At 55.0% G+C, this 133,410-nt stretch overlaps 12 protein-coding genes across 23 annotated transcripts in view; 6 read left to right on the top strand and 6 right to left on the bottom strand.

The window, feature by feature from the left end:
* Window positions 1–4,160, top strand: part of CPN1 (carboxypeptidase N subunit 1) — an 11,627-nt gene extending 7,467 nt beyond the window's left edge. The window contains exons 7-10 of the mRNA XM_041461632.1: window positions 1–42; window positions 325–424; window positions 1,854–1,972; window positions 3,844–4,160. The exon at window positions 1–42 is cut by the window's left edge and continues 98 nt beyond it. Of these exons, the coding sequence (XP_041317566.1) occupies window positions 1–42; window positions 325–424; window positions 1,854–1,972; window positions 3,844–3,975 (393 nt within the window). The 3' untranslated portion in view covers window positions 3,976–4,160. The remainder of the gene's footprint in view (window positions 43–324; window positions 425–1,853; window positions 1,973–3,843) is intronic.
* Window positions 4,161–12,032: 7,872 nt separating this feature from the next.
* Window positions 12,033–44,190, top strand: LOC121350044 (dynamin binding protein). 5 transcript variants are annotated; one of them, XM_041461029.1, is made up of 18 exons: window positions 14,982–15,024; window positions 16,358–16,522; window positions 17,920–18,098; window positions 20,319–20,441; window positions 20,991–22,931; window positions 34,982–35,169; window positions 35,773–35,872; window positions 36,383–36,530; window positions 37,026–37,043; window positions 37,709–37,908; window positions 38,958–39,088; window positions 39,321–39,425; window positions 39,614–39,742; window positions 40,171–40,503; window positions 40,912–41,094; window positions 41,170–41,368; window positions 41,454–41,896; window positions 42,190–44,190. In XM_041461029.1, the coding sequence occupies exons 3-18, from the start codon at window positions 17,954–17,956 to the stop codon at window positions 42,373–42,375; spliced, it is 4,572 nt and encodes a 1,523-aa protein (XP_041316963.1). In that variant the 5' UTR covers window positions 14,982–15,024; window positions 16,358–16,522; window positions 17,920–17,953; the 3' UTR covers window positions 42,376–44,190. The 5 variants fall into 5 exon arrangements, with proteins under 5 accessions (XP_041316964.1, XP_041316963.1, XP_041316965.1 ...); XM_041461030.1 differs by lacking the exons at window positions 14,982–15,024; window positions 16,358–16,522 and adding an exon at window positions 12,033–12,106; XM_041461031.1 differs by lacking the exon at window positions 37,026–37,043.
* Window positions 44,191–44,338: 148 nt separating this feature from the next.
* On the bottom strand, window positions 44,339–61,437 carry ABCC2 (ATP binding cassette subfamily C member 2). Its single transcript, XM_041461035.1, has 31 exons — window positions 61,184–61,437; window positions 60,607–60,729; window positions 59,459–59,593; window positions 58,936–59,058; window positions 58,564–58,619; window positions 58,148–58,379; window positions 57,355–57,539; window positions 56,626–56,803; window positions 55,888–56,142; window positions 55,343–55,408; window positions 54,772–54,909; window positions 54,290–54,436; window positions 53,939–54,027; window positions 53,787–53,849; window positions 53,470–53,596; window positions 53,126–53,302; window positions 52,852–53,019; window positions 52,367–52,553; window positions 51,390–51,522; window positions 50,865–50,964; window positions 50,411–50,630; window positions 49,784–49,938; window positions 48,258–48,413; window positions 47,958–48,157; window positions 47,198–47,324; window positions 46,680–46,781; window positions 46,438–46,581; window positions 46,042–46,200; window positions 45,646–45,812; window positions 45,096–45,290; window positions 44,339–44,685 (listed from the first exon to the last, which is right to left on the bottom strand). Exons 1-31 carry the CDS (start codon window positions 61,238–61,240, stop codon window positions 44,556–44,558), a joined length of 4,494 nt encoding a protein of 1,497 aa, XP_041316969.1. The 5' UTR covers window positions 61,241–61,437; the 3' UTR covers window positions 44,339–44,555.
* A 3,418-nt stretch (window positions 61,438–64,855) lies between these two features.
* Window positions 64,856–69,264, bottom strand: CUTC (cutC copper transporter). Of its 4 annotated transcripts, XM_041461187.1 has the most exons (8): window positions 69,123–69,264; window positions 68,993–69,052; window positions 68,665–68,874; window positions 67,468–67,503; window positions 66,951–67,084; window positions 66,348–66,375; window positions 65,842–65,947; window positions 64,856–65,284 (listed from the first exon to the last, which is right to left on the bottom strand). In XM_041461187.1, the coding sequence occupies exons 1-8, from the start codon at window positions 69,190–69,192 to the stop codon at window positions 65,173–65,175; spliced, it is 756 nt and encodes a 251-aa protein (XP_041317121.1). In that variant the 5' UTR covers window positions 69,193–69,264; the 3' UTR covers window positions 64,856–65,172. The 4 variants fall into 4 exon arrangements, with proteins under 4 accessions (XP_041317121.1, XP_041317123.1, XP_041317120.1 ...); XM_041461189.1 differs by lacking the exon at window positions 66,348–66,375; XM_041461186.1 differs by having other exon boundaries at window positions 68,665–69,052; window positions 69,123–69,258.
* A 129-nt stretch (window positions 69,265–69,393) lies between these two features.
* On the top strand, window positions 69,394–74,743 carry LOC121350135 (cytochrome c oxidase assembly protein COX15 homolog). Of its 2 annotated transcripts, XR_005954636.1 has the most exons (10): window positions 69,394–69,702; window positions 70,162–70,284; window positions 70,475–70,661; window positions 71,103–71,270; window positions 71,783–71,864; window positions 72,181–72,335; window positions 73,238–73,351; window positions 73,605–73,851; window positions 74,396–74,443; window positions 74,653–74,743. XR_005954636.1 is itself a non-coding variant. In XM_041461185.1 (8 exons), the coding sequence occupies exons 1-8, from the start codon at window positions 69,473–69,475 to the stop codon at window positions 73,734–73,736; spliced, it is 1,191 nt and encodes a 396-aa protein (XP_041317119.1). In that variant the 5' UTR covers window positions 69,394–69,472; the 3' UTR covers window positions 73,737–73,892. The 2 variants fall into 2 exon arrangements, 1 of the variants encoding a protein (XP_041317119.1); XM_041461185.1 differs by lacking the exons at window positions 74,396–74,443; window positions 74,653–74,743 and having other exon boundaries at window positions 73,605–73,892.
* Window positions 74,093–75,840, top strand: ATP6V0E2 (ATPase H+ transporting V0 subunit e2). Its single transcript, XM_041461191.1, has 4 exons — window positions 74,093–74,316; window positions 74,396–74,443; window positions 74,653–74,798; window positions 75,063–75,840. Exons 1-3 carry the CDS (start codon window positions 74,117–74,119, stop codon window positions 74,744–74,746), a joined length of 342 nt encoding a protein of 113 aa, XP_041317125.1. The 5' UTR covers window positions 74,093–74,116; the 3' UTR covers window positions 74,747–74,798; window positions 75,063–75,840.
* A 653-nt stretch (window positions 75,841–76,493) lies between these two features.
* ENTPD7 (ectonucleoside triphosphate diphosphohydrolase 7) lies at window positions 76,494–81,475 on the bottom strand. 4 transcript variants are annotated; one of them, XM_041461527.1, is made up of 13 exons: window positions 81,380–81,475; window positions 81,142–81,309; window positions 80,840–81,045; window positions 80,612–80,762; window positions 80,140–80,243; window positions 80,010–80,066; window positions 79,578–79,726; window positions 79,335–79,504; window positions 78,901–79,086; window positions 78,252–78,576; window positions 78,083–78,168; window positions 77,830–77,991; window positions 76,494–77,689 (listed from the first exon to the last, which is right to left on the bottom strand). In XM_041461527.1, exons 1-13 carry the CDS (start codon window positions 81,385–81,387, stop codon window positions 77,461–77,463), a joined length of 2,001 nt encoding a protein of 666 aa, XP_041317461.1. In that variant the 5' UTR covers window positions 81,388–81,475; the 3' UTR covers window positions 76,494–77,460. The 4 variants fall into 4 exon arrangements, with proteins under 4 accessions (XP_041317461.1, XP_041317462.1, XP_041317463.1 ...); XM_041461528.1 differs by having other exon boundaries at window positions 79,335–79,501; XM_041461529.1 differs by lacking the exon at window positions 78,901–79,086.
* A 703-nt stretch (window positions 81,476–82,178) lies between these two features.
* On the top strand, window positions 82,179–86,102 carry SLC25A28 (solute carrier family 25 member 28). The gene is made up of 4 exons (XM_041461431.1): window positions 82,179–82,488; window positions 82,593–82,821; window positions 83,606–83,662; window positions 85,004–86,102. Exons 1-4 carry the CDS (start codon window positions 82,270–82,272, stop codon window positions 85,519–85,521), a joined length of 1,023 nt encoding a protein of 340 aa, XP_041317365.1. The 5' UTR covers window positions 82,179–82,269; the 3' UTR covers window positions 85,522–86,102.
* A 9,029-nt stretch (window positions 86,103–95,131) lies between these two features.
* NKX2-3 (NK2 homeobox 3) lies at window positions 95,132–98,092 on the bottom strand. Its single transcript, XM_041461552.1, has 2 exons — window positions 96,624–98,092; window positions 95,132–95,956 (listed from the first exon to the last, which is right to left on the bottom strand). Exons 1-2 carry the CDS (start codon window positions 96,964–96,966, stop codon window positions 95,316–95,318), a joined length of 984 nt encoding a protein of 327 aa, XP_041317486.1. The 5' UTR covers window positions 96,967–98,092; the 3' UTR covers window positions 95,132–95,315.
* A 444-nt stretch (window positions 98,093–98,536) lies between these two features.
* LOC121350113 (translation initiation factor IF-2-like) lies at window positions 98,537–100,990 on the bottom strand. The gene is made up of 4 exons (XM_041461149.1): window positions 100,981–100,990; window positions 100,235–100,633; window positions 99,582–99,700; window positions 98,537–99,440 (listed from the first exon to the last, which is right to left on the bottom strand). Exons 1-4 carry the CDS (start codon window positions 100,988–100,990, stop codon window positions 98,658–98,660), a joined length of 1,311 nt encoding a protein of 436 aa, XP_041317083.1. The 3' UTR covers window positions 98,537–98,657.
* Window positions 100,991–120,756: 19,766 nt separating this feature from the next.
* GOT1 (glutamic-oxaloacetic transaminase 1) lies at window positions 120,757–124,558 on the top strand. Its single transcript, XM_041461386.1, has 9 exons — window positions 120,757–120,967; window positions 121,278–121,459; window positions 122,000–122,123; window positions 122,306–122,418; window positions 122,626–122,730; window positions 123,287–123,437; window positions 123,573–123,738; window positions 123,867–124,009; window positions 124,286–124,558. Exons 1-9 carry the CDS (start codon window positions 120,853–120,855, stop codon window positions 124,423–124,425), a joined length of 1,239 nt encoding a protein of 412 aa, XP_041317320.1. The 5' UTR covers window positions 120,757–120,852; the 3' UTR covers window positions 124,426–124,558.
* Window positions 124,559–126,480: 1,922 nt separating this feature from the next.
* Window positions 126,481–133,410, bottom strand: part of CNNM1 (cyclin and CBS domain divalent metal cation transport mediator 1) — a 30,317-nt gene continuing 23,387 nt past the window's right edge. The window contains exons 7-14 of the mRNA XM_041461148.1: window positions 133,322–133,369; window positions 130,399–130,461; window positions 129,269–129,426; window positions 128,877–129,054; window positions 128,433–128,546; window positions 128,225–128,341; window positions 127,750–127,877; window positions 126,481–127,401 (exon numbers count right to left, since the gene is read on the bottom strand). Coding sequence (XP_041317082.1) covers window positions 127,798–127,877; window positions 128,225–128,341; window positions 128,433–128,546; window positions 128,877–129,054; window positions 129,269–129,426; window positions 130,399–130,461; window positions 133,322–133,369 — 758 coding nt within the window. The 3' untranslated portion in view covers window positions 126,481–127,401; window positions 127,750–127,797. The remainder of the gene's footprint in view (window positions 127,402–127,749; window positions 127,878–128,224; window positions 128,342–128,432; window positions 128,547–128,876; window positions 129,055–129,268; window positions 129,427–130,398; window positions 130,462–133,321; window positions 133,370–133,410) is intronic.

Here is a 133,410-nt window from a genome sequence, read left to right as displayed (position 1 = left end):
TGGATGGCCAACCGGGAGGCCCTTGTTGCTTTCATTGAAGAGGTAAAGGGACAGTCCTGAGACCTACACCCTTCTCCTGCAGATCCCCATGGGCCCTGGTGGTAGGGGACCAGTAGGCACCAGGAGTGGAAGAGAGTTGGTTGTGGAGATCATGGGGTGCTCTGGTTGGTGGTCTTTGGGGAAGCTGTTGTTTTCTTGACTGGCTCTGGTGGGGACAACCAGGATCACCAAGGGTACCGGGAAAGGTAGGGTTGTCCCTTCTCAGCAATACCCTCTGAAGCAAAGGAGAGGCCTTGACCCATCCATCTGTCTCCCTCCCTGCAGGTTCACCAGGGCATCAAAGGGATGGTGTCAGATGAGAACAACAATGGCATTGCAGGAGCAGTGATTTCTGTCCAGGGAATCAGCCATGACATCACCTCTGGTGGGTTGTCGATCCACTTACGTGTCTGAATATGTGAGTGAAGCTAGCAGGCAAGGCTATAATATGAGAGGCCATCATGGTTTGCTTCCCAAAGACACTAGAGAAATATGGCTTATCCTTATCCTTGACCAGGCTGGGCTTAGGAAAGCCTGGGAAGGACAGAGGTGAGAACTGGAATGCAAGCCTTACTGTAAAGGACTTCAGAAACTGAGCTCCTATTTTATTTGGGAGGGACAATTGAGGGGATAATCTACTCAAGCCTGTAAATATCTGCAGAGTTGAAACAGAAGATAGCAAAGAATAAGATGAAAAAAAAGAATGAGATGAAAGACTGAAAGTTCACACCAGACAAGTTTAGACTGAGAATTAAGTGCCACTTTACATTACCCAGATCGTGGTTGTTTCTCCCTTGCTGGCCAATTTTAACCTTCTTTCCATGAGCACCCTCTTCCAAGCACACCGAACACTACAGACTGCCTGCAGAAAATAGCTGATATTACAGCTCTTCAGAGGTCAGACTAGGAAATCATTAAAGTTTCTCCTGGCTATAGGTCTGTGAGTCAGTAACATTAATATTTGGCACTTACTATGCCAACCTACATAGGAAAGGGGACTGTGGAGGAAATCGCAGAAGAGCGGCTGTCAAGGGCCCTCTGAATTATTCTGTCCAGCTTGGAGCAAGATTTCCCCCAGCATTGGCTCTGATCAGCCACTGCTCCCTCCAGCCAATTCTCACTGACCCCAAGGATGGATATTTCACAGCCTAACTGCTGTCCTGTACCAGGGATTTACCACATTCAGGTGAAGCTGCACTCCCAGCTCCACCCTGAAGCAATTTGCAATACCCATCCAGTTAAATAGATGGGATTATATTCAGATTTCCAAAGTAATCCATAACGTGGTGTTAACTCACTGTTGGCCATCCCCTGTCCCTAAGCACACCAGAGCACAATCTGTCAAAGTACTTCTGCGGCATTCTTATGCAGGGAATCAGGGAGCAGCTGAGCTAATGAGCAACTTAAACCTGCTCACCTAAACATGGCAAAATTGTGTATGGCAGGAATTAGATGGTGTTATGCATAAGGAGTCAGACTGGAGCTGTTATTGTCCTTAGGTCTACTGTCATCTGACTGGTGAGTGCTCAGCTTTGCAGCCCCCCTAGCCAGGCACAGCCAGTGCTGCTGTACAGTCCTCTTTCATTTGGCGTTTACTTGCAGACTGACCTCTCCATGGCACTAATGAGACATCGCTTGCACTATACCAGTGTGAATCCAGCCTTGATGTAGCCAGCAGATTTGGGAAAAAAAAAAAAAAATCTGTGTTTTGAGGGCTACACATCCTAGAGGAAATAACTCAGCAAGAATTACTGGTGTCTTTTGCTTTGCTCCCTGGGAATCCTACCTACCTTTTCTCCTACCTTGTGTTCCAGGTGATATGGGGGATTATTTCCGGCTGCTGCTGCCTGGCACTTACACTGTCACAGCCTCTGCAGAGGGGTACCAGCCCCTGACAGTCACAACAACAGTGGGCCCAGCTGCACCTTCATTGGTGAGTCAGGCTGCATAGTCACAAGGGTTTCTCAAAATATCTTCACCCCAGGGAGAAAGAAATGTGGTGGAGGATGTCTAGTGAGTAGCAGAGAAAGGAGATGGGATGTAGAGCATTTCCAATGGCTGTAGGTTATCTATTTTGGCAGACAAAGCTCCACACAGCTCACAGAAGTGAAGACAATGCCATGTGCCTTTCAATTCCTTACTGAGGCCTTGCAGCTGCACTGGGCTCCTGTGTCCTCCTGCCTCTTGACCATGGGCGAGCTCCTGGCTGGCTGGGACTGCTGCTCTTCAGCTCTCCCTCCATCCTCTTCACTCTCCATGAGATAATGTGGAGACAGCATCTGTTCCCTGAGGTTCAGTTATCCCCCCCAGCTTTGTGGGTTTCAGCACTCTGCTATCATCTGCATTCTGCCTGGGACCAAACATGTTATCAAACTCATAGCAAGAGGCTGAAGTCTGCCTTTCTTATTGCTGAGAGCACCAAAGACAAATGGGAACTGAGTGCCACCAAAGAGCAGCCAAGCACCTTCAGGAAATGAAGTGCTTTTGACACTGGTGTGTCTCCTACAGTGCCTTTCTGAGGGCTGGCTGGACAACTAGAAATTGATTATAAAAACAGTGGGTGGTGATCCCTGCCCCTGCTGCTGCCTTGTGAACATGGTGGGACCACAGATGCAGGCTCCTCAAGAGACCCCCCAGGAGCACCCCAATCCCTCCCCTCCCCATCTGCAGAATCCTGGCATATCATTTGCTTTGCTCTATGTACACTGGTCAGGCTCTGCTCTAAATACACTGTGGTTGCTCTCCCACCTTCCATCGCTCCATCCCACTCTGCCCAGCCTCTGAAGTTCTTCCAGAGCTGCCCTCTTCTCAGGATTAGAAACCTTCTAATTTTCGTACTAAATTTATTTATGGTCAGTTTATGCCTGTTTGTTCTTATGCCAATGTTGTGCTTTAAATAGCCCCTTTTCTTCCCTGGTGTTTATTCCCTGGTATATTTATAGAGAGCTGTCAAGCCCAGTCCTTTGTTTTGCTAGGTTAAGCACCCAGCTCTTTTTAAAACAGACTTCTTTTTACAGTGTTACTGTAGAAGACTGATTTTTTTCCTTGATGGTCTGATTTTTGCGTATCTCCTCTCACAGCAGCCTCCTGTTCCCATTTCTGCAACATCTCCCATACTGACTCTTCACCCCATCCCTCCCCCAGGAAGCCCATGCAGCTCCATTCCAGTTTCACCATTCTGTATGGCCTCCCCATTTATCTGATGCTGTGCTTTGCACACTCCCTGTCCCCTTCTCCCTCTTGTACTGCTTGTGTGGCTGTAGTGGATGGAGGTTTCTTTCCCAGAATGTTTTTGCCTGGGTCCACTGGAAGGACTGGTTGCTGAAAGACTGATTAAACTAACAAGATGCAATTGAAAAAGAACTATCTGTCTTAAACCATCCTGTGTATTAAATACTCACGGAGATGCAAAGCAATGCTGTGTGTGAGAAACGGAGAATAAAGGTGAGAAAAGGAGAATAAAGGTGAGAAAAGGAGAATAAAGGTGAGAAAAGGAGAATAAAGGTGAGAAAAGGAGAATAAAGAACATAGCTCAGTCCCTTGCAGTTCACAGATCGTCTTCCAAACCATCCTAGGACATCATATTGCCACAGGAGCAACTCTGCATAAGAAACATAGTTCATTGTTAGTACATTTTCCACAGGAGGAAAAAAATTTACAGCTGCTTTAAGAACTGATTTCCTTTAACAATGGCTGAAACCCCTTATTGTTTGACTTGGTCCCAGAGTCAGCTTCCAAGGCAGAGACAGGTCCCAGAGCACACATGAGGTGTTAAATGCAGTTATCTTTGTTATCTTTCTCCAGGTGCATTTCCAGCTCAAACAAGAAGTGGTGAGGAAGCCTGCAGAGCGTAAAGCCTCAGGCACAAGGATGAACAACAAAGCCCTTCAGAAGAAGGTGGTGCCAAGAGCCACCCGCCGGGGGACCCAAAGATGAGGACAGCTCATTTGGCTGAGAGCTGGGGAAGCCGTTTACATGAGGCCTGGCTGATGAGTCCTGCCAGTGAACTTTCCAACAGTCCAGCATGAAACTAACCCAAATCATTAAAAACGGAAGTATTTAATCCCTGAGCAAATTGTGAAGTCATTCACAACAAAGTGGGCATGGGCTACAGTTCCCTGGGCAGAGTGTCTGTGTGTACTGAGTCCTTCTCCTGCACTTGCTCCATCTCAGAAAGATCTGCTCCCTTTATTCCCAGATGATTGCTACAGCCCACATTAAATGCCATGAGTGTATACCAAGTATAATGAACCCAAGCTTTGATGTAACCTGCACTCACAAAATTGCACGTGAACATTAGTGATGTGGGTGCAAGTGCCATGCTTCTGCCTCAGGTAAGTACAATAACACAGGGAGCTTTTACAGCTCTGCCTAGGGTTAGGGTTAGGGTTCTGCCTAGGGTTAGAGTTCTGAAAACCACAAAGCCCAGAGCTCCAGCCACACTGCAGCTACAAAAGGCATGCCAAGGGGAACACAAAACTGCCAAAACATGGCTCCTTCCCCACCTTTCTGCTTGGCACACCCTTAGCCCAAGGCTGCTTTTACAGCTCTGCCTAGGATTAGGGTTAGGGTTCCGCCTAGGGATTGGGTTCAATAAAGGTGAGAAAAGGAGAATAAAGGTGAGAAAAGGAGAATAAAGAACATAGCTCAGTCCCTTGCAGTTCACAGATCGTCTTCCAAACCATCCTAGGACATCATATTGCCACAGGAGCAACTCTGCATAAGAAACATAGTTCATTGTTAGTACATTTTCCACAGGAGGAAAAAAATTTACAGCTGCTTTAAGAACTGATTTCCTTTAACAATGGCTGAAACCCCTTATTGTTTGACTTGGTCCCAGAGTCAGCTTCCAAGGCAGAGACAGGTCCCAGAGCACACATGAGGTGTTAAATGCAGTTATCTTTGTTATCTTTCTCCAGGTGCATTTCCAGCTCAAACAAGAAGTGGTGAGGAAGCCTGCAGAGCGTAAAGCCTCAGGCACAAGGATGAACAACAAAGCCCTTCAGAAGAAGGTGGTGCCAAGAGCCACCCGCCGGGGGACCCAAAGATGAGGACAGCTCATTTGGCTGAGAGCTGGGGAAGCCGTTTACATGAGGCCTGGCTGATGAGTCCTGCCAGTGAACTTTCCAACAGTCCAGCATGAAACTAACCCAAATCATTAAAAACGGAAGTATTTAATCCCTGAGCAAATTGTGAAGTCATTCACAACAAAGTGGGCATGGGCTACAGTTCCCTGGGCAGAGTGTCTGTGTGTACTGAGTCCTTCTCCTGCACTTGCTCCATCTCAGAAAGATCTGCTCCCTTTATTCCCAGATGATTGCTACAGCCCACATTAAATGCCATGAGTGTATACCAAGTATAATGAACCCAAGCTTTGATGTAACCTGCACTCACAAAATTGCACGTGAACATTAGTGATGTGGGTGCAAGTGCCATGCTTCTGCCTCAGGTAAGTACAATAACACAGGGAGCTTTTACAGCTCTGCCTAGGGTTAGGGTTAGGGTTCTGCCTAGGGTTAGAGTTCTGAAAACCACAAAGCCCAGAGCTCCAGCCACACTGCAGCTACAAAAGGCATGCCAAGGGGAACACAAAACTGCCAAAACATGGCTCCTTCCCCACCTTTCTGCTTGGCACACCCTTAGCCCAAGGCTGCTTTTACAGCTCTGCCTAGGATTAGGGTTAGGGTTCCGCCTAGGGATTGGGTTCTGAAAACCACAAAGCCCAGATCTCCAGCCACACTGCAGCTGCAAAAGGCATGCCAAGGGAAACACAAATTTGCCAACACATGGCTTCCTCCACAGCTTTCTGCTTGGCACCACCCTTAGCCTAAGGCTGCTTTTACAGCTCTGCCTAGAGTTAGGGTTACGTGTCTGCAGAACCCATAGTTCGTGGAAGGTTAGTTTTAAATCAGGATGTCGCGAGCAGCTCTTGACACAGCTTGAACGACATACAGCACAGCTATTGCTGACTGGTGACTCTAGGACATGGTGGTTCTGGGTCATCTCCTGATCTTGATATGAAGATTGGACTTTCTAGTAGCTGGTTTGGATTATTTATAGTCAGATAGGCTGAACTTATACCTGCTGGCAAAAGCCAAGTATTATCCTTATGTCTTCAGACCCAAACCAGATGGCTTGCTGAGGGGTGTGCTCTATCTAACCCAAACTATTATTCTGGGCACTGAAGCAACTAGGTGAGATCTGACAACTGGTGATGAGTAGAAGTCCAAGCCAGGTTATTTGGATGTTCCTTTGAGACAAATACCCTGAACCTTGGTTCAATATGCAATAGGGAAGTGTGGATATTTTATGCCAGCAGTGTGTTATGCAGGTACAGCATAAGCTGTGTGAGTTTTAATTGGGGTTGGAGAGAAAGGATCCATAGTTCAGTGAGGCAAGCTCAAAATGCTGCTTAGGCTGTGTGGGCAGGTTTGGAGTGGAAGCAAGAGTAGAAACAAAGCTGGTTATTTCCATGGTAAAAATATCTTAAGCAGGCAAAACCTTTCTAGCATTCTTCATTGAAAACAAATAACTCCAGAGGGGGTAAACAGTATGCCCCAGTGATTTCTTTTTTACTTGGATGGTTATCCCAATATATATCCCAGTAGAACTCTACCATTCAGCCACTCTTTCTCTCCCTGTCTAAAGCTCATAAAAAAGTGTCCCCCGAACATTCCTCTGCTTCCCCTCTTTTGTAAACATCATTTCTTGTGAGCAACCTGTACAACCCTACTGCAGAAGCGATGTCCTGCACTTCACCCCTCACCGTCACGTCCTCCTCTGTCTCTGCTACAAGATGCTGGTGGCATTTCCAGCATTAGCAGGACACACACACTCTTGTAGCTCTGCCTGCTAACAGAAGCTCTTTCTCTGTCATGCCTTTTCTTGTAAAGGCAGAGGAAGCTGTCCCTTGCAGGTTAATTATACAGGCTGTTGCAAAAAAGTGCCCAGAATGGTAATGCTCTTAACAGTGGTTGTGACTGATTTTGGTCTGCAGAAACCAGCAGGAGCTGGAGACACTGGCCAGTTCAACAGTCACAGCCAAAGCCGAATTCCAATTATTTTTTTTCTTTTGTTTTTTTTTTTTTCTGAGGCAGAAGGAAATGAAAAAGGATGGCAAAGCTGAGATGCTCCAACTTCTGTGTGGTTTAACACCTCTTCCACTGGCCAAGCCCAGCAGCATCACTGCAGAGGCTGGACCCTCCTGTTGGAAGCCACGTGTCAGTGCACATTCACCCAAGAGACGTGGTGGACATGCAGGCAGGACGAGGGAGGGCACCCCGCATCCCACGGCCTGGCACATGCAGCACTTCGAAAGGTCTGCTGTCACCAAGTCTGGCCCATGTGCCGGAAGGTATTACTGCCCCCAACTACAGCACTCTGCTGGCTGAGCTGACCGCTGACTTCTGAGGATTTGTCTGAAGCCGAGAGCAAGGAAGGAGCTCCCAGGGAGCAGCCTTCAGCTGGCTAGTTCAGCTGGGTGGTCTCTGGACAGAGTGATGCTGAGAGCTGCCCCTGCTCCCTGCATCCCAGCAGTGTCACAGGCAGTGTTGCTGGGCCTGCTGGCTGCAGGGTGCTCTCATGTTGCCCTCTTGTGGTCCTAGAAAATGTGGGACTGTCTGAATTCCACTCTCTAGGGCAGAGACAGAGGAGGGAGACTCCTTCCTTAGAACAGGACAGCCAGCCCAGAAGGCCACATCACTCACCCTCGCAGGCTGCTGTGGGGTTGGCAGTGCCGCAGAAAAATTAGAGTCTCGGTCGCAAGCGTTTTCCCCTACAAAAGGGTTCCTGCAAGATACAGCCCTCTGGAGGTCTCTCTCTCTGGGCTGGGATTTGTCCAGCTCATTCTCCTCCCAGCTCTGAATATTTTTGTGATGAACAATTTGGTAGAGCTCCACTTGGCCGTGGCTGAGCCCTCCACGTGAAAACACGGTTACAAAATGTTTCTGAGGCAGGATTTTTAAGCACACCCCTCAAAGGCTTGCCATGAGCTTCGCCCCCGGTGTTGCAAGAAGCGTGGGCTAAGAAGCACACAACCTTTGGGTGTATCATCGGCCAGATAGGAATTTCTTAGGCTTTTGAGGCTTTAGTCAAGGCAAAAATGTTGGCAGGTTTGTGTCAGAAGACACAGCTAACAGTCAATCCTCCCCATCTTCTCTAGGCCACTCATTATTTTGTAGACCTCTTCCCCACTGTATGTCCTTCTACCAAGCTGAAGAGTCCCAGCCTACAGGTTTTCGCTGTACAGTCTGTTCCCCTGTCTCTGAGCATCCTTACTGCCTGCCTCCAAACCTTCTTCCATTCTCTGTTACCCTTTCTGAGATGAAAGGACCAGACTGGAAAACATTTAAACAAAGTGAAGCCAGGCCCAGGAAAGTGAACCAAAATTCTTATAAGCAAAGCTGTGAGGATCTTGGCAGAGCCAGGAGGGCAGACAGAACTCTGCATGCAATGCCTTCTCATTTCTGTATCTGGCATGGAGGAGGCAGAAAAGGGAAAATACAAATAAGTGAACTCAAAGAAAAATTAAGCAGCTTGCATGGGGATGTCAGCAGAGGAGAGTTGGTCATGGCAGTGACCTGAAAGGATGCAGGAGGGATTGAGATGATGAAAAACGCTCAAAACCTTCTTTGGCAGGCAAGAAGAACAGAAATTTTGGGTCAGAGGACATCTAGATCCCTGTGGCAGAGGCTGGTGTCTTTCTTCAGCACCAGGAAACCCATCTACAAGCATCCACACCTGCAGGGAATAGAGCACCTGTGCAGCTTCAGGCCCCCTGCCCACGGCATCGTGCCAAGGCAGCAGAGTGGGTCCCGACCTCAGGAGAACAGACGGGAATCAGCACCCAGCCTGTGCACGTACTAACACGATTCAGAGCCAGCGTGCAACGCGTTCCGCTCACCCGCTCCTGGCTGGCGGCAAGTCAAGCTGAGATCTGTGTGGTTGCTATGGAGAACTGTAGCTAAATGCACAAAAGTGCCAAACAGCGATAACTGCTCAGGGGGACTTACAGACTCCGGGCTTTACAACTTGTTGCTGAGGGATGGTATCCCTTGGGGCATGGAGGCTTTTTTTAGCCTGCCAGGAAATACAGCGCCGGACCTGCTATACTTGGTATGCCAGATCTTCTGTGATGCACAAACTGGCCCTCTCCATCATGGATTTCTGCTGGGGAGCTATTTGTTTTTCTCCATCTTAATGCTTTGGCATGATCTTACAATGTATCTAAGCAGCCAAGGAGGCTGCTAGCGGCAAAGCTGAGACCGCACCAGATGGACAGTGTAGACCCACTCGTCAGCTGCTGCCAAAGCCGAGAAGGCAGCGAGATTCCCACAAGGCAGCAGCGGGGAAGGGGAGCCCCGGCAGTGCGTGCGAGGCGGCAGCGCTCCGTGGGGAAGCAGAAGAGAGTTTGCACAGGCAGCTGCCTGCCGTGCTCCGCGCCGGGCTCCCGGGTGCTCTGCCAGCAGCCTGGCCCGGTGCATGGCTCCCGAGTGCCGTGTCCAGCCCGGGGGGGCTGCACCCCATGTCCCCCATGCACCGGCTGCTCACCGTGTCCCGCCGGGGGGAATGCCTCGCAGCCCGGGGCCGCGCGGTGCCGCGCAGGGCGAAGTCCCCGCGTCACCGGGGCCCCCGGGCTCCCCAGGCTGCGGGCCAGCCCCGCGGAACAGCTCCGCCCTCCCAGCGGCACCACGCCGGGCCGGGCCGGGCGGAGGCAGCCGGGCGGCGGGGCCCCGCGGCCCGGCCCCCGCCCCGCCGGCGCCTCCCGCACTCCGCACCGGGCCCCGCTGGCCGCGGGCATGGGGGCTGCCGGTGCCGGGGGCTGCCCTGGGCCGCGCTGGCCCCAGCGGGTGCCCCAGGCTGGGGTGCTGCGGGCTCGGGTGGGTGAGCTCCCCTCGTGCCAGCCGCGCCAGGGCAGCGTGTGGCCCTCCAGCCCTGCGTGCCCAGCCGGGTGCCCGCTGTGCCCCGTCCCCCAGCACACACGCTGCCCTGGCAGCACTTCGGGCGCCTGGGCAGCGTGGAGCAGCTGTGCGATACCGCGGGAGCCGCCCGTCTCCTCCCCACGTTGCACTTTGGGATTGGGGTCTCTTGAGCCGTGTCTGTTCAGGCAGTGGTAAGCCGGGTGGTCACCACCAGGCAGGCAGACAGCTGATGGTAGCTGGTGTTGCCGGGATAGCTTGTTACAGGAGAGCACCTGGCCCTTTAGAAGTTATGTGGCCGTCCCACAGTGGTTTGGCACCGGGAGTCTGGAGTTGTTTTACCCGTGAAGGTGGCACAAGTGGTTGTACAGAGAAAGCAGAAGCTCAAGGCTGAAGCACTGTGCCTTTCCCGGGTGCTCCTCCGAGGGCATTCACTCGGTTCAAGGCAGCCTGAAAAGAGAAACTTAAAAGAATTCCCTGTTTGTTTTCACTCTTGCAAACACAAATCCCTCTTGCAACACTGGCAGCCTGGCCCCATTGCCTTGTACTTATCAGAGATGAGCTGGAGGTGTCTCCTCCAGTGGCCCTGCCAGGGGATGTAGGCTTGGGTCACCCTCAGAATACTCCGAGAGGCAGGTGCTGCTCCTCTGCTGTCCCTTTGCTGACCTTAAGTGGTACCTCAGCTGATCCTGTCCTTGCTGTAATTTGGCCTCTGGATTCAAACATCTCTGCTGCTGTTCCTGCTATTTGGAATTCTCTCTCCACTTCTGGCCTTTCATTCTCCTTGCTGTAGTACCTAGGAAGCCTCTAGTTGTGTCATACGCATAAACGTCTGCTTTGACGTTTTTCATGATTCCGTAACTTTCAGTTTCTTCTGAAAAGGCTTTCTTTCCCCTTGCCTCTGCTTCCACTGAGATTTTATCTCTTCATCTGAAAGAGTTCATAGATACAGAATTTGCAGTTTTGCGGATGCTTTGCCAAATACAGTCTCTGTACCATGCTACAAGACGTCACCATCATCCCCCTCATCTTGACTCACTCTGGCTGTGAGTCGTGCTGGGCAGTGTCTAAATGTGTCCTGCTTGTGTGTGAGGCCTCCACAGCGCCGAGCGTGCCCACGTCTCTGAGCTGGCCTCCACTTTCTGTTCGTGAGATCCTCTCTTCAGGGCCAAAGGTTTCAGTTGTCTCTCCAGCTGCTCTGCTTAGAATTAGCAGTGACATTAAAAACTAGCTTGAACATACAACAGTTTTAAAGCACTGTTGATAATGGGACGGGAGGAGCTGAGCAGTAGGGGCAGAGGAAAGGAGTGACTCTCAGAGCTTTACAGGGCACCACCTCTGCCAGCTGTCACGGGAATCATGGCTGTGTGACCTCTTGAGCTTCTGAGTGCCATGGAGGTGTCCCTGCAGTGGGTGACCTCAGACGGACTTTGTGACAGTGGTGATGTAAGCTTAGGTGGGACAGCCTGACTTGTGCTTACCTCGGCACTTCACTGCCTTAACTGATAATTTCCCCTCAACCTCCAGCAAAAGTATATTTCTAATCACATTACTCAACTCCACTTCTGAGTGACACAGCTTTTTACTTTGCCTTCTTTTTAGAACCTTTCTGTGGGGAGATAAAATTTATTGCTTCCTTCTCGGGAGCACCTAGGGATTCTGAAGGGAAGAGGTCTGGGTAGCAGCAGAGTCCCTGCTGGGGATTGAAGTTCTTTGGAGATACAGTACAGAACAGGAATGGTGGTGAGCAAAGAACAGTTTCCAAGTCAAACTCAAGTAATTTTCAGATTTCTGGACTCTCCATCCAGCAGCCAAAGCATCATAATGGGCTTCTGTCCAAAAGTTATCTTGAAGAATATTGTTCAGGGTGCAAAATCAAGTGCTACAGTGTTAAGGAATGTCCTTGTAGTCCCAGTTCAACTTGTTTTGGATATGCACTCAAGGTGTAATGACTAATTTGGTAATTGTATGCTACTTACCACCTGTAGCCCAGCCACAGGTACTGCACATCAATGGTGATTCTGCTCTTGGGGTTTTGTCTGTTCCTTATTCTAAGTTGTATAATTTTAGCCTGTCTGCAAAACTGGGAAGAGACACAACCATGTACCTTGGGATCGGAGAAGACAGGACTTTGTAACACAGTCTGTAAGGTGTGTGCTGCCACAGCATACAGAATTTGGGAAACTCTTGTCTCCCAAGCTGGTGTTCTGGCCTTTGCATGCTTTGTACCCTGCTGCCAGAGATTAAATATCCATTGCAGTCATCTTGCTCATGTGCTGTGTTCTGCTTTGCATTAAAAATTGATGCTGTGCTCTAGTTTCCAGATGACTTTCGTTTGCTTGCCGTCTGGCTCAGCATGAGCTCCTCTTGCTTCCTTGCCATGCCACTCTTAACCCAAACAAACACCACCAGCTTGCCCTCAGACACGTCCTGCAAGAGAGCAGGTGAGAACACTGACAGCCAGAACCCAGCTGGAGAGAAGTAGTGGTTTGAATGGCTTGTTTGGTACACTGCAGAGCTCCTGTGCCACACAGGTGTGGTGGGAGGCCAGAGCTTGCTTAAACAGCCCTTTACTTGATACCCCTGGTTCTTCAGGGGTCGGTGATCCAACCAAAAATGTATTCATATCAATGATTTTTGATATATCAGGTCACAGACAAAGCAAAAGAAGCTATTTCTTTTTAGGGTGAGAAGGTTTCTCCTGGGAGCTATGTGCATTAGAAGGTGGAGTGCAGAAGAATTCTCTTGTTTCCCACTGTGTGAAGCTCATCTGGGGGACTCTGGGATCTGCTGAGACAAGCAGCATGTCCTATCAAGAAGCTGCAGTGATCAGCATTCCGTGGTGGGAGAAGGCTCCTCTCCTCAGCACCATTAGTTGGGGGTTTGCCCTGCTTGCTGCGTTGTCCATTCTGTTGGGATTCACAGGATCAGCTCTGCATTTGCTGGAGCCACAGTCCTGCATTGGCACCATCTCCAGCTGGGGCCCAGGCAGCCTGGCTCAACGGGGTATTGTTTATTCCACCCAGGAATGTGCAGGCATGCAGGGACCTCAGGGAGCTTTACAGAGCAACACGTTCTGCTCTGAGCAGGGAGAGGGGGTGTGGGTGGCCACAGCTCTGAAGGCTGGTGGGAGCAGTCAGGGCGTGCTGGTGTGCAGGTAATGTCCTGTCCTAGAAGTGTGAACGAGGACAGTGCAGGCTGTGCAGATGCATTGGGGTATGGAGGAGGAAAGGAGGGCTGTCCAGATTTGGAGAACACAGGGGGGAACAGAGGAAAAAGGTAGAAATGTCTTATATGTGGTTAGTACGCTTCTGTTCTTGACACAGTGGTGTGAGAAGCCAATCATAACTGCTGGTTCCTCGCACTGTGTGCTGGGTACTAATCCTGCAGCCTAGAGCACAGCAAGAGCTGCAGCAGATCTCTTGTCAAAGCCAGTCCTCCAGCAGCTGAAAAATGCACTGAACTGAGGAGTATCTCTGTCACTGGGGGTGGATTGTGTTTTTAGTGAACAGACACTGAGCTATAATGAGTGGAAGGAAGTATGAAAAGACCTAGGTGAAATGGAAGGTGTTTTTCAATTTTTAAAAAGATCACTGACAGCATTTGTTTAATATTTTTGATATTAATTTTTCTAATCATTTTGTGACAAGCTTGTCTTTGTACATTTCTGGGAATATGACCATTCCTGGTCTACTGCTTATGCAGGTTCTAAAGTTCTTACAGAAACTGAGACATCCACTGGACAAGAATCCACTTGTCCCTCCTGTGCAAATCCTGCATGCCTGTGGAAGCCCACATGGCATATTTTGGTCTGTTTGGTGAAATGTTAGTTTTTCAGTTACAGTGCAGTCATACTCTCCATAGTCAGTTCTATCAGTGCTGCTTCTTGAGTGAGAAGCTAGAATGTATTATTTAGTGGAGAAACAAGTGGCAATAGCACCTGTTAAGTTTGGTTTCCTTGCTGCTTAATTTGTGGCATCCATCCATTACTGTTTTTTATCTCATGGTCTGAGCAGTGCTTTGGCATAGGAGTGGATTAGCTGCCCTCAAACCCTTTGGGTCTCCCTTTTTACTTCAGCTGTTGATACTTCTTGTAATCAGCCTAAATGGCCTCTTCACATTGCTGCCTTATCTCTTAAGTGCTTAAAATCCTTGCTTCAGCATCTTTAGTAGTCCTGCCTCCATCTAAATGATGGTGCTTCTAGCAAGTGCCTGACAATTACATTTGATGCTGGTGAGTCCATTATTTGGGATTTCTTACCCTGCAATTGCAGCTGCAAGAAGAGGAGGGATAGAAGAAGTTGTCAGAGTCTATGTGCAAATGGTGTTTCTTGGCTAACCCAGTCTGTGCTGAAGAGCTCAAAACAATATTGTAACAGAGTTAATAGGTATCATTTCATTCTGGTCCCTGCTTCCATCAGCCCACGCTGGACCAGACACACTCCAGAGCTAACAGCAAAATGGGATAAGCAGTCTTCCATGAAGGTAATGTTAGTGTGTGCTGAGCATGCATGCATGCAGACTGGGGGGAGTGATTAATGCCCTGGGAATCCACTCTCTGCCTTGCTGCACAATGCTGTTGTGTCAGGCCCAGAGCTTGGCACCAGGCAGGCCGTGGTCAGGCGCCAGGAACACATTACCTGGTTTGTGCAGGATCAGGCAGTGAGACAGAGCCTGTGTGTTCTCAGCAGGGCGAGTTCCTGCTGCCACAGCTTCATACTTGCACAGTGAGGCTCTCTTTGGATGCGGGTCTGTGCTGGGCGGGGGCAGGAGCCCTTCGATCCGCAGTCCTGAGCTCCCCCAGCCTGAAATCCCAGAGTGTGCTCAGTTGTGGCAGAGCTCTCCCTCCTTCCCTGTGGCAGGCAAGGATCACCCATCCTTGAGGTGAGAGGTGCTTGGCCAGCTGTCAGGAGCTGTGACTCACAGGGGATCACAGGCGGAGCTCTGCTCTCCCTGCAGTCTGCTTTTCCTTCTGGAGCCTCTGCGTGAGCTTTTGCTGAATGCTTGTTTTCTAGGGTGGATCTGGAAGAAGCTCGGGTCCACTAATAAGCCTGAAGAGTTGGACTCAGTAAGTTTCCAGTCTGGAATATGCTGGGAGGCTTCCTTTTCTAGGTGGGGGTTTGTAGAAAATGTTGGCAGGCAGCACTACAGGGAGTAAGACAAGGCCAAGGCCCTGGAAAATGTAATATTTTGTGTTCAGTTTATGTCATGGAGCAAGCAAACTCCACAAGACTGATTCACTACTTGCAAATACAGGGGCATGCTGTCTGTACTCCAGTGCTGGAGTCAGGGAATGATCTTGCTCTTCTTGGTACTGCTGAGGGAACATGAGCCTGTTGGGATTCTAGTTGCTTCACACTTTCTAACAAGTTGCCTCTCAGGGAATGCTTTGGACATGAATAGGTTAGTGGTTTATTATAACTGTAATTAATATATACATGCTAAAACTATTGCAGACCTGCCTGTCCCTCTCTATCTTTGTCTCATTGGAAAATCTTGCACATTTTAATGATGAGTCCCCCAAGCTGCAGGTGTGTTAAAGGAAGTGACACTCCTGTTCTCATGGGTGGGATCAGTGGCAGGGCTGTATTCTCAGTGCCAGTGACTGTAGCAAAGCCAGGTTTGGGTCTGCAGCTCACTTACTGTAATATTTGCATACCTCTGCCCATTCTTACATTACACCTTTGACAGAGGACATACAAGAAATCTCACTGTACCATCATGTGCTCCTGGAGAAACTACCCCAAGGCAGCAATTATGCCTGCAATATGTTTTTCCCTCTTTGTCCAGTGCTGCTGTGAAGTTTGAATATTCAGAGTATGGTAAGGATTCCTAGGAGCCTGAGCTCAGCTGGCAGCCTGGTGCCTGTAAGGGGCTGCTGCGCCTGCTGCTGCTGCTCCTGTTCCCATGAGAACGTGCAGCAGCATGCCCCAGGCACCCCACCTCAAACAGCACAAGGATCCTTACTTGTCTTTAGTATTTTTAAGCTAATTGATAGCTCTTCCATCTTTTTACTTGCTCCACATGGTCATGTTTTTAATACTGTTACTCCTTCCGCCTCAGTGGGTTTCTGCTATCCTGAACTGCAGCTCTTTGTGCTCCTGATTCACTCCAGTCCATTCATCTTTTTGGTGGCAGAGTGCTGTCTGCTGCTGGATATTGGGCTCTTTGTTTGTACAGCCAGCACAAAGCTGGTGACAAAGGGACAGCCTGTGTCCCAAGGAGCCCACGTGCGATGGGGAAGGCAGTGGAGAGCAATAGGAGTGACGGACAGACAGGATGGCAGAGGTGAGGGTGGCCAGGGGCACAGCGTGCTGGCTGCAGCAGAGGAATGGCTGGGGGCGGGGAGAGACGTGATGAGGAAGCTGTTCCTGCTGAGTACAAACCCGCTTTGTTCCCAGGAGGTGAGTCGGACTGGATAAACAGAATGGTCCCGTCAGCAGAAAGCCTTTCCCTGCCTGGATCCCCCACTGCACTCTCACTGGAAGTTGGCTGCACCTCGTTAGCAGAGACATATTTCTCCTGCCTGTGTTAGCTTCCCCTTTTCCTGACTCTCCGGGGCTCAGGTGGGCTGTGTGTGGCTGTACGGGGAAAGGCTGCCCTTGGGGGGGCCGTGTGTTTGTGTTTTGTTGGGTTGTCACTGCTCTGTCTGCCCTTAGCTGGGCAGGGGGGGTGACAAGCCTGCTGACATGGGACGGGTGTCAGCGGCTGGGCGGCGCTTGGAGCGGGACTGCTCGCTGTGCGCTTGGAGCCGCTCTGGGGAGGGAGGACAACGGGTCCCACGGCAGGGAAGGGGTGTCCAAACGGGGACGTTCTCCAAAAGGAGAATGGGGGCTGCTTGTGGTGTGGGAGGAAAGCAGCCTGTGCCAAGCCGATGTCCCAGCGTCGCAGAGCGCAGGGCTCTGAAAGCACCGTGGAGAGGTGTTGGCAGTGCTGTCCTGTGCCTGTAATTGCAGTGGGTCAGGAAGTGAAAGCAAACTCACTGGTCTGAGGTGAAGGTGAGGAATAATCTTAAATCTTCTGATTGCTTTGGATGGATGAACCTTTCTGTTCCCATCCTGAGGAATTTGGGAGGAGGCAAAGGAGCAGCTTAAGCTGCAGGACTGCTGCTGCCTTGGTGCACTGTATTTCCTTGACAGTGAGGCTGAAAAGCAGAAATTATACAGATGAGTGTCCTCAACATCCACTTCCAGTGTAAGGGGGAACCCAGGACATAGCCCTTGACGAGGAGATCTTTGCCTGCTTTCAAGTCTCCTGCCAGGAGGAATTTCAGCTTTGGCTCCCAGAGCCTTGTACAGGGTCTGCACCCTCATCTCAGTCTGACTTCTGCCAAGAGCCATGGTGGGGCTACCCAGGGAATGTCTGAGCCAGATACCTAGAAGGCAGAAAGAATATTTCCAGTCAGGTCTGAGAATGAGGATGGTGGTATGAGCTTGCCTGAGTGGACCTTGTGCCTCTTCTCTTGCCGGGCCAGAATTGTGGCGCTGGTTCAGCATGCAGTTCTTGTGGCCCTGAGTAGTGGCATGGGGAGGGGGATTCCTGTCCCCATCCTGCCAGATATTGTGTGGTAGGACATGCAGGTGGGTGGTGCCGGCTGCCCACCAGGCCCTGTCAGGCTGAGCTGTGCCCCACATGTCAGGGAAATGCTGAGCTTCCTCCCCTCCTCTTGCTTCCTTCCTGACAGGAATTCACTTCCAAATTTCTTGCTGCTTGTCCCCCCTCTTGTAACACAAACACATGATCCTACAGAGATAGCCAGAGGGGTGGGACAAGGCAGGTTAGACCATGGGGGCTGCACTGCTGCAGCCCCTTGGCTCCTGCAGCATGTGGTGAAGGGTTGGCAGGGAGCTCAGGACAGGATCTCCCTATATCTGCCTCTGTGCTCAGGAAGGGCTTTACTTCCTGGCTTATCTGTGATAATTTCAGGTGTTTCTGGGTGCTGACAAATTTCTCACTCTCTCAGCCTTAGGCACTGACCTGCCTTCAGACCCTGCACAATGGAGGCTGGCTCCGTGGTGCGGGCAGTCTTTGATTTCTGTCCCAGCGTCTCTGAAGAGCTGCCCCTCTTCGTGGGAGATGTCATCGAGGTGTTGGCTGTGGTGGACGAGTTTTGGCTCCTTGGCAAGAAGGAAGGTGTGACAGGTAAGAGCTGGAAATGCCTGCAGCTGGGTCTGTACAAGTGCCAGCTAAATGTGCACTCCGTGAGCACGCCTTCCCTTGGTGGGGAAGGACCTGATTTGATTTACTAAATCTTTCATGGGCTTTGATTGGGACTGAGAGTGCAAGTTGCCACTGGTCTCCTGCCAGCTTTGTGTCAACTATTCAGACAAGCTTGTGTGTTGTTTTTTGAGAGAGGTTAGTGGAGAGTCAGTTCTCAAGGAGATAGGAGCTTCACAATACTGGTTGTTCCAGTCTCTGTGGAGAGACTGCCCATTTCCTGGCTAGTTTATGTACTGACCTGCTGTGGCAGTGGAAAGGGAGAAAGGAAACAAATGCACTGAGGGTGGAAATGCATCCACTCTGGAAACCAGTCCAAGTGACCTTTTCAGTGGAGATAGAACAACAGTGACCATGTGTCCCCCCAAGCCCTCTGACTAAGCCCCACTTCCTCCTTTCTGCTTCAAAGCATCTTCCTGCACAAATTGCCATCAATACCTAGGTGCCTGAAAGTGCAAGTCTCTTAAACTTTTAGGGGGGTGTGAGAAACCTAAGAAGCAGCAGAATGCTCTTAGTGAAACACTAAGAGTCTCATAGTCTCTGTTTAGGCAGCTCTTTTTCATCTTAATCCTGATGTTAAGAAGATGTGTGAGCTCTTGGGGAGATGAAAGCCAGGCCTCTTCAAAGCATAGGCCTGCCTCTGTCTTCAGCATGAGGGTGGGACTTGATTCCATCCCTGGCTGTAGAGATGGGGCTGCTATTGTAGCAGCAGTCTGGTCTCTCCTAACAGCCACAAGCTGTCTACTGTCTGAAACAAAGGTGGACAGGAGCACTTCCCTCCTGTGCTCCATGTGACTGATAAGTGGCATTGAATGAGCATGTGTCTGATCCTGTTGCTGCTGCTGAAGTCACTGGGCAAGGATTATGTGTGCAGTTTTCAACAGTTTTGTCTCCCAGGATAACTGGTAAGGTTGTTATGTAGAAGATGAAGTTGTTAAGGAATAACAAACAGATGTGTGTCATAGCTCAAAGATAAAGAAACATGCTGAAGTCAAACTGAATGTTTTTAATGACCTTTAACTCAAAACCCAATTGCATTCCTGCTTTCCCTTGGAACAGCTGTTGTAGTTTTCTGCCCAGCTTTCTAAGTTGAAGTTACAGGGAATTGAAAAAGCACTTTAGAATAGAAGCTGTGGAGGTGTTGCAGCCTAGTACTCATTACTCTGTGGAATAATTACTGTAACTCCATGTACAGTAATTCTTTTCTTACAGCATTATGTTGTTTCCATGTACAAAGGAGGAAACTAAGATAAGGAAAAAGAGAGTTGGTTAAAACTGTGAAGGAAGCAGCAGAGAATAGCAAGTATCAAATTGCCTAAACACAGTGTAAAGCTCTGAGTGTCTAGGATATGGTGTTTCCAGGTTTTATTAGAAAATATTTGGTCACCCAGAGGCAATCCTGGGTGTGGTACTAGCCCATATTTCATCATATCCCCCTGCCTCAAATTATATAAGAAAGACATTTTTAGTGGCTATTGCAGTGGGCTCTGCCATGTCATGTGCTCTCAGGACTGAAATTAGTATCTGATGGGTATCATTTGGTGGCCAACAAATGTGCCATGGTGAAACAGGTACACAGAATGACAGTGGGGAAAGGTCCCTGGAGTCCCAGCAGTGCTGAGGCTGTGACAGAGCCTGTGACTCACAGGTGTGGCCATCCCGAGGGTGGCAGCCTGAATTCTGTGCTGACACTGCACAGGGGCCCAGCCCTGTGGAGGAAGGAGCACCAGGTGGATATGCCCAGTCAGAAGACACTGCTCCCGTGATCCAGCACTACTGGATCCCTTAGTCCTCACCGTGGGTCTGAGTTGGGAAAGAAGCACTAAGGGCAGAGAAAACCCAGTATGTCTGTTCCTGGAAGCTCCGTGCTGATGGCACAGTCCCAGTAATGCACACAGCCTGTGGTTGCCTGGAGTGAGCCAAGGGCTCAAAGCTTTTTGTTCTCTGTTAGCTCTTAAGTACTTAAAACCCCAGGAATTCCTGGCTCCCAAACTTGTTCTTCTTCCACCAGCCTATTGAGGCATCCAGGGTAACTGGGTATTTTCACTTAGCAAGAGATTAATAGATCCCAAAATCTGGACGGAGGGTGGAGATGGTGGTGGGTCACAGGAAAGACTCATTGCTGACAATTCATTCTCCTTTTAGGACAGTTTCCTAGCAGCTTTGTTGAACCTGTGGATATTCCCCCTTTGAAGCAGGGAGAAAAACTGTTTGTTTGTACCAATGACTTCACATCTCAAGAGCCAGGGAGCTTGTCATTGCAGAGAGGTAATCTCCATTCCCTTCCTTTGCTTTGCACCTCAAAAGCCTCACCTGTCCTTCCGGATGGATGAACCTAGTCACAGCATCCTGCCTAGAGTGACAGAAGAAAGAGGTGAATCTCCTAATTCCTCATGACATGGGTCATGTCAAATCCACCATGGTCCTCTAGGCTTCTACCACTTTGATACAGGTTTCTCATGATCTGTCATTACTCATGAAACTCCAAAAATTGGCATCACCTGATCATAGTAAATTTACAATTGCCTTTTAACTGACCTCTAATCTCCAAATCTTAGACTTGCATCTGGAGGAGAATGAAAGCTTTGATGCACCTGCACGGCTTTGCAGCCAAACTGTGTATCTTAGATGTACAAGAGGCTGCTGCTACTTCATGCCTTAATCCCATCTGTGCTTGTGTGCATCCCCAGCATGCACTGTGCTGTAACAGAGTGCCAGTCCTCACCCACAGCCAGGAGGGAACACGGGAAGGCAGGAATAAGAGGTGGGAAGCAATAATGAGAGCAGTTTTGAACTGTTGTGTCTCATTCTCTGCAGGAGACTTGGTGATCCTGGGGGGGTCCCTGGCCTCCAGCTGGCTCCAGGGCCGAAGCAGCTGGGGTTCCAAGGGCTTTTTCCCCTCATCATGTGTGAGGGAGCTGTGCCTTTCAGTTCGGAAACGTCAGCTGTCCCAGAGCCCTCTCCTGGAGGTGCCTGCCTACTCCTTGGGCCAAGCCCAGGCCCTGATGGACCTGTCTGCTCAGCTGGAGGAGGAACTGGACTTCAGGGAAGGGGATGTGATCAACATTATTGGTGTCCCAGAGCCTGGCTGGTTTGAGGGTGAGCTCAGAGGCTGCAGGGGCATCTTCCCAGAGGGTTTTGTGGAACTGCTTACTCCTCTGCGAGCACCAGGAACCTCGGTGGATCCAGAGCCCACAGGGACTTGTGACACCAATGGAACAGTAGAGATGCCCCACAAAGATGACAAGGAGCCAGGCAGTACTTATGGTGTTGCCCTCTATCAGTTCCAAGCCCTGGAGTCCAAGGAACTGGATTTTGATGTGGGTGACAGGATTCGGATTGTAGGCATTCTGGAGGATGGCTGGCTGGAGGGGGAGCTGGGAGGAAAACGTGGCATCTTTCCACACAGATTTGTGAGGCTGGAAGCCTCTGAGGCTTGCATGGAAAAGGTGAGTGCCGGGGATCTGCAAGGTGGAGGCAGTTGTGGATTGAACATCCATCAAGACCCAGAAATCACTTGCTCTGAAACTCCTCCTTTGCCCCAGAAAGATAGCAGGGAAAAGGAGGATGGCTTGGCTGCATATCCTGAGCCTGCCACCATTTTGTCTCACAAGGCAGGGAGGTCAGATGGTCCTCTTGGCACTGACTTGAGACAGCACCAGGCCTTTCCCAGCACAGGATACCAAGAGCCGCATCCCGAAGGCACGGTGGGCTCAGTCCCCTCTCACCACACAAAGTCAGTCAATGGCATTCTCCCCTCTGCTCAGCTGCCACCCCCACAGGGCAACAGGCCTGGCCAAGCAGGTGAGCTGGAGCCTGGGGGGACAATTTCAGCGACCCTAGGAAACTCAGAAATTCACTCCCTCCCTAAGCATGATGGAGACAGCCCCACTGTGCCCTTGCAGGCTCCCCACTTCCCCCAAAATCCTTGCAGGAGCCAAGTGATTTCATCTGCTAATAGCTGGGCAGCATCCCAGCCCCAGGAGAGCCAGAGCAGGACCCAGGACCTAGACAATTGGATGGACAGTAAACTGGAGAAGTCCAAGCCCTGTTCCAGCTTAGGAACTGTCCAGGTGAGCCTGGACACACGGACTGGGAGCTGGGGGGAGTGCTGCCCTCTTGCAGTGCAGGGGGACAGCTGCACGGACCTGGACTCCAAACTGACAGAGCAGCTGGCCCAGTTTGAGAAGAGTCTGTCAAGTACTGGTGCAGAGCAGGACAAGGTCTCCCGTCACTTCTCCATCTTGGACTACAGCTCTGAGAAGGACATTGTCCGTGGGTCTCCTGAATCTGTGTCCCACTCCAGGCAAGCAGAGAGGAGAAGGGCCCTGAGGCCACCCCCTCCTCGGCCCAGCAGCCTGGCGACAACCGCTGTGCACGGGCAGGGTGGCCAGGTGCCCAAAGGCAGGTCTCTGTCCTTCTCAGTCAAGCCCTCCCGGCCTGCGCCCCGGCCTCCATCCAGCAACCAGCGCAAAAATGCGGCCCCTGCACAGCTTCAGCCCAGCACCCCAGAGCAGCGAGTGGAGGAGGGATGTGAGGACTTGACACAGGCAGGATCGGCCTCCCCCAGCTCCATCCTGATGACTAGAATTGGAGAGGTGGAGAGAGATCTGGAGGCGTACAGCAAGACCCGTGCCGAGCTAAGCCTGATGCTGGAGGAGCAGCAGGATGAGCTGGTGAGAGCAGAGACCATGGAAAACCTTGATTTCTGTGACTCCAACATTGAGAGCCTCAGCATGGAGCTGCAGGAGTTGAGAGGTGAGTCTACAACAGCATGGGATGGGGAATGCTTCAGGAGCAAAGGTGCCTCTGCTGTTTTACAGACACTTTTGAAGGCAGTGTTTTATACCCTTTAATTCTTGATTTTGATCATTTTGTAAGTACTGTTGCAGTATATATCATCATGATCTTGCCTTGGAGAATGACAGTGTCTTTCTCTGGATATCCCTTTGCCCTGGTCTTCCCCACCCCCTTTTCCTTCCAACTCTCCCATCTCTTCCAGCCCCATCATGAGATGAAAGTAGAGAGCTTTCATCTCATCTACTCCCATATGTCTGTGATGGAAAGCAAAACCACTGCTGTTGCAGTTCCAACCTCCCTGCCTCATCCTCTCTTATCTGTAGGGGAGTGAGCAGCAACTTCAGGATGCTTTGCTGGTGGTCCTGACGCTGAGATTTGACATCTGTGCTGTGACTGCTCTCAACCTGTCAGGGCACTGGGTTTCCCATGGTTTCTGCTCTGGTGCTGATACAGACTTGTGGGGATTTGTTATTCATATGAGAAAGGGTGCACAGAAGGGGACTGAACCTCATCTGGGAGTGGGATGGATTACTGGGCAAAAAGTAAAACCTGCCCCTGTGCTCCTGCCATCCATGAAGTCTAGGACAAGAAAACAGGACTATTCTGTTGGTAGCAACAGCAAAGAACTTACAATTGTGGCATATCTGTAGCTGAAAATGTGACTTTTGTTCTTTCACCCCAGAAAAAAATTACTCAGGAAAGAGGAATTTCCCATGATTATATCAGCACATTTGGTCTCTGAAACCTGAAGATGCCATGTAAAGATCAGTACTGTTAATTATGTTACACTTGATATTACAGTAGACAAATGGAAAGATGGAATCACATACAACTTCTCCCACAGTTCCTTCCCAGACTTCTCCCAGGAGCTCTGACACTGCAGTTCTGTTACTGAAACCCACGACGTGCAGGAAATGTGGGCACTGCATGCGGGAGATGGAGTGAAATGCCAGCTCCTGCCTGGGAGTTACTCACTCTGACTTCATTGCCTCCATCCTCCCACTGCTTAATCAGCACTGGGGAGCCCAGGCACTTTGCTGCATGATCATGTTGGAGGCAGAGCGCATGGGAATGAAGGCTGGTATAGCTGCATCAGGAAAACAAGGTGACAAACAGCCTTCACGTCAGTGGTGTGCAAAAGGGATGCTTGGAAGGAGGCCTAGAGGATTTGAAGCTAGATAAAATAACTTGAAGGTAGGAAGAGGAAAGTCTAGGTTGAATCTCAAAAGAAATTTTCTGATGGGATGGATCTTGCTGGGAAGCGTCTCCTACTGTCCCAGTGCTTCCTGGCAGAGGACTGATCCTGTGGAACCTGTTGGTTCCTGAAACTAGAAGTTTTGGACAAGAACTAATGCACTATCCTGAGGCATCCTCAAGCTAGTATCTTTTCAGTAGTCCTAGGGGATTTTTCTCCCATTCAAGAGACCTCTCTAGCCCTGTGATAAAGATGTGTCCTACCCAAGCTCTGCCATGCCCTTCTGACACATCTGAGTGTGGCTAGAGAGCATGTCTTGCTAGCCCAGCTCTAGTGCAGCAGGCAGAAGAGTAATTTGGTGTTGCATCAACTCAGCAAAACATGTTTGTGGCATGTCTGAGGCATGACCTCTGCCTTACCACTGTTAGGAACATGGAGACACTCTCCAAAAAAGCTCTTACTGAACTTTGACCAGCAACCAAAGCAGGGCAGGCATAGTCTTATAGGGGAAATAGTTCACAGTGGGGAACCCAGCCCTTTGCTGTATCTTTTGGGAAACCAAAGGAAGAGTAGAAAATACATGGCTTTCTACAGTAAATGTTTAAAATCATCAGGTTGCTTTTTTGGTCTTGTGAGCACAGTGGGGATTGACTGATCACCAGGCTGGGGCAGGATTAGCGCTTGCCCTCCTGCAGTTGGAGTAGGAGAGTCCATTGGTTTTATTTTTGTCTTCTACCAGCTGAGGGCATGGGCTCTGCGTTCCTAACAAGTGTTGCAAGAACCTGAGACATGGATGACATCTACAGACTCTCGTGCTCTCTGTCAAGGGCATGCTGTGGTTGTCCCTTGGTTTCTTATAGGAGCTCTGTGTTTGGCACGGAAAATTGGGAATATGTTGTGCCCTGCAGTGAGAAGCATTACTGGAGTGTGTATTTCTATAGCCTTCTGGAAACTAATTTGGTGTGTTGGCACCGGACTCCATAACCCAAGTAATCCCTTCAAGTCTGTTTGGGTCAGCAGGTGGACCAGCTGTTCCCCCTGGAGCAGGGAACCATGCAGCTGTGACTGCATGGCACTGTGGAGGCACTGGTCTGTCTTGCAGGGAGCAGCTTCTTTCCTGATCTTCATGTGACTGTGATGAGGGCTGGGAAGAGAAAGGGCTCAGCATTAGGGTTGAGCCAGGGGCAGCCTGAAGGCCTCAGTTTGTCCCAGCGAAGTGTGCAGCAGAGCCCAGCCTCTTCTAGACTATGTTGTTTCCTCCATGCCACCAGGGGCAGAAGGAAGATCTAGTAGAAGATTTGGTATCCCACCTCTGCTCTGTGGCTTCCTGCGGTCCCACACATGCTTTGTTTCCCTTCCCTGAGGACATTGGTCTCGGGGCAGGGCCTCTGCATGCTCCAGTGCCCTCCTCCTCCGTGCCTCAGAGCTGCCTGCGGAGAGGTTTTGGCAAAGCCGTGGAGCCGGTTTGGGCGGTGCTGGCCCGCCCAGCCTGGCTCCCCTCCTCGCTCGGGGCTGGTTACTGATTACTTTGGGCAGCAGGTGGAGGAGGCCAGGCTGCCAGCGATTGGGCCCCTGCCTTTGCTGGCTGGTTTCAGGAAGCAGCACCTGCGTTTCACTTGGGACGGGAGTGCTGGAGCAGAGTGGAGAAGCGCCGTCAGCCTGGGGTTGGGCTCAGGGAGCAGAGGGTGAGGGGAGCCGGCCCCTGCGCCACACCCCACAGGACTATGTGCACCTGTCCTTAGAGGAGTCGCTGCATGGAGGATCCGAGACGGGAACCGCGGCTCCTCAGCTGGGAATATGAGGATTGTTGTGCTGTACGGAGACAGGACACGGCTGGCTGCAGCGACAGACCCAGGGCGACAAGGAGGCCGTACCCGGGCAGCCGAGGAACAGACAGTGGCTGGGACAGTTCCAGGAGACAGGAGGACATCTCTGTGGACCAACAGAGCAGGAATGGAGACTGCAGAGGTTTTTGGAAGGGACAGATGCAGCACATGGACTGCAGGAGAGCAGACAATGTTTGGGAAGGCAAAAGACAGGATATAGAGGACAGAAACTGCAGGGTGTACGAGAGGGAGGGTGTGCAATACAGAAACTGCAGTTCTGAGATAAGAGGAGGGCGGAACAGAGAGGACAGAGTACCTGGGCAGTGCAGGGAGAGAGGAAGGCAGTATGGAGAGGATAGAGGCCTTGGAGACTGTAGGGAGGGTGGAAGGTGGTATCAGGACTACAAAGATCCTAGGGACTACAGTGAGCACGGAAGACATTATAGGAAAAAGGAACTGTGGCACAGGCAAGAGAGGGACTCTGGGGAGTATAGAGAGAGGAGAAGGCAGTATAGAGAGGATGGAGGTAATCAAATATATAGGGAAGGGGAAAAGTGGTATAGAGATGATGGAGGCCCTAAAGCATGTAGAGAGCAGGAAATGCCACATGTAGATATCAGGGATCAAGTAGATGAAGAAGACAGTGAACGGCACAGGAGGCCCAAAGACCATGTCATGGACCACAGCAGTCCAGACAGAAGTTGTGAAGTTCCTGCATTTGCAGTCAGGTCCTCGGGAGATGGTAGTGTGAAGCTGGGGTCAGGTACCTGCTACACACAGTGTGAGACAAGCGTCCTTGACTCCGATGGCTGTGGGGAGCTGGAAGGAGAAGCCCCAGAGCCTGGGAGGCCAGCCAAGAGTAGCAGTGGAGCAGAGCACTCGAGGGTACGCACGGGCCGGCCCGACTGGAGCCAGCTCTGGGAGCAGGAGGCCGAGGAAGCACACAGGGTGGGCTCTGTGCTGCAGAGAAACAGCTTCTACAGACGGACGGCTCCCAGTGCCCTGCGGCACTCAGAGTTTGTGCAGACCAGGAAGAAAAACCCAGGTACACAGGGAAATGGTGGGCAATTCCCTTGGGCGTGCCTTCACCCTGCCCTGGCACCAGGGCAGCGCTGGGAGTCTGGTACACGTGGGTGGCCTCTCACAGGGTTAGAGGCTTCCTGGGACTTAGTGAAATAGCATCATGGTCATCACCCCTCCGTGCAGCCTCTGCATGGGGATTTTGCTGAGGCCCAGGTGGGAGGGAAGCACAGGTGGCACAGACTCAAGGCTGTCCTTTCTGTTTCTGCTGCATGTTTTTGGTGCACCTTAAAACTTGTGGCCCTGGTTTGTCGGCTCTCTCAGGGCTCTGAGGAGGTTCCTCATGAGGGAGAGGGTGAGATGCTGAGGTTATTCCCACTGTTTCTTTATAAGCCAGCATTAATAGATTCTGTTGGAACCAATTCCTGACCCTGAGCGTGAGTATGGCAGCTGTTCACAGGCAGCACAAAGCAGGAAATAGAGGAAGCTGTTGAAGCACTCAGACATATGCAGAGAGCAAGTACTCAGAGTTGCATAATTCACCTGGGCAGGATACTGAGGCACCTGCGTGTTGGAGGGCTGTCACCAATGGGAATCTCTTGCATCGTCACCCTTCAGTACTGCAGTGGTCCCTTGCCTGTGCTACAACAGTTGCATGCTCTGTGTCCTGGATCCCCAAGCCATCCCCGGGTGTCAAGTCCCCTGGAGCTGCAGAATTGCCAAAGTGGAAGGCTTAGGCTGTCTTGTCATGGGTGAAATCATTCCCTTGATGCTGTGTCTGTGTCAGAGTCAGCTGCAAACAGATTTGTGCAGCTTGGCTTGTTGGTGCAAGAATATTGGTGGGGGTTGAGGGGAAGTGGCAGCAAGGTGCTGGGGTCTGGGCAGAGGGACAGAAGGAGCCCTTCTCGATGGACAGGCCTCCATGTGTCTGAAAACTTGTTTTGTTCCTGTGCCCTTTCTGCCAGCATCTGTCTCATGTAGCTGTGTGTGTGAATTCTCCATGAAGTGGGATTGAAATGGAGAGGAAAACTGCAACAGCCAAAGTGATGGCAAAGCTGGAGGCAGTGCCTACCTTTGCCTTAGCAAGAAATCTGTCCTCTGGAGATATTCGATTAAGAAGGCTCCAATGGCTGCATTTCTGCACTCTCAGGCCACCCTGTTAGGGTGGGACTTTGCTCAGCTGCGTCCCCAGGGTGAGGAAAGGGAGAGGCTGTGCCATGCCAAGATGTCCAAAGGGCAGCATGGGAGCCAGGAGGAGGCCAGGAATAGAGTGGGATGGGAAATGGTCCACAAAGCCTCTGGAGGCTGGAGCAGTGCTGGCCTCTCCAGCTTTTGCTAGAGCTGAAGGGTCAGACTGTGATGCCAAGTGAAAGCCTATGCTCTTCAGGATTATAGGATTCTTCTCCACTGTGGCAGGCTCAGGGGCACAGGAGTATCTGTGAGAGGTGCAGGGCAGGATGCCCTCATCATCTGCACCAGTGTCTCACAGCAGAACAGGAGAGATGAAAGCTCCAGGTATTTCAAACAGTCTGTCCATCCTGTGGCCTTTTTCTGGCTGCAATTGTCTGTTACTTTCCTCCTCTTGCCCTGCTGGGGCACAGTGCTGGACCAGCAACAGCTCTCCTTGGCATGTACTGCTTTGCTGCTGTAGCTGCCTCAGTGTAAGATTCCACCTGCACCTCCCCAAAAGAGCTCCCATTGTGCTTGGCAGCAGACACCTCCTGTGCAGTGGCAGGGAAAAGTCAGCTCTGGTTCTCTCTCAGTGTGTGCTCCAGGCACCTTTTCTAATGCTATTTACTTCTCTAACAGGTTCCTCCTCCATCCACTGGCTAACAGAATTTGGGACTTTAAAGCCCCAGTAGAGATCACAGAATCTTAGAATGGTTTGGGTTGGAAGAGAACTAGGCGGGCATCTAGTTCCAATGCCCCTGCCATGGGCAGGGATGCCACACTCTAGATCACTTTGCCCAGGGCCCCATCTGGCCTGCCTTGAATACTTGCAAGCCAGTAGAGATGATCTTTTCTGTTTGCAGGGTTATCACACTTCTTAGAGATTTCTGTGCAGTGTGACTGGGTGACAGCTGCAGGGTTAGAGCACCTCTTCTGGGATAAGTCTCAGATGTGACTGCCTGACACATCAACAGGAGAACCCACCTGTCATAGTTTTGCTGCTTAGTCACCATCATTCTTAAAGGTTTTGCATGCTAATGTGTTGCATTTCAGCTCTGAACCCCAACCTTTTTCTCCTAAATTAGAGCTTTTTAGTTGATGGATATTTTTCTCAGGCAGGTACTGTAATTAAGTAATTTTTCAGTCTTCAGTTCTTTGTAGTGAATGGAGTCTTAAAATACCCATGTCAAAGACTCACAGGAAGACCTTTAAATGTTTATTGTTCCTGATGCTCACTCATGTTTCAGTTCAGACTCTTCTAAAACAGTGGACTTCAGAGCTGGGTGAGGCATTCTGGGTGGGTGTCAGCACTAATTTACCTTGCTATGCTCCTGTGCCCTTGTCCAAAACCCCAGTGGTCCTCTGCAACATTCAGGGAACTCCTGTTGAATTTTGTCTGATCAAGCCCAAAAAATTACTGCCCAGAATACAATCCTGCCTGTGGCTGTGTTTCTTATTCCCATTAATACATTAATGCGTTTGTCTGCATTAAACCTGCTTGGTTTGAATAATTCCATCTTATTCAAGGTACCCTGGATCACTCAGTGACTCATATGCCTCATCTTTATTTGTGATCCTGTTGAATTGATCCTCACTTCTCTACATGACAGCAGTGATTTTCCATTTGCTCTGTTATGTGGGATTAACTAAATCCAGTCTCTGCAGAACCTGTTTAGAAATGCCTTCTTTTCTGGATAGTCTCTACTCCACTGGGAGTGGATTTTCAAGGTGGTTTTTTGGGGTTTGTTTGTTTTTCTCTTTTTGCTTTTTAGAAAGAAATAAGCAGAAAATTTATTGTATAATTCTACCACTTTGCCAGGTTTCCCAAAAATTGTACTCTCTCTGCCTACTTGTGGGATTGTGTAATTGTAGGATTTCCTTTGTCCTGGATGGAAATAAAGGTCCATTATAAAGTAGCATTTTATTTCCATTTAAAAGATGAAAACTGAATTCTACCATCCATGGATTTTTCTTGATGTCTTTCTTTTCTCATTTTTCTGTGGTGTGTCTGTTATCTATTATCCTGGCTTATGTTCATTTATATATATTTGCTGTCTTTATTGAAGCACAGATGCAGGACAGACTTTTCATCAGTACTGTTCTCTTCATGATTTTTGGATTGTATATTTAAAACATCCTTTTAAAGAATTTTCACCTTTCATTCTTTTGTCCATCAGTGGTTTTGCTCACACTTTTGTTGATGCCCTGCCTCAGTTTTAGCAGCTTAGCTTTTTTACACCATCATATTACTTGACTTTTTTCTGTGTCAAGGGTTGGAATCATCCTCTGCTCGCACTGAATGCCATGGGGCTGTCCGGGCAACCAGAGGTGGTTTGGGGCCATGGTTGTGGTCTTACTGGCACAGAGACATCCCAGCCGAGCTCTGCATCAGGCATGTTTGGGACACCAAGCCACTGTAATGGCCCTGGAGAAGCATCCCTGTTCTGCCCCTGTTCAGCTCCCTGGTGTATTACCAATGTCTGGAGTAAGAGTTTTCAGCCCAGCCAGATCCTTCTCCTGGCAGCCAGTTTAGCCTTTTGCTCAGATTAATTATTCCCTGCCCTAGTTTCATCGCCCCCCCTCTCATGGTCGGCAGTGGCTCCTCCCCTCCTGGCCTCCACATACTTCAAATATTTGCAGCTGGTTTGTTTTGTCCTGAGTCACTGCTTGCCCGTGCTGAGCTGTGGGCCCGGGGCCGGGCTTGCCTCGCGGCTGGGTGCAGCTCTGCCGGAGATTCCTGGGATTGTCCTGGGCGCTGATGGGCGGCACGTCCCTCTCCAGGGAGCGCTAGCGCCTGCGGGATGCTGCCAGGTGAGCCCTGAGGAGGAGCACTGGGGGGCGAGGCACACCTTTGGGATGCACATGCATCCCGTTGGGTCTGGGCTTTGTGGGTCAACTCCGCTCCCAGAGCGGGGCAGGGAAGACCTCTAATTGCACGGGTGCTCCCACTAGGAGGTTGGGTAATAACAATTCAAAGTTTTCGTTAATTGGAAGAAAGTTGATGACAGCGGCATTTGTGAGATGAGCGGGATGAGCCGTGTGATTGCAATAGCAAACCACAGCCTCCCCAGGAAGGGCAGAGGTGGGAGTGTGATCCATCTTCACACCTCATTGCCAGGGCTGGCTTAGGAGCTGCTGTTGGGTCTCTCATGGGTCCAGCAGGGGTACTAGCAAAGCTCAAAAGCAGGTACTCTTGGGAGCCTGTCTCAGACCGTCAAACCAAGGAGAAACAGGAGAACAGAATCCGACTCTCTGAAAATTGTGATTGAGAACATTGTTTTTGGAAATGTATTTCTGAATGCCTGTTTGGCAACTGTGTCATGGGTAAACATGAATTTGTCACTGGATTGGAATTTGTTGGCTTCATTAAAAATACGAGTCATATTCCTGCAGGCCAACAAAGCCCATTCAAGCTGTGGTGTATGTCTTAGCATCTCCAAAATTGATGGGCACAATGAATCAAATTGAAAGGTAACATCTAAATAGAAAATCTGTGGAGTAAAATTGAGATGTGTTTAAAAAATACTAGGTGGCCATAATTCACAGCTGTGAAATTGGTGGGTTTAGTTAACTGCTTAATAAGCCTATTTAGGGAAAGCTGCTATTAAACATACAAGAATGTGTCACATACAAGAAAAACTAAATTCATGACAATTAACAGAGATAGTATGAAATACAAAAAGTGAAAGTTTTTAAATGTATCAGAAACAAACACTAAGTAATACATATTCGTCAGATAAAAGAGCTAAATATTACAAATAAATTCTGTATTTGAATATTTTGAGCTGTAAGTGTTTGGAAAGAAGTAGGACAACTTTTGAGTTCATTGCTGAAGGAGGATGCTGGACTAGGGATAAACAACAAGAGTTCTAGGAGATTTAACTGCAGTGTAGCCTTGTTTTTGAAAGAGTCTTGAAATATTCAGAAAGAGCAAGAAGGCCAGAGAATTAATTTGTATGAGTTTTCAAAATCATGCAAATACTGATACAGTGTAAGTGGGTAGAACTGATGCCCAGCATTGTGCAAGGTCATCCAGGCTGAGCTGATAATGACTGTGGGCTTAAAATCTGTGCAAGGAAGGTTTTAATTTCCCTTCCATAGGCAGGGACTTGAGACTTGCCAAAGAAGGGTGTCAAGGAGCTGGCAGTCTCACAAGTGTGGGTTGAATCCTTGCCACAGGGTACCTTCTGTAAGGGCCTGACCTAGATTTACTTGCCTGGGGTTTGCTTGGTGGAGCGTGGGGAGCTGCTGCATTTGCCAGCAGCGCTGGGCATCCCCAGCTCTGTTTTGGGGAGCTGGAGCCAAACACATGGTGTGACTGCAGTTTAGCTATGGCTAAGGCTGGGAGCACAGCAGGGTTGTTTGGTGGTGCAGTAAACTCCCAAGGTGTCCTGTACAAAACTTAATGTGGTGGCATTTTTCCTGGGGCTAAATATAAAATCCTGTTCTCTGACCAAAGCAATTGTAATCTTTTCCATTTGTCTCCCCAAATGCTGCTGTATGGGTCATTTCTGGCTGTGATTTTGGTTTGTCTTAATTGTCAAGATTCTTCCCAGCCCACCCCATGCAGTAGTATCATGTCACCACCCACCCCTTCTGGGTTTCACACACCTGTTTGCATTGCAAATTAACACTTTCCTGTTTCTTCCAGGCTGCCTTCCCACTTCAGCTTGCTCTCCTGCAAAACAAATGCCATGCCTTCTTTAAAATAACTCGTTTGCTGTTACTTCATTAACTCTCTGAGCCACAAAGACCTGCTGACTGTATTATCTTAGTGTTTAGTTGTCCCTCCTGTACATTTTTCTGCTCATAGCCTGTTCAGGCTCCAAGTGCTGTGTCTAGGGACATCCCTATGGGTGTTTGTAGAGGACCTTGCACAGGAGGGCCCAATCTGCTTCTGAAACTTTTCAGATGCTGTGGAAACACAAAGAGCAAAACTAGTTATACCCAGCATCTGCTCTGAGCCTCTCTTTGTGGATTCCTGCTGCATTTGAGTTGATAAAGTTTATCACTGGGGATTGCTGGAAAGCCAAGACAGGCTCTGATGGGGTTAAGCTTAAGGATACTTGCCAGTAGGAATCAGTGAAGCCTTTTCTTCCCAGTGGTGGCCTACTAAATGAAGTGCTGGTTGTGTCACTGAATCCTCCTCCATGGAGCTGGTTGTTTTGCCTCTCCCCAGGCTGGATTTCAAGGCAGGGCAGCAGAGATGCCAGCTTAGAGAGATGAATATCTTCCCTCCCACATTGAGAGCATCTGTGTTTCAGCTGGGTTTCCCATTTGCCAGGCTGGCACTGGAAATGATTTTGAAGTTGTTCTTTCTGCAGAGAGGTGCAGTGGTTCGTCCTCAGCCCAGGTAGCTGTAAGAACTTGCTGTTTGGTGCTGATGCTCCTGGTTTCTGCCGAGGCTGCTCTGCAATGGGAAGGGCCAAGAGGGTTTCAGATAATCATGGGCTGAGTCAGTGTCTCAGCTTGGGTGTCTTTTCTTTCTCGGAGTGTTTCAGTGTGAAGACCCCGGCCTGGGGGAGCAGTGGACAGGATGCTTTGGCTGAGGCAGCAATTTTCCCTTCCCGTGTTTCATGCTGCCACACTGGGTACTGCCATCATCACCCCACAGAGCACAGCTGGGGGCTGCTTGCAGCCTGCCCAGCACCTGGGCAGAAGCGGCTGGGAGCAAGGGAGTCTCTTAGGGCTGTGCAGTCAGCACTGTGATACCAGGATAAGTCCCAAGCCCTGCTGGGTGTCCCTGGGATTAAGCAGGGCTGAGCCTCTGTTGTCTGATGCTGTCACTGGAGAGGTCAGGGACCTCTGGCAGTGCCTGGTCCTGCAAAAACGTTCCTAGAAACGTCTGAGCTGGGGCATGTCTGCAGCTCTAAAAAACATTCTGCTGATGGAGGGCAGCTGGGGCTCCGTAGCACAGGGTGCATTTGTGGAATCGGCCATTGACATGAAATGGGGTACCCGAGGCAGGCTGGCGCTGCAAGGGGCTCCGTGCTGCCCTGGAATGGGGGAGCCCCGAGTGTTGCTGGCCTCGGAGGGGTGACAGGGCCGGGCCGGGGAGGCGGGGCGGAGCGCTGTGGCCGCGGGTTCGGTCCGAGGGCGCAGCCTTCAAACGCAGGCAGGTGGGGCAGAGGGCGGCGGGGCCCCGGGATCCGCGGCGGGATGAAATGTCTCGATGGAAGCGGGGGCTGGGCCGGCCCGGGGCCGCAGGTGGCACAGAAAACCAGGAGGAGAGGCGGCCGCGGGGGTCCGGACGGGGCCGAGGAATGCGGCCCGCAGCCCCGGGCCCTGCGGGCGGGGCCGCCCTGCCCGGCCCCGCTGGCCGGGATCCAGCTCCGGGCTTTGCCGGCGGCAGCAGCGCTGCGGTGCCCGGGGCCCTCCGCGGCCATTGAGATGGAAATGCCCCGGGCCTGGAGAATGGAGACCCTGTTCCCAGACTGAGGGAGGGGCGGCCGCCATTGCCCAGCGGGGCTTCCCCCCGTGTCTGCAGCTTCCCGGAGCCGCGGGCTGGGAGCGGAGCCAGGCCCCGGCCGGCATCGGGGCACACCGCGTGGAGCAGGTTTGTTGCCCGCCGCGCCAGTGCCAGGGCTTTGCGGGCTCCTGGTGCTGCGAGGGTGGGCTGCGGGAGCAGCCGGGGGGTCTCCCTGCAGCCCTGGGGATGGCCCCTCTGGAAAGGCCCTTGGACTCTATAGTGCTGTTTCTCAGTCTCAAAGGTTACATGTGTAGCAGTTCAGGTGCTGTTTGTCTCCCGTCCTTGTGTCCTTGCTGGAGCATGCTGATCTCGGTTGTCTGTCTTGCAGAGATGACTCTGCTGTCCTCCCAGACACCATCCCTGGAGCCATCCTCGGCCGGCACTGAGAGCGCAGAGCAAAGGATGCTGGAGAAGAGGGCCAAGGTTATTGAGGAACTGCTCCAGACAGAGCGGGACTATGTCAGAGACCTGGAGATGTGTGTGGAGAGGATCATGGTGCCCCTGCAGCAGGCACAGGTAGGAGCTGGGAAAGGAGGGAAAACTGTGGTGCAGCACTGGTGGATTGGGGTTAGAATACTGAGTCCATTTAGTTCTTAGAGGGGACTACACAGCACGGGAACCCATAGAGGAAATTAAAGTTATTCCGAGGGGAGGAGGGTGGTTCCCACAGTTCCCTGCACTTGTTGCAATAAGCCCGTCTGCTTTGAGATTCTGCTGAGCCCTCATCCTTGCTGGGAACAGGAGACCTGGCAGCAAGTATCACACATTGAATTTTTTGGTGCAGGAAAAGTTTCTCTTTGTTTGGTTGTAGGTTAAATTCATTGACAGGAGAAATAAGATATGGGATCTTGGCATGGGGTACAGATTTAGTGGAAGAGAGAAAACCGGGTGAGCAGAGACAGGGGTGGAATTGCTGGGAAAGAGAAGGACACATAAGGAGTGAGAGTTTCAGTGCACTGGGGGACAAGGGAACATGTACAGGAGTCACTGTGATGAGAGGAGGTCACACCAGGTACCTGCTGTGAAGCTGACTGATGGGTTGCAGGGGGGCAATGGGGGGCTGTTGAGTCTAACTGGAACACGTTCCCCATCCAGGACATCTCTTTTCCCATTCACTAGATGCAAAACATAGACTTTGAGGGCCTTTTTGGAAACATCCACATGGTAATAAACTTCTCCAAGCAGCTGCTGTCCGCCTTGGAGGCTTCAGATGCCATCGGTATGAGTTCTGCTGTTACCTTTTCTCAGAAGGCTGGGATGGGCATTGCTAGTGGCAGGGCATAACGGTTCAAATGATGGGAGAGGATCACTGGGACTGGGCTTTCTCCTTGCTGGTACCCATCACCACTCATCAACAGTGAAGCCAAGGAGATGTGTGTTGGCCCAGGGTGACTATGCTCAGACACAGTGCCTGTGGCTGTCCATGGCCCTTTTCCCCAAAGTGCTGCCAGCTTGAGCCGTTCATGCCTTGGGCTGCCTGTGCCTTTGCTCTGTGGCTCTTGTGGCCAATGTCTCCACTACTCCCCCTGGGAGACCTGGATTGATTGAGCTCTCTGTGTTTTGGTGGGTGATGAGGAGGGGTCCTGCATGCTGTAGTAGAGCTATTCTCTTGACCTGTGTGTGTGTGTAGAACGGGGACACTGGATGTCTTATCAAGGAACACACCAGTGTTTTTGGAGGCAAATGGGGACCATGAGACTCTGAAGTCCTGCTTTGCTGCTGTCTGCAGGACCAGTGTTCCTGACGCATCGTGCAGAGCTGGAAAGTGTCTACAGGGTGTATTGCCAGAACCATGATGAGGCCATCACACTGCTGGAAACCTATGAGAAGGATGAGAAGTTGCAGAAACTATTTTTGGACCTGCTGGATAGCCTCAGGTTTGAGCCTCCTCAGGTGGCAGCCACCAGACTGGGGTAGGGGGATCAGTTTCCACCACCCCTGCCCCTCTTCTGCAGTGTTTAGATAGTTCAGGTGGTGGCTGGAGAGGGTGGCACTGTATAGTTGACCAGGCTCTGTGTTCAAATGGCCCCTGCCCCAATGCACATGTGCTGGGAAACCTGTAGACCCCTTTAAAATCTGCATAGAAGCCACCAATGTATAGAGAAGGTGGCATGTCCTGGACTGAGGGCTCCTGTTCCCCAAACCCTGGGCCACCACGGCTGCTGAGGAAGGAGCTGCTGTGCCAGGCTCCAGCTTGTGGAGGTAACTGCCCCGGGAGCCAGCAGTGCTGATGGCTGCTCTGGGAGGTCAGGGCTGCCCACTGCCCTGGTGGCCTCACTGGGCAGGGCATAGACACGGGCTGTGGGATTGCACACCTGCCACCCCATTAACCCTTGCTTTTCTTTGCTTTTTGGCACTCTGTGGGCCAGCAGGAGCCTGTACAGTGAATGGTGAGTACTTCCTCTTAGTCCCTGCTTGTGTGTCTGTGTTGGTCTGGCCATTCCCTTGTAACTAATCTTCTGCCACAGGCTGGGTGCATGCTGGGCTGCCCTAACAGTGCCTTGTGGAGGCATGACTGGGAGGAGAAGGGTGTCTGTGGCATGATTGCAGCAGAGGCAGTGGGTGGGCTGCACAGGTAGGCAGCACAAGTGATGAGGCGAGGGGGGGGCTTGGGCAAGAAACAGGATTTGGGAGCCCTCAGCCCCAAGGAGCCAGGAAAGCCCTGCAGTGACTGCAGTCCTGCAGTCAGTCTGTCCAGCGCTGGAGGACAGATCTGGGCAGTTGATTGGTGGAACAGCATCTGAAACAAGTGGCTCTCTGACACGTATGAGGCTGTGCCTATGTGGGATTTCATGGTGGGCCTGGTAATGAAGAGGATCCTGGCTGGGAAGTATCACCTGCTGTGAGTAAGGAGCAGAAACCTGGGGTTGATCTGAGAGCACCAGGAGTTCAGGAGTGCAGTGAATTTGGACATAAGGGTGGCTTGATGTAGGGAGTACAGTGGATTTAGAGGCGTTGGAGTTCTGGGTCTGGTTGGCACTGGTTTGAGGGAGCAGAATGTGTGTGGCAGAGCCGGACCGACACCTGATACATCTCCTTTGTCCTGACTTTCCAGGGGTTGCACAAACTACATTAATCTGGGCTCCTTCCTCATCAAGCCAGTGCAGAGGGTGATGCGGTACCCGCTGCTGCTGATGGAGCTGCTGAGTGCTACCCCTGAGGCTCACCCTGATAAGGCACCACTCACGGCTGCTGTCCTCGCCGTCAAAGAAATCAACGTCAACATCAACGAGTACAAGCGCCGGAAGGACCTGGGTGAGGAGCTGGGCAGTGCTGGGCACAGAGAGACAGGAGTGGGTGTGCTGAGGTTGGTGTCTGCTGGCCACTGAGCCTTAGCTGGCAAGCATGGTCAGGGAGGAGCTCTCACTGCTTAGGGAACTTTGGCCCCATCACCTTTGTAACTGCCCTTCAAGTATCTGCTAGTTGTGAGCAGATCCCCCTCTGCTTCCTCATGTCCAGCCCACGTGGCTCCCCCAGCTCTCCTCATGAATAAGGAGATGTGGTTCTCCCACGTCTCTCACAGCCTTCAGGCACCAAAACTAGACACAGTACACAAGTGTAGCCTCCCTGGGGCTGAACAGAGGCCAGCAGGTATCCCTTTGATACCTGCTGGCCATCCTCCCTGTTTTCCCTTGAAAGCCCCCGGTTTGTGCAAATCTTACACTTTAGTCTTTCCTCATAGCCCCACTGAAGCTGAGGTGACAGAGGCTGCATGTAATGATTGCTTGTATTTGCTAAAGAAGCAATATAGTAACCTTCTGTATGTCCAGGGACTATTGTACATCACCTCCTATGTCATCCTATGCTGGCACTATGCATAATCCTGTGGAAGAGCTTGAATGGTTTGTCTACAAACTGTAGGGCATCTCAAGAACCAAACAGGTGACACAGTGCTGGATGGGATGGGAGATTATGATACAATATTTTACAAGGGCATGCAGTGATAGGGCTGGATAATGGCTTTAAACTGAGAGGATTTAGATTTAGATTAGATATAAGTAAAAAATTTTTACAATGAGGGTGGTAAGGCACTGTATCAGGCTGCCTGCAGAAGTTGTGGATGCCCCACCCAAGGAAGTGTTCAAGACCAGGTTGGTTGGGGCTTTGAGCAGCTTGGTCTAGTAGATGTCCCTGCCCATAGCAAAGGGGTTAGAACTAGATGATTTTTAGGTCACTTCAACCCAAGCCATTCTGTAATGATATGTGGGGTTACAGAGGCTTGGGGAAGAGGAGAACTAATAAGGTGATTGTTGATGAGGTGTTTGTGCTTACAAGGGTTTTGATTTCTATATCAATCTCTTTAGTGCTGAAGTACAGAAAAGGGGATGAGGATAGCCTCATGGAGAAGATCTCCAAGCTCAACTTCCACTCTATCATCAAGAAATCCAACCGTGTGAGCAGCCACCTCAAGCATCTCACAGGCTTTGCACCCCAGGTACTGAGCATCAGGTGCACTTACTCCCTGCAGTGCTTCTCCAGAAGTATCTGCTGTCCCTCCACACCCCTTCCCCCCATCCAGCTCTGACTCAGGCCAGCAAGGCAGAGTGAGCTTAGGGTCTGAACCACCCATCTCTGCTGTCCAGCTTGGGGGCAGGAGGGCCCCACATCTTGTAGTCTGGGAGGTGCTGAGTCCTGCATCGCCTCCCTTGAAACACTTTCTCTCACAGCTAAAGGATGAAGCCTTTGAAGAGACAGAGAAGAACTTCCGGATGCAGGAGCGTCTGATCAAGTCCTTCATCCGGGACCTTTCCCTCTACCTGCAGCATGTCCGGGTGAGCCAGCCTGGGTGTGATGCCAAGCCTGTGGGTCTCACCATGCACTGCCTCTCCTCTCTGCATGGCCCCTGCAGTGCCTCTGGCTACGGCTCCTGACACAGCTCTCTTGGGTCTGGGTGGTCTGGGCTGTGCTAGGAGCCCCTTGTGGGCAGCAAGCGTGGCTCAGCTGTGTCTCTCTGGTGCAGGAGTCAGCTTGTATGAAGGCACTGGCAGCAGGGAGCATGTGGGACCTGTGCACAGAGAAGGGAAGTGCGGACTTGGACCAGTTCCAGAAAGTGAATCGTCTCATCAGCGACCAGCTCTTCTCCAGCTTTGTGAGTGAGGCTTGTGTCCCTTTGAGGCCCACCTTGGGGGTCTGTTTCAGATGGGCAGGCCCTGGGAGGCTGCAGGGAGGGTAACCTGGGAGAGCTGTGAGCATTCCTGTTTAGTTGTGCCCTCCTGAGAGCTTCGATGCCTGGCAGTTTATGACTGTGCCCGTTAGATACACATTTTTTCAGCCCTACCTGAAATGCTCTTTATGCGAGTGATTCAGGCACTTTGCATAGAGTTACCCATGCTGGCACAATTATGTAAGATTATAGGATAATTGCTGTTGGAAGGGACCTCTGGAGTTCCATGGCTGCCACCAGGAGACAGTCACTGTATTGTCCTGGGGAGGTTGTGTGCTGGACAGTGAGCTGCTGGCGTTCCCAGTGGCAGAGAGCACCTTGTCTCACCTTCTCCCTGCACCTGTGCCCACCAGAAAGAGCGGACGGAGCGGCTGGTGAGCTCGCCCCTGAGCCAGCTGCTGAGCATGTTTGCGGGGCCCCACAAGCTGGTGCAGAAACGCTTCGACAAACTGCTCGACTTCCACAACTGCACCGAGCGGGCGGAGAAGCTGAAGGACAAGCGAACGCTGGAGGAGCTGCAGTCAGCCCGCAACAACTACGAGGCCCTCAATGCCCAGCTGCTGGATGAGCTGCCCAAGTTCCTGCGCTTTGCCAAGGAGCTCTTTGCCAGCTGCCTGCGGGGCTATGCCGAGGCACACTGCGACTTCGTGCGCCTGGCTCTGGAGGAGCTCAGACCCCTGCTGTCGGTGGGTTCCCACAGTGCAGGCAGCACCTTGGGCTCAGAGCAGCACTAATCTGTGCAGGGTTTGTTCCTGAGCCTCACTTGTCACATCGTGGGGGAAGCTGCTACTGCAGTTTCAGGCCAAAAGTGACTTGTGGAGGGCTCCTGTGGGATGGTGTTGGGGCAGGGATCGCAGGGTTATGTTGCAATTGTGTGCCACTTGGAGCAGTGGCAGGAGAGCATTCACCTGGGAGAATTTCAGGTCACAAGTCTGAGGACCACTTAGAGTTGAGTCCAGACAGGACTGCAAACCTGGGTCTGATGCAAGTCACAGGCAGGACTCAGAGCCCTGCCATGGTCTATGGTGTAGCTCTTGGCCACTTCTCCCAGCACCTGTCACCTAACCAGAATCCCGACTTTGCTCTGGTTCCAGTTGCTGAAGGTGTCTGGCAGGGAAGGGAACCTCATTGCCATCTTCCAGGATGAGCACAGTCGAGTCCTCCAGCAGCTCCAGGCCTTCACCTTCTTCCCAGAGTCCCAGGCAGCTCCCAAGAAGAGTTTTGAAAGGAAAAGCATGGAACGGCAGTCTGCCCGGCGGCAGCCCCTTGTTGGCTTGGTGAGTTCCCTCTGCCCAGAGTCAGGGCTTGCAGAGCCCAGGACAGCCACTCACGCCTGCCTTGTTCCTCTGCAGCCGACCTACCTCCTGCAGTCTGATGACATCCGCGCTGCCCTCCTGGCCCGCTATCCCCCAGAGAGTCTCTTCCAGGCAGAGCGCAATTTCAATGCTGCCCAAGACCTGGATGTCTCCCTGTTGGAAGGAGACATTGTGGGCGTCATCAAGAAGAAGGACCCCATGGGCAGCCAGAATCGCTGGCTCATAGACAATGGGGGTAGGTGGCTGTTCCCTGCCCTTGGTGCTTGCTGTGAGTCTCCTCCTCTGGTCTCCCTGAGCTCCCTTCCTCTCCCTCTCTGCAGTGACCAAAGGCTTTGTGTACAGCTCCTTTCTGAAGCCCTACAACCCCCGCCGCAGCCAGTCGGACGTCTCTGTGGGCAGCCACTCTTCCAACGAGTCGGAGCACAGCAGCTGCTCTCCCCAAAGCAACGCCACCCTGACCTTCAGCCCCAGTGGGGCGGCCGTCACCTTCACTCAGAAACCCCTGCAGGACTCTGTCTCCCCAGCAGATGTGTACCAGTCCCCAGTGGAGGTGGACTCCCCCTCTGTGCCCCAGCTTGGCTCTGGTGACAGGACGGCCCCGCTGGCTGGCACCGTGACATCTCAGCGCCGCTACAGCCGCCCCGAGCAGGGCTGCAGCCCCAGCTCTCGCAACGGGCACCCCACCAAAGCACATCTCAGGTCCACACCCTCCGTGGAGGACAGAGACTCAGGGCTGGAGAACAGCGAGTTAGAGGGCAACCAGGTGAGTCTTCAGCCACCCTCATGGGGCTAGGGATGCCAAGGGCTAACTGCTTTAATTGGCTGGGGACTGAATCATCCTCCTCCCTGGCAGTGACCATGAATATGTAGGAGGTGGGGTATGAGACCTTTTCTTCCAACAACAGAGAACCAGGCTTCAGATGGGAGTGGGCAGAGGCCAAGATGGGGCCAGGGCTGTCACTGGGGAGAAGGACAAAAGCCCACACATCCTATGCAGTGTGAGATTAAGGCTATGTGGTGTGACCATCTAACTGATGCTCTCCCCTTGTCTGGCAGGTCTACTATGCTCTCTACACCTTCAAAGGCCGAAACACCAATGAGCTGAGCGTGTCAGCTAACCAGAGACTCAGGATCCTACAATTTGAGGACATCACAGGCAATCAGGAGTGGTGGCTTGCCGAAGCCCACGGGAAGCAGGGCTATGTGCCCTCAAGTTACATCCGGAAGACAGAGTACACGTGAAGGTGCAGACAGAGCCTGCACCCCATGCCTTGTTCCTCCTGGGACTGCTAAGGTCTGGGGGAGGCTGGCCAGCCCTGCAGCCCCCACTGCTCACCCTTAAGGCTATGCCTCTCACAGCTGTGCAGTGCTCCTGGGCCCCAAACACTGGCTGCCATCACCCCTTTAGGGGAGGGAGAAGGGTGGGCTGGCCAGGTAGGCAGGAGCAGGCAGTTTGTGTGAGGGCAGAGGTGAGTTCACCTCTGAGGTGTGTTTGAGCCTCCTGTGTCCAGGCAGGAGCAGGGGAGCAAAGCCTGGGGCTGTTACTTGCCCAGAAGGGTAAGGCTTGACTCAGGCTGAGGAGCTGCTGTGGATTTAAGTTGTGGAAGGCTAATGCTGAGTTTGTGGAGATTGTCTTTAGTCAAGTAGTATTAAAAGCAACCCAGACTTTGTGAATATGCTCCCTGTGCAGCAGGAGCCTGGTCTCGCCTGTCTCTGCAGGACTTGGGGTGGGACATTACACACTGCCTGGGGAAGCAGCTCTGAGGTTTGCTGGGAGTAGTTGAGCCCTAGGCCTGGGATGGGTATGGCCTCTGAAACACTCACAACAAAGCCGCCAGCAGGTGCCTTCTCCCTGTGCTTGGTCTCCCAGGGCTTGGCCTTTCCAAGCTGCCATCAACCATCAGGTTCCCCTCTTCCAGGTGAGCCAGAAGCCCAGAACACCATACCCTTGTCAGCACAGTATTAGCTGGGCGCAGGACCCATTTTTACACTGATGTGCCCACCTAGCTGCTCTGGGCTGGAGCAGAGGAGAAGGCAAAGCACAAGCTGTCCTTCAGCCTGTTTTCTGGGGTCTGACCAGAATTGCTTCACCTGTGCTTTCCTGCACAGCATTGGAGAGGGTGCTGACATTCTGGAGTGGCAGGACCATCATCCCTGGGAGGGCTGTGGTGCCTTTTGCTGGGTTGGTTTGTGATATGGCTGCTGCCATGTCCTGAAGGGAAGAGGTTCCCTTCATGGCAGTGTTTGTATCCCCTGTACTGCTGCTCTGCAAATAAAGATTTGCCTTTGTGTATAGAAGGTGCCTTTGCAAGTGTTGGGAAACCTGGGAGGAGTGTCTAGCAGGTGCTGCAGTCTTCATGCAGACCCTGCGGGGCCAGGAACATTTCTGTTTTTCTGGGGTCCAGCATTCTAGTGCCTTGGTGTTTGTGCCAGCTGCAGCTCAGGCATGAAGAAACACTCACAGGAACCTTCTTTATTAAGATGAAGTGGTGGCACTGGCTCTTCCCCCAGCTGTGTGTTACATGACTCTGGGGCTCCAGGGCAGTAGGGGCTGGTGGGGTGAATGTTTCCCTGCTCTTAAGTGGGCACCAGCTTGAGATCTGGCCCAAGAACAAAGAGTCAAGGGTCTGTCAGCAATAACCACCATACTTTGTGTGTGCGTGGCTGTACACAGACGTGTGCCTGCTGCTCTCCAGCTTCTCTCCACCACCATCAGGTTTGCAGTCTGGAACCACAGCCAAAAATCTGCCCCACAAGTGGTTGTGATAACCTCAGGGAGAGGCTCATTTATTTGCAATACAATCAAAGTAGCCACAGGGAAGGCAGGCAGCCCTGGTTTTGCTACATAGTCTTCTTGCATGTGTAGAGCTGTGGCTCTCCATTTGGACTGCCCAGCTCTGTGTAACCTCTGTTGGCAGCTGTCCCCACCCAAGCACTAGCCAGGTTTAAAGCTAAACTGAGGCTTACTTACATGCCTTGACATCAGCCTTGCAGTTGGAAGACTACAAACACTTACAAAAAGTAAATAAATTATTCATTCTTTGATTAAACTGTAAATTTGATTCCATAATGCTAAAGCATCTCTAAGGTAAATTCACCTGGCATGGTGAAGTACAAAAACTAAGATCACCCCCACTGGAGGTCATGATCTCCCTGCCTGGCAGATAGCTTTTCGCCTCTATCCTGGAATAAATTATGCAGCTCCAGACCCTTGTGTGTACAGCAGGTAGGATGTGGTAGTAAGGTTAACAGTTCGCTCAAGTCCAGATGCTCAGTCTCTGGACAACCAGAGAAGCCACCCTCTTGCTTCCCTGCTGCAGAGAGGCCAATTCCTGGGCAGCTTGGCTGTGGGAGACACCAGTGCCCGCAGGGTGAGTGGCAGCAGGAGGAGCTGTCTCACAGCCGGCCCTGCAGCACTCTGCCTACAGGGCGGTGGTTTCTGCAGCAGTGATGCCGGCGTCCTTTGCCATGGCGGAGAAGAAGCCCTGCTTCATGAGCAGCTCCTCGGGACTGTCGAATTCCACAATCTGCCCAGCATGCAGCACCATCACCCTGGCAGAAGGGAACATGGCCTCAGCTCCCAGGATCCGAGTGGATAGTGCAGCCCACCGAACCCTTGCTCCTCCTAAGCCACTTTATGTGGTTCTCTCAGCAGTGGCGAGGGCACAGCCCTCCTCCCTGTGTTATGGGTCACGCACATAAGGTGTCAACAGCAAATGCTTCTGTGGTCTGCTGCTGTAAAGAAGGATCCCAAAAAATGTTTCTCCCGCAAAGGCAGCACTTCTGCATGGGCATCTGTACTATCCTTCTGTTCTCTTCACCACTGTGTATTACTGCCCCAGGCTCTGCATCCACCCCTGCCCCTCTGGCTGCATTCTCACTTCCACTGCTGTCCACCTCTCACCCCATCCCAGGAGTCCAGATCCCCATTCCCTTTGCTCTGCATTATTGTCCCATGGTACCTGTTGCTGTCCATGATGGTGTGGAGGCGATGGGCAATAGTAAGGACAGTGCAGTCAGCAAATGCACTCCGGATTGTTGTCTGGATTAAATGATCAGTTTCCAGATCTACGGCTGCTGTTGCTTCATCCAGGATGAGGATCTTGGCTTTGCGGAGAAGGGCCCGAGCCAAGCACACAAGCTGCCTCTGCCCAACACTGGGATGAGATGAAGAGCAGGAGTTACTAGACCGACACTAGCAGACCTTCTGCAAGCCTACTGCGTCTTGCTGCTCTGACCCCAACACTGTCCCTGGCCTTTCCCCACTGACCATCTGCCCCCCTGAGCACCACGTCCCTCAGCATATTACTCTCTGGGCCAACACAGAAGGGTTGGCTCACACTAGCTCCCTAAGAGCCTTGACTCTTCGGCCATTTTCTTTCATCTTCACTTCCCAGAAGCTTCTGTGCATCATCCCTGGACAGCCACTTTGCTGGAGGCTGCTGTTCCAGGCTGGTCCCTGGGATCTAGAGAAGGAAGGGGAGCTGGGCCTGCATCCGCTCCTCTGCTCACCTCAGGTTCTCCCCTGCCTCGGTCACGAGATGCAGCAGCCTCTCGGGAAGGCCTTGCACGTATGTCTTCAGGTGAGCCAGCTCCAAGGCCTTCCAGATCTCCTCGTCTGAGTACTGGTCAAAGGGGTCCAGGTTCATCCGCAAGGTTCCAGTGAAGAGCACAGGGTCCTGCCAGGGGCAGCACCATGTTCAGCCCCACCACAGCCATTTAGCTGGGCCAATGGTTCCTGGCCTCCAAGTGTGGCCACATCCTGCTCACACCACTGCCTACAGCTGGCAGGGGATGTGGTGACAGCCTGCTCACAGGCCTTTGGCATGTCCACAGCACCCAGGGACACACTGAGGCCATGCAGGGGCCCTGCAGCAGTGGGATGTGGAAAGGTGGGGATCAGCTCACCTGGGGGATGATGGTGAGGTTGTTGCGCAGGTCGTGGAGGCCAATTGTTGCTATGTCCACGTCGTCAATGATGATCTTCCCTCCAGCCGCCTCCAGCACCCGGAACAGGCAGTTGGTGAGGGAGGATTTTCCAGCCCCGGTCCGGCCCACAACCCCAACCTGTGGAAGAAGCTTTTTAGACCAGCTGACAGGGCTGTAGAAAGATGCTCTCCATCTTGGTCTGGTGGGCCTTCCTGCCCTTACCATCACCCAGACTGTCTGCTTAGGTTCCTTTCCTGCAGCTCAAGTCCCCAGGAGCCACATCCCATCACCATCCCACCCCAGCGCACAGACTGAAGCCGAGAAGAAACAATTTTAACAGAGTCCCTGTAAAGAGCATAGTGAGGGCAGAGGCACCTTCTCAGTGCTCCCAATATTACAGGTGATCCCCTGAAGAACCAGGTCCAGTTCAGGTCGGTAGCGAACTTTGTAGTCAATGAACTGGATCTCGCCTCTGCTGGGCCAGCCACGTGGTGGACGATTTTTTGTCACCCATGGAGCCTGGGGGAGGGCACAGGAGCGTTAGGGGGGTTCACTCTGCAATGCTGACTAGCACCAAGCTGTGCAGCAGGTGTTTGCCCAGACCCTGGATTCCTCACCTCATTCTTCACCGTCATGTACTCATGGACCCGCTCCACAGCCACAATGTTGGTCTCCAGCTCCGAAGATGTCCGCACCAGCCAGTTCAGTGTCTGGGTCACCTGCATGGCAGAATCAGAGGGTGCAGAGCTTAGTGGCACCCAGGAAAAACCACCTCCCACCTCAGCCCAGGGAATCATCCTGGGCATGAGCATACCTGGCATGGCCCCTAATCATGGTCACTGCTGAGACACAGCCCACCTCTCCCCAGGCCACCTCTCCCCAGCCCTTCAAAAACTTTGCTGCAGCATCTCTAATCCACAGCAGGGCCATATTCCTCCCCATGGCAGCAAATATCCTACTCAGACTGGGATGAATATGTGCCTCCCGCTCTATAGCCAATCCCCAGGTGATGGGATACCCCAGATAATCCCATTTCCATGGAACAGAGCTGGTGGCAGGGCAGCACCCTGCCAGCAGCCCAAAGCTCCCAGAGACAGCCCTGTCCTGGAAGGAGAAAATGCTTTCAGTGACTCACATTGAGAGCAGAGGAGACAGAAAGACCCACGATGCCACCCTCCAAAGTGCCCTTTGCAATCACTGCCAGCAGTGCAGAGAAGAAGACCACCAGGCTCCCAACGAACTCCAGACGGATGGCCAGCCACCTGCACCAGGAGAGGACGGCTGAAGGGCAGTGAGAGCCAGGAAGGCATCTGCCTGTGCCCAACACACAGCCCACCAGTAACAGCACACTGCACCAGCATCCCTCCCAGGCAGCCACGAGCCCAGTGCTGTGCACACTGCACACAACAGTGCATGTACACAGCGGGTCATTTGTGGCCAATTCTGCAAGCAGGTTCATTTATGTCAGTCCATGTCCCACACATAACCTCCTGTGCTGGTAATGCTGTGTATCAGAAGGGCCCCAAACATTTAACCCTCAAACACCCAAATCATTTACCAGTAAGATTCAAAACCAGAAAGTGCCCGCATTGCACTCCTGCTGTGCCTGGAGGATGACCCTGTTCCCAGAACTAACCAAGAGCATCTCAGCCCTTGACTGCACAGCTACCCTGCCCAGCCTCTGGACACTTTGTAGGGGAGAATACTTTGGCATTCAAAATCACCCTAAATGCCCTACTGCCACAGATGGTGCCCCTATCCTAAACTGCTCCAGTAGCTACACAATGCTGAGATCAAGAGGGAGGACTGCAGGATCCCAGGGATCTCTCTCAGGACCCAGAAGCCATGGGCAGAAGTGCTGCAAGCTGTGCTGTGGCATAAGTGGTAAAACTCACCTATTTGATACTATCCAGGAATAAACACTTTTCTGATTTATGTCCATGGTGACCTCATTTTGCTTCAGGAAGCGTTCTTGGTGTCCATAGGCCCGGATCACAGAAAGGCCTGACACCGTCTCACCAAAGTGGGAGTAGATGGGAGACCTGGTGACAGAGTCCAGACGCCTCAGCTGGCGTGACGTGGAGATGTAGAAGCGCTGAAACGAGCGACAGACTGGTTATCAACACAAAGCCCAGCAGCCACCAAGATACTGCTCTCTGCAGGGCAGAAGCTTCTCTCAGGGCCCAGGTTCTCACCAGCACAAAATAGTAGAAGATGCTCAAGGGAACGATGACGACAGCGAAGAATGGAGTGGCCAGGCAGATCACAATCAGTGTGCTAATGATGCCCATTAAACAGGAGATCCAGCTGCGGAAGGACGTGGGAATGGTCTCATCTACCGTGAAGATGTCCTGCAGCACATAAAAAAGTATAGAGAAGCAGTCAGTGACCCCAGAGAGAAGCAGATGCCCAAGGGCCCCATACACACAGGGTTCCTACACACTTCTGTGGTAACACAGTGCCAGACACTTGCAAAAATATCAGATCATCCTGAATTGGTGTTATGGTCACAACCTCATTTAGGGCCACAGTTCTTAGCTTGTGAACAGCTGAGTTAACAGAGAAACTTGTAGGTCCATAGTTTGTGGTATTTGGGAGTGGGGCTACAGCCGAGCCTCATCCCTAATGGGCTACAGCTGTGAAAAACAGGTGAGCAGCATTGAAGGTAATGAGACATGGAGTGCCAAAGTGCACTGACCAATCACCAAAGGGTAAAGAGGACACACAGTGTTAAGGGTGTAAGATAAAGGGCATAAAAGTTTGGCTAAAGAACACAAAGAGCAGGTGCTTGCAGCCTTCTGAAGTGATGTGATGTTACAGTGTATGGGCAGACACCTGAAGCCTCCTGATGTGGCATGGTGTTACTTTGTTTGGGCCAATGCCTAAAGCTTTCTGAAATTGTATGGTGATGCTCTGTGCATCGTGGCCCTCTCACCTGCAGCGTATGTTTTAACAAAAATTTCCTATAATATTCCCCTGTTACACAGGTCAGCTTTAAGAACTGCATCTTCATCAGGAGCTAGGATGCAGGAGCAGTAAATGAAGCAAAAAGAGGGACAGGGCAAGCTCCAGGTCCATGCAGGTGCACCCAGGTCTCCAGCTGGTCCTTATCCATCTCCTAGCCAGGCACCACATACGCCCTCAACTCAGTGTAAACCCAAGCTCATAGGCTTAATTTTAAGAAGAAATTTAATTCCCAAAATTCAATAGATGGTACCAAAGGAAGAAGTGGAGACACAGCACACTTGAAATTACCTGTTTGTATTTTCCCTCCTTTCTCATTTTCTCTTTGTTTTTGACCTTCACTTAGATAGAAAAGATTGTAGATTTTGCTGTACGTCTATAAATAGAAGGACTTCTCATTGTGGGACGTGAGCTCTGGGCTCTTATCTCTCTTAGTCATCTACTATGGACTCTCTTCTGTTTGTCCACATCCTTCTTGCCCAGGTGACTCCAAACAGGACACAGTACCCAGGTGTAAGCTCCTCAGCACTGAGCAGAGGAGGTAACAACTTCCTGTGATTTGCCACACCGTCTCTCTAAGAGAGCCCAGGATGAGGTTTGGCTCACGGTCAGCCTTGCATCCCCATGTCCCTTCCTGGCCTTTACCTGGGCTCCGCTGTGCAGTGCTCAACAGGAGCAGGGTTATGCCACTACCCAACCTTATGCAGATGTGGTGGGACAAACAAACACCTCCTGCGTGCTGGGGGTGCTCTCTTACCTTGGCAAACCTGTTGACGATGCGGCCGATGGGGGTGGTGTCGAAGAAGCTCATGGGCGCGCGCAGGATGTTGCTGAGCAGCTGCTGGTGCATGACCCGGGAGGCTCGCATGGCGCCCCGGGCAGACAGTATGGTTGCAAAGAGCAGGAAGATGGCTGCAAGGAGAGCACAGGGCTGTCACCAGCTCATGGCTGGGTAACACTGGCCCCAGGTATCCTTTGGTGTGATGGACACACCAAGCAGTGCCAAGCCAGCAGCTCTGCAGCAAGCCGCTGGGATAATCCTGCATCCCACCTTCTTGGGAGGCCCCAGAAACTGCGTGCCAGCACAGTGGAGGAACACTAACCCTATTGGAAAGCCTTGGACCCTAGCACTATGTCTAATCTGATTAAAGAAAATGATCTTAAACTGAGGGGGCAACACAGGCTTGGGACAATTTATGCTGCTTTCAGACTGGAGTGTGTCCATAATTCAGCCAGGGGCTGGAAGGAAGGCAGCAGCAGGCAAATTAACAAAATGCTGGGTCCCCTGCTCCTTACCGCACTGCTGGCTGCAGGCCGTGCAAGTCATATCCCTCCTGGACCGCACAAATGCAGTGAGTGGGAACTGCTGTCCTCCCACACTCACCTTGTGACACCCCCAGCGCCCCAAAGACACCGATCCGCAGGTCCCGCCGCTGCGTGGGATAGGTCTGGTTCTGATAGCGCACCGAGTCGTCGGTCCAGTCACTGAGCCACAGGTTGCTCCCGATGTAGGCAACGTACTGTCCAACGTAGCCCATGATGATCCAGAAGGTGAAGCACCAGCCAACGGCACGCAGGTACCGCACGTACATGGAGAACTTCACCTGTGGACCAATTGAGCCCATCAGACCACAGCAATGACACCCAGCACAGCCTTGGGACTCCACCTTGCTGCCCACAGTGCTCCCCTCCACCACCCCACCCACCAGTCCCAGGCAGCTCTGTCTCCTTCGTGTCTCTTGGCTGTGGAAGCCCACAGCAGCTTCTCTGAGCCACGGTCAGGGTCGGGCAGCACTTAGCCAGGGCAGCACAGTGCTTCATCCCTTCATCCTCCTCACCCTGCCGGTTTCCACAGCTTCTTTCTCGATCAGTTTCTGTCCTTTCTTTGGGGGCTTCTCCTGGGCCTTCTTCTGGGAACTGGTGCTCCTTTTACTAAGGCTGCAGGGAAGTGATGAGTACCATTAGTCACAGGGTGTTGGATTGGTCCCAATCTCCTGGGGGTCCATCCCTGTGCTGCACTGGGTCTTCAGTGGTGGAGTCCTCTGGAAAATAATGTGCTAACTGGGGCAGCTTTGAGCAAGCCTTGTGAAAGCACTAGGTATGTGCAGCCATAAAATTAAAGTCTCATTCCCAAAGGCAAAACTAGCCCTCAGCACGAGTTTCAGGGAAGACTGCAGAGTAAGGCTGTGGCACACTGGTGTGAGTAAAGGCAAAATCAGATGCTCCTGACCCAGAGCAGCTTGTGGTAGGAGCAGGCAGGGAGGCTCCCAGCTGGAACTCCCTGGGAAGCCCCCAGATCCCTGTCTCTGAGGGAGCAGTGCATGTGGCAGGAGAAAGAGCTGAGAGCTCAGGTCATGGCCCACCTGCGACTCAATTTTCTCTGATGGATGCTGGCCTCTCTCTTCAGCGTCATAGTCACCACATCTTCAGTGTGGTCCTCCATGCAAGGATCAACAGCTTCATCAGCCTCCTCTTCATTCCCAGCTAAAGCAACAGCTACAAGCACAGGGATGAGGGAAGGTAGAGTCAGGCACTGAGGAAAGAGCAGACCCCATACACCACACCCCTGCTCTGTGCCGTACCCCAGGCCTAGGCTCTGTCCTAACACCACGTATCACACCTTCTCCAACCTTGCTGCAAGACCAGCACAGCAGGAGGAGGAAGAAATGCATTCTGCTGGAGGGAGAACTGATAGGGGACATAGGGCTAAAGGCCTGCACAGAGGCAATCCCTCCTGCTGACTTCTTCCAGCACCACTGGCCACCTCAAGCAGAGGATTTGTGCTAGTTTAGTAGGTGCAAAATCTGACAGGTCATATCACTCCCGCTCAGAAGCGTCTCCTTGAGCAGGTGGAGGTGGGCCCTGTGAAGAATACTGGGAATAGCCAGGCTGCAGCTAGACAATTGGGCTGAGCTCTGACAGGGTAAGCACCCACCTGACCTAACACTACTCCTCCCCATAGCACTGGGGGACATGATAAAGATGAAATATTATCCAGTGGGATGTTTAGAACAAACCAAAGGATCTTTCTGACCCCAGCATCACAAAAATATGGAGCCTGTTGCCACATAAGATTTTAAGACCCATAACAAATGAACTAAAAAGGGAGTAAAAAAGTTAAACGGGTCCTCTGCTGGATGCTCAACATAATGCCTGAATGCAAATCTTAGTCAGGAGGTTACTGTGCTGCTGATTGCCAGAGGCTAAGAAGGATTTACAGCAGTCACCATTGGTGCTTGGGCTGGATAGGGCCAGGTCAGGCTGACACATCAGACCTTCATATCCCCAAGACACGTGCACAGCCACTCTAACAGCCACAGCCCCACTGTGTTCCCAGTACCTGCAGTATTTTCCTCTGAAACATCCTCCTCCTGATTTCCATACAAGTTCAGGAACTGAGCAAAGGCCCCCTTGTTTGCAAGCAGGGTGCTGTAGGAGCCATGCTCAGACACTGCTCCTGCTGTCAGCACCACAATGTTATCGACCTGGGGCAGGAAACTGATACTGTGCGTCACCAAGATCCGTGTCTGCAACAAAGGGGTTGCAGGGTAGTAATCATCAGAGCACCCCTCATCCCCAACCATGGGTCTGCAGGCTCTCCATCTCCCACTTGGGGACTTGTCTGCTTAGCAATCCCTGGCTATGAGGACACAGGGTACCCCTCTGGGAAATCCTGGGGCCTCTCCTGCCTGCTGCAGCCCCATGTGAAATCTGCAGGATTCCTCTCTGGCCCAGGCAAGCAACCTCAGACTTCCTCGGACAGCTAACACCACACCAGTGCCACTCCTGCCTGGCTGGGGGTTTGCTGAAGGGATGGGTGCTCACCTTCTTTTGCAGCAGCCCTTTTGGCCCCAGCACGTGCTCAAAGAGGTACTTGCCCACGTGGGCATCCACGGCAGAGAGCGGATCATCCAGGACGTAGATGTCTGCATTGCTGTACACCGCCCGCGCCAGGCTGACCCGCTGCTTCTGGCCCCCACTCAGGTTGATTCCCTGGAAGGAAGGGAAGGACCTCCCTGGACATGGGGCTGGCACAGGGCAACAGCTCTGACCTCTGCTGCAGGTGCTATTGGAAACCCATGGTGCCCGGGGCTGATACCTTCTCTCCAATCTCTGTCTGGTCACCTGCAGGCAGCAATTCCAGGTCTGGAAGGAGGGCGCAAGCCTTGAGGACCTGCTGATACCTGGCTTCATCCAGTTCCGACCCAAAAATGATGTTGTCTTTGAGTGTGGCATTCTGGATCCAGGCCTGCTGGGGGACATAGGCCAGGGAGCCCTGGCAGAAGAGACAAGAACAGCTACGTGTCAGGGATAAGCCTGAGCACTGACACCTCCCGCAGCCTGTCCTTGCCCTGAGCCACCACTCTGGGACAGTCCTGCTCTACTTCGCTGCTGAGCTCCCAGGCAGCCCCAAAGCCCTGTGCACCAGCTGGCTTCTCTCACCTGGATGTTGATGTGTCCCTTGATATTCTCCATCTCCCCGAGCATGGCTGACACCAGCGAAGATTTGCCTGAGCCCACAGTCCCCACCACAGCCACCAGGCTCCCAGGCGTGATGTCCAGGGTGACACTGCAAAGACACGAGGGCTGAGGAAGCAGCGCTGCCACGTCCCCCGTCAGTTCCTGGGTGGGACAGGGCAGTGTCTCTGGGACACTCATGCCTAGCAGCACTGTGAGAGGTGATGGCCCTCCCCAGCTAATGACACAGAAAGCCTCCCCCTCCCCAGCCCTCTGCCCCTGATGTGGCACAGAGCACTCACTCTCTTATGGCAGCGTTGCCATCCTGCTCCCAGGCAAAGGTGGCCTCCGAGAAACGCACAGCACTGCCTGCCAGAGAGACATGTCCCTCAGAGAGGGGAAAGGCCAGGGCTGGGCCAGCCTGAGGCCCACGGAGAGTAATCTGGAGGTTCACCTGCCTGCAATGGGGTTGTGGTGGATAGCTGAAGTGTCCAGGTCCTCTCCACTCAGGTAGCGCTCCAGCCTCTCAGTGGACACATTGGTCTGCCATGGTAGAAAGAGGATGAGGATGGCACATGGGCATGGGTGGGCTGGCAGGAGCCCCTAAGCAGAGCACCACATCACAGTCCCCACCCAATCTCTGGGCCCCAAACTGTGTTATGCATGTGAGTCCTGTCCCACCCCACTGCCCTCAGAGCACTGTGCACTGACCCCTGGGGGTCCATCACACACCTGAGCCCCATCTGCTGGTTTGGACAGAGGTCACAGGATCACCCTACACCCCCTGCCCTACGTGAGGCCTGACCTGCACCAGGGAGGAGATGACCATGGGCAGCGTGGCCATGGGGAAGCGCAGCACATTGAAAAGGGAGATGGCAGTGAAGGCCTTCTGTGCATCCAAGATGTTGTTCTCATCCACAAGCACATAGACAGCAAAGCTTGCCAAGGAGACCTAGGACAGATATAAGGGAAAGCCACCATCAGTGTGTTTGTGTGCAGCCCCGGCCCTCAAACTACCCCAAGGCCTCAGCAGTGCCTTTGTGCTGGGAACCTGTTCCCCTCCTGCTTCTGTTCTCCTTTGGGCCCCATTTCACCACCCAGATGGGATCCTTTTCCACCACAGCTCTCCTGCCAGCAACCAGAACCACAATCTATATCCACCAGCCAGCCCCTTCCTCGCTGCAGAAACACTGCAGCTGAGGTTCCAAATATTTCCCATCCCCTTGGCCACAGCCCAGCCCCAGCTCAGAGGAAGGGACCCCCCTCCCCAGGGCTGTTGTCACTCACCAGGGAAGGAGCACATGTGAACACGAAGACAGAGACTGATTGCAGGTAACCAAAGTTCACCAAGTTCTTGAGCTCACGTCCCCGGATCTCATTAACTCTCTTCTCAAAGGAGGGCTCCCAGGCAAAAAGCTTCAGGATCTGCAGGATGAGCAGGGTGAGTGGATGCTGGTCTCACAGGAATGCCCACCTCCACACTCAGCTCACTGGATTGCTCAGAAGCCTACTTGGCCACTGCATCTCCCCTCTCCTGTCCTGCTTATAGCATTTCCCCACTGCACTCCCTCAATCTCAGCTTACAGGTCACTGCCAGCTCCTCTATCACCATGCCACTACCACAGCCATCCAGAAAACCCTCTCTGGGCTCCCAAGTCTTAGTCCAAGTATCCAGAGCTCTTCCCCAGCCAACTTTTCAAAAGATGAGGCAGCCAAGGAATTGCTGAGACCCAGACACAGGGCCCCCAAGCTAGACTAACACTGGTGCTGTAGGGTTATAGAGGTGTGCTGCCTCCAGGTACAGTGCACCAAGAAGAGGGGTGCAGCAGCTGCCCAGAGTCTCCACTCCACTGCCCACCTTGATTCCATTGAGGATTTCAGTCATTATTTTCATGCGTTCGTCCTTGTCCTTCATGCTCCTCTCCTACAAAGAGAAGAGCCAGACATCACCTGAACCACCAGCTCACCCTTGGAAATACATCTGGGCTGCCACAGGGAAGGGAAGGATGGGCTCCACAGCCCAGAGAAGTCATCCCATGAAGCTGAGTCTTTGCTCCCTGTGGCCCTGGGCAAGTTGGGGAAAAACACCACCCTGCTGTCAAGTAGAAGCTAAAGCTTTATCTTATGGGTGGCAATATCTCATTTTTAGCCCTCAAGGCTGTGCCCAGTCTGGTTCAAGTTCAGCTGTGATGGTAGAACAGATCTCACCTATCTCCAGCTCATGGCAGCTGATCACCTCTGGCTCAGGCTAGAGGCACCCCCAGCCCAAGTGAGACCAACTTCCTGGGCTGGGAAAGATCCAGAGCACAAAAGCAAAGGGTAGGGAGTGTGGCAAATGATAGAAGGGAGCAACAGTGGGGTTGGATGTGGGAGACCAGGGAGGATATTGCACCCACCACTGACCTGAATGGTTTTGGCCTTGGCAACCAGGAAGGCATTTATGGGGAGGAGCAGCAACAAGGCTGCAATGCCAGCCAAAACAGAGGGGCCCAGCTCTCCCCAGAGGAAGACAATGGACAGGATAATTTGCAGGGGGGATGACCACAGCTGGTGAATAAAGTTGGCCAAGTCCATGAACCTCTGGGCATCAGCTGACATCAGATTCACAGTCTCCCCCACTGTGGACTCCTTGCGGGTAGCTCCGGACATGGTGAGCGACTGGAAAGAGAAAGTACAGTCAGCACAAGCCAGGCTGGGAGCAGCCCTGCTGCCAGCAGCATGGCTCAGAGCAGGGAATTAGCAGACCAGGCTGAAACCACTTCTGGGTTTGCTCCTGGTGCCTCTGTACTGGGCATCAATGCTCTCCTCACTGCCTGCACGCCTGGAGCCACTGGGTGCTGGCTGCAAAGGAAAGCACCCCTGTGCAGGAATCCTAGTGGCGCCTGCCCTAGGTGTTGCACTGCTCTGAAGAGAAACCTGCCTCAGCCCCTGGTAGCTGCAAAACACATGGCTGCAGCACCCAGGTCCCAAGCAGAGCTAGGGCTCACAATGTCCTCAGTGCTGGGTGGGTGTCCCCCAAGCTCTTCCTGCACCTTCTGAAGAGGAAAGTGCACACAGCCCAGGTTGACGGGGTAGAGGGATGATTTTATCCACAGCCCAGCCTGGAGGAAGCAACAGGGATGATGGCAGGACCATACAGACCTTCTTGTAGATGGCAGCGATGAGACTGGCTCGTACATTGATGCCAAGCTGGAAGCACAAGCTAAAGTGCTGCTGCAGGCAGAGGGACTGGATCACTGCTGTCAGGAAGAGCAGGATGGCATACAAATAGCCTCGCCAGGCAAAGGAGTCCTCATCCGACACAAAGGCAATCAGCAGCCTGGCGGGGAAGGAAGCTCGTGAGACACACACCCTACTGAGACAGACCCAAGCAGGATGCTCCAAGTGAATGCAGGGGGAGCATCCTCACAAGAGTGGTGAGCAAAACCCTGCCCCAGAGAGCTGGCTGATGGTCAACAAGCTGGGAACCCTGTTCTGCCACAGACACAGCAGAGGGTCACTAATGGAAGATCATCTACAGCACAGAGACTGTGCTGCTCTGCAAAACAAACCGGGGAGGCCCGCTGGGCTGAGCTGCACTGACTCTTGGAGGGCCCCAAAGAAGAGCTATCTCCAGGGAGGGAGCAGGGCTGCACAACAGGATGCAGGGGAGCAGGGTATTACACATAAGAGCTGGCAGCCAGCTCAAATCACTTATTTGTTAAACTGTACCCAAACACATTCTCCCGTTTTTGGTGAGGGTACAAAATGTCCCCAGGGTCTGTGGCTGGGAGAGGCACACATGGAGATGGTGGGGCTGGATACAGTGCACACACTGGGAGGTGGTGGGGCTGGGTGGAAAGTCAGGACAGAGACAGAGAAAGGACTCACTTCAGCAGCTGGGGGCTGACAAACACGAGGGCATCATGCACCAGCTTGAACGCCACTGCTAGTAGGAGATTCTGCTGGAAGGTCTTGCCCAAGGTTTTCATCAACCAGCCCTTGGGGTAATCCTTGGGAGGGCCTGAGTCCTCTTTGTCTCCCTTCTTCTTCTTCTTCTTTGGCTGCTTCTCCTCCTAGAAGGAAGCCCACACAGCAGTGAGGGAGCTGGCTGTGCAGGTGTCCTGCATCTGGAAGGATGCTTCAGGGCAGCACCTCACTGACCCCAGATCAGGTATCCTGAACAAAGCCTTGGCTTTAGCTCCTGTCACGCTGCCTTTCACTGATCTCTGCTTATGTCATACACACCCAGGATTAGCATCTTCTCTTTTGTACCAAAGACAATTGTTAAAACCCAAACCAGCCTGAACCTCTCAGGCCAAACATCAGGCAAAAATCCTGAAGAATCTGAGCCCAGGGGTGGTCACAGAATGATGTTCCCTCTGACCTCCTTGCTGGAAAGTATCTGAGGTAGATAGACATAAGGGATCTGCTTGCACTGCAGATTTGAGGGTGTTTCCTGTCTTTATGTAAGGCAGAAAGATGGAGACAAAATAGGGGGATCTGCCAAGGACATGACAGGAAGACCCTCTCATGGTTTCCCCTATCCTTGCCCATGGTCCTGCAGGATCAAAGAAGGGAACACCCAGCAAAGGTGCTGCAGGGGAGCTGAGGTGACCCTACTCCCTGAGGCTTGACCTGGATGTCTCGTCTCATACAAGGCCAAGAGCAGGAATGGACTTACCAGCACCAGGATGTCTTGGCTCTGGGCCTTGCTCATGCTGTTCCCATGGTCTGGGCCACCTTCCTGGCGTCTCTTCTTGCGTTTCCGTTTCTCCAGTTCCGCTCTGGCCTTCTGCATCGCAGTCTTCATGTTCTTCTCAAAAGCAGTGTAAAGAGCCTTTGTCTTGTCTTTATCTTTCAATTCCCAGACATCCTCTATCTCCAAAGGCTTGCGATAGCCCTTGTAAACCATGCTGTGGGACAGAGAAATCCAATGACACTTGTTGGAGACTCCTTGCTGCAAATGCAGAGCCTTCACACCATCCTGGCCACGGCTCAGGCCGCACCCGACGTGGTGCCTCTCCCAGCCTGTGCTGCAGGCTCCCCTGAGGCACCCCTGCATTTTGCCAGCCCGACCTCCCTCAGAGCCCGGCTCACCTGCTGTACCATTCAAAGGTGATGGAGCTCAGGAAGGAGGCTGTCACCTCTGGGTTCTGTGGTACAAAGCAAATGGGGTACTGAGAGATTGTTCATCTGGGGAATGGTTTTGACAAAAGCTGCTTTAGCACCCCCCAGCCATTAAGGAGCCTCATAGGTTTCAAACCATGCCGGCTCCAGCCCCAGAAACCTCAGCTCAGAGCCAGCCTCAGCCCACCCGGGACACACATGCAGATGCCCCATGCTGCAGGCTCCAGCTCTTGCTGGGCCCTGTGCTGAAATCGTCAGGTCTTCCCAAGGAGCCTGGAGCCTACACGGAGCCTGCCCTGCCCCACACAACGCCCCAAACCCAGTCCCATGTAGTCCTCACACCTTCTTCCCGATTTCCTTTGTTTCTGGGGCAATATCTGAGAGGCCTGAGACAAGGAAGAGCAGCAGTTGGAGCCCATAGGCGATGAAGAAAAGGATAAACCGTGGCAGGTCAGAGATTGGTTCCTGCAGAAATTGAAAGCCCAGGGTTATTTCTGGGGATTGTTTCAAGGCCCCTGGTACTCAGAGATAAAATCCATCCCTTGGTTGAGCCCAACAGAGCAGTGCAAAACTCGCTCTGAGTCCTGGATCAGATTCCCTTTGCCACCTCTCCCTGCTTCTCCCTGACCTCCTCCCATAAGTGTTTAAGTGGAGAAATTGGGAAGTATAAGCTCTCCAAGACCAAAGAGACAGGATGAATTCAAACAGCAATTCCCTCTCGGGTCTCTTCTGGTTCCCCAAGGTCCCGGGGCAGCTGGGACCCCAGTGATACCACAGAGAGCTTGTCAAGAGAAGAGTCTGAAAAAGCTTTCTTTGGAGCAGAGCAAGAGCACGTTGAAGCACAGAGCTTCCTGTCAAGCTCAACCTGCAGGGCTCTCCGGACGAGCGACTGGAACGGCAGAATCCCACAGAGAAGGGAGAGGCTCCAGAAGCAGAAGAGCACCCCCGAATCTCTGCGCAAGCAGAAGCGCCGTGCATCCTGCACCAGCAGGACCATAACCTGGGGGAAAGAAAATCAGAGCTGCAGGACTAGGTCTGGCTCTAAAACTGCCTTTGGATCATGTGTCCTGGGATGCCAGCACACATGATCTGCTGGGATTCACTGCCTTGAATACCCTGAACACACCACCAACCCTTCATAAGCTTCAGAATTAATTACATAGGGCAAATGTTTACTTCAGGAAGACATCAGGTTTGAATGTACCCGACATTACAGCAGGGCACTATTACTCTTTCTAGCTGTTCTCACTCCAGATTCTCAGACATGTCAAGCCATGAGGGGTCACACCCTGTCTCCAGCACCTTGCCTCCAGACCTGGAACTGAACCCAGATCACATTCCAGCGGTGCAGCCTCTCTGGGGAGTCCCCTTGCCTTATCATCTCACATGGACTCTGCATGTGAAACTAAATGACACGGCAAAATAAGAAGGAAAGCAAAAGAAGGTCTTATTTTGCTTTTAAGTGTAGCTCCTGAGCATTTGTTAAGACTGTTAGAATACTCCACGTCACACACAAGATGTCTGTAACTGCCACGCACATATTCCATCAAGCTAATAGCCACTAGATCCTCTTCAGCCAGCTTTCTCCTCTGCCTGAGCACCCCATGGGACTTCCTGGCTGTCTGCCCAAAACTGAGCAGCAATGTAAAGGAAACTGTGAGATGTCAGAGCAGCAAGCCATGGTCTGATGTTTACCCTGCAAACAGTCCAGTGAAAAGCATGCTGCTCCTAGTAAAGTTCTGTCAGAGAGCTCACCTACACTTGCAGGCATAGAATCATCCCACTTTTAAGGATAACAGCAGTGAGCACTGTAACCAGGCACCTGCCCTCAACATATCACCCTCGTGCACCACCCACACAGGTTTGGGGCTAGTGCTACCCAATTTCCAGGCTACCCTTGCCCCACGGACACAGCTTCCCTCTGATCTCTGTGCTAGGGAAGCCTTGTTCTGCTTGGGGCTGCAGTCTCACGGTGTCCCTGTGACACACAGCACGTTCAGGCTGAGCCCTTACCCAGGTGGCGATGTACAGGCTGGGGTTGGTGTACTGCACAGCTGGCACAGCGCCCTGCTCGGCATCGACAAACGCCAGGGCCAGCCCTGCCACTGCCGTCAGCACCAGCAGAGCAGCCAGCACCTGTGGGGAGAGAGGGCCAGCCCATTGTGGACACTGGGAACCACTGGGAGACAACAGAGGTCGGCATAAAATACATCTGTACATCCTCACACCCTTTCCAACCCAGAGTTGGCCTGGGGCAGCTTTCAACCCTGTGAATGTGCCACAGCTCCACAGGAGCACTGTCATCATTTCCAGTTTGGAAGGTAGCAGCCTGCAAGAGAGGCCCCAATACACACTCTGCCCTCCCTCCCAGTGCATCCCTCCTGTTATGCCCTCTGTCCCAGACATGCCTCCTGCTGGACTCTCCTTCACATTTCTGTCCCGGATGGTTCCCTGTCCCATTGCTCCTTCCCTCCCACACTTCCCATCTCTCCATCCCACACCTGACTGTAGCACAGAGTCTTGCCACTCATACCACCAACACCTCAGGCTGCTCCAGCCTGTCATCTGGACCCCCTCAGCTCCACTCTACCTGTTTGATGATGTAGAGTTTGGTCACAGAGGATTTCTTGGCTCTGGATTTGCACATGGGCAGGAGCTGCCATGGGGCCAAAATCCAGAAGAAGCCAAGGGGGATCCAGACCAGCACAGTCTGCTGGAAGCACACCGGCAGGTCAGCATCCGGACGAGCAAGGTAGGAATCATTCTGGGGGCAGCAAGGACAGAACACCACGTCACGTGACACGGCTTGACTCTCACTTGGCACACAGGACAAGAGCCAACACTCCTATAGGTTCTGCCCACCCAGCTCCACGCCATTGCATCCCCCCTTCAACACCCACCCTCCTGACTGAGCATTTCAGCACGCGGCCATGGTCCGAGCGATATCCCCATCCCCATCTCTCTGCCTGAATGAGAGACGGCCACCCCTTGCTGGAGCCAAGCCAGCAGAAGCAGCTGAAGCTAAATCCTTCTCCAGAAGTCCGTACAGGCTGTCCTATGTTCCCAGGAAGGCAAAAACAGGAGAGAGCTCAGTCAGAGAGCTGTCACTGCCTCACTGTCTGGTATACAGTGCAGGCAGTGCACAGCACACACTGCCATGGCACTCCTGGATAAACCCCAGAACCTCTGCCAACCACCAGCACTTGGGTCTCACTGGCAGGACAGGCTGTGAGCCCTGGAATCCACTTCTCTCCCCCCACAGAGGGTGTCCTGTGCCGAGAACAGGCACTGGGGATGATGCAGTCACTCACCCAGAAGACGGAGCCGCAGAACTTCTCCAGGGCTGCTGACATAGCTCGGGGGAGAAGAAACAGCAGCTCCTTCCTCTCGCTCTGCCCAACTGAGACACCTGGGCAGATGCTTGGGATAAAAGTCCCCCCACACCCTCAAGCGGTCTTGGGACAAAAACTCTGATGACCCACAGTTACTTATTAACTCGGTGCCATTGCACAACCCTACAAACCAAAGCAGTGACCAAAAGGGCTTGGGAAGCTGCACAGCCTCAGGAGAAGGGAGGAGAGGAGGACCCAAGAAAGAGACCAAAGGGGAGATACAGAGAAGTGACAGTCACTGCAGGACACCACAGCCATTCCTCAGAAACCATAGACTTGATCAGTGCACACCAATACGCACAAACTCATCTGGCCCTGCTAAAGACATTACTTTGATACAACAGACCTCTCTGGTGAGAAGCCTGCTGAATGCCAACAAAAAGTCCAGCAAAGGGCTGATGCCACCTGGCAAGGGGGCCTGTGACACCAGCAGTGCCCCTGGCCTGGGAATTTGCAGTGTCTGACAGCTGAACTCACCACATGCTGCACTGATCTTTTGGAGTCTTCAGGATCCAGATTCCTTTTATTAATTTACAGTCTCCAGAGCCTGAAGATTTTCCAAATTCCTTCTTTTGCTTCTTTCTTTCCCACATTTCCATGTTGTCTGTGTGTTATGGCAGTTGGCTGAACTGCCCCAAAGGGACATGCTCATTCTAAGGTAACCCCCAACATCTGACAGAAAGAGGATGAATCCCGAGAGACTGATTGCCACTGAACCCTTGTTGCTTAGGAAGGCCTAGGTGTGATGGGACACGTGGGGACAGTGCTACTAAGGCTGGAAGAGGATTTGCGTTATCATGTGTGCTCTTGAAGAACAGTAGATAAAAGAGGACAGTAGGGTGACTGCAATTACTGTTCTGTCTCCTTGTACACAGAGTTACAAGATAACTCAGAAGTCAAGGGTGACACAATGAGTAATTCCTCAGGAACCGTCAATACCAAAGAAAGGCTCAATGTCCAACTCAGTGGTTAATTATTAGCAATTTCTCTGATTAAATCCACATGTTTTTGTAAATAGAACTATCCCCAGTGCTACGTCCTCCACGCCAGAACCAATACACTGCTCCTGAGAGCTGTAAATTGATGCAATGAGTAAGAAGTGAATGGAGCAGTCACTCGGCCCTTCTCCATGTGGACTGCTGATGTGATTCTTTCTGGCACTGGCACAGGTGTCCTCTGGCCTTGCTCAAAGCCACTTGGAGCACTGCTGCCAAGGGGCCCACTTGTTTATGACACCTTCCTACATAATGCCCCATCCCATTGCTTGTCTCAGTTTTTAGTATAGGTCACAGCTCATCCTCACCCTGGCTTTGGTCTAACAGAGTTGAAGTGTGGCCCTCAGCACAGGATTCTGCTCTCTTTGATGTTCAAAACAAGCATAACCCACTTTCTCTACCCTCACAGCTGGGGCATGCTCCTCCTAAAAACCTGCAAATCTTTACTGTCCTTCACCTCCTTCCATAAATGTTCCTCCACTAAAATACCCAGAAAACATCCACTGGGACCAAGGATGCTAAGCAACACCTCTTTGGCCAGCAATACCATAGTTTCCCTGTGCTCCCCATCTTTATCCATCTCTTATACAGCATGTTATAACTTTTCAAAACTAGGCATTGATTCATGCCTGTCTCACACAGGGTCTGATCCAAAGGTCTCTGCCAGGCAATCAACCAAATTCCTCCAGCCCTCACTGCTCATATCTTCTCTGAAGAGTTTCTTTGCCTTGTCATGTTCTCATCCCATGTTCAAAACTGAGACAGCTTGGTCAGCAGAATGTTCTCACCTTAATTATCATGATTATGATACTGGTAGCCCAATCTGAGCTACCAGTATCATAATCACAACCATGACTCATAAAATCTCAACATAAGCCATGAACTCTTATGAACTCTCTATATTGACCATAATCATAAATTTAATCAATTTTTCCAAGTTTGGATTCTTCCTACAGCCTGCACATCTGTCAGTGCTGAAGCAGGCTCTGACACCAGCACTATGCAGTCATTCCCTTCCCAGCTCCTCTGTTAAGAACTTAAGTTCCCAAGGTGTTTTGGGAGACACCAATACCTTTGATGGATCCATGTGAAAAAGTGGATGCACCTTTAAACTGAAAATATGTAGTCTTGATAATAGATTTTCAATAATGTGACTCTATTCAAGGTGACAAAGGTGCTGCCACCTTGTCAAGTATCACATTTTTTCCATATATCCTCACAGGATCTAAGCTACTGCCAAAATGGGAAGAGAAATCTGTACCCTGCATTTACTTCCTGAGGTCCACTGTCTTGGCTGTCAGAGGGATTCTCTTCAGCTTTGTGATCTTTTACAGAAGAGCGGGCAGCATGGATAAAGGTGCTTTACTTTTAGGTCTCTACTCTTCTAATGCACCCTCTGTACCATTTAAATCTTTCACTGGGTATTTTACATAGTAGCTGAGTCTGAGGCTTTAATCCTGACTAAGCAGCATTGACCCAACAGGCACATTCCCCAAACACTGTCCGGAAAACAAGCAGTTTATGCTTTGTGTTGGGACAAGGACCTGGAAACTCCCTTAGAAAAAGCAGCTTGTTGTCCCAAGAAATCTCATACACCAACCCCACCTCGAGCACTGAGGACCCAGAGCCCAGGATGGCTCACAGCTTCCTCACCTGATCAGTCAGGCGCTTACAGCTGCTGCATTGCTAATCCCCACCTATGCTACTGGTTGATCACAGCAGGCCTTGTTTCCCAGCTGTGGCTAAGGTGTTTCCCACCCTGGCATTCTGGATGTGATTGCATTCTCTGGCACAGCAGGGTCCTAATTCAGGCCATGCAACATGGGTCATGGTCTTACCTGAAAACATAAATAAACTCTAGAAAAGCACAGCAAGAGGGGGGCAGCTGCAGTGTTTATTTGACAATCACATGCAGTGCTATACAATTCAGTCCCCCTACTTGCTCACCTCCCTTCCTCCCAAATGCTGCCCAGCAGCTGCTGCTGCAACATCTGGAAATGAGTCCTTTTCTTTAAAACGGCCAACATAAGTTTCCAGGCCAGGGACTTCAGGGGAAGCCAAGGGAAGAGGTGTCAGGCTCCATCACCTAGTGCACGTCCTCTGCAGCCTGAGGATGAAGCAGTGCCCATCAGTCCGTGTGCCAGGGCACACCCTGGAGTCTCTGTGCTCTTGGCCCAGCACGGTGCCCTCCACTACAGAATGTTCTTGGCAATGGCGTTCAGGGTCCTCACTTTGGCCACGTCTGCCACCTTTATGGAGTACTCGGGGGCAGAGAAGGACGCTCCCATGGCAACGTTCGGATTTCTGTCAGGAAAACCAGTGATTAGTGGTGACCTGCTGGGGGTACAGACCAGTAAGATCCACCAAGAAAGACACCCCCATATTTCCCCTAGCTTCAGCATTGGCCTAAGATGGTGCCACCCAAACCAAAGTCGGGACAGTAATAAAAAGAACAATAATCCAAAGAAGTGCAGACCTATGGACAAATATAACCCATTCCTCACTCAATTTTCAGAAGCACATCCCACTGGCTTGCCAAATTATACATGCTTATGTTAAAAGTCTAAAACAACTACACCACAACCTGCCTTCCCAAGTGCCCTTAAAACTCCTAGGGCAGCAGTAGCAAGAGAAATGCCCCAAGGATCTGGTTCTGCATGGGATTCATGTCCACGTGAGGAGCACTGCTGGATTCATACACTGCAGAATACAGTATCAGGCACCATGATCCCAAACATAAAAGCACAACGAGCACTCAGGAAGCTGTTTGAAATTTATGCCAGTTCTACAAACGCATGCTCACATTCGTTAGCCTTTCCCTCATAGAGTTCTGCTAAAAATAAACATAAGCCATCAGTTACCTGAACTTCATCCCTGAGTCCCGAGCTGAGCGAGCAGAGCAGTGAAACTCAGAAGCAGTGGAGCCTTCCAGAATCCTCTGCAGGTTGCGCTCCGTGATGCCACCTCCTGGTGGGAACAAGCCCGATGTCACACACCGAGCAGATGACACTATTCCAGACCTGACACCACCCGGGGACCTCACCACTAAGGGACAGGAGCCATATACACTGAAGGGAAAAAACAGCCCTTGGGACAATAGAGACAAGGGCACGTGAAAAGGGATGGGAGAAGCCTTGGCTCATGCTCTCCCAGAGATCTAGAGCTGTCCCCAAACCCTGCAGGGAGCAATAGCTGCAGGGCTTTGCCCTCCCCAGCAGGCTGCATGGCCTTTACTCACACCAGGACAGGAGCTGCTCCTCCTGGGCAGCTGGCTCAGAAAGCCAAATCAGAAAGTGGATTCGAGGGCAAGGAGGCTAGCAAGGAAAGGCTAAGGACAGCAGGACCAGGTACAGATGACAAACATTACCTGGCACCACCACAATTCTGCCCTTTGCCTGAAAGAAGAGTAACGTACATGTCAGTGACATTATTGAGGACCACATCCACACGTGCATTTGTGAGGCAGCAAAGAAACCTCACAAGCCGCACTTTCCATAAGCTCATGGATGTCACCACGATTAACAGTTTGTGCGCTCTCACCCATCTTTTTCGTACTATTCATGTTTTAAAATGAAAAGTGGAAAAGAACTTGCAGTTACAGCTAAGACAACCTGTCACCATTCCCTCCTACCTCTCCATCCCACCTTGCTACCTCACCTGTTGCACTTTCCTAAAAGGAACTGTGAGACACTCAGCAGGCACCTCACTCTGCTGTTTGTGTGGGCTCATCAGCTGTTTAAACCAACTCCCACCACCCTCCCCGAATCTGCAAGCAAGAACCCAACCAGTTTTTGCTGTGGGAGACTTTGGGGCCCAGCCTACACGGACTTGGGGAAACAGATTAAAGCCAAGCAAGAGAGGGAAGGCAAGCACTCCTTGACAGAGGTCCCTCCCAGAAATGAGGGATACCATAAAGCCTGCAGGCAGTGCCAGGGAGCAGCCACAGTAACCCAGCACAGCAAACACTCACCTGTTCTGCAAGCCTCTTAATCAAGGACAATCCTTCCAGGGCTGAGCTGTCACAGCCACTCGTGAGCACCCGCTCAAAGCCCAGGGAAATCAGGGTCTCCAGTGCCACCAGAGGGTCATGCACCATGTCAAATGCTGAGGAAGAGAACAACAGCTCAGAAATCGTTCACTGTGCTCAAGCCCTGTCCCTCAGCCAGCTCCCCCAAAGGCAGCGACAGGAAGGGTCCTGCTCACACCCTGGATTCACAGCTCCTGAGTGTAACACTCCCCTTGCAGCAGTGCCAGGGCCACCATACTCAGCTCCCCAGACACCTCCTCTCTCAGAGGGCAATGAGACAGCTCCCAAACCCGAGCCCCCTGGACCGTTTCTCTTGTGGGGAATAGCACAGCCTGCAGAGCTTTCCCTCTCCAAAGAACAACCAAAGAAGATCAAGCCCAGCTCCCTCGCAGCCCCACCTTGCCCCGGCAGTGGGACACAGACTGGACCCTGCCCTGGGCCGCTGTCCCTGGGAACTCACCGCGGTGAAACGTGACTGGCAGGGGACGGCACACGGCTGCAAGAGGAAGACATGTGGTCAGTCAGGGCTGGTACAGCCCCTTGTGCTAGAGCCAGAAACATACATGACGAGGGAAAAGGCTTCTCAAGCCATCCCTGGGGAGCTCAGAGAGTCCCTATTCTTGCTGGGAACAATGCTGTTTACCCAGGATTTTTCATGGGGAAGAATTCTTCTGCCCTATGAGAAAGCAACACACCTTTGGTTCTATGGGTAACACCAAAATCCCCCATTCTATCTGGAACATGCAGAACCCCCATTCCCACCACAGGATGACTTTCTCAGCAGGAAGGAAGCAGGGAATTTGTGTCATCTACCTGGGGAAAGGCCAGGACCACTGCTCTTTGGCAGCAGGGGAGCTGATTTTTGTGATTTCTTTCACTGCCTACAATTTCTGCTCTCAGACCACAGCAAACTTCACCAGAGGTCTTCTACTTACTGAGCAAAGCTTATTTATTTCTACAAAAAGATATCCACCTGCTCCCTGCTAAGTCCTGGCAAGACTCTTTTCCTTTGCTGCACCCCTTACAGCACAGCCACCTTCGTGTGAGAACCTCAGCACCACATCACCAGGGAAAAGCCCAGCCCTCTTTAGCTTTGGCTGTAGCTCCCAAAAAACATGCAGCAAGAAAAAATTTCCTTCTGCATGTTTGTGGTCTGGGCTAACAGTGTCCCACTGCAGCTTCAGCAGCTTTTCATGTGTTCACACTTCTCTCTTGTAATCTTGTCTCCCTGTGTGTGTTAAGAGAGAAAAATGAAGACAAACTGCCAGCTACACACAAGGCCAAAGTCCAGGAGATACATATCCTAGACACCTGTAGCAACGACATAAGGAAAAGAACAAAGGACAAAGAAAACAAGAGAGAGAATTCAACAGGTCAAAGCAGCTCACCTAAGCCTTCCTACACTTTGCTATTATGTCCCCGGTGGCCTCAAACAGTGTGTGAATGACTTGGGGCTGCGGCCCTCGGCCTGCAAAGTTTCCAAGGTACTTAATGTTTCACAGGTATGGCAGGAAATGAAACCGAAACCGGTGGAAAGAGACGGCAAGTCCGCAGACAGCATGTGCAGACCGAAGCCCTCCGCACAGCTCTCCGGCATCAGCCGGAGCAGCGCTACAGCCCTGGCAGGGCACAGAGTGCAGCCCGGAGGCAGCCTCACCCAGCAGCGCCGTGCAGAGCTCGGTGTCGATGCGCCCGTCCTCGGTGAGGGCCCCGAACACCAGCCCGTCCGCGCCGTGCAGCTTGGCCAGGCGGATGTCGGCTTTCATCACCTCCACCTCCCGGTCCGAGTACAGGAAATCCCCGCCGCGGGGCCGGATCATGACGAACACCGGCACCCGCACGCACTGCTTCACCACCTGCAGCAGCCCTGCCGGCGGGACGGGGCGGCTCAGCGCGGCCGGACGGGCCGCGGCCGGCGCCGAGCGGGGCGGAGGGCGGCGGGGGACACCGACGGGGAAGGCGGCCCAGCGGCGGGCGCGGCTCACCCATGCTCGGGGTGGTCCCTCCTTCCACGAGGCCGGCGCACAGCTCGATCCGCCCGGCACCTGCGGAGAGGCGCGTCAGAAACGGCCCCGCCGCGCTCCCGCCCCCTCCCGCCGGGCCCTCGGGCCTTACCTCCGCGCTCCGCGTTGACGGCGGACTCCACCGAGTCCACGCACACCTCCATGAGGAACCCATCGTCCATGCCTGCGGGGCGGGAGCGGCGCGGTCACCCCGGACCGCCCCATGGCGCCCGCCCGGCCCGCGCCGGCCCCGCTTCCGCACCGGGCCCCGCCCCCGCCCCCGCCGCCGCGCGGGCCCCGCCCCCGTCCCGCACGCGCCCTCAGCACCTGCGCTGGCGGCGCGCGGGGGTCGCTGCTCTGCGCTGCCGGTCACGCGCCGAGCGATCGTCATGGCGACGCCCGGGCGGGTCCGGAAGTTCTCGTCCCGCGCTTCCGGCGGCGACACTTCCGGGGTGGCTCGGGATGCTGCGGGCGGCGCGCGGCGGGGCCCGGCGGCTGCTGCGGGGGGGGCCCGCACCGCCACAGCCCCCGCTACCGCCGGCACACGGCCGCCTGCCCCCGCGGCTCTGCCTTCCGCGCCGCCTGCTGCAGCAGGCGCCCCAGCCCGCCGTGCCGCCGCCCGCCGTGGGGCGATGGCTCCTGGCCTGCAGCGGTGCCGTGGCCGGTGCCGTGGTGCTGGGCGGCGTCACCAGGTGAGCGCGGCACCCCCCGCCCCGCCGGAGCGGCGCGGAGCGGGTCCCTGGAGGCAGCCGTCCGTGTGTGCCCGCGCCGCCGGTGACCCCGTGCGGCTGTCCCCGCACCGAGAGAGCCTGGGAGAGCTCCTCCCGTGCCTGCCCTTCGTGACTGCCGGGGGACGCGGGGGGACAGGGCTGCGAGTGCCGGGGAGACTGCTCGTAGTCTGGGGATGCCACTGCGGGACAACTTAGGTGTGGTCATTCACAGACTGTCTGATCTCCGTCCTGTTCCTAGTTCTGAGCTGAAGGATTGTCTGAACAAGGGTTTTAAGACATATCCTAGAACCACAGCATATCCTGATTGGAAGGGTCCCACAAGGACCATCGAAGTCCCAGCTCCTGGGTTGCTGTGCAGCCCAGAGCTCTCGCTCCAGTTCAGTAGATCTGCTGACTGCCTGTTCGTGTCTCTGCTCCCAGGCTGACAGAATCAGGCCTTTCCATGGTCGACTGGCACCTGGTGAAGGAGATGAAGCCCCCCCGAACGCAGCAGGAGTGGGAGGCCGAGTTCCAGAAGTACCAGCAGTTCCCAGAGTTTAAAATGTGAGTGTGCAAAACTGGAAGGAGGGTGTGCTGAGAGCAGCCCTTCTAGGACTGAGCCACTCATAAACCTATTGTAAGAAAAAAAATGTTTTCTGAGGTCACTGGGAAGACACACAAAGCCTGCCTGGAGGTGGCTCGTGCAAAGTTCACTGGGGGGCTGTGAAACAGTTGCTTTATTGTCCTTTAACAGCCTGAACCACGACATGACGCTGCCGGAGTTCAAGTTCATCTGGTACATGGAGTACTCGCACCGCATGTGGGGCCGGGCCGTGGGCCTGGCCTACCTGCTGCCTGCCGCCTACTTCTGGCGCCGCGGCTGCCTCAGCCGGCCCCTCAAGGGCCGCGTGCTGGCGCTCTGCGGGCTCGTCTGCTTCCAGGTGAGAGCGTTACTGACAGCCTCTGAATGTCACAGAATCACCTGAAACATCACCTGGTTTTAACCCCCGAACCAGAGATGCCTTTCACTAGTCCAGTCTGCTCAGAGCTCCATCCAGGGGGTGCATGCTCCACCCTGACCAGGGATGGGGTATCCACAGCTTCTCTGGGAAACCTGTTCCAGTGCTCACCACCCTCACAGCACAGAATTTTTTTCCAATATCTAATCTAAACCTGCCTTCTGTCAGTTTGATATCTTCTGATTCAGCATAACTAAGACAGTGGGATTCATCACAGCTTGGTGTCAGTGATGCCATGGCAGTGTGTCAGTGCTGGTAGCTAGTTGAAAGTAGAGGAAACAAGTTGCTTTGCCCCTAATATTTATCCAGTTTTAGTAGTTGCTGCTGTGCTGTCTGGCTCTGAGCCCTCTCCTGTTTTGCCAGGGGCTGCTGGGATGGTACATGGTGAAGAGTGGGCTGGAAGAGAAGCCAGACTCGTACGACATCCCTCGGGTCAGTCAGTACCGCCTGGCAGCACACCTGGGCTCTGCGCTGGTCCTGTACTGTGCCAGCCTGTGGACAGGGCTGTCTTTGCTGCTTCCACAGCACAAGGTATGCAGTGGTGTGTCAGGGCAGTGTCAGTTCAGAGGGCTGGGGTGTGATGTGAAGGTAAGGAAAGGATGTAAAGGCTGGTGGTGCTTCTCTTGTAGTCTCTGTTCTTGACTCTGATCTAATACTTACAGTGTTACAAATACCCATTCTGTAAACTTCTTGGTTATGGGACACTTGCTGTGGCTCGTCCTGTTTGGGTCAAAAGTGATGAGTCTCAGAATTTGTGGAAGCTCAGCCAGGGGTGTGCCTGGCTGGGTAAATTATTTGTGCCAGTAACTGTCCAAGGGCCACTTCAGTTTCTGCACAGAGCTGGACTTGATTAGCTGTGGTTTTGAGAGACCACTGAAGCATGGTTGCTGTGTGGTGGTCTGTAAAATCCCCCTCTAAAATACAGGCCAACCCCTTGGCCTGTGTATATTCTGAAGGCTTTTCTTAGCTGCTGCCAACAGCACTGGAAATGCCTTGATTATTTCTTTTTCTTTTTTTTTTTTTTTTATTTTTTTATTTTACAGCTGCCAGAAACCAAACAGCTCCTTCGCTTGAGACAATATGCTCATGGCACTACAGCTCTCATTTTTCTTACTGCTCTTTCAGGTAAAGCTCTTTCTGCTGTCCAGTTTGTGACTTATTCCTCTCTGCTGGTTTGCTTTTTTTTCTTCTGTTCTGTGAGCAACCCCATCTATTCTCTGAGAAAACTGCTGCTGTCAGGGATCTTACAGTCAAGAACCTCCTGACTGGTCTTTCCTGGGCAGATGGGGAGGCACCTTCCAGCCTTCCTGTGCTGTGTGATCTCTGTATATGTTGCTAAAAGAAATTCAGGATCAAGCTGAGCTCTTGAATGAGAGCTGTGCAACCTGGAGTGACACCTTTGCCTACTGTGCTAGTCTCATTTTCTGCTCTGGAATTGTAGGTGCCTTTGTGGCAGGGCTGGATGCTGGCCTTGTGTACAATTCCTTCCCCAAAATGGGGGAGCGCTGGATCCCAGATGATCTCCTTGCCTTCTCTCCTGTGCTGAGAAATATCTTTGAGAATCCTACAACCGTACAGTTTGATCACAGGATCTTGGTGAGTGCTGTCTTCCTGATATGTCTGGGCTGCTTCTTGGTTGCCTCCTGCAGCCAAGCTGTCTTCTTTGGGCTGTGGTTCTGTCAGCTTGAGTGATTTCTAGGGTGTCCAAAGGGCCTGAGAGCGTCTTAGCAGTTTGCTTCTGCAGGAAGAGGAAGCTTAGCATTGTTTTTTATTTTCAGTGTGGCCTTCTTCCTTAAGGAGGTCTTCCTCCTGCGCAAGTAACACACTTTGTTTCTCTGATTCTCCTTTTCCATAACACGAGCTACAGTGTGGGATAGCCCTTGCTATTGAAATGTCTGGGAAAGCTGTGTGAAATAAAACTTGGAAATCCTGATATTGAATGCTTCCTGCAGCATTTCTGAACTTGTTTTGCACAGTAGTGCCCTGTGAATATATCTCAGCTAGTTAGAGCAATCCGGATATTAAATACCACTGGCAGCACTGCTGTGAACTAAGCCGTGGCTAGGACTAAAAAAAGAAAGATTAAGCTGGATCACCTTGGGTGACCTGCACAGCAAGATTAAGTTGGTGAACTACAGCTGAGTGGTGGAAATGAGATCAGTTTTCCAGATGACAGCTTCCACCTTCAGTTGTCAAGGTGGCAGCTGGGGAGAGGGCAGACACAATCTCTAGTGACTTGAATTAATGAGGAGAAGCTGTTGGAAAGCAAAGCATTCATTTGGAGGAAATTAAAAGTCTCTGTAACTTCACTTAAATTTCGGGATTGTTAACATGATGGTGTGGGAGCTCTAGGATTTGGTCATGGCCATTAATACATTCCTTTAGTTAAAAACTGCTACACAATTTCTTTTATTGCATGGAAGCCACAGGCAAAGGCCACTGCACCCATTTCCCTTGAACTTTCATTGAAGGGTGGTTGTTTCCCTTCTCTTCCGTAGGGAATTGCCTCCGTCACAGCTGTCACAGCACTGTACCTCTTCTCGAGGAAGATCCCACTCCCTCGAAGGACCAGGATGGCTGTGACTTCCTTACTGGCCGTAGCTTGCATGCAGGTACTGCCCTTATATTTTCCTACTCCTTTGCAGCACATTCACAAGGCAGACCTGACCCCGCTTGGATCTGTGCTGGCTCCAAGAGTCGGGAGCTGACAGGTGGGGCTGCCTAGACCCCACACCTCACCATACTGCATGCACACTCTGAATTTGGGGTGCTCTTGCGTGAGCCTTTCTAACACCACACTTTGTGCTGGGAATGGTATCCGTGGTGCATCCACAGCTGCTCTTACCTCTTCTCCCTTCTTGGCAGGTGGGCCTGGGCATCAGCACCCTGCTGCTTTATGTCCCTACGCCTGTGGCTGCTACGCACCAGTCGGGCTCCCTGGCCCTGCTCAGCGTGGCACTGTGGCTCATGAGCGAGCTCCGGAGAGTTCCCAAGTAACGCACCGGCGGGACAGCCCTTCGGCGAGCCGCACCGCCGGGCCAGGGGCGGCCGAGCCCCCGAGCGCGCCGGGCGATGTGCGCGCACCGGGCTGGCGCGGGAGGCGGCGGCGGGTGTGAGTGCGAGCTTTGTAACATAAAGGAGCTTTGTCAAGCGGCTGTGTCTGCTGGGTGCTCCTTTGCGGAGCGAGGTGCGCAGGGGTGCGGGGGCCGTGCCGAGCGGATCCGGGCCGTGCCGTGCCGAGCGGATCCGAGCCGAGCCGAGCTGGGCCCGGCCGAGCCGAGCGGATCCGGGCCGAGCCGAGCTGGGCCGGGCTGAGCCGTGCCGAGCGGATCCGGGCCGAGCCGAGCGGATCCGGGCCGGGCCGAGCGGATCCGCCAATGGGAGCCGACGGTGCCGCCAGCGCGGCGCGCTCCGGCCGCGGATTGGCGGCGCGGCGCGGCAGTGGGCGGGGCGCAGTCCGGTGCGGAGCGGCCATGACGGCGCACAGCTTCGCGCTGCCGCTCGTCCTCTTCTCCGCCTTCTGGGGCCTCGTGGGCATCGCCGCCCCCTGGTTCGTGCCCAAGGGGCCGAACCGCGGGTGAGTGGGGGCTCGGGGGGTGCCGCGGTCAGGGGTTCTGGAGCTGGGCCTTTCCCTGCTAACGCCGGTGTCTCCGCAGGGTGATCATCACGATGCTGGTGACCACCGCCGTGTGCTGCTACCTCTTGTGAGTACCGCGGGCCGGGCCCGGCACCTTTCCCCCACCTCCGCTGGCTTCACCGAGACCTGTGGCTGCTGCCCAGCTTCCTCCATGGATGGAGGCTGGTCCCCGGGCTGCGGCCCGCCGCCTCCCGGGCCCATCACTACCGGGGCAGCAGCCGCTCCCGGTGCTCTGGTCCTGCCGGGGGGGCTGACGGGGGGTTTGTCCCTTTGCAGCTGGCTCATCGCCATCCTGGCCCAGGCCAACCCCCTGTTCGGGCCGCAGCTGAAGAACGAGACCATCTGGTACGTGCGCTTCCTCTGGGAGTGAGCAGTCCCTGGGAGCTGGCGCCTCAACAGAGACCCCCATCAAATCCATCACCGTGAGTGGGCAGAGAGCTGGGATGGCAGATGTCCCTGCTCGTCTGCCTGTATCTGCCTGGGGAGGGAGCTGCAGCTCAGCCCTTGCTGGGCTGGGGGAAATGCTTTGGCTTCCGTGCCTTGTGGCTGTGGTGAGCTGGTCCCAGTGTGGGCTGCTGGCTGTGTGCTGGGCCTGAGCAAATCAAGAACTGTCGTTCTCAAATTTGTGGGAGCTCCCTCATGAATGTGGTTTGCTGCTAACTTCTCTTCCTTTCTTCCTCCCCCAGCTCTTGTAGCTGTTCCAGCCTCTACCCTCCTGTACCAAGCAGCCCCCAGAGGTGCTGGACAGAGGCTGGACCCGCTGCCCAAGCACACCTGGAGCACTGCAGCCTGGACCAGTGGATGGCTGTGCCCCCAAGCATGGCAGGCAGCATCCCTGGATGAGGGCCTACTAATGCAGCCCTAGGAGCAGCCACGCTGCCAGGGAGAGATCCCTTCAGCTGGCCCAGTGCTGCAGTGACTGAGCGCCATCCTGTGAGGGAGCTTTGTGTGGTGCCAGCAGATCCTGTCCCAACAGTGCTTGTCCTGCCCTCCTGGTGTGTTCAGCGCTAGCCCCCACGTGAAACCCCTGCTCGTAGCCCAAGATGCCCAACTAGTTGCCCTGTCCCTGGTCATTACATCCACTGGTTGCTCGTCTGCATGAGAACACAGGAGCCATTGCATCCTCTGTGATCAGTCCCTTGTTGTGGGGGTGGTCCCTGCTAAGGCAGATTCTGGCTGTGGGTGGAAGAACAAAGGGTTGACCCTGGAGGAGCATGCAGACCTCCTTGGGTATGGTAAGGGAGGTGTTGGGGTCTGCTGGCAGGGATGAAATGAGGGCTGTCTCCCACCTGCAGTAGTGTTTAGGTATCTCCACCACAAGATGGGTCCAGGTTCTGAGAAGAGCCAACCAGGGCATTGTGTTTCAGGTTTCCCCTTATTTATCAGATAATTTATCTGTATTTATTTATTTCTCTGTGTCGTTTAACTTGTGTTGTGGAAATAAATCCTTTTTCTATTAAGTCATGCTGGAGGCTGAGTCAGTTGCTGCTTTGAGGCTGAGCAAGAGTCTTGGCCTTACTCAGCCACCTTTCCTTTCCCCAACACTGTTCCTGCACCATGAGAACAAGGCTGGGATCCTCAGCTGTTCAGCAGGAGGTCGGCAGCACACTGATGCATGGAACGTTTTATCCTTGATGCCACCTGTGTGCTCATGCTGTGGAACTGGGGTCACAGTGTGGAACTGTGTGTGCTAGAGGAAAAACTGGGTGCTTGCCCAGCCTCTTGCAGCTGTGCTGGGACCATTTCCGTGGTCCTGGAGCAGCTCAGCAGCCTCTTTGCCAGGCAGCTAAGACTCAGGTGGGGAATAAGGTAAAAAGCAGAGACCAACGTCTTGGAGGGGCTCTGAGTTGACAGGCTTTTCCTCTTAGGAAGAGGGCAGCAAAGGATGCTGTTTCCAAGGATCCCAACAGTTTGGTTTGGATCAGAGCTCCCCTTGCTGCTACCAGCTCAGTTAAGCTCAGTCCTGCTGGAATCAGAGAACAATACTGGCAGCAAAGGGGCTCCATCAGCCCACTGTGGCAGCAGGAAGCAGCAGCAGAGCTGTGCAGCCACCCGGCCATGCCACCAGCCAGGAGCCATCGCTGCTGGGAGCTGCTTGCTAGGAACTGAGACAGTGCTGGATGGCTCAAGGGGTTTGTTTATTGCTACAGGAATGGGAACAGCAGAGTTCAGAAAAGTGACAAACTTCATTGGACCATCGGTGGGGCTCCAGCCCCGGGGAATGTTTGTGCCTGTGTGCACAGCTCAGCCCTGGCCTGTCCGGGGGCCGTGAGCTGGGCTGGACTGAGGTGGCTCTCCCAGGGGCAGGCCCAGCCCACCCTCATGGAGGAAAGAACCACAGGTCCTGACGCTAGTGCCTGGGACAGCACAGGGTAGCTGTGCCCAGGAGGGAATGAACGTGTGAAAGGAAAGACAGCCCACTTTGGTGGTGCCTCAAAAATCAATCAGTGAGCCCTCAGGGCTCAGTCTGGGATGTTGAGTAGGACTGTAGGATTGTCCTCAGAGGGAAGACATACTAAAGAGCAGGACACCCCTTCAGGAATACTCCAAGAGGGGCCAGGTTGGGCAGAGCAGCCTGGTGGAACTCACAGTTTACCTTGTTCCTGCAGTAACTTAGCTGGTGCCTGCTGTTCTCCCAGCCCCAGGCTTGCCAGGGCCTGCAGACGGCCACCCCAGGTGATGAACCACAGCACCTCACCAGGTTGCTCTGCAAACTGGCGGCTGAGTCATGGGGTGGCTCAGTACTTCAGGCCAGAACCCTGGCTTGGCTGCCTCAGTGATAGTGTCCTGTTATCTGAGGGATCTGCCAGGGCTGCAGCCTTGAGCCTGCTGGTAGCAGAGGACTTTGCTCTACACTATGTAGTGAGGCAAAGGCCAGAGGCCAAGGAATGCAAAGATTAGGACTGGGGCAAGGTGGAGAGGAAAGCTCTTGTGTCCATAGCTGCCTCAGCCCCTGGACTCCGGTTCTGCTGCAGAGGCGATGGAGTGCAGACTTTGAGACAGTCTTTAAGAAGGAATCCAAGCTCTCAGAGCCCAGGCTGTCCTAGTTCTGCTGGTGCAACTGGATGCTGGGTACCTCTGGCATCACGGCACGCTTCCCTGGCCCAGCGGCACCACCACCTTGTCCAGCCAGAGCAGGGTGTGCTGGGCCGAGCGCAGCTGCCGGCGGTGGATGCGGCGCAGCCGCAGGAGGTAGAGGACGATGGCCAGCGCCACGACCAGGATGCAGGCAAAGAAGAGATAGTGGTTGTAGACAAAAGAGAGGCGCAGCCAGGAGGCGTGTGCTTGCCGGATGCTCTCCTGACGGAGATCCCTATGGAGAGGAATGTCAGGACTGGCCACGGATGCACTGGGTACCACCAGGGTCCGTGCAGAGCCCTCACCCAGTGCAGTTACTCCTGCTCCTCCCCAGCCACCCTTCCCTGTGTGACACCACCCAGCAGCCGATGGTACCTGAGTGGCAGAAATCGAGTCTTGTAGAGGATGGCTCCCAGGGTCCACTGCACCTCCCGGTCGTACACCAGCTGGGCTGTGCGCAGGCTGGGGTAGTCCAGCGGGAACTGGAAGCCCTCGTGAAGGACTTGGTACATCCAGGCTGATTTGAAGCACTGATACCTGCAGATGCAGCACACAGGAGCATCAGCCAGACACTAACAACTGCACCAGTCCCTTACCCCAGCAAAGGCCTCCCAGCAGGTCCATTTACTTCAGCCGGTGCTGGTCAGCATGCGCCGAGTAGAGACCACCACGGAAACGCTGCGTCAGCACCTCCCAGCGCTGGCTGCAGTACTCCTGGGGGAAGGAGAAGTTGGGGTTCAGAGCAGAGAACTGCCCTCACTCCCAGCCCAGCTCCCCTGGGCTGAGGCAGCACCCACCTGGGCAGCAGAGGTGAAGGTGGGAGCACTGTATTGGCCCCCCAGGCGCAGCACGTCCTCGGTGCAGTAGAAGAACTCCGAGAAGCCGTAAAACTCGCTGTTGCTGAAGTCGATGGGTGCTTTGTAGGTCTCCACCAGGGAGGCATGGCTGCCATTGGACCCTGCCAGGAGGGGCTGCAGCAGCTTTCCACAGGCCTGCCAGTCCCCTCGTCCCCTGATGTACAGGGTTTGGCCACTCCTCACCACCGTGTCCTCCAGCCCCACAGGCAGGCAGGGGTCCAAGAAGGGCATCTTGGGGTTCAGCCCTGTCTGCTGGTTGTGCAGGCTGGAAACAGTCCAGGAAAAAATGGCAATTGCACAGGACGTCCTATACCACCTCCCAAAAGCCTAATCTAGCCCTGTCCCACATCCAGATACCCTCTGCACCAGACCAGGCTGTGTCCTCTTGTACCCAGCAGAGCTGGTGCCTGCCCTGCCACCTCCTGCTAAGGCTGGATTCACCACATCTGTCACGCTGGCCTCCAGCTACATGCTCTGAGCACCTGTAGGGTGCAACAAAGCACAGCCCACCCCCCCAGCTCATGGGATCTGTGCCTCTGCACAGCCCCGGGGGATCTGGAGGCAGGGGCTGCTCCCGGCACAGGAGTACCTGGGCACCAAGCCTCCAACTCTGGTGACAGCTTCGTGTAGTGCTCTTGGAAGGAAAGGAGAGACAGGAGACAGGAGAGCTCGAGGTGGGGATGCAATGGAAAGATGTGCTGAGTGAATCGGTGCTGGAGATGGGGAAGTCAGAGTAGGAAAAGCCAAAAGCCAGTAGGAGGGGCCTCCCTGTAGCCTGTCACAAGGAGAGAAGGAGGAAGGTAGGGAGCTGTGGCACTGATAAGCCTGCCAGGCTTGGAGAACAGCAGCAGCCAAGCACTCTGTGCCAGCCCAGGCACCAGCTGCTGCCAGCGTGGCTGTGGGAGCTGTTATCACCACAGGCAGCTCGTGAGGCAAATCCAGGGGGGAGAGCACAGCACGAAGAAACCAGCACCCCATTTCACAATGCTCTGGTGGAGGCACCACCAGGTGAGGCAGCAATACCGGTTGTGAGCATAGGTTTGGTTCAGCACAAGTTCCTCATAGCGCTGTCGGGCAAAATTGCCCCCGAAGCCCAGGAAAGTGTTGACGTAGACACGGTACATGTGGCCAGCGTGCTGCACGTCACAGCCCAGGTTGAATTCTGCCAGCAAGCTCTTAGCAGCCTCATCCTGCTGACACAGACAGGTCCATGATCAGCAGCAATCCAGGGAAGGCAGGAGCTGCTCTCGGGGACCAGACACGCACCTGCTGTGGGGAGGAGATGGCTCCGGAGTCGGGCACTTCATAGGCAATCTGCAGGGAGGCGCCTCCCATGTCAAGGATCCCAACCGTTCGTTTCCGAACCAGGGACTTCCCCTGGTCCCCGAGTGCTACGGTGACCACTGCATCCTCCTCTGCAACCCACAGCAGCATGTCAGCAAGAGGCAGGATCTGGGGCAGCATCTTCTCCCTTCCACCATCACCCCACAGCTGCCTCATGTGCTCCTCCCCCACTGCAGGCAGACCCCAAGGGCCACCTGCAAGGATCACCTCCCAGGTCCAGGAAAGTTTCACACTTATGACAGGAGTCAGGCATTGCTGCCTACTCCAGAGGTTGGTCTTAGCTACAGCACTGGTACAAAGTCCAGCATACTCTGCTTAGACCCTCCCAGCTGTTCTACAAGCAGCCAGACTCACCATCCTCATGATCAAACCGTCCCAGGACAAAGTTGATGCCAATCCACGAATAGACACCTGCACAAGACAGAAAAGGTCATTACAACACCATACTAAAGAGGAACAGGCAGTGCTTTGTGGCAGCTCCTACCTTCCTGTTTCCCTGAGATCACTTCTGCGTGTGATTTGGAGAAGAGGAAATCAAACTCCAGGGGCACATTTGTCACCAAGTCTTCCAGGATTGCAGCTTGCTGCCTGCAAGGGTGCAGGAGAGGATCAGATGCTGATGCCGGTGGAGACACCAGGAATCACACCACACTACAGCCCCCATCCAACCCCACAAGTTCTGCTGCTGCAGCCAGCATGTTTTAGAGATGAAAAATAGATCTAATTGTTTGAGATCCTCAGTCGAAAGCATCTTCTCAGCTCCCTCCCAGCATGCTCAAACCCTCCTTCTGCATCCCTTGCCACTCGCCCCTACAACGCACCGTTTCCTTTCTCAATTCCCCCCAGGATTCTCGATTCTCCCGCACGGTCCAAGAGCAGGCAGCTGTCTCGCTCCTCCCCGGGGCTGAGCGGTCCCAGCGCATCCCTGGCCCGCCTGACAAGGGCGGCGAACTCACCGCTCGGGCAGCAGCCGCATGCCGGCCGTGCACAGGATGTACAGCGGCGTCTCCTTGTGCTTCCGCGGCGGGACGTGCGCTGCCGCGAACCGCAGCAGCGGCCGCAGGTACGGGGTCGCCTGCTCGGGGGCTGCCGCGGTCACGGAGATGCCTGGCGAGGAAGGCGCCGTGAGCCAGCCCGCCCCGTCCGAGCGGGGGGGCTCGGGGCCGGAGAGGGGCAGCACGCACCGGGTTTGATTTTCTTGACGACCGGGCGGCTGCTCCGGTCCCTCATCTGCTTGATGTCCAGCAGGTCGTGGGGGTTCCCGTTGTGCGGGGGCCAGAAGTAGACGAAAACCCGGGAGCCGCTGCTCCCGCAGTCCACCACCACGCCGTAATTAAGGGACGAGTCCTCGGTGTCCGTGGCCGTCAGCTCCTCCGCCCGCGCCAGGTACCTGCGGCACGGCGGCTCAGCACCGGGGCTCGGCACCGGGGCTCGGCACCGGCGGCCGGCCGTGACCCCGCTCCCCGGCAGCCCCGTCCCCGCTCACCTCTCGTCCCGCCGGGAGGCGCGGGGCGGCGCGGCCCAGCGGCGGGGCACGACGGCCGCCAGCAGCAGCAGCAGCCCCAAGAGGAGAGCGAGCCCCAGCGCAGCCGGGCGCTGCCGCGGCCCCGGGCACGGTCCCACCGAGCGCCACGACAGGCAGAAAACGCCGACCCTGAGGGTAGAGACCACTAGTGAGAACCGGCACCGCGCCGGCCCCGATCCCCCGGCGCGGCCCCACTCACCTGGCCATGTGCACCCGCTGCCGCCCGCCCGCGCATCGCCGCTGCGGGCACCGCCGCCGGCACCGGCGGACACGTCACCGCCCGCCGCCGCCGCCGCGCCCCGCCGGGCGGAGCCCCGCCCCCCGCGGCACGGCGACCAATCGGCTCCGTTCGCCCTGCTGGAGCCACGCCCATGCTGCCCGACGACCAATCGTACTGGGCGGGATGCGCCCCGCCCCCCCCCCCCCCCCCCCGGGGGGGGGCCCCCCGCCGCCCCCCTGCTGGAGCCACGCCCATGCTGCCCGACGACCAATCGTACTGGGCGGGATGCGCCCCGCCCCCCCCCCCTCGCTGCCGGGGCGGTGCCCGGCTTCGCCCTTGCTCCCGCGTCCGACCTTCGCCGGGAGGCGGCGCGCGCAGGCTTCCAGCCAATCGCGGGCGCCCAAATACACAGCACGCGCCGACGTCCGGAGTGGCGGACTCGCCGTCCAATGGCGATTCTTCGGCCCCCCCGGAGAGGCGGGGCGAGCGGGCCAAAGGTCGCGGGCGCGCCGGCCAATGCGCTGCGCGGTAGGGCGGGGCGCGAAGTTGAGATACCCAATTGGCTGCGAGGACCGGCAGGGCGGGCAGTCCCGGCGGCCAACTGGCAGCGCGCCCAAACGCGCCGGAGGAAGCGGCCGGCCAGTGGCGGCGCCCGAGCCGCGGCGCCGGTGGCCAATTAGCGCGCCGTGCGTGGGCGGCTCGCGGCCCGTTGAGCCAATGGTCGCCCTTCAGGGGCGGGCACCGAACGGAGGCGGCCAATGGGCGCCAGGGAGGGGCGGGGCAGCGCGGGGCGCGGCGGGCGCGGGCCGGGGCGGCGGCGGCGGCAGGCGCGGGGCGGCGCGGAGTCGAGCCGCGTCCTGCTGCTGCTGATGGGCGGCGGCGGCGCGGGCTGGGCGCGGCGGGGCGGCGCGGAGACGGAGGTGGCGCCGGGTCTCGGTCCCGGCCCGGGGGGCCCTGAGCCGCGCTCTCCGCCCGCCCCCGACTACGAGGCGCTGCCCCAGGGCGCCGCCGTGTCCACGCACATGCTGGCGGGCGCCGTGGCCGGCGTCATGGAGCACTGCGTGATGTACCCCATCGACTGCGTCAAGGTGCCGGCGGCGCGCGGGCGCGGGGAGGGGGGCACGGGGCGCCGCACCGGGAGCCCCGGGCACGGTCTGACGAGCCGCACGGCCGGGCCCGCCCTGTTTTGCAGACGCGGATGCAGAGCCTGCAGCCGGAGCCCGCCGCTCGCTACCGGAACGTGCTGGAGGCCCTGTGGCGCATCGCCCGCACCGAGGGCGTCTGGCGGCCCATGCGGGGCCTGAACATCACGGCCACCGGCGCCGGCCCGGCGCACGCCCTCTACTTCGCCTGCTACGAAAAGTTAAAAAAGACGCTGAGCGACGTTATCCACGCAGGGGGCAATAGCCATGTGGCCAACGGTACCGGCCCCGCCACGCCCGGGTGGGAGCGGGGTGGGAGCGGCAGGTTGGCGGTAGGGAGGTCCCGCCGCGGGGTCGGGGTGCCGTGGATGTCCTAAAGCCCTGTGCTCTCTCCAGCCGTGAGCAGCCGCACGGTGCCGGGCTCGGGGAAGCGCCGCTCCGCGCCTGCCAGAGCCGCTGCCAGGTATTGGCCTGAAGCAGGTTAGTGGCCCTGGCTCGGAAGGATGCTGGTGGACAGGAGCTGCCTGCAGACAGGCTGGGACTGGCCGTGGCCCCGGGGGTTGGCAGTGCCAGAGCTCGCCCCAGGAGTGCCACGTGGTTTCGGAGCCTGTCTCGCCATGGTGCCCATTACTCGTCTCAAGGACTCGCCACAGTGGGGGGGAGCATGGGGCTGAGGGGAGAGCAGGGCATGTTCCGCCCTTGGCAGGCATGCAGCAGAGTGCCAGCGGCTTCTCCGTGGGACATGGGGATGCTCACCATCCTACGGCCTCCCTGCCGGCTGGTGGCATTGGCCTGTCCCCCAAGGAGTGGGCACAGATGTGTCCCGGCCACCCCATGGGACATGGCAACCTGTCACAATCTTCTCCCTCTCCTCCTGTATCTCGCTCTGGGTGGGAACCCCTGAGGACCAGCCTGCCTTTTGGAAGGGAGATGGAGGTCGCCTTCAGATCTCACCATTTTCAGGGGCCTCCTCCTGTGCCTTGGCCAGGGACTTGGGGCTATGGTGGAGTCCCAGGGTCCCTCACCTTTCCCCCCCTCACATGTGGCAGTTCTTGTTTTGCAGGTGCAGCCGGGTGTGTAGCAACGTTGCTCCACGATGCAGCCATGAACCCTGCTGAAGGTAATGATGGTCCTGGCCTGCCGGGGAGCGGAGAATCAGGGTCTGCCCAAGCCTCTTGGGTCCCCTCTGTGGCACAAAGAGGGCTCTTGTTCTTGCCTGATTTCAGGGGTTCTTTGGGGGCCCATGGCTCCAGTTAGGGACCCTGGTGGCAGCCTGTTATGGACAGCACAGCAAACCACAGTTTAGGAGGAGCTGGGAGGGCATGGGCCTTTCATCCAGGAGTTTGGCTGGGGACTGTTACCTGGAGCAGGAGAGGAGGCAAGAGAGATGTGATTGGCACTGCCAAAGTCATTCTAAGTGTCTGGACCTGGGCACTGCTGTATTGAGGTCTAGGGAAGAGGTGGTACAGTCGTGGGCCTGTGTTCAGTAGGAAAATTAAAAGAGTGGGGTATAAAAACATGCTAGAGAAGCTGGGAGAAGGGAGATCTTGTGAAATGTCTGGAAGGTGCTGCTTTCGATGATCCTGATGTATATGAAAAAAGTATAGGGAGTTAGTAATTTTACTAAGTCCATGGAAGTGGGGGAGAAGGAGAAGCAATGAGGAAAGGCCGGTCATGAAGGTATTTTTCCCTCTTAAAACTCCAGGACTTGTGATAGTGCAGGCTCCAGCTGATCTGGGCACAAGTCCTGCCTCCCCACTGCATGACAGGGACCCCAAGGAGCAGGCAGCTGCCAGACCACTGTCATGGAGCTTCTCTTGTCATGACTGTAGTAGTTCAGCATCGCATCATTTTTAGCTCCTTATGGTCACATTGAGATAGGGGGAGGTAGAACAGCGGCAGGCTGTGCTCTGGACTTCCCTGTCCCAGTCTTGGATGTGTTAGTGGGGTTTGGCGTCTGAACCTTGCCCAGAGTGGCTGCATTTTGTCAGTGGCTGCTAACAGTTCCTGGCTAGTGGGCTCTGCAATGAGCTGTGGTTATTCTGGGCTGCAGTGGGGGTGGCAGGGGAGGGACAGTCTTATCCAGATCGAGAGCTGTCTGGGAAATAAGAGACTGGATGCCAGGGGGTTCTTCTGACTGAGTGATAGCTCTGCAGCAGTGGATGGGGAAACATCGGTTGCTTGGGAGCAAGGGTGGATCTGGACTGTAAGCAGTGGCCTCTCAGGATATTCCCTGGGGCTGTGGCATGTGAGTGGCTTCATAGTGGTGATGTGAGTGTGGCAGTGATGCCTCAGCAGATTTAAATAGCTGGTGTCCTGTCTGGAGACACGTGGGCACCGGTGGTTCGGCCAGTGTCACCAAACTCCAAGCAGTTGGAGGAAGCCTGGCTTTGCGTTTACCCTTCTCTCTCCTCTTCCCCTCCGTGCCTGGGTCCTGGCTGCTGCCGCCGCCTGTCCCAAGTGGTGAAGCAGAGGATGCAGATGTACAACTCGCCTTACAAGCACGTGATGGACTGTGTACGGGCTGTGTGGCGCAACGAAGGGGCCGGAGCTTTCTACCGCAGCTACACCACCCAGCTCACCATGAACATCCCCTTCCAAGCCATTCACTTCATGACCTACGAGTTCTTGCAGGAGCAGCTCAACCCCCACAGACAGTACAACCCGGGCTCCCACGTGGTCTCCGGAGCCTGCGCGGGGGCTGTCGCTGCTGCCGCCACTACGCCTTTGGACGTTTGCAAAACACTGCTCAACACCCAGGAGTCCCTGGCCTTGAGCTCCAACATCAGCGGACACATCACAGGCATGGCTAATGCCTTCAGGACGGTGTACCAGGTGGGCGGTGTGACCGCCTACTTCAGAGGGGTCCAGGCCAGAGTCATCTTTCAGATGCCCTCGACGGCGATTGCCTGGTCCGTGTACGAGTTCTTCAAATACATCCTTACCAAGCGCCAGGAGGAGCGTCGGGCTGGCAAGTGATGCAGAGCCAAACGCTGTTCCAGACCTGTCTCACATCCCCTCCTGGTGTGTCTTCTGACCCCTCTCCCATTTGGTTTGGTTTGTGTTGAAGAGAGGGGGCAGCGAAGCCCTTTGGGGTTCAGCGATGCCGTTTTTTGCCTGTGGCTGTTGCAGCTCTGCTGAGGCTGCACAGCTTGCTCTCTGCTGGGCTCCTCCGAGATCCCGCTGGGAGCTGCAGCCCAGGTCACGTGCCCTGGCACTTTGGTGGAGCTGTGCTCCCTACTTCCCTTAACCACAACATCTCACGCAAAACTCAGCCCTGCTCAGAGGGGAAGGTGAATGTCCTGCCCTGCCCCCGGCAGGGCCAAGCTGAGCGCGCAGTCACCGAGGAGGGGGTGACAGTGGGATGCTGGGGGCTTTGTCTGGCTTTTGGCTGAAGCAAAGTGTAAGTCTTGGCCGTTGTCTTGTAGCACGCACACGTGATGCTGACTGCCCCGGTGGTGGTGGTGGTGGGTGAGGGGAGGATGGCACTTGAGGAGGGAGCCTGTAGGTTTGTTCTTGTTCCTGCTCTTGACACCTCCAATAAAAACAGTTCTGCTCTATCCTCATGTCCCATTCTTACTCCAGCATGGCCCAGCTGCCAGCACTGTGCCTTTCTGACTGTGCCTGGTGCTGAGCTCTTTTGATGGATGCCAGAGCAGGGGAGGGAAGGGCAGTCTGGGCAGGGTGGTGGGAGAAGGGGGCCTGTCTGGCCCAGTCGCCCTGGCAGCATGCAGGGATGAGGGTGCCCCCATCCCCTCTGGCTCATGGTCCATCGCCTGCTGCTGGTGTGAGTTGTGAGCCTGGAGGAGAAGCTGAAGTTTATGTTCCTTGGCAAAGTAGTCCCACACCCTCAGTCTGACTGGGGGTCCTCGGGATGCTTCCAAATTGCTCCAAATGGAGATGTTGGCAGGAGGGGTTGTGTGTCAGGAACAACACAGGAATTTCGTGCTGAGTGAGTCTGGTAGGTTTTTGTGCACCTCATATAGGAGATTTGGGGCTCGGCAGAGCTTTTGCCCCATAAGTTTGAGTAATTAGACTAGTTTGATGCTTGATGAGCATCTCAAAGTTGCTCAAAGTGCTAAATCTCTTTTCCAATCTAGTGGTAATTAGTAGAATAACTTTTTTTTTAACTTGTTAGTTGTCTTGATACCAGTTCATTTTAGAGTCCCACCCAACTATGGAGCAGTGAGCTGAACACTAAAGTATTGCCTCATTGTGCTGACCTGCCCAGAGCAGATCTCTGGGTTTCTTGAACAAAGTGCTCATGGGTGATGCCTGAACTCTCACAGTGCTTTCAGGTGTGGCATGTGTCCCACGGAGGCATGCCCAAAATAATTCCCTGGAGGAGATGCATTCACAGCTGTGGTATGTACTGCCGGTGGGTATCTGGGTCGGATCAGAGCTGCTCCAGAGGATCTGCTGGCCTGAGCTGCCCAGAAGACTGCTGGAGTGGGCTGTGGTGAGGACAGAGGGGTTTTCCTGTGGCTGGAAAAGCTGCTGGGTCAGCAAGGAGGATGTGCTGCCCTCAGTGGCTTTGGGCTCCAGCGTGGCTGGGGGGCAGGGACCCCTGCACTGCAGGGCTGTGTGCTTGACACCGTGCCCAAGCCCCAGCCCAGCCCTGCATCCACCTCTCCCTTACACATCTCTCTTGCCCGGGTTCCTCAAGGTGGTGAGGGAAGCTGAATGGCCACCTGTGGGATTTTTGATGGCTGCCTGGCAGGTCTGAGTGTCCCTGGCACAGAGCAGTCACAGCCACTGCTCTGCAGCCTGGGTCCTCCTGGTTGTGTGCTGTGCCCATCCTCTGCTTCCTGGCATGGGCTGCAAGCTCCTGGTCCCTGCTTTTTCTGCACAGGCAGACGGATGAGAAACTCCTTAAAGACACAAAAGCTGCAGGAGGTCAGGAAATTGAAGTTTTTCCGCTATTTCAGGAGCTGGGACTTTAAGAAATAGTCTGAGTATTGCAAGGTTTGGCAGCCCTGCAGCTCCTCCACCCAAGAGGGAGAAGCAGAGATGGCTGGGAGAGACCAGAGCAGGATTGGGTTGGAGGGCAGGGCATTAGGCAGGAGTTTCCAGAAGATGGGTACAACTGAACTTTGCCAGGATGGGTCTCTGCCCAGGAGCTCAAAGCTGTTGGCAGCAGAGCTGCAGCTTTGCCTTCAGCCCTCACCATGCACTGGGGCAATGACAAACCCATGGAGGGAAAGGCATGAACAGACTGGGGCTGGGGGAAGATTCACACTATTAAGTCCATCAGCTGCTGGAAGAAGCTCTATAAATGTCAGTGGATGAAGGCATGATTGAAAGTGTCTCTAGGATGTTTTCCAGGAATAACAACCCACAGAAGTGCTGGGGGAGGAAGTGAGACCCCCAGGAACAGGGAGATGGTAAGTCAGCTCAGCCCAGAAATGCTGCTATGTGAGCAATTGGCCTAAAGCACTCCCCTGGCAAGGGCACAGCCTTTCTGCTCTCCCGGCGCTGTGCCAGCCTACCCAGCAGCAGCTGGGTGTTCCACAGTGCAGGCAGCAGCAGCCCTGCAGGGAATGGCACTGCCTCTTCTGGGTTTGGCACTGCAGGGACAGTAAAGCTGCCGTGGGGATTCCCAGATATCCCTCGGGCCAGGCCACAATGGACAGGAAAAATGTCCTCCTGCTGCCATCTCTGAGCTGAATGCCTGACACAAGCTAAGGGCTGGCCGTGGCAGTTTGCTGCTGCTCCCCAGCTCTGCCAGGGTGGGGGTGTTCCCTTGCCAGACAGACTGGTTCCTCTGGCACCTTTGGCATGATGAGGTGCCTGGAGGCAATGGAGTTATTGGCTGGTTCAGCTCTGGCCGCTGCCTTTCCAAGGTCTGATAATGCCTCTCAGTGTAGCCACGCTGCTCTGGGTCTGTCCCATGGCCTCCTAGGTATTTGGCTGTGCCTCGAGTGAGATCTCTCCTCCTACAGCCTCTTCTGAGTAAAGAGACTATTTTTGGCTTTCCAGCAAGGAAGCAATGCTGAGCCCAGCAGAGTTTTGGAGACAATCCCTTTTCGTTTCACATCCCTGTAGGATCCCCAGCCACATCCAGCACAGGCAGGGATTTGCTTCCTTGCCTTCCAGTGTCCAGCTGCCCCTTGAGCCCTGTCCTGGTGTGTTCTGGGTCGGGAGAGCCCCGCAGCCCCTGACCAGGCAGAGCTGGGGAGCACCACTGGCCTGGCCCCGCTCCAGGTGACAGGTCCGGGGCTGCGCAGCTGTGCTGTGGCACAAGCCCAAACTATTTCAGGCAGCCTGAGCTTGCTGTGCCAGGAGCAGCTCAGGAGCCCCCAGCTGCCTTCCTGGGGTAACTGGAGATGGCTGCACTCCTGCAGGTTAAGGGCAGAGCTGGCGTGAGGGAAGCTGGGGGCTGAGGGCTCATCTTACTCAGAAGGAAGGGGGGAAGATCTCTCCAGTGTCTGTCCTGTACCTTCAGCTGGGGCCAGTGGGCTCCTGAGCTGCTCCTGCCTTCATGACCCCACACAGGGCACTGGGGTCCAGTGCTCAGAGGGTTTGCCAGCCCAGCTTGGGGGCAGGCAAGGGGGGCAAGAGCACTGCCCTGGAAACCACATCCCTGTGCTCTGCCAGCACCCTGGGCTGCCCTGAGGTTTCCTGCCCCACAGCCCCTCTGCAGTGGGTGCCTGGCGGCCCTGCTGGGTGGGAGGAGGTGGCTGGAGCCCATGGGGAGCACAGACATGGGCTCCCAGCCTCCCTCCAGCCCCAACCCACCCTGGCTCTGGGATTCCTCAGGGCTCTGTCAGACCCCAATAAAGTTGTACGAGTTCTCATGACCTCCTGGCCTTCCAGCAGGGCTAAACACAAGCACTGGGGCTCCTGGACACAGAGCAGACATTGCCTCTGGTGGGCCTGGGAAAGCCCCTCCTGACCCACATCGCTGCCTGGCAGAGGCATCTCCGGGCTGGGCTGACGCCAGCCTGCCTGCTCTGTCCAAGCATGGCAGTGCAGGGAATAGCCTGAAAGGCTATTTCCCTTTCTAGGCAGGGAATATACCCTGAAAGGTAAAACTGAGGCTGATTTCTTGTGAATAGAGAACTAGAAGAAGCAATCCCCTAGGCTGGGCTGGGACAGCTCTGGGCATGTTTGCTCTGATGGGGAGACACTGGGTGAACACCCATACTTAGTGCAGGCTTCTGTGTCAAATTCCCCCAACAAGGGACAGCAAAGTGGCATCCTGGCTGGAACTGGGGTGTGGGCAGATGGCCTCCCCTGTTGCACTGGGGAGGTGACAGAAGTGGGGAAGGAACTGCTCCTGGGCTGGATGGGAGTGGCCCAGGGGTGGCAGCAGGAGTCACTCCTGCAAGCGTGCTCGCATGGGTGAAGTCAGATCAGCCACGCTGTGACACTAGAGCTTGGTCTGGGATCATCCTCAAAAGCAGCTGAAGCAATGGCTGTTCCAGGGGATTGGTGGAGGCTTCAGCCCTAATCCTCCCAGCCCAACATGTCAGCCCCAGAGGAAGCCTGCAATGCCCCCCAGCGCAGTACAGCTTTGGGACTGACGTAGGAGACTCCTGGCAGGCACTGAGCGTGCCTGGCACGGCTGGGTGGGTGCCAGGAGAAATGGAAATCCAAGCACCTTTGGATGTGCGTTAGACCTGAGCAGTATGTCACCTGGAGCATTGCCAAGGGCTATAAAAAAGGTGGGGAACTGGGCCAAAATTGGGCTGGGCCTCAATGTGGGACACAGCTCCCTCTGGTGAGGATGCAGCTGCGACAGGCACCAGGCGCTCGGCATCAGCAGCCATCCCGTGTCCTTGGGCAAAAACTTGCAGGGAGGGATCCCCTTAGCTGGAAGCTGCAGGCAGTGTCAGGGCATCAGGAGTCTTAGGGGGCTCCTGGAATTAGGTAAATTGCATCATTTTGGGGCAAAAAAAACCCAAAAAAACCCAGAGCTGAAAATCTGCTGGGTCTCTCACAGAGACTGGGTGCTCGTGCTCACCTATAGAACACAGCAAAGCACTGCTCACTAGCGAGGGACCTGCACGGTGGCTAGAGGCTGGGAAGGGACACTGGCCTTGTCCCCAGCCCTCCCCTGGCGGCAGGGCACGGGTGGGTGCGCGCCCTTGCTGCGCGCAGAGCCCCGGCCGTGCTGCCCGGCGCACAGCGCTCCCGCAGGGCTGTGCCGAGGGGAGACACCGCCTGCCCAGAGCCCACCGAACCAGCCCAGCCTTCCCGACGTCCGCCCTGTCCCGCCGCCCCTCCTAGCGGGGACACCCCACCCTGCCCCGATGCTCCGCAGCTCTCCAAGCCTTGCAGGGCCACTCGGGCACCCGCAAAGCGAGCCGAGCCCAGCTGCAGAACCTCGGCGGCGCGGGATGACGGCCACAGAAGGGTGTCCGTCACTCCCTGTCCCCGGGCGCTGGCCGATAGATGGCGGTGGCGTATCTCGCTTGGGGACAGGCCCCGGGAGCAAGTGTCCCTGTCCTTGCTGGCAGTCCGGGGGGACCTGAGCATCCCGGGCAGCACCCCGGGACCGCCCGTCCGCAGCAGCCTGGGGCGCGGACAAGGGTCGTCCCCAGGGAAGTGTCTGTGGGTTTTATTTATTGTCTAGGCGGGAGATAGTGGCATGAAGTCACCGGGAAGGGCTCTGGCAGGACACAGGAGCAGCTTTGACCTCCAGCAGCACTCTGTTCTGAAGGGGACAAAGATTCAGTCCCACTCTGTGGACATGTCACCTGGATCCTGGGTTGAATCAGAGTGAATCCTTCGTGGATCACCTGGATCCCTAGTGGCAGCACTGTGCCTGATCTCACCACTGCAGGAGGAAGAAACAGCTGAAACATGCAAGTCCCGTCACCCTGCTCAGCCAGGTGTAGTCATCTCGTGATGCAGTGACTCATCCACGTAAGGGAGACAGGCCCCTGCCCCTCGTGCTGCAGTGGGAGAAAGCCTTGCTGGAGGTTCCATGGCACAACTACCAATACTCCAATTACCTGATCCATGGCTGTTAAAAGTTTTCTTGGCACTGGAGAGTTCTTATGTGACAACCCCATATTGCCATTGCCACGAGGAGCTTCCAGCCTCTCCAACACCCAACGGCTCCACAGAGCCCCAGTGGCCAAGCAGCCTCAGCAGCTCCCAGCTCAAGGGCTGGGGTGGCTGCAGAGGGAAGCTCTGCAGAGCAGGAGCTGACACTCAAATAGAGGAGCAAGAGCTGGGCACCACACTAGCAAACAGCTGTGTCCCCAGGCTCCCAACCCAGGCAGCAGGAGGTGGCTCTGACCAGGCTGGAGTAGATGGGACCAGGACTCAGTGATGCCTGCCCAGATCCACAAGCAGCCTGACCAGCCTCACGGGGAGCAGGCATCTCACTCTGCACCCAAGTGAGCTCCTTGCTGATGGCCGCAGGTGGGTGATGGAGACAGAAGGATGAAGGATAAGAGGAGGAGAGATGACCTCAGCAGTAGGGAGGGAGAGAGGAAAGGAAAAAAGATGTCAGGAAGGAGAGGAAACCAGAGCATATCTGTGGTGCTGCCGAAGGAACAGTACTGCTTCTGTGTGATCCTGAGCATGGAAAGCCCACAGAAAACCAGCAAAAACTGGGCTTTGGATGGAGCCTCCCTAGGAGCCACTGGATGAGACAAGTTATGCTCATGGGCTCCTCCTTGAAAAGGAAACTTGAATAAAAAACACAGCTGGAGCCTGCACACAGACAGCCTGGGGGTTAAAACCTAGCTGCCCCAAAAGTCCCTCCTTTCCTTTAAATCAGTGCACTTAGAGAATCTCATTCCTGTTTGAAATCAATCAGCGCCTTCACAGCTTGATTCCCAAATAGCAGTAAGTCCCTCAATCAACCAGGAAGAAACACAGGGCTCTCTGCCCCTTGTCCATGGCCATCCTCATCCCTCCCACCCTGATGTCCCTCTGGCTCTGGCACCACCACAGCGGGACCATGCCGAAGGAATTCCCATCAGAAACCTCCCTGTGCCTCTCACCCTGCTGGAGGCACCCCGCTTCAACCTGGCGTGCAGGGGACAGGGTGCATCATGGGCGGGTGCTGCCTCCAGCACAGCCACGCAGCAACTTCCCTCCATTGTGTCTCCCCTCCCTGGGCAGCCGGTCCAATCTGCAATCTCCCACCATCTCCCTCCCACTGGCCTCTGCCGGCTGTTCCTCCTCTTTGGAGCATTCCACTTCCGCCACCCTGCTCTGGGCCCTCCAGTACGGCCGTCTCTTTGCGCTGTTTTGTCCTCCCCATCAGCTCAGGAGCTTAGGGCGAGGCTCTGCGGAGGGGTTCCTCCCACTAACCCCTTGCCCTTCCTCCAGTCTGAGCTGGTGAGACAGCTGGGATCTGTCCCAGGAATGGGGCTTGTTATGGTGGACATCTAGAAACTTCCAGTGCCATGCGACATCAGCCCGCAGTCAGGCCTCTTGGAATCCCCCGACTGGGCGCTGTCCCAGCTCTGTGGAGGGAGAGAGGGGTCAGGGCTGTGACCAGGCACAAGTGGAGAGTGCTTTGCTGTGGCTGGTACTGTTGGTGCTGGATCATGCTGGTACTGCCCGGCATCACCTCTTGCAACACAGCTGTGAGTCCCCGAGTGTCCTTTTGCTTTACATAACTGTCCGTGCTCTAGAGACTGACTACAGACCTGGGCAGCATGACTCACACTGGGGCTCTGGTTTGAGCCAGAGGCTCAGATTTCTCATCAACTGCCATGTACTTTGATGGATTTCTCATCAACTGCCATGTACTTTGAGGGGATGTGTTAAGCTGGGAACTCCTCTCACATACCCTGATTTTGGAGGAGCTTCTATTGTGGTTATGGTTCCTCTGGCTTGCATGCTGAAGTATGAACTCACACGAGTCCCCTATTTTTGCAGACAACAGAACATGGAGGAAAATGCAACTCCTTCCTATGGCAGAGACAAATCTCTCCAGCCTGACTGCTGCTGTGAAGAAAGCGCATTACCTTTGTTCTTGGCTATCCTGTTTCTACCCACGAGACCACAGGGCCTTAACCACTCATCTCTGAAAGCCAAGAGCAGGGCCTGGGCTTCCTCTCCTGCGACACCTTACTGCCATCCAGCAAACAATCAGCTGGGCGTGCCGCATCCTCTCCCAGCGCCGGCCCCGTGAAGCCTGCTGGCCTCGGGGCGGCTCGCGGGACAGCGGGGTGCCGTGCCGAGCCAGGCTGGGAGCCGGGGCCTGCGGGTTGCCCACTCTGTCCCCGCAGTGGAATTTCTCCGGTTCCTTTCAAACAGCACACCCCGAAGGTGCACGTTCAGCTTAAATGGTGGGAATGTGCAGCCTAAAACCCGGGGTTAGTAACGTCAGTGGTCGTTACCTGCTGCTTCTGCGAGGGCACAGCCTGGTCCTCTGCTCGGGACACAGGGACTGTCACGCAACCCACACATATGGGGAGGTCATGGGGAGGACACGGTGGGCAGCGCTGGGTCAGGGGGGTGGCACAGCGAGCCCCTGGTCTGCGTCCGTCGCGCCGGCTCCAAGAAGGCTCCGCTGGAAACCCCTCCGGAGAGCCAGCGTCGCGGCCGGGCAGATGTGCGGGCGCGGCACGGGAGAGCTGCCGGCGCCTTTGGTCCCCCGAGCCGCCCGGGGTGCCCCACACGGCCGGTGCTGCCGCGCTGCTCTGCGGGCGTCCGGCCGCCCCAGCGCGGCTCCGGCCCCGGCGGCGGGGCTCGGCAGGACCCGCACGGCAGAGGCACGGTCGCGGCAGCACGGCCGCCACCGCCCCGACAGCGCCTCGGTGGCGACAGCGGGACCGGGCGGCCCGGGACGGGGCAGCGGCAGGCGACCCCACGGCCGGTCCCGTAGGGCTCGGGAGCCTCGGCCGCCCCCTCCCCCTGCAATTGAGCGAAATGGCTGAACATGTAGCAATAATGACCCGGCATTCAGGCTGCCCGGCCCGGCCGGCCCTAATCAGCGGCCCGCGGACCCCCCTCCTCTTCCCCTACGCTCCCAGAATGGGGAACAAAACCCAGCACGTTTCTGCAGCCCCCGTGCATAAAGCGCTGGGCCTGGGCCTCAGTGGGGGGCAAAGCGGCCCGTCAATCTCGGCGCCGGGGCCCCTTTGTCCCTCGCCTCCCTGCCACACCTTTTGTTCCCGAATCCAATAAGCGCCTATTCCCGCTACCTTCCTCGGCGGCTCCTTTCAGCGCCGGCCCGTCGGCCACAATGGGCCCGGCTCTGAGCTACGCGGCCCCATTCAGCGCCCTTGGCACGCTCACAAGCCGGCCGGGCCGCCCTGCCCCGCGGGCACGACGCGGCGACCGCCCCGCCGCCGGGCACGGGCCCCGGCCCCTCCGCTGGGCACCGGCCGCTGGACGAAGGAGGATCGGGCGGCGAGTATTGCACCTGGTTTATTGACTGACTGGGCGAGCTGGCGCTGGCAGTGACCGATACAGAGTAGATAGAGGGGCCGCGGCACTAGCGGGCCCCGCCGTCGGCTTTTTACAAGCAAAGCTGCTCCGCTGGCGCGGCGCGATCGGCTCCGGCCCGCCCGGCCGTCGCGGCGGCTCCGCGGGGCGGCGGCGCTTCGCTGCCACACATTATTCCAAAAGTGACACATTATTCCAAAGCTAGGAGTCTGGTTTGTCCGCTCCGTCCGTGGCCGGCTCCGCACCGACGCTCGCGGGAGCGCCGGGGTCCCGCCGCGCCGTCCCGCCGCCGCCTCCGCCTCCGCTCCAGGGCGCGTGGCGCGCAGCCGGGCTGCGGTGCGGGTGCTAACGGGGCCGTGGAGCCGCCGGGCCGTCCTGTCGGTCCGCTCCCGACCCTCAGTGCGTGCGGGCTACCAGGCCCGAATGCCCTGCAGTGCGCCCTGGCCGCAGGAAGGCCCCGCCGCCGGCTGGTGCAGCGGCTGGCCGCCGCCGCTGAAACCCCCGAGGCCGCCCACGTTCACGAAGGGGCTGGCGGCCGCCGCCGGGCTGCAGGCGGCTTGCATGGACGCGCCGCCGGTGCCCGCCGGGTAGGTGCAGCCGTAGCCGGGGTTGTAGGAGGCAGCGTTGCCGTAGCCGTAGGCGGGGAAGCCATTGTAGGAGTAGGGCCCGTTGTACGCAGAGCTGTAGCCCTGCGATCCGCCGAGGCACGGCTTGCCGTCACGGACCAGCACGGGCACGGCCACCCTGCGCGGCGGCGGCGGGGCCGCGGGGCCGCCCAGCTCCAGCGACTTGTCCTGCCGCTGCCGCTTGCACTTGTAGCGCCGGTTCTGGAACCAGATCTTCACCTGCGTGGAGGTGAGCTTGAGGCTGCTGGCCAGGTGCTCCCGCTCGGGCGCCGACAGGTAACGCTGCTGCTTGAACCGACGCTCCAGCTCGAAGACCTGCGCCTGGGAGAAGAGTACTCGCGGCTTCCTCCGGCTCCGCTGCTTCGGCCTCTCCGTCTCCTCCGCCTTCTCCGCTGCGTCCAGCGGCTTCTTCAAAACACAGCTCTCTGTATGGGGGAGCACAGGTCATGGGTGCGCCTCGCCGACACCGGGCGCTCGCTGCTCCCCACGGGCCCCACCGGCGGACGAGAGCTCCGCGCCCGGCCGACCCCGCGCCGCTACGCGCCCGTCGGGGCTCCGCGGTGCGGGAGGGGAGGGAGCGCTGGGACCGGCCGTCTCCGGCACCACCTGTGTTTGAGAGGGCCCGATTCGGGCGGCGGGGCCGGGCACGTTTCCGCACCTCCAGGCCGGCTGCGGCGTTACCGCTGCGGCACCGCGAGGAGAGCTCCGGGCCGCGTCGCGCACAGCGCCGGGCACCTGCTCCGCCACCGGGCCCCGCCGCAGCGGGTGCGGATTGGGCCTAACCCGACCCGTTCTTCCCCCTTCGCTACAGCAATTGCAGAGCCCGGGCCTGATCCGGCACCTCCGGACTGGGGCCATGCGGAGGCACTACCCAGGGAGGAGGCGAGCGAGGCGCGGAGGAGGGCGGTGGCAGCCCCGCGACGTGCCTGTCCCAGCTCGGCATGGCCAAGGGACGTGGGGCGGGCTACAGCGCCGGGACCTGGACTTCGCGGGGCGATGCCCGAGGGCTGGGAACGCACCGCGGGAAGCCAGCGCCTGGCCCGTACCGGCGGGGCAGTGCAGTGCGGGGAAGGCGGCGGAGCCGATACTCACTTGGGTCTCGGACCGCCGGGTCCAGCTCTTCTCCCGGGCCGGGAGCTTCGCAGGAGCTACGCAGCACGGCGTGAACGTAGTTGTCGGCAGAGATCCGCGCGTCCGCCTGGCTGCCGGGCGCTGCCATGGGGCTCAGGTACGAGAGCTTTTCCTCCTCCTCTTCCTCCTCGCCGTCGGAGAAGCGGGCGCCGTCGGCGGCCGCCAGCAGGCAGGCAGCGGGGTGGAAGTGGTGCTCCAGGTGGTGCGGGAGCTGGGCCCCATAGTGCGGGTCCTGCTGCTGCTCCAGGTTGAGGATGTCTTTGACAGAGAAGGGTGTGGAGGTGACGGGGCTCGGTAACATCATCGGGGCAGCGCAAGCGGCCAGGCAGTCCCGCGGGCCCGGCGGCGCTCGGGCGGCTGCTCGGCGGGGAGCGCCGCGCCCGGTGCTGGGGAAGCAGGCAGCGCCGAGAGACGAGGGGCCGCGCCTGCTTCTGTCTAAGTTGCCTCCATTAGCTCGGCGCTGGGGGTCTGCGTTTTGTTACAGCTTCTGCAGGGACAGCCAAAGGCTCGGGAGCCTCCTCTGCCCCGGGCCGGCACGTCACGGCAAGGAGGGGCCGGGGGCGGCCTCGCCATTGGAGAGAGGGGGAGGCAAAGCCGGCCCCCTGCCCGGCTCCGGCCGCCCGGCCAGAAATAGCAATGTATTAAGGCTGCACTCGGGGAGGCTGCTTCCCCGCAGAGCGCCCCGCCGTCCCGGCACCCGCCCGGCGGGCGCGGGGACGGTGCGCCGGGGTCGGGGCCCCGCAGAGAGCCGCGGCAGCCGCCGCCGCGCCCCCCAGTGCTAAGCACGTGTAGGTAGGTAGGGACCCCCGCCCGGGCGCGCCCCGTTGGCCCCTACCCGCACACAGCTCGGATCGGCCCCGGTAGGGGCTGACATGTGCGGCCCCGCCGGCCCGGCCTCCCCGCCCCACCAGCACGGCCCCGCAAGTGCCTCCCGCGGCCCAGGACGCGTAGCGGAGGGGAGGGGAGGTTCGCCTCCGCCACCCCGCACCGCTCTCGTAGCCGACGGCGACCCCGCCGTCCCGGACGGGCCCTAGCCATGCAGCGTACACGTAGCCGACCCACTCCGCATCCCCCTGCACCTCCGGTCCCTACGCCGGTGTGCCCGCAAATACCCCCGCGATCGGCCAATCTGCAGGCCGGCCCAGCTCGCCGCAGCCGGTGCGACACTCGTTCGCACCGGGGAAAGCACGCCTCGCCCCGCCGGATCGGGCCCCGCAGCCTGCGAGCGCCAGGCCCAGTCGGGGCGGACCGGGCCGGGCCGGGTGGGCAGCCCGGGACCGTGGTAACGCGGGGCTAGGTGGGGAGCGCGATACCGCGATCGTCGGTGTTTCCTTTCGTTGTTTTTCGTTTTCTTTCGTTTCGTTTCGTTTTCTTTCGTTTCTCCCGCCGGCAACGGGCAGCCAGCGGCTCCGCGGAGCCACCTCGCTGCCGTGCCGGCGGGTGACGCACGGAATGAGCCTGCCGAGCTCTTCCGCACTGAGAAGTCCCCGGGCACTGGACTTCGCCGGGCGCCGGCCGAGCCCCGCGGTGATGCGGGGGTGCCGCGGCCCCTCGGCGCTCCCCGCGGCTCCCGGACTTTTGCACGGGCTCCGGGCTGCCGCGGCGCGGGGAGCGGGCGAACCGAGGGAGGGACAGGGGGTCTTTGGTGAGATTTTTCGTTGTGATTAAAATCCTGCTGCCCCGCAGGGCTTGGATCGGCGACGAGGGGAGGCCACCGGAGCCGGGCGAGTACGCCGGGCAGGTGAGTGTCCCGGCGCCGGGGCTTCGCGGGGCCTTCCCGGGAGTTTCTCTCGCGTTGTTAACGTCCGGCGGCTCCACCGTTTAGCGGCTCTCTCGGTGCCCTCGTATCTTCGTCTTTCTTCTCGTCCCAGAGACGTATTTACTGGGGGCGCAGCCCAGGGCAGGAGCCCGAGTCCCGCGCACTTCGCCGCAGCTCATGTGCTGTCGGTGCCGCGGCAGGGCCGGTTCCCCTTCCCCCGGCGCACCGGACCACTGCTACCAAGCAGCTTCAAACCCCTCGCTATATAAATACGACGATTCGGTCTCTTCTCGCCGCTCCCTGTGGGAGACGCCTTCCTGCGGTCCGGACGGTGGACGGGGAAGGGCGGCCGCAGTAAGCAGGCCTGACCGGGGCCCGACTGCCCCGTGCCGCCGGTGCGCAGAGAAGCTCGGCACTGCGTCGCTGCCGGGACCCCGAAAATAATTAGTAACAATTATCTGCTTATCCGTGTTACACATCCGCCACCGTCCCGGGCCACTCCCGCCCGCCTCGGGGCTCCGGGCCCGGGAAGGTGAAGGCGCGGGGCCCGGTGGCAGCGCGGCGAGCGGCCGGGCTCTGCACAGCGCCGCGCTCCCCGGGAGCTCCACTGCAGCCGAGCTTCCCGGCGGGGAGAACAGCCTCAAGGGCCGGTGCCCTCGGTGGTGGCGGCCATCAGAACTGCTGGGCCACCACCGATGTTCGCCTGCCCGTCCGTCTGCAGGAGCAGCAGCCGCCGTGCCGAGGGCCGCGGCCGCACCCGGGCATGGTCTGGCTCGTTTGGCGCCATCGCGCTCAGCGATCCCGGACGGGCCGATCGCCGGGCGCGGCCTGCGGGCGCTGGGTAACGTGGGTCGGGCCGAAAAGGGCGCAACGGGACTTCTGCCCGCTGGTACGAGTAGTTTCCCGGCTGAGACCCACTCATTTGTGCTACTGCCGGCCACACGGACTGCTCGAGGAACCCACGCCCGACGGAGGGAGCAAGCCGCGGCCGGGCCTTCTCTGGGCCGCCTCACCCTCCGCTAGTCTCCCGGTGCGGTAACTGAGCCCGCGCTTTCCCCCCATGCCAGCGTGCCCTCTTTAGTGGAGGTGGATCGGTGGTGCGTTCCCGGCTGGGAAAGCCGGGGAAGCGGGGAGATGGTCGGGCCCGGCCGTGCCCGTACCGAGGCGGCTGGCACCGAGGAGCACGACCGGACCGGGGCGAGCGGTGCGAAGGTACAGGAAGGAGGGGGGCAGCCCTGGTACCTGCCGGCGGGTCTCAGCCCGGGTTGCGGCTGCAGGGCTTTCCCAAGCCGGCTGGGCTGGGGTCAGCGGGCTATTAATGGTTATTTTATTTATATCATTAGCGGCGTCCCCTGAGCTCTGTTTACAGCAGGGCCTTGTTGTCCCGGCCGCTCCTGCGCTCTGTTTAGACAGGGGATTATTGTAATGGATGAAGCTCGCCGTGCGGATGCTGCAGCGGAGCCAAGAGAGCCAAGAGCCTCCCCCCGGGCCCGGGGAGCGAGCAGCAGCCCCGCTGCGGCCGCGCACACCGCGGCGGGCGGGCGAGGGAGCGAGCAGCCCGCTCCCGCCCGAGGGCCACGGCCGCGGGCAGCCCGGTAGCAGCGGCCGCGGCCGGGGGTCTCGCTCGGGGCGATGCTATCAGCACCAGGGCTGCTAATTGCTCCATTAGTCTTGCGGATGCGGAGTGCTGGAGCCGGCCCCGCGCTAATGGCAGTAAACAAACAAACACGCTAATCCGGCCCTGTCTCCAGCCCCCGTGCTCGGGGAGCCAGCGGGGCACGGCGGCGGGGGGCGCTGGGCGGGCGGCACCCACCTGCCCGCCGCCCCAGGAGCCCGGCGGCCCGCGGGCTGGGCCCGTAGCCGGAGCGGATCCGCGCCGCCGGGAGCTGCCCCCCACGCCCGGCTCTATTTACACAGAGCCTGCCCTTGTGTAAACGCTGCGCGCCGTGGTTTATCTCAGGGCCCGTCTGGTTCTCGTTCTCTGTCAGCAGCGCCCGGTGAAGGATGGCCCTTTCCCAGGAGTTCGGTCCTGATTTATGTGAGAACCGCAGCGGGCCGGGGACGCCCCCGCACGGCGGGGCCGGCGACGCGACGCGGAGAGGCGGCGGATCTCGGGACAGCCACCCGCCGCCGGTGGGGCCGCGTTCCGTGCAGCCCGCACCGGCTCCGCACGGCTCGGTCACCTGCCGGCAGCGGACCCTGCGGCCCTGTCCTGTCCGGCACGGCACGGCACGGCACGGCACGGCGCTCCGCCGTCTCCCGGGTCCGGCTCTCTTCGCGCGCAGCCTCGGCGCCCCTCACGGTGCCCAGCGGGGCTCCGTGAGGAGCGCACACGGGATGGCTCCGCCGGCCGCTTCCAGCCCGGACTCACTCCCTGAATGCACCCACCTGGTCACGGCTCCCGGGGGAAAGGATGGCGTTTATCCCTGCCCTGCCACTTGTACAGGAATGGCTCTTTTTCACAACTCTGAAAATAAACATTGTCTGTATTCCTCAGGAGAGGAGAGGGCTTCTGCAGGCAGCGGAGCCAGGTCCAGGCAGGGGATGCAGCATGCTCACCCAGCAACATGCTGGCTCCATCTCCCACTGCTGTGTCCCATCTGTGCCTGCACCGTCCTTTCACTCTGCTCTGCCACTTGACACCTGCCTGCATCTCTCTGAATCCTCAGAACAGCTGGCTTGGTTTGGCCAAGAACCACCCAACTAATACCCATTTTCATGATAAATATATCAGTGCAAATACCTGCTTTACTTCAGTATTTTTTTGCTCCATTGACATTGGCTGATTTACTTTTGCTTCACAGTTCTTGCGGGGATGCACGGCTTGGAAATACATCCCAAAACAAAGCCTCAGTGGAAAATAAATGTGTTTTCTAAAGGTCAAAACCAGACTCTAGCATCCTACACATATGTTTTTAAGGTGGGAGGTTGGTTTGAGGGATACCAGTAGCTGTGTGAAACATTCAGTGTTCAGCACTTTGAGGGATAGGGGCAGCAAAAGCAAGGGTTGCCCGTTGCAGCAAGGGGAGCTCGATAGGCTTGGACACCAGCAAGGGGGAGGTTGCCCTTGATTTCAGTGCCAGATGGACCTCAGAAACTGAGGGTGACATGCTGCTGAGCTTGGTGAGAGCCAGCTTGCAGAAGCAGGTAAAGGTCATGCTTCATATAAGGCAGTGCAGGATAGGAAATGTCAGTGCCTACTTACTTTTATTTGGCATCTCTTGTGCACAAAGGATATCCAGGCTTCACAAAGCTACCCTGCTGCACAACACCGTCACAGTCCCATGACTGTGAACGTGCAGAGGGTAGCAAAACATCTCTTCCTCTGGATTGGAAACTGTCATAAATCACAGTTACTGACTGTGCGATGAGAGGGGTCCCCCGTGCAGCAGAAGGAGGACACTGCTGCAGGCACACGTACACCACCCTGTTGGTGGAGCACACCCCGCAGCCTTTCTGGGAGTACCTTTGCTCTGTGTCTCCGAAGCCATTGCTGTGTGTTTGTGTCCGTGAGGTTGAGAAGCTGAGCTGAAATTCATCCTTCAGCAGAGGCCCAGCACAAGGCTTGCTGATCGCTCACATCCACAGGCCTGCGTACCACTTGCATCCCATAGGGCTTAAGTGGAGCCTAAGTGGACCCTGGGCCTTGCGCTGGCGACCTGCCCAGTGCTGGATTTCAGCTCCGAGCCCAGGCCTGCCGCTCTGATTCATGCGCGTAATCCCGCTGAGGTCAGCGGGTTTCATCCTGCTCCCACCACAGCCCACGGGACAGTTCACACGAGAGTGGCAGGGTCAGGCTCTGTGTTTGCATGTGCCATAGAAAATGGAACAATTAAGATTAAACTAATTAAATTTTAACAGGTCTGGAAAGCGTTTTATTACATAATAAACTGGAGGGATTAACCGTGTCGAGCTTTGCTGCGTGTGTGCTGGCGAAGTGGTTCCTTGCTGTCCGCAGCACTTGGTGTTCCTCCGGGCTGGAGATCTCCCTCCGCTGGGGCTGGCTCGCCGGCAAACACAGGAGGCTGGGAATGCAGCTGCATGCTGCCTGCTGCTCCTGTCCACTGTCCCCCAAAGCATTCTGGGTGTAATGCTTTTCTTAGCCCAAGCAAAGCATTTTCTAGAAGAAATTTTGCAAATTACATGGTGGCTATTTCTGTGGCTTCCTTCAGGGAGAGGGAAGCCCTCATGCTTCTGTACAGGCATGCTGGTGAGGAGCAAGTGGCTGGGCTAGCTCTGTGCAAGGTGGTGACAGATGTCTCATCTTGGAAACGGAGCTGATAAGCTACTCTTGTTTAGGGCATCTGCCTGGCAGCCAGTCCCCACTTCTCTCCCTGCTTAATCAAGATTCCTCCGGCTGTTCCCATGCAGATGAAGCCATCCTGGCCATGGCTACGCTGGAGCTGGTAAAGCTGCGAAAGAAATGGTACACGGCTCTGGGTTTGCCAGAGTGGTTTCAGGGAAATTGAGCTGAAAAAGGATGCACAAACCAGCTTTGGCAGAAATTAGGCTGCAACCTTGGAGGAGCATACATAGGGTGGTGCACAGGCCTCTGTGTGGTGGCATTCCTCAACTCTGCTGGCATTTGTCTATGGGGCTGACATTTCCTCTGAGGGACACCCACAGCCAGTGACTGTTGCACTGCTTCATCTTCCCAAATGTGATTTGAGGCTGAGCAGCTTAGGAGGATTGGACACAAATATCCTCTGTCATGCAACAACCTGCACTTGGGGGCTTGGGGGGAAGATGAGGCTGGCGAAGCTCATAATTTCTGTCTCTTCTGGGTAAATATGGGTCAAAAGCCTGACAGGCTCAGCCCAAAGACATTTTGCACTATCCTTCCAGAGGCCACAGCAGGCCAGATTCCAATGCCCTGGTGGGTTTTCTCTGGAAGTAGAATGGTTGCTGTGGCTGAAGACTGCAGCATGTTCAGTGACAGTGAAGGCAAACTGCTCCCTGGCTGACTACATGCCTGGAAAGGTTAAAGGCAGAGCATGTGCTTGGCCTGCACATGTCTAATAAATACCCATTCTTTTGTTTTCCTTTGAAATACTTTTCATATTTAGCCATGGCTGCTCATGTGGTTCCCTCCTGAACCCAGATCCTCACCGACAGCCGCTGTGTAAATAGGGCAGCCCCTGTGTCCTGCACACGGGAAGGCAGGTAGGAGATTTGAAAGCTTCTGTTAATAGTTTATCTCTGAGTCTGCCTAATGAATTATCCTGGCAATTACTGTGCAGAAATTGTTAGTGTATCCTGATGATTCAGAACTTTCTAACAACAACTCTGGACCAAACTATAAACTGTTTTTCTATCTTGGAGTGGAGACTTGAGAGAGGACTCCTAATTGTTCTCATCCCCTCCGGGGCCATAGCTGGATTATCCCACACAGGCTTCTCTGCAAACTTGTTTTTAGTCTATCAGTGGGCCCTTTGCCAGACCAAAGAGATGGGGAACTGTTTTCCAGATTTAAATCCCTCCCCTCTACCCTTCCACTCCACTTACACCTCTGAGGAAGAGCATGGATTAGAAAGGATTTGCCCTCATGGGGCTTTGGTTTGGGTTTGTGAAGGTCTGTCCTTAAAAGCATTGCCTTTTTTGTTTTATCCCTATGTAAACCTGACTCCCAGCTTTACGCAGGGAACAGGCAGAAGTGAAGTGTGTGTTGTTCAGAGAGTAGAGATCTCCCATTTCTTTTGAAATACCTGCCTTTAAATGGCATTTCCTCTTGGAGACAATAGCTTAACATGAAGGACAAGCAGGTGGGGATGGGCAAGGGTGGTGTTCCAGGAGCAGGACATGGCTGGACCCCTCCTGCTGTGGTTGCTGTGCTTCAGCCATGCATACAAGAGGCGGGATGGCTCAAAAGGCTCAGCCAAAATATGTCCCTCTGCCAGCACTGACAAGACAACCGGGACCTCTTGATATGGTTCCTGCCTTGTCCCTGTGCTGTTGATGTCCCAGCACACTGGAGACCATGGGTATCCAAGCACGTGTGGGATGCTCTCCCCAGGACCCAACCTGGTGCTCTCCCCCAGGATCCATCCTGCCCTGTGAATGACCCGTGTAGCGATGCTGTGTCAGGCCAGCAGTTTGCAGGCACTGGGGCCATAGCAATGGTGGTGGGGAGTTCGCATGGGGCCAAAGTAATTCTTCTCTTCCCTCACCGGGGTGGCAAAAGGCCACACCACTGGCCATGCCCTGTCCCACTGGAAGCACTGACGCCTGTCTGGCTGCCAGGACACCCCGCCAGCCCCGTCCCAGGCACATTTCCTGCACCCGGCAGTGGCGAGTGGGCTCTGTGCCGCATCCCAGGGCCGCCTGGGCCCAGGCTCCCTTCTCCAAACATCCCTCCCACCGTGCACCCGTGGTACCCCCGCGGCTCACCCACGTCCGCCCCGCACACCCGCCCTTGCTGACGGTGGGGAAAGTAGGAGCCATGTCCTTGTGCTGACCTTCATCTGACCTTCCAGTAACGCTCGAGAAACCCTCGGAAAGGCTTTCTCATTGTGCAGCCCCAGGGTTTCCAGGGAATTAGTCAGCAGGCTGGAATTGTGCTCTGTGTATGTGACCCCCCCCCTTATCCCCCCCTCCTGCCTCTCCCATCCCTGGAGCCGGACCGGTCCAAGAGATATGTTGCCAGGGTGACAGCGAGGTGTGATGGATGGACAGAGAGTGGCTGTGGAGTGGCAGGGCCGCTGGTCAGTAACCCAGGGCTGTGTTTATAAGAAGGAAGAGGCTGTTTCCTGGAGCTAACATAATGCAGCTCTAAAAAAGGCAGGGGAAATACATCATGCGAGGGGAGCGCGGCCCGGGGAGGGGAGGGCCACGGGGAGCTCAGCACCACAGCGAGCCTCCAGGTCAAGGTGCCTTTGACAGGGGCCTTTTTTATAGGCCATTTGCGTGAGAGTTCGCTGCTGTTTCTCTGCAGCCCTGACAGCGGCTCAAGGCCCAGCCGGGGTTTGGGGAGGGTCTAATCTAAACTCGCCGATTTCCAGCCCTTCTCCTGCAGGACCCGCTGATTTATTTGGAAAATAAATAGTCGACACTGACTATTGTTTTGTGTCTGTGGAGTGACAGTCCCCCGCCCTCGGTGTGGGGCTGTGCCCCACCCCACAGTGGACACTGGGAGGAGCGGGGAGCTGTGGAAAGACCCTGTTGCTCAGAAAGAGAGGGGCTGAGCTCACTGCTTCCATCGGCCCCCACCTCACCGTGCCCGGGACAGGGCGATTCCTGGGGCCATGGTCCCTGCATGGGGCCGTCACCTGGGGCATCACTCACTGTGCTGGACTCAGAGCTGGGGCAGCGGTGACCCACTGGAAACGCAAGGGAATGTCCCACCCTCCTTCCCAAATGCCAGCTGTGGCAGTTTTGCTCCCTTTTTGCACACTGCAGGTGTGTGAGGCTCTTGTGCCCAGCACTGGCATCTCCCCCAGTCTGGAGCCAGGGTGTCTGCAGCCCCACACACCTCCTGCTGCCACAGCGGTGGGGTCATCCCCACGGCTCGTGTCACCTCTGAGCCCTGCAACCACGCTCCCCCTAATGTCAGCCCTTCTGCTGGACAGTCTGGTTGCAGGAGAAGCTGCTGCTCCGGGTGCAGTAGGCAAGAGATTTCACTCCCCAGCCAGCAGTGTGGGAGCTGAATCCCCGAGGTGGTTGGGACCCCAGGGCTTTAATCGTCAAGACCAATCAGAAAGCAGCAGCCAAGAAAACAGACTCTGATTTTTCCCTATCACAAAAAAAAACCTTCAAAAAAACTGAAAACCAAACCAAACCAAACAAAAAATCCAAAATACAAAACCAAAAAAACCCAACTAAAGTATTTCAGAAAAAAATCTTCACACAAAGAAACCCCAGGAAAAAAAAATCAAGGATAATTTTGCTGTAGGTCCCACCATTTTCTGAGTAGGCATAATTGTTTCTACTACAGCTGAAAAATTATTTAAATGTTGACAAATTTTTCTTATTTCTTCTTTTGTTGTTACAACTCTTCAGTAGCTGAGGAAGCGATACTGCATTTAGGGTTTTTCTTTTTTTCTTTTACAAGAATGCTAAAATTTTGTAAAGCTTGGAGTAGGGAATAAAGGATCAGAAAAGAGGAGGAAATCCAGTACAAACGTCAGCCATCATAAAGCAGCTTCAGGGCAGCGCACAAAAAGAGGACAAGGAAAACCTGGAAACACAATGCCTTCAAATTTCAAACAGCTTTCTGCTTTAGGAAAGTGAAAGGAAAAAATAATTTCAAAATATCCCATTGAAAAGTTAAATTAAATTGGTTTCCATAGAATAGTTGTCAATCTAATTATTTTTGAGCTAGAAAGTGTTAAGCAATTTTTTTTTGCAGAATATGTGTAAGTTTTGTAATTTTTTTCTACATCATTAATAATAATTCTGCCTCAATATGATAATAAAAATAATCAAGCTACATTTTTCCAGTGAATACATGGGTTTGGTCATGTCTTCACTAGTGTGAGAGTAATTTTTAAGTGGAGTCTTATTTTTGGCTGAGGTTTTTGCTTGTCCCTTTTTTCATTGGAGAAGTGTTCTGTCTTCGATGCTTTCATACTTCCCCCACTCTAATTCATGCAAATACTGCCACATGCCCAAATTCCTCAATGAGTTCAATATTTATCAGCAAATAATTTTTTTCAACCCCAACTTTTCACTGTCTAAAGCCACTTTCTAAATAAGTATTTGATGAGTATTTGTATATTTAGTGTTTGCATTGTTCTAAGTGACTTTCAACATCAGATTCTCTCGCCCACTTTCCCTTCAAATTAGCACATTCACAGGCACTTATATGTGAATTTATGTTCGCCTCAGATTTTAAAAGGCTGTATTTGGATGATTTGCAAAAAAACACCCAATCCGTATTTTGGAGTTATTTGGTTTTGTCTGACATATCTGTCACAGCTGCCAGTGCAGGGAAAGGCAATCCATACTTCTGGAATCCCTTCTGCTGGCTGTGCAGGGGCAGTTGGATCACACTGGTCCCCGAGCAGCCCCATCCCCACTGCACGGACGTCTGAGATCAGCCGTGAACACGGGCTGTTATTTTTTTAAAAACCACTCTTTACTATCCTTTTCATGCCCAGTTCTTGCTGGATTTGTGTCGGCCCTGTGTGGCACCCCGGGCCACGCTGTGTCCAGGGAGGAAGCAGTGCCGGGGAGGGGCAGAGGGGGCTTGTCTTTCCAGCCCTGCAGATTAAGGCTGCCTGGCTCCTCTGCAAGCCTCCCCAGGTGGCCATGATATTTCTAAAGGACTTGTCCCTGTGCCGCAGTAAGCTCATTAGCTAATTCCCTTATTACACAGCATCTACTGAAGCCTGTGTGTTTAGGCTGCCAGGGAGCCCCTCTCACCTTTCTCCCCAGCTCCTCTCCCTTCCTCCTTATCCCCTTCTCTTTGTTTCAGCTAACAAGATGGGCTTTTAAAAGTGCCCTTGCCCGGCCGTTTGGGGTGCAGGCTGCTCCCTGCCTGGCTGGTCCCAGTGCCGGGGCACCCGCCGGGCCGGGGTGGCCGCGGGCAGGACCCCCCTGCCCAGCATGGCAGCCAAGTGCTCTGCCCTCTGCCCAAGGCTGTCCACCTTCCCGTGCCAGCCCCAGGCAAAGGCACTGAGGCACTGAGCGAGGCAAAGCCAGGCGTGGGGAGGTTCCTAGGAAGAGAGCTGTGGCATGAAACAGCCGTGGTGGCACGCTGCCCTTTGCGTAGTCACCCTGGGATTTGAGAGGGTCACTGGGCTCTTGCCCCCTGCCACCTGACCCCAAACCTGTGGAATTCTCACCTGGGGGCGGGGAGCCAGAGCTTGTGGGGCCAAGCCTTTTGGCCTCAAGCATGGAGAGCCTGGGGACCCTCTCCCCTCACCGCCTGCTCCGGGAGAAGCCCGGTCACAACCCCTGAGTGGGGAAGAGGGATGGAGTGGCAGCCCACCCTCTTCCTTCTGGGGGGCCACGCACCGCAAAATCCACCTCGCGCCGGCGCTTTCCGGCCCTCTGTGAGAATGTACAGTTTGTGGCTCCTTCATTGACTTTGAAGAATGTCCCTTTATTCACAATGTTATTTCCTTTAATCACTGTGAGGTTGCAGGAAATCTTCTTGGAAAATTGTCTCAGATTGGCTGGAATTACTGTACTGTTGCAGGGATGGAAAAGTCACTTGAACTTGTTTTCATTTTACCCTAAAAAGTCACTGTCCCCAGAAGGTTCAGATGAATTTGGATAAACATGTGAGTTCTGAGGATGTAGTTGTTGAGTATTTCTTTTCCCTCCCTTTTCTTTTTTTTTTTTCCCAAATGAATCTTTGTGGCTTTCCAAGTTCCTGAGCTTTACTCAAGACTAGGGGTGCAGAAGTAAAGGAAAAAGGGACCTTTGACATAAACAGATCATAAACAGACTGAAGACAGGCAAATACATCATTAAGTGACACAACACAAGAGCAGAGATAGTGAACCAGTAAGTGACAGCTTTGGCCATCAGCTAAGAGCTGAATCAACCAAATTTTCAACCTGAGGATGTCTGTGTCGGCTGACATAGGAAAGACAAGATGTGCTAAATCTTGACTTTCACAGGAGTTTATTCCCATTTCCATATGAAATTCTTTAGTTCTTGTGAGTAATGGAGAAATGTGGTCTAGGTGAGTGTGTGGCTACATGAGGGCACAGCTGCCTGGGAAAAGGTATTGAAAGGGCAGCTTCCCATGCTCAGTCCTCAGACAGGGCCTGCTCTTGGTTTAGGGGTAGTCAGTGCTTTCATCAGTGATTTTCACCTGCAGCACCAGTCTGCAAGAATGATTTTCTTGAGAAGGTGAAGAAACCTGAAATAAACCTTGATAAGAACAAATATAAGGCTCTTCTGTGAGTTGGGAAAAATCAACATTGCAGGCACTGGCTGGGAATGAGTAAGGTTGCTCTGTGGGAAAGTAGCTGGAGGTGCCAGTGGGTCCTGCAGGGAGCATGAGACAGCAGCAGCCCAAGTGAGAAGAGCAAAATCAGACCAGGACATATGAACAAGGTGTTTCTAAGACACCTGATGTGATCCTGCTGCATTTAAAGAGTGTCAGACTCAGCACTGAATCCCACTTGGGGCTCAGCATTTCAAGTTGCTGTTCTTGGGGAAAGCCCAGGGAAGAACAAGATCAGAAATTCAGAAAACATGACATACTGGAGAAGGCTGAAGGGTAGCTTAGTATCACAACACAAAGACTACAGGGAAACAAGATAAAAGTCTTTAAATGCATAAAGCCCTGCTACAAAGTATGAGATAATGGCTATTCCTTGTTTTCAGGTGGGTAGAAGAAGAAGCCACAGACTCACCCTGCAATGATTGCGGTAAAAGGGATTAAAACTTGTTTTTCCTGGGAGCCGTCGTCACCACTAGAGGCTTCTTTTAGGAAGAGTTTAGACAAAAGCTCCACCAGGAAGGGTTTGATTTGTTTGGGGGCAGGCAGACAGGCTAGGTGACCTTTCAAGGGCCTTCCAGGCTTATTTTTTATAATTCTGTGAATACAGATACTAAAAAGAGGGAAGATCATTTTGCCTGTGGCCAGTCTATTCAGGACTGGTCCTTGTCAGGTGTGTTTTGCTTCAGCTGTGAAGGTTTCCATTTGTTTGTTGTTTGGGTTTTATTTTGGTTGTTTTTGGAGGGGTTGGGGTTTTTTTTTTGGGGTTATGGGTTTTTTTTGTTTGTTATTTAACCAATTTTTTTCCCTATCCAAATTTTTCCCGTTTCTGTACATCGCTCTGACCCTACTTTTCCTGGAATGGTCATATGCCTTGTGTGATTCCCCGAGGCTCTGTACAGAAAGACCGTTTCTTCCCAACCCAATGTGCCACATGTCTAATCCACAGTACCCAGGAGCATCCAGGGGCAGACCCCATGTCTCTCATGAATTTCCTGCTGGCAGACTCGTGCTGTTCCAAGCTCGTGCCTCACTCCTGGTTTCAGTCCTGTCTCAAGGCCCCCGCGGGTTGTCCGTGGGCTGGGTGTTTTTCTGTTTCTAAAACAGGAGCAACAACTGTTGTCCCCCTCCATCTGTGGGTTTGCAGATGTCAACTGTTCAGTGTTTACACTGAGCTTGTGCAATGGGAATTTTTCTATGTGTATGAGTAACACGATGTATTTTTACTCACGATGTTTAAGATCAGAGTTAGTCATTAGATCACCTATGCTGATCTACCCGACTGCCTTCTCTTGTTACTCTTTCTGGATCCAAATAACCTGGGGTTTTACTAATGCACAAAAGCCTCTGGTCTGGAGGTGCAAGGGAGTTCATGGTTTGGTCTTATTTAATCCCTCATGGTTAATCCACCAGCTAATCAGCATTGTTCAGTAAATGTATGTCGTATTTCTTATGCAGGGTTGTCTGGCTTTTAATTTCCAACCATTGATTCTTGTTCTGCCTTTTTTGGCTGGAATAAAAAGATGCTAGCACATGGTATTTTCTTACTATGAGAGTACTTGTGCATAGCAGTCAAATTTCTTGAGCTTTTTTAAGAAGAAAACAGGTTGAGCTTGATTCTGTCACTGTGGGGTGCATTCTCCTGCAACTGTGTCTTTTCTGTGCCTGTTTTCTGCACTCTCATTTCACAGAATAATTTTGGCCTCAGGAGCTCTGGCAGTACAGCCCGCTGGTTGGGCCTTGATCCACTGAATTTTGGAAATGTCTGAAGACACAGATTCCATCACTTCACTCACTTTTCAAGACACCTTGTGTCCTCCCCCTTCCAGCCCATACCTCCCTACTCTGTCTGCAGGATGCTGTGGGAAATATGGAGGGGTGGGAATCACATTTACATCTCTCACTTCATCTGTATCTTTTTAAAGTGGGGCAGCAGGCTATTCACAGTATCTCAGGGTTAGCATTCCATCCTCTGCTGCACAGAGCATTGCCTCACAACTCCCATTTGCTGCTCTCCCAGCTCTGGTGCCCAGGACTGCATTTACTGTGCGCTCCCAGCATTGAGCTCACATCCAGTTGCTCACTCTCAGGACCCCAAACCAAGCCCTGTCAGAGCCAGAGTTTTCTGTTAGCCCTTGCTACCCAGAGGGATAGCCCACTCTCTTTGCCAACACATCCAGCTTGCCATTTGGCTCAGTCAAAACCCACAAGCAGTACTCCATCTTTTCCATTACTTGTAGGGCTGCAGCCAGGGTTGGCAGCAGCAAACTGGTGCCAGCTCTGTGCTGGCCTGTGCCTGCACTGGGTACTGGAGACCAGTGCTGACACCATTGCAGCAACATCTCCCTGCTGAGAACAGCTTCTGGAGGCCTGTCAGGGTGCAGGTAATGGGTGGACAATCAGTATTAATTAAGACAAATACTTAAGCAGAATATTGTTGAGCACCTCTGAGATACCCATGGGTCTGACACCTCACTGCTCCCTGTTTCTTTGAAGCCATTGCTTTTGGTCCTGTGGGCAGTTCAAGTCCCTGCTTGAGACACAATCAAACCTCTTTGCTCCCCATTTTCAAGTACGATTTCCTCAGAAGATCCTAGGAAGAAGCCATGGACTCATAATACCTTCACCATATATGGTGCATTTCATCTCTCTTTGCGAGCGTGCGTTGCCCTGCATGCCGCGGGCGCGCGCGTTACCCAGCCCGGCACCGCTGGCTGCTGCAGACACCCAAGGCTCCAGTACAAAACCAGGTACATTTTGGCCAGGCTTCTGCTCTTCCTTCCGTGCAGTGTCTACACTGGACGAGTTTGTCCTGTGCAGTGCCGGTGGCTGGTGGTGCTTACGTGTGCTTTTACAGTAGCATTTCAAAGGGCTGGTTGCAAGGAGGTGCATGCACATTTCCTGTATGTCTGGCCAAAAAGCTGATACTTGAGAGCACCGGGGAACCCTGCAGTCCTGCAGAACATGACATTTTGATGTTCACAAAAGACAGAGCTCTGTCCAAACCTGGGAAACATCATGGAAGGTGCCAGCATTATTTTCCTGCTTCTGGATTTGCTTGGTTTTGTTTCTCATTCTGCCACTCCATGACCGTCCAGCTGGCTTATTCCTGCACTGCACGGGTCCCAGCCCTGTGAGATGTTTTGGCGAGATGTGTCTCATTTGGGATAGGGTCTCAGGTTTAGCCTTGCTCTCTTGTGGCAGCTCTGAGGTGGCCAAAGTGTGAGCAGCTGCTGCAGTGCTGGTGTGACAGGCTGGGGGATTACAGGTGTCCAGCTACAGAGGTCAGGTATGTTCCCAGGTGCCAGCCATGCCATGAGGGGCACCTTTTGTACAGGTCAGCCTCCTTAAACCTCCCCAAACATGCCAGAGACTCTAACGGCCAGGCAGGAGGACAAACCCGGTGTTTCCAGGTCTCCTCTCATGACATCCGCCAAGTCCCCTTCCCGCACTAATCTTGTCCTTCTATCCAAAACAATTACGGAGGGCTTGTTGTTTTTGGCACAGCCCTTTATTTACAAATCCCATCCTGCTTATAGCTCATGGTTTCATTATCCTCTAGATGTTTACAGAGCTCCTTTTCTTAATATTTGTGCCATTATTTTACTAGGGATCCGGGTGAGACTTTCCAGACAGTAATTGTCCGGCTCATCTTCTCCCCCACTAGCTCTTTCTGCAGAAGTGCACTTCTCCCCACTGTCCCTGCCAGCCCAGGGCACCCAGGGGGACAGGGATGGGCAAGGCTGTGGGAGGTAGAAGAGGGTTACCCTGTTCTGAGGTTGCAGGGAGGGATGTGCAGAGGGAACAGCTGCCTTGCTGCGCCCCACTGCCCACAGGCCCTTGCTGCTGCGCCTGGACCTCTGATGTCCTCTTGAAAGGTTGTGCTACTGATGAGCACCTCCCAGCCCCTGCTGCCCCTGCATCCCTGCACTCCCCTTTCTCAGGGCACAGGTGCACATCCCGGGCTGGGGCACCATCCCCTCTGCAGGCGTGCAGCTGCGTCCTGGGAAGGCAGACAGTGGCAAACCTGTCGCTGGGATTTTGGGGTCATTAGCATGGTGCAGACGTGGGTCGGCATGCATGGCTCTGATGCTTGTCCCTGCCCCTGGGCTGTCTGTCACAGGGGCTTGTTTAACCTTCTTTGCAACAATATCACAGTCTTTAATCTGTTTATCCTCATAACCCTGCTATGAGGTGAAGGATAGTTATCCTCATTTCAGAGGTAGGGAACCAAAGGGATTCTTTTCAAATGTAGATCAGTGTGTAATGATGCAGAGATAAAGATTTTAAAAACATGCCTGAGACAACAGCCGTATGGTGTGTAACTGAGCTGTGTTCTGCAAATCCCATTAAGTGCCTCTGCCTTTTTCAGCTGATGCTCTCTTGGGGCAGAGCTGACATGGGGAAATGCCACGCAGGCTCCAGCCTCCTGGTCCATGGGTGGGACCCGGGCAGGGCAGGGGGAGACAGAGCTGAGCTCCTGCCTGCCATTCAGTTCCCTGGGTGTTCTCTGGGTGTGTGGGGCTCCAGGCACTCACACCTGAATTGCATCAGTGAGTGCGTAAGACCCTCGGCTGTGTTTGGGAATGAAACTTAAAGGCTGTTTGTACTGCAAATGTGCAGATACAAGTGTGAGGTCGGAAATACAAAGGGGTGCTTGTACAGCATCCCTCTGGCTGTGCAATGCAGCAGGGCTAAGGTGCTGAATGAGGAGCAAGCAATGGCAGCAAGCTCTTCGCTCTCACTGCTCAGAAAAATGGTATGGACAGTAGATTTGGTTTAAAACCCCAGGCTGGGGTTTCTGTGATCCTGACAAGAGGCATTCCTGGCTGCCATGGGGGCCTTTCCCGTGGCTGGCCAGTGGGGCTGGGTGCAGGTCTCAGGGCTGCTCCTGGGCAATTGTTGCTGTGCTTGTGGGAATGCAGCAGCTCTTGCAGTGAGGAGGTCAGTGCCTTTGTCTTGCTGCGGGGAGTTTATCTCTGCGGATCTTGCCTGCTTTCCTGGGTCAGGCTTTACCTCCGCTGTTATCAGCAAATGCAGGAACAGCCCGCTCCAGAGCTGGGCTGCATAGGAACCTCTCGACCCCCTTGTAGGGGGAGGCAGCACTTTCACATCTCTCCCACGCTAATGGACACCCAGCTGGCCAGCGATGGGATGAGATGTGCCATGCCCTGTGGTTGCTGTTCCTCCTTCACCACTTTGCCAGCGCCATTGCCGTGCACCCCTGTGCTGTGGGATGCAGGCAGCAGTGAAGGAGGAGGCAGCAGAGCCGGCAGGGCCCTCCCTGGCCTCACCTCCTGCTGGGCTCTTCACTACAAACAGAAGGGACAAATCCCCAGTGGCAGCACTGATTCCCCCTTCTGTGCTGGCCTGCCCTGTCCCAGTGCACCCTCCCCTTCTCAGCAGCTCCGTCCGGACCCCTCCAGCTGTCTCCACAAACCCAAACCATTAGCATTTCCTGTTCAAACATTTCCAATAAATAAATGGAGACATCATGCCACAAGCCTGCAAGTGACCCAGAGGCGTGTCCAAGGCCGGGATGGACACGACCACCCAGCGCCCGACCCCCTGGCTGGGCGCCAGCCCTGCCTTTGTTTGAATTCCCGGGTGAGTAAGCGCTTGGCTGACGCCAGCTGAAACGCTGCAAGAAATTATTTTTGATATTAAATAAATTGTTTTCAGTAAATCTGCTCCTACACCAAGGTCCAGAAGCTACCCGCAGCACTGGGCTCCCTGCAAGAGAGCTGGACTCCCTTTCCTTGGCCTTCTCCTGGCTCTGCTGGGGGACACACCCTGTCCAGAGGGGTCCAGCTGGGAGCAGCTGTGCTGCAGTTGCCTCAGCCCCATGGGCACAGCTCCCACAGCTGCCTGGCAGCCTGGGTACACCATGGCAGAGCAGCTCCCTGCAACACGTCCAGTGTCTCCATCCCCACACTTGAGCCAGGCTCACAGAGGGCACCGGCTTGGCCAAAACTCATCTCCTTGGCTGTGCAGAAGTCCATGCCTTGACATAGAAGTGCCTGTCCTTTCCCCCACTTAAGGAAAGGACGCCTAAGGGTCCCCCACCTAAGGGTCTTCCATACCCTTAGGAAACCACCTTCAATGCACCAGGGTACCAGGTGTCAGTGCCTGAGCAGGTCACAGTGCATGGGTCAGTCCCCTGACATCTGACATCTGCCAGCAGGTGCTGATGCAAAAGGAAAAAATAGGGGAAACTCCTGAGTGCCCATGGGAATGAGTAGATGTAGAATAGGCAAGCATGGTCATGAGTGGTCCATACGCCAAGCTAGGATTTCTGGGACCCCAGAACTCATGTGCAAAATGGTTTTAGAGAAACAGCAAATTTCTGGCTGTGCCCAAGAAGCTGCAGTGGCAGGAGAGGTTTGAGCCTGATTAGGTGGGTGGATATGCTCCTTTTTGGAGTGCACAGACTTTGTCCTTGCTGCCCTGGGTTGTTCTCTGGCTTTGAGCTGGAAGCAAAGATGGATTTGGAGGTAACCAAGTTCTGCCATGGTGGCAATTAGGAAAACTAACAAAACACCAGGAACATAGCTTTCACTATTTTTTTAATGTATGCTTTGCTGAAGCCAAAACTTCCTGTAGGAACATGATGTTTAAAGGAAAAATTTTCTGTTGAAATTTTTTGCAGGATTTGAAGGGATTGAAATATTCTTTGAAAGACAATACGTAGATATTCTGTTCCAGAAGCATTCATTCAGTGGGGTGTTATGCTCTGGCATTATAAAGCTTCAGAAACTGAAATGCAGTGAAGCCACATTTAAAATAAGTTGTTTTATGCAGAAACAATAAAATCTTTTCTGATTTTGATTTATTTCATTATCAAGCTCCTGCTTTGCTCAAGGGAACCTCCTCTTTCTCCCACCCACAGGTGAGAGAGGAGGTGGGATGATGTGGCAGGGGGCTGCCAGGGGCACGGTGCCCAAGCAGCCTCTGAGCACCCGGCTGTAGATCTGCAGCACAGCAGAGCGGGAACCCATTATTTTTGTGCCAGTGTGTGCAGGCCCTGGCAGTCCCTGTTTGTGTGTGCAGTGGGGCAGGAGGGCAGGAGGGCAGCAGGCGGGTGCTGCAGGGCAGCATGGCCGGGAGCTCAGGCTCGGGGGCAGCCGCAGGGCAGTGCGAGGCCTGCTCCCGGAGCACGCCGCGGCCGGGCTGCTGTCCGGCCCCGGTGCCGCGGGCAGGCGGCGGCAGGGCCCCGTCCCGGCCCTGACGGTGCCCCTCGGCCGGACCTGCAGCCCCGGCTGCACCAGGGCCCGATGCCATCAGCACTCGCGGGCGCTGACAGATGGACCCACGGACCCGGCGAGGGGCTGGCGGGGGCCGGAAACTCCTGATCCCTTTTTATCTGCCCTCAGCCTGCTCTCTCCTCTCCCTGTCACGCTCTGCGTCTCGCCTGGTATCTCACGCTCCTATTCCTGTGCCCTGCCGGCTGCTGGGGCTGCCCAGCCTCACAGCACTCTCTGGCCAGGCACAGGGTGAGGGTCTGCACCAGCCTGCCCTAGAACCTGCTGGGCTTGGTGCTCTGAGCGAGGGAAGGCACCACAGATGCCCCCATCCATGTCTGCATGCTGAGCATCAGCCACAGCGGCAGGCAGGTGCCTGGGACAGGGCTCCGTGGCTGCTGTGCATTGCAGGTTGGAGTGGGAGGGAAGGATCAGGCCCAGCTCAGTATCCTGTGAGGTCAAGGAGCCTTGCTGCTGTCTTCCTCAAATGTATCGCCTGCTCCTGGGCCAGGGTCCTGTTGGGTACCAGCTCAAAACTAATCATGAGCATTTCATCTGGCTCTCATGACATCCCCAATCCCCACTGCTCCATTGCAAACGCACTGTCCCAGCTGGGCAGGGTGGCAGTGGAGGGGTCAGGATCCACAGTTAATGTAGCTGCCCCTAAATGCACCACCAGAGATCAGCTAATCTGATAATTACAGCAACAAAAGCCATTTAGACAAACCATGACCTGACCTCCGGAGCTTGGAATGAAAACATTTTACCCTCCTCTGTCTGGATCCTGCACTGAGAAAACATCTGTATTTGGAGGATGCTGGGAAAACAGCCCCCGCACAGCACCCGCACTGGGGACAGCCTCAGCCCTGCTCCGTGCCACACACTGCTTGCACCCAGCCTCGGACTGGCATGGGCAGGCTGCTAAACCCTTGCTGTGATGCCAAGATCAACAGTGTCCCAGCACTGGACAGGGCACTCTGGAGAGGATGAGGCAGAGGCCAGAGGGGTGTGAGGGAGAATTTTGTGAGAGGAAGTGAATGGAATGGTGTCAGTGGAGCTCACCTTCATAAAAAGGTCTTTTTTCCAAGATCACATGAGGCTTGATGGTGTGAGGAGGCCATCACCTGGTCCCCAGTGGTCCCTGTATCCCTGCAGCAGGCTGAGCTCTGCAGGAGCCAGGCTGGCTGCTGAGCCCCCCTGCCTCTGGCTCCCAGGAGGAGCTGAGTGCGGGGGGCCCTGTCTGCATGCGGCACGGCCGTGCGTGCCTGGGGGCTTCTTCGCTCTCTGTAAGGTGTGCAAGCTTTCCCACTGAGTGGCAGGTCATTGCTGGCTGTCAGTCCAAGGCAGGAGATGAAGGGAGGGATGCCTCAGGGCTGGCTCCCATGTTCCTCCTGCTTTTACATACGTGTTGGTGGCACCCTTTGTGTAGGCTGAGGAGATGAAAGCTCAGGGCCAGAGGGATCTTGCTAACGCAAAGCCACCCAGCTCGGGGGCCCGACAGCCTGCTGCTTTGTCTCTTATTGTCTCATTCTTGCATCTGTTCCCAGCGGAGTCCCACTCCGTGCTGTCAAGGACATGGGACACCGGCTGAGCCAGAGGCACCAAGCGCTCTGGCAGGTAACTCCTGCTGGGTCAGCGACCCTGGCTTCGCAGGCACAGGCAGCGGCACAGACGGTTTGCAGCAGACTGGCAGCACTGAGCTCACACTGCCCAGCAGCTCCTGAGGAAGGGGGAAAAAACAGTGCTGATTTGGGGAAACTGCATTTTTTCTTGCAACAAGCATTGCTCAGCCTGCTCTGGCAGTCCCAGGCAGCAGCTTAGTGCAGCCAGCCTGGCAGGCAGCACCCCTATGCCTTTGTGACTTCCCTGTTCTGCACTGGGAAAGCACTTGGCCACGTCCCCAAGTATCCCAGTGCTCTTTGGAAAGTGGTAGGATTAGAAACCAGTAAGTGCAGTGAGAGCCTGATAGTCTGGGGACTCCCTAGCACTTCTGTCTGCTCCAGAAATAGGATCTGTCTGTTTTTCCCATTGCAGCATTCCACTTGTGCAGTGCTTTACTCTTTGTGAGCAGAAAACATGACTCACCCTGCAGTGGGCTACCCCCAGATCCCTCTGATGCCCTTGTTTTCATCAGCTGCTTCCTTGCCCAGTATCTCTCATTTAGCAGAATCCACTGACCTTGAGAAACCCAAGAGTTCTTCATCCAGTTGAGATTAGAGTTAATATTAGGGCTATAGTTAAGGGTAGGGTTAGATTTAAGGGTAGGGTTAGGGTTAGGGTTTGGATGCCCTGACAACAGCTTGGCCAGGTCAGGTGTTTACAGAGGGTCACAGCTATTGCAGAGAGCAGACCTCAGGCTCTTTTGGGGTTTCCATGCAGCTTTTTCTCAAGGCGTGAAAATGAAATGTTGTCCAAGTTGGACAAAAACCATCACCAGGGCCAAAGCTTTGGTTTAGCACTCCTGTTTTGCTCCTCTGCCTTTTTCATTATTCTGTTTTCTCTGAAGGCAGAAGTGCTGGCACGCTACTGTGCCGACAGACAGCTCTGCCTCTTCCCCACTCTATGCTAAGCAGAAAGTGAACTGTGCAGTTCTTCCAGGTGCTGCCCGGAGCCGGGGGAGGCGAGGGCTATGCCCTTGGGCTCCCTCCTGGGCAGCCGGGCTGTGGAGCCACCTTGGGCATGGAAGGGGGCAAGGATCCAAACTGGTTTTCAGAGGGATCTTGGCTGGGTTAACAAAGGGAGCGGATAACACAAGTTGTCTGCAAAATCATTTGGGGACAGCATGGCTTTTCCCGTCCTGTACCCCCGTGTTTTATGTCACGAAGGGAGGTGTGTGTGGTGTGTGTCACGCTGTCGGAGCTGTTATTCGAGACGTCCTTCCCGTCTCCCTCAAAGCCTTTCCCAGATGTAGCAGGGTTGCGGGCAGATTCTCACAAACTTCAAAAGCTATTCGAGATAGGTGGCAGGTTCCTAACGGAGACGGCCACGCACCGGGAGGCACCGACCCCTCTTCCCGGGAAGACGTGCGGCCAGCCTCGGGTGGGATCTTCGAGCAGCCCTAGGCCGGGCCGGAGCCGTGGGTGCCGCACCCCGAGGGGGTTGCGGGATGGGCGGCGGGATCGGCAGCGGGATGGGCGGCGGGATCGGCAGCGGGATGGGCGGCGGGATCGGCAGCGGGATGGGCGGCGGGATGCGCGGGCCGGCTCTGCCCCCTGCCGGCACCGCCCGGCACCGCCGCTCCGCCGATGGCCGCGCTCGGGAGCCCCGGGGGTCCCCGCGGGGCTGGAGAGCGGCCCCAAGAGCCACGGAGGGCCGGGGGCATCGTGGGAAGCGCTGTGCCTGCGCGAAGGGCGGGGAGTTTGCTAGCGAGGGCTGCGAGGAAGACCCCATGGATCAGTGCCATGTCCCGAGCTAACCAGTGGTAGCGGAGACCCGCACAGGTGCCCCTGGGGTTTCCTCGAGGCTCCGAGGTTTTCGGGGGTAAACCCACAGCGTCTGACCTGTAGGTGGCTGTGAATTAGGGAAGTGCCTTTGGAAACACCCACCGTCCTCACGGCGGTCCCCGTCCCGCACCTGCGTCACTGCAGCCCTGAGATCCCCCCGCCCGCCGGGCAGTGTGCCCGGACCCGTCACACCCGGGCACGGCGCCCCGACACCTTCGCGCGGCCCCCGAGCCTGCACCCCGGCACCATCCTGCACCCCGTCACAGCACCGCGGGGCTGCGTGCACCCCGGCTTTTTTAACACTCCAGGGTTATCTGCAGCTCCGGGTGCCCAATGGGGACTGTGCCGTGACCCCGACCGCTGTGACCCCGGGCGCTGCACCCCCGAGCGCTGCACACCCCGCAGCGCAACGCCGCCTCGGGCACGGCATCCCCCGCAGCACTCCGTACTGCACGGGACATCACACTCGGGGATACCTCCCCATCTCTGCAGCTGCGGGAGTCTCCCAGCACCGGGCGCTGCACCGGCAGTGGCGGCTCTGCCCGCCCGCCCGCAGCCGCGGGCCCGGCCCCTCGCAGAGCGGAGCGGCGGCCTGGGGGCACGGCCCGCCATGGGCGGTGCCTGCGTCTCCGCGTCACCGGGCGCGCTCCTCGCCGCCATTGGCCGGCCGCCCGGCGCCGGGGGCACGGCGGGGCAGCCGTTGGCCGGATCCGGGGGCGGGGTCGAGCGCGGCGCGCTGATTGGTCACGGGCAGCGGCGGCCCCGCCCCGCCGGTGAAGGTGAGCGTCTCCTCCAGCGCCGCGCGCCGCCCGTGCCGAACCGGAGCGGACCGGTACGCAGTGGCCGCGCCGCCATGGCCGCCTCCATCTTCGCCGCCGTCCCCCACTCCCCGCCTGTCGCCGTCTTCAAGCTCACGGCGGATTTCCGGGAGGACAGCGACTCGCGGAAGGTCAACCTCGGCGTGGGCGGTGAGTCCGTGGCTCCGTCCTGCTCGGCGGGGCCGTTCCCCGCGGCTCGGGCCGGTCGGTGCCCTTGCGGCGGCTTCCGCACCTGCTGCAGCGGCCGGCGGCGGCGGCGGGCCCCGAGCCCCAAAGGTCACCGGGCCGCGGCCAGCGCCCGGCCGGACGCGGGGGCGTGGGCGGGCAGCGAGCTCCAGCGGGCGTCAAGGTCGTGGGGCCGGCCGGGCCGCCGTCCTCGGTGTCCCGGGCGGGTCGCTCGGGGAGCCGGGCGGCGCAGCGTCACCCCGGTGCAGTAAGGACGGCTGTCCCTTTCCCGCAGCCTACCGCACGGACGAGGGACAGCCATGGGTCCTGCCGGTGGTGAAGAAGGTGGAGCAGATGATCGCCAGCGACAACAGCTTGAACCACGAGTATCTGCCCATCCTGGGCCTGCCCGAGTTCCGGGCCAACGCCTCCCGCATCGCCCTGGGTGATGACAGCCCTGCCATCAAGGAGAAACGGGTATGTGGTGGACAGGGAGCACTGGGGTCCCTGGGGTGTCTCTACAGCAGACTGAGTAGAGGTCCTGCATTTTGGCAGGATTTGGGGGTTTTTCAGACGTGGTCTTTCTTGATTGTAGCTTACTTGATGAACTCATGCACTTGAAACTGTTTGTGCAAGTAGTTGTGGTTTTGGGGAAAAGCCGAACGTGGCCTGTGATTGGAATCCGTGTTTTCCTTCATCTTTTAATAGCCTCCCCACAGGAAACCCAAGTCAGATAATACACCACCTTTCCTGAAATAAACTACTAGCTGAGAATCTGCTCTGTGCCAAAATGTAACAGGAATGGCTGGAGTCTATTTATAATGGTAGAAGTGGTCAGGATTGGGCCTGAGCACTGAAGGAGGTTGAAGACCACTGGAAGGGGATGGCATTCTGACTGAGCTGACCCCAGGGGACACGTGTGGGATCTTATCTGACTCTTGCAAGCACCTGTGCTTCCCATGCAGTGCTAGCAGTGCTGGCCTTGGTGGGCAGTGCTGGCAGGTGTCTCTGTTGCAGGTGGGAAGCGTTCAGTGCCTGGGTGGGACGGGTGCTCTGCGGATTGGTGCAGACTTCCTGAGGCGCTGGTACAACGGCAACAACAACACGGCCACACCAGTCTACGTCTCCACTCCATCCTGGGGTGAGTGCTGCTCTCAGGGAGCCCTGTGGGTCAGCAAGAGGGAGGCACAGCCCTGCTCCCTGCAGGGGCCAGGGCAGTGAGGGAGCAGCCTTCTCATGTGTGTAAGGGGAGGTGCTGGGGCTGGAGAAGGAAGCTTGCTGGAGATAGGATGTGCTTTTCTGAGAAGTTACTTCTTTCCTCAGAGAACCACAATTCTGTGTTTATGGATGCTGGCTTCAAAGATATTAGAACCTACCACTACTGGGATGCTGCCAAGAGGGGTCTGGATCTCCAGGGGCTGCTGAATGACATGGAGGTGAGTAAAACTGGCATGGGATGGGCTGCTTGATGCTGTACTGTCTGTCAGCATCTGCAGCTGGCTAGGCTCTGGTGTGCTGTGCTGGGAAGTGGATCACTGCAAAAGAGGCTGTTGTTGCCCAGAGCAGCTCCAGGCCTCTCCCTGTGCTGTGAGTGCCCAGTCTTGTCCATGTGTGTGTGTGACCAAGATGTGTTCTTTCCTCAGCAAGCCCCGGAGTTCTCCATTTTCATCCTCCACGCCTGTGCGCACAACCCAACAGGCACAGACCCTACTCCTGACCAGTGGAAGCAGATTGCTGCTGTCATGAAGGTATGGGCTGCTGCTGGGGCTAAAGCAATGCTGAGAGGGCATATAGTTCTTGAGCCAGCCAGAGCATTTGCATTTGAAATGGGCGTTTAGGGAATGGCATGAGATGTAGCAGAAGCTGAAAGAGTCCCACAGGGCAGGTGTTGAAGGGAGAGGTGGACAACAGAGTGCTGGTTGTCTGTGCTCAGAGGAGAGATGCACTGCAGTTCTTGCTGTGCCTCCAAGTTCTTGTTTTCACACTCTGGAATGGGCTGTAGTGAGGTTTCTCCTGCTGGAAGGATTATCTGCAGGCAGGTGCTGGATAGTAGCACATGAAGTGGTGCACTTCTTATGTCCTCAAATGCAGTTTTCTCCTGCATTGACTTTCATTGACCAATTTAGTCTTTCTATTCTTTCACCCCAGTAGAAAAAAAGTATTTCTGTCTGATGTTGCTGTACCTTGTTTCCTTTGAAGTCACACAGGAACTCAGTGGTCGTTTTTCCCTCCTACGGGTACTGTGGGGGGTAAAAGAGAGCTTGTGGGGAGGGGATTTCCCTCTAACACTGTTCCTCCTTGCAGCGCCGGAGCCTGTTTCCATTCTTCGACTCAGCGTACCAAGGGTTTGCCTCTGGCAGCCTGGACAAGGATGCCTGGGCTGTGCGATACTTTGTCTCCGAGGGCTTTGAGCTCTTCTGTGCACAGTCGTTTTCCAAGAACTTTGGGCTCTACAGTGAGTGTCTGGCAGTAAGCTGGCCCAGTAGCATCATACCCAGACAGATGGGGCTGGCATGCTGAGGGGTGGGGAATTCTCTGCTGTGCCACGACGTGTGGAACCAACGGCTCACATCTCTTGGCTTGTCCACAGATGAACGTGTGGGGAACCTGACCGTGGTGGGGAAGGATGCAGACAATGTGCAGCGTGTGCTGTCCCAGATGGAGAAGATTGTGCGCACCACTTGGTCCAACCCTCCCTCCCAGGGAGCGCGCATTGTGGCAACTACACTTTCTTCCCCGCAGCTCTTTGATGAGTGGTACGTGTTGCCAGGGCTGGTGTGAGAGTGCAGGGGTGGGAAGCTGTCTCCCTGAGTGTCAGGCTCGGCCAGATGGCTTCAAACCAAATGGGTGCCCATCCTCATGCTCCGCTTCCTGCCTGCTGCAGGAAGGCCAACGTGAAGACGATGGCAGATCGGGTCTTGCTGATGCGCTCAGAGCTCCGGTCTCGACTGGAGGCCCTTGGGACCCCAGGCACCTGGAACCACATCACAGAGCAGATCGGCATGTTCAGCTTCACAGGCTTGAACCGTAAGTATCGAGTGGCCTGTTGAAGGGAGGATTGGGTGGGGGCGGTTGTGCTGTGGGTGAGCTGGGCTGAAGCACTGCAAGCAGGAATCTCTCGGTCTCACTGGAGTTTTGGCATCACTGTGTCTGTGACTGGGGAGGGATGAAGCATCACACAGTATTTTAGTGACCAGTGCTTGAGCTTTTCTGCTTGTTGTGAAAGATTCAAGCATCCCTGACTAGTTCTTTTTTTTGAGCTGTGTGTCACTGCTCTGATCTGATGTCAAATTGTTTCCCCAGCTAAGCAGGTGGAGTACATGGTCAAGGAAAAACACATCTACCTGATGGCTAGTGGGCGCATCAACATGTGTGGTCTAACTACCAAGAACCTGGACTATGTGGCCAAGTCCATCCATGAAGCTGTCACAAAAATCCAATGAAGCACATGAACAACCAAACTTACATGAAGTCACCAAAGCTATAGTGTGTAGTCCATGTCTTTCTCTGCTCATGGCTTGCCTTTTCCCACACCTCTTGGGGTTTAATAAAGATGGGAGCAGTAGCTCAATCAGGGATAATCGTCTTCTGACATTTTTTAAGTGGTCCTTGCACCAGTGCCCCCAGGAGGTGGGGGCAGCATGAGCCACCTTGGCTCTCGTTTCACAACAGCAGCCTGGTCTCCAGGCCCTTAAAGCTCCATCTTTAGCACGTCCAAATCAGCTCCATGTAACTGATCATTTTGATCATGGCAAAGTCTGGTGCCAGTGCAATGCACTGTGTGATAACAGCACAGAGGTTGGGATCTCACATGGCTTGTGAACTAATGTCACTCAGTTGTATTTTGGGGAGGGGTAAAGCTGTTGCTAGCTTCTTCTCTCCACCCGTCCCACCCCCTCTTAATTTCTGAGCCTTATACGAGCAAATATTTGTAATTGTGATAATTGCTTCTTTGTGTTGCTGACATGAAATTAAACCTTCGTCTCTGAATGCTACCCCTGCCTTGTGTGATGTCATGTCTTCAAACCATATGAACCTCTCCCCAGGCTGAGGTTGAAGCCTCAACATCCTGGTTTGTCCACTTACTCAGTTTGTTTCAAGGCTGTCCCTTTTTCTCTCTGGGTGTGTTGCATCTCTGATGGTCACAGCCATTACTAAAGGGGGAGTCTTACTGGGACAGTGTTGTTGAGAGCTCCCTGTGACTGCATGAAGCCAACCAGTTCCTCCTGTATTCATCCTGTGTTCTTTCTGCCCCACTGCCCTGTGCTGCCCAGCTCATCCTGCCTGTCTGTCTGTCTGTCTGTCTGTGGTTGCTTTCTGGATGGTCACGTGTTTCCATTTGGCCATCCCTCCGTGGCCCAGGGCTCCTGGCTTGCCCCTCAGGTGTCAAAAAGCAGATCTCTTCTGTTCATCCTTTTCAGCAGGCTCCTGGTGAACCCCCATCTACTCCCACTTGCTTCAGCCTGTGTTTCTGGCACTGAAAAAGAGCTGGGACCATCTGTTTCTGCTCTCTGCAGTCACTGCAGATCTATTTGTGAGCTGACAGAGCGGCCTCCTGACAGGATCTTGTGAAGAAAGGGGGACAGCTCCTTTCCTTGTGTCAGGTAGCAGTAGTCACTGTTAACCTGATGGATTTGCTTGTGCTGCAGCTCAGAGAGAAAAGGCAAAAATGGTGCCTTATTGCCTTGTTGTGTTTGCACAGAATGCATGGGGGTCTCTTGTTCTTTTTTGGACAGTGTATCATATAGGAGAGTGAGACAGAGGCAGTCTGTCCTCCTCTCTACAAGTGAGGATCTTTTTTTCCTCTTGGTGTCCATTCACAGCAGGGATGGTGAGGAATTGGTTAAAAGATGACTTCTAGGGGTCATCTCAGGAGGAGTTAATGTCTTTATGATATTTGCTTACACTTCTGCCCTTACAGACCTCCTGGTGTGAAGGCTGGCCCCACCCCATGTGATCTATATTGGTGTTTTGCTAGTCTTACCAACCTTGTTTTTCCTAGCAAGTGACCTAAATTTCTCCTTTTCTGTGGTGTAAGCTCATTACCAATTATCCCATTTACCATGGCAACAGAGAACAGATTATTCCTTTCCTCTGTACAGCAGCTTTTTATGTATTTGAAAACTTCCTCTCTCCTTCACATCCTTCACCACTAAAGATTAAGTGACTCTATTCAGCCTTTGGGGCAGGTTGTTTTCCAGCCCTTGCTTTTCTCTGTCCATTTTTTCAATTGCTGTGTGTTTCCTTGGAAGGACAGTGCCCAGACAGGGCTGCAGTTATTCCAGCTGAAGTTTTATCAGCATGGGTGGACTATGAGATTTCTGTCCTTATCTGTCAGGCTGTACTCCAGCACGTGTATCCCACTATTGTGTTTGCAATGGCCTGATATTAACTCCTGGTTTTCCCCAGTCCTTGTCTACACTGCTGGGGCTTATCTCCTGCTTGCCAAGTGCTTTCCAGGCAGCAGGAGTGACAGAGAGCTCAGCTTCACAGCAAGAATTTGGGCATCACTTGCTGACCGTTCTCTTGCTCCCTGCAGTGAGGCTGAGTCCAGTTACTGCAGGCAGCTCTGGCGCTGGGTATGAGGGCAGCCTGGCCTGCTGCCGGGCATGGTTAGAGTATTTCCCTCTCCCATGGACACAGAGAGGGCATCGCTCAGGGAAAAATCACTTTTAATGTTGATATCCCCGTTGCGTTGAGCCTCTACAAAAACTACTGACTGGTCTGTCCCACCCCGAAGTCTTGGTGCGAGCCTCCCTCACAGCGGCAGGCGTGTGGAGAGGAGGATGGTCCGATGCAGCATGGAGAGCCCCCTCCCCAGCGAGGGGGCTGCACTCGGGGGTGAGCGGGGCTCCTTGTCCTGTGCCTGGCAGGGCTTCGGGAGCGCTGGGCCGTGTCCATGGTCAGCGTGAGCGAGGCTGCAAGCGGGCGTGTCACCAGGCACGGCACAAACGTGTGCTGGGCTCTGAGCTGCGCGTGGCACCACCAAAGAGCACGTTCTCCTCGGGCTGGAGACCACGTCTTGCAGCACCGGCACCACGGGGCTCCAGGCCCCGCTGGGATGGGGATGGTAAATGATGGTAAAGGGCAGTTCTGGGCTGGGCTGCCCCTCCCTGCACTGCTTGCAGGGATGCCGTGACAGACACTTTTTCACCTTTCCTTTTTCCACCTCTTCCTTGAGACCAGATGCTACCAGGGAGCGGCTCGCAAGGGCAAGGGCCCTCGGACTCCAGCTAGCTGGTCCAGGCTGCCTGCGTGGTTCAGCCCTGCCGGGGGTACATCCTTTCTCTCCTGGGGATGGGGCTCTGCACAGATCCTGCAGGGAGGGGCGGCACGAGCGGGCGGACAGGCAGCGAGCGAGTGCAGACCTCCTGCTGTTGGACACGAGCCTCACGGCAGGAGACCCCCATGCTGCAGACCTGGGAGACACAAGCACAGGCTGGTGCAGGTGGCCAGAGCTTGCACTCTCTGACCTGCTGCTGCTCAAGCCTGCAGCACCTTTCCTAGCCAAGCTCAGGTGTATGCTGGTGCACACAGTGAAAACATGAGCCAAGGTCTCACTCATCTCTGCCATCCAGTCTGCTGTTGAGAGCAGATCCTGCTCCGTATCCCTTGATCCTGCTCCAGCCCCCACCAACACAAACACATGCATGGGCTCCAAACCACCCTATTTGATTTTGCTGCCTGAAACTTATTTTACACTGTTTAGACTGAGTGACCTCCCACTTGCTGGGAAAGGAATGTCACACCCAGAGGAAGGTTCCTACCTCCAGTCTGCACGGGCCTCCAGCACTGTGCTCTGGCCACACTGCTGCTCAGGTGATTAATGGGGCGAGATTGGAGCTTTCCTCTGGCGACTTCTCACCTTCTGATGATGTCCGCTGCTTGCGCCCACCTGCAGCAGCAAGGGTGCTCAGGGCAGGGGTGCTGGGAGCCAAGGGTGCTCAGGGCAGGGGTGCTGGGAGCCAAGGATGCTCAGGGCAGGGGTGCTGGGAGCCAAGGGCGCTCAGGGCAGGGGTGCATAGGGCTGGGCCAGGACATACTGGCCGGCTCTGCCTGAGCTAGCCCTAGGTGCAGTTTTGCCTTCTGCTGCGGTACTGACAGGGAACTAGGTTGTCCCCTGTTCCACGCCAGCCCCATGCAGGCTGTCCCCAGGACAGGGCTGGGGAACAGCTGACACAGGCAGCAGGGTGCTGAGGCAGAGCTCTCCCCTGGTGTGCCGTCCCGGGGTCAGGCACTCACTGAGGGATCTCAGCAGCCTCTTGCCCAGTGCCTCCTCAGAGCTGCTCGGCGATGAGCTGGTCCCGGCCTCTCGACCTGGGGACTCTGCTTCCAGGACGGTCCCGCAGCACTCACTGTCTGCAAAAGCCCAGCATGGCTGCAGCACCTCAGGGCACCGTGGCCTCGCCAGCCCCAGGGTCAGGGGTGTGTGCCCCTCAGCCAGACTCACTCTGCCGCTTGCTGTTCTCCTCGTTGTCAGCCAGCTCCTCCTGGATGAAGGGGATGCCCTCCATGCGCAGGAACACTGACTCGCTGGGACTGCGCAGCCCCTCAGAGCGGCTGCCTGCAGGGACACAGGGCAGGGAGGTGCTGTGCCCTGGGGCAGGACGTGGCAGAATGCCAGCCACGGCAGCAGGTCCAACTGCCAGGGACCCGGGGGACACGAGTACAAGGCAATGAAGAATTACATGCTGCACACTGGCAGCTGTGTGGATGTGCAGGCATCCACGGGTGCGTGTGTGTAAACGCCTGCACTGTACAGGAGCCCCACTCCATGTGCAACTGCGTCCCAGAGGTGGTGTGTGCATCATGCCAAAGGGCTCCAGCACACACCCCCCTAGGGGACATGAAATGTTGGCCTGTGGCAGGGAAGGAATGCTGTTGGGTGACTCACACATGATGCTGTTCCTCTCATTCAGGAGGGTGGCAGGGTCCTCCTTGGGTGTCTGTGGGGTTCCCCGCGCAGTCGAGGCCTTGGTGGAATCCCTGTCGAAGGCCTCCATGTCAGGGGACTGAGGCGAGCTGTCCATGCGGCTGGCCACCAGCGCGTTGTGGTACTGCTGCCGGGTCACCTGGGCACACAGACGTGCACCCAGCTCAGCGGGCACCGAGCCCCACCGCGACCTCTCGGAGACTTGGTGGCTCCAAACCTCCAGCCAGCAGGAGTAGGTGCAAGACTCCTCAGCACCCACTGGGCACCAAGCGGCTCCTGGGGCACAGTGGGGCAAGAGGGCACCTGGACAGGGGTGGCCAGGGTGGGACAGTCCCTGCCAGCCCTGCCCATACCTTGACGAACTGCACGTCGCAGAGGATGTGCACGGAGTAGTCGGGCGTGTAGATGTTGTTGCTGCTGCTGTGGAGCTGCGTGCTGCTGCCTCCATAGTCCTCCCGGTTGGGGGACTCGGAGCGGTTGAGGCCACTGCAGCGCGACGGTGACCTGTTCACTGCGGGAGGGGACAGCAGAGAGAGAGGCAAACACTCACTCTCGCTCGTGGTGTTGCTTGGGCTCCCAGTGCCAGTGTAGAGCCAAGGTGGACCAGTCACCTCCAGCGGCTGTTCCCCAGGACACGGGGCTGGCAGGGGTCCTGCAGCCTGTCCTCCTCACTGCAGGCTGCTGTGGAGACTGTGCCATGCCAGCCCCACACAAAGCGAGGGGACTGGGCAGGACTCTGACCCGGTGCCAGCAGCAGAGGTTAGGGCTGCCTGCCTGTCACTGACAGCTCTCCTGTTAATGCCGGCCTTCTGCACCACATTTGGCACAACTTCTCCTGGTTGCAGCCGGCAGGCTGTGAGTATTTGCTTAACCTGTCTCAAGGGCGTGCTCCTGTTCCCCCCAACAATGACAGATCAGGAGGAGAGGCTGCCATGGCAAGCTGGTCTGTCACTCACATTGACTGATGGCCTCTGACACACAGCGTGGCCTCTGACACACAGCATGATGGATTTTGTCTAGTCAGTGGTTTTTTAGGGAACAAAGGCAGCTTATTCCTTGCATAGATGACGTCGTGCTGACTTTGCTCTGCTGCTAGAATGCCTTTTTATTACCCGGATCAGCAGAAAGCAAGGGGGGCAGGGCAGCAGGCATGCAGGGCTGCAGGTCACTGTCACCAAAAGCAGCAAGCCAAAACCCCAAGAGCTAAGTGCAAGAAATTACAGGAAGTGCACACCAAAGAAGGCCCAAGCCCACGGCTTCCCCTTGTCCCCATCCCATTCTTCCAGGGATTTGCATCATACTGGGGAGGCTGCGGCAGGATTGCTGGCCCCAGTCTGCCACCAATGCTCCAATCAGTAGGGGTTGCCCAGGGGTGCCGTGGGTACTGCCCAGCATGCCGGGTGAGGGGGTTGGGGCACTGTGGACAGTGCTGGAAAGAGCCTGTCACATGCAGAGGCCCCTGGCCAAAGCCATGCACTGTTACCTGGAGAGCCAGCCAGGGAGTCCCCTCTGCTGAAGGCGAAAGTACGGGACACTGAGACAGGCACTGCAGAGAGAGGGAGGGAGAAGGAAGGAGGGGACCCAGGGGAAAGGTGAGGGATGGAGGTGAGGGTGGGATACAGACCAAGAGGAAGAATAAGAATCATGTGCCAGCAGTCCTGGGCTGAGCTCCCATTGCTGTCTGAGGCATCCCTTCCCACCCCTTTTACAGCCTCCTGCTTCTGCTCTGGAGAGATGCTCGCCAGTCCTGGGGACAGGCCACCGGCCGGAACACACACTTGGAAGTTGTTTGTCAGCAGGTTGCTCTGTGACAAGGTAAGGGGAGGTGAGGCTAGCAGGGGGGATCTGCTCCTGTCAGGCCTGTCTGCAGAGCCACACAACTTCCTGGAGCCCTGGCATGGGTAGAAAGCATCCTTCCCCCATGAGTTAAGTGCTGGCAATTGTCTCTAGCCCTTTACCAGCCATCGCCAGGACAGGGGACATTGTGGTCAGCTTATGCCACCTGGTAAATGGGTGGAAGCTAAATCACTGCACTTGGTATCTGGGATGCTTCTGTATGTGCAGGCACATGGCAGAGAAGGAATATGATCTGCAAGAGTCGCTGCCCCAGCCCCACAGCTGCAGGCAGGGCTGTTAGAAGCTCTTCACAGTGATGCAAAGCAAAGGATTCATGTCAGGCTGCCTGCAGTTCCTTGCAAGGTCCTGGGTCTCAAAAGCCTTCAGCTGATGCCAAGAGCTACCCACTGGGGGCTGATCCTTGCAGGAACTGCAAGAAGCCATGACTCTGCATTTGGGTCTGCCTGACCCATTGCCACAGAGAAGGTAAACCATAGACACTCACTTTCCATGTTTTATTGCCATGGGTTACAGCAGCAATGACAATTTCTAGGGCAGGTCATTCCCCCTCCCAATGATTTCTGCCCTCAACAGTGTCCCTGGGCCATGCCACAGGGAATGGGGAGCACAGAGAGACCGACACACAGGGTGAGTGATGCACTCCTTAACACTTGCCAGTCTCTGCTTTCACCACTGCCACTGCCCACCTTGAAAGCAGTGGGAGATGTGAGCCTGCTAGCTGCCAGCCTCTATTCCAGCCATTGCCATGATTCCCCCAGCTGCCAGCCCTCCTGCCCTACCTCCAGCCACTGTGTCCACAGCACAGCTGCAACACTCTAGGAACTATCTGCTGCGGATGTGACTCATGTTTATAAATTGCTTCAAATGTAAAACCCCCAGGAAATTTGCCCTGCAGTCCCCTTTTCTAATCTCCCTGCTGCTCTCCCAGGAATTCCTGTTCTGTGTCCTCCCCTGAATCAAAACGTTCTGCAAATAAAAAAGACACCAGCATGAAGCACTGCTCAGAATGACCTTGTCCTGATGGGAGCAAAGGATGAGTTGATAACCACTAGCACTGAGTCCGTGCTCCCACTGCCTGACCCTCCCACACAGCACCAGTGCCAAAGATCAGCTGGAGATAAAACAGTTGCATAACAACAGTTAATTAATAACAACCTGGTAAATGCTCTAGGCTGATGTCTAAATTCCCAGCTGTGATACTCTATTCACAGTCCTTTCTTCTGGGCTTTCCTTCAAGGAGGAAAGAGGATGCCAGCCTCCACCACAAGGGAGATACCCTGTCACTTCTGCCTCCCAGCCTGCTTCCTTGCTGGCCAGGGGTGTGACACAGGTCTGTCCCACCGCAGGCAGGAACGGCTGCCTGGCAGAGAGCACCTCATGGCAGTGTCACGGGTGAGCTCGGGGAGCAAGGAGCCCTGAGCAGCAGTGTCCCAGCAGGCGGCACTGCAGACATGCATGGCTGCTCTGACACAGCCCCCGCTGCAGCTCCTGCCCTGCCTGGCGGGCAGCACTCTGCCTGAGCCCCATGGGCCTGTGAGGACTCTCACCTAGGACACAGGACACTGGGCCATCCAGCAACACCCTGGCAGAAATTGGCCACTTCACTGATTTCCTCTCTCCACCGACTGCACTGTGGACACAGGGCAAAGCAGGAATGTGCACTGAGGGGTTAACCCATCAGTCCACCAGCCTGCCTTTTACACGGCGGCAGAGCAGGCAGCAGGAAATAGGTGAACTCTAGAGCTGATGAAAGACTGGGACCCACCAGAGTGAGCCACCTGTCCCAAGAGGCTCCCCCTTGATGACATTCTTCTTTACAGCTCCATAAAGACTGAATTTAGTAGGTCCCTGTTTTGATTAGGCAGGTAGAGCACCTCAGCTTACCATCAGCACTGCAGATATGACTGCAACATCTGGGGTTTGGATGAGGGATGTGACGGACTGGGATTGAGCAGCACCTCAACCTCACACGACCAAACACTTGTAGGGGTTATAGCAAAGAAGGGTGTACCTCTCAATCTCCCCTAGTCATAGCTCCCTCTCAACTCTTGCAAGCAGGGGATCTGCTTCTTAACCCATCAGCTCTGCAGGCAGGGAATTTATTGGCACTCAGCTAATTTCCCACCACCACGTGCAAATAGCTCACAGGTAAATCAACCCATCTCTGCAATTCCCAAGCAGCCCAACGTGGGGCCCGTGTTCAGGTTGTGCCCTGAGCCTCAGGAAGGCAAATGGGTCTAGAGGTGTTATACTGAGACCTAGAATGAGCACAACACCCACCTTGGGCACTGCCCCTTTTCAGCCATGCTGGAACCCACCAACAGAGAGTCAGCTTATGGTAGAAACTTCAAAAGGACATCAAAGGGACCTCAAAGGGACCTCCAAGTCACTCTGTGGGGTCTTTGCTGCATCAGCCCCTCAGTACGTTGTGTCTCTGTCTACCTCAGCACAGTCTGAGCTGTTTCTCTTGGGGAGAAAAGCCATCACTCCTCCAGCCAGCCAGTGCAGCAGAGAGGTTTTAGGGCCTCAGCCTGTCCCAAAATACTTACGTAGGAAGGAGGATCCTGCCAGGCTTCCCATTTTTCGCACATCGTTTTCTGAAACAACAGTTGGAGGTGTGGAAATGGCAGAGGAAGGG

This window comes from Pyrgilauda ruficollis, unplaced genomic scaffold (assembly GCF_017590135.1).
Source record: "Pyrgilauda ruficollis isolate IOZ18807 unplaced genomic scaffold, ASM1759013v1 scaffold15, whole genome shotgun sequence".
NCBI lineage: Eukaryota > Metazoa > Chordata > Aves > Passeriformes > Passeridae > Pyrgilauda > Pyrgilauda ruficollis.
This window is presented reverse-complemented; position numbering and strand designations above follow the sequence as displayed.

Excerpts from the sequence above, each read along its gene's own strand:
- NKX2-3 (XM_041461552.1), bottom strand. The coding sequence starts at position 96,966 with ATGATGTTACCGAGCCCCGTCACCTCCACACCCTTCTCTGTCAAAGAC. Across the intron at positions 95,957-96,623 it reads CCCGGCGGTCCGAGACCCAA|AGAGCTGTGTTTTGAAGAAG; the intron begins GTGAGTATCGGC and ends TCCCCCATACAG.
- ATP6V0E2 (XM_041461191.1), top strand. The coding sequence starts at position 74,117 with ATGGGAGCCGACGGTGCCGCCAGCGCGGCGCGCTCCGGCCGCGGATTG. Across the intron at positions 74,317-74,395 it reads CCCAAGGGGCCGAACCGCGG|GGTGATCATCACGATGCTGG; the intron begins GTGAGTGGGGGC and ends GTGTCTCCGCAG. Across the intron at positions 74,444-74,652 it reads GCCGTGTGCTGCTACCTCTT|CTGGCTCATCGCCATCCTGG; the intron begins GTGAGTACCGCG and ends GTCCCTTTGCAG.
- LOC121350113 (XM_041461149.1), bottom strand. Across the intron at positions 99,701-100,234 it reads GCTCCTGGGGCGGCGGGCAG|CCCTGCAGCCGCAACCCGGG; the intron begins GTGGGTGCCGCC and ends GGCTTGGGAAAG. Across the intron at positions 99,441-99,581 it reads CCTCGGTGCCAGCCGCCTCG|CGGAGGGTGAGGCGGCCCAG; the intron begins GTACGGGCACGG and ends CCGGGAGACTAG.
- SLC25A28 (XM_041461431.1), top strand. The coding sequence starts at position 82,270 with ATGGGCGGCGGCGGCGCGGGCTGGGCGCGGCGGGGCGGCGCGGAGACG. Across the intron at positions 82,489-82,592 it reads ACCCCATCGACTGCGTCAAG|ACGCGGATGCAGAGCCTGCA; the intron begins GTGCCGGCGGCG and ends CCTGTTTTGCAG. Across the intron at positions 82,822-83,605 it reads CAATAGCCATGTGGCCAACG|GTGCAGCCGGGTGTGTAGCA; the intron begins GTACCGGCCCCG and ends CTTGTTTTGCAG.
- ABCC2 (XM_041461035.1), bottom strand. The coding sequence starts at position 61,240 with ATGTGCAAATCCAGAGCCAAGAAATCCTCTGTGACCAAACTCTACATC. Across the intron at positions 59,059-59,458 it reads TCGTCCGGAGAGCCCTGCAG|GAACCAATCTCTGACCTGCC; the intron begins GTTGAGCTTGAC and ends CAATTTCTGCAG. Across the intron at positions 45,291-45,645 it reads GAGGCAGGGGAGAACCTGAG|TGTTGGGCAGAGGCAGCTTG; the intron begins GTGAGCAGAGGA and ends ATCTCATCCCAG.
- CUTC (XM_041461186.1), bottom strand. The coding sequence starts at position 69,185 with ATGGGTTCCTCATGGAGGTGTGCGTGGACTCGGTGGAGTCCGCCGTCA. Across the intron at positions 67,085-67,467 it reads GCCAGTCACGTTTCACCGCG|CATTTGACATGGTGCATGAC; the intron begins GTGAGTTCCCAG and ends TCTCTTCCTCAG. Across the intron at positions 65,285-65,841 it reads GACTCAGGGATGAAGTTCAG|AAATCCGAACGTTGCCATGG; the intron begins GTAACTGATGGC and ends TTTTCCTGACAG.
- LOC121350044 (XM_041461030.1), top strand. The coding sequence starts at position 17,954 with ATGGAGGCTGGCTCCGTGGTGCGGGCAGTCTTTGATTTCTGTCCCAGC. Across the intron at positions 37,909-38,957 it reads CAAGCGCCGGAAGGACCTGG|TGCTGAAGTACAGAAAAGGG; the intron begins GTGAGGAGCTGG and ends CAATCTCTTTAG. Across the intron at positions 39,426-39,613 it reads TCTACCTGCAGCATGTCCGG|GAGTCAGCTTGTATGAAGGC; the intron begins GTGAGCCAGCCT and ends TCTCTGGTGCAG.
- GOT1 (XM_041461386.1), top strand. The coding sequence starts at position 120,853 with ATGGCCGCCTCCATCTTCGCCGCCGTCCCCCACTCCCCGCCTGTCGCC. Across the intron at positions 120,968-121,277 it reads GGTCAACCTCGGCGTGGGCG|CCTACCGCACGGACGAGGGA; the intron begins GTGAGTCCGTGG and ends CCTTTCCCGCAG. Across the intron at positions 122,731-123,286 it reads AGATTGCTGCTGTCATGAAG|CGCCGGAGCCTGTTTCCATT; the intron begins GTATGGGCTGCT and ends TCCTCCTTGCAG.
- ENTPD7 (XM_041461527.1), bottom strand. Across the intron at positions 80,763-80,839 it reads CGTCAAGAAAATCAAACCCG|GCATCTCCGTGACCGCGGCA; the intron begins GTGCGTGCTGCC and ends CTTCCTCGCCAG. Across the intron at positions 78,577-78,900 it reads GTTGGAGGCTTGGTGCCCAG|CCTGCACAACCAGCAGACAG; the intron begins GTACTCCTGTGC and ends GACTGTTTCCAG.
- LOC121350135 (XM_041461185.1), top strand. The coding sequence starts at position 69,473 with ATGCTGCGGGCGGCGCGCGGCGGGGCCCGGCGGCTGCTGCGGGGGGGG. Across the intron at positions 70,285-70,474 it reads CAGTTCCCAGAGTTTAAAAT|CCTGAACCACGACATGACGC; the intron begins GTGAGTGTGCAA and ends GTCCTTTAACAG. Across the intron at positions 72,336-73,237 it reads AGTTTGATCACAGGATCTTG|GGAATTGCCTCCGTCACAGC; the intron begins GTGAGTGCTGTC and ends TCTCTTCCGTAG.